This window comes from Phalacrocorax aristotelis, chromosome Z (genome assembly GCF_949628215.1).
Source record: "Phalacrocorax aristotelis chromosome Z, bGulAri2.1, whole genome shotgun sequence".
Taxonomy (NCBI): domain Eukaryota; kingdom Metazoa; phylum Chordata; class Aves; order Suliformes; family Phalacrocoracidae; genus Phalacrocorax; species Phalacrocorax aristotelis.
In genome coordinates this window covers 12,841,670-12,963,565 of record NC_134311.1, presented here as the reverse complement: position 1 = coordinate 12,963,565, position 121,896 = coordinate 12,841,670, and the positions used below count along the sequence as shown (strand labels likewise).

The window sequence follows — 121,896 nt, the reverse complement described above, 5'->3', positions numbered from 1 at the left end:
ATGTGCTGCAAGGGTTCTGAGAAGTTCCAGAAGTCATCTCAATTCCTGTAGGCAGGGCAGGTCCAGGACAGCTACTGCACAAGCAGCCACAATATGTATCTACTGCTAGATTGCTTCCTGCACTCCCTCTGTGGACAGTGCTTTTCAACAGCTGTGTCTCTGATCAACTGCCTCGGTCTCCTGGGTTGTCCCAGCCTGGCACCTGGCAGCAAGGCATGGACATGACTCCTGGGGCTGCTGGTTGCTTCTGAAATTCTGCTCAACCCCCTTGAAGGATTCAGTGGGACTGCTCTCGTCAAGGGCTTGCTTTTCCTTCCCCAAAAAGACCAGCTGCCCTGAGGGACTGTCAGACTCCTGTCTGACCACCACAGAATCAAAGCAGACACACCTGAACTGCAGCATCTCGCTTGTGAAGGACACCCAGTCTCACAGTGTTGTCACACCTGCTGGCTCAGCCGAGAGCTGATGCTGCTACCCACAGCCTGATAGGACTAACACATGGGAGACGAACGAGCCAGCTGTCTCAGGCTCTGCTCAAGCAGGGCCAGACCGGTGTTAGCTGAGCGGGTGACCTGGTCAAGGAGATTTCCTCTGCCCCTTGATCTTGGGTGTTGCTGTCGACTTGCCAAACTCCTCATCCAGTTGGGTACCAGCTGGGCTTGTAGTGCTGCCAAGGTACCACCTAACCCCAAAGTCTAGGTGAGAGCTCTGCAGGCGTGAGAAGCTTTCTAGAGCTATGAAGAAGGTGAAGGCCCCGCAGCCTTGGGCCCACATGGGCCAGTACTTTTTCATCTGCCAGGGACTGCTGAGCCAGCCAGAGGCTGCCAGCTAAGGCTGGCACACTAATATGTGTTGCAGGAGCATGTGTGGTGTCCAGGTGCAGTGCCCAGTACCCAGTGGTCGCATTGAGGGTATGAGAATGTGCTGCCATTCCCTCAGCAGCTCTGTGAGACAAAGCAAGGCCTGTGGGTGCCCTCTGCACAGATGATGTCAAAGTCCTGATGCTGTCGGGATGATCTCCTAGGAAAATGCACCTAGCCTTTACAATGTTCGTCCAGACACAGAGCTGGGGGACTCACCCGCAGTGATGATGGTGATGGGGAGCTGTGCATGTTGGCCCAGGTCGGCTGGCTCCCCAAGCCCAGGGAAAGGGGAGGTGCTTGAGCGCTTTGCTGTGGTTACGGAGGGGCTCGCCTCACGTCCCCAGCTTCCCACGGCAGACCGCGCCCAGGGGTAAGGGCACACCCGGACCGGACCGGACCGGATCCCCCCGACCCGGAAAGGCGCTGCGCAGCCCCGGGGGCTCGGATTCCGCCTCAGGGGGGCAGCGCGGAGCCCCCGAGCCCCGCCGGCACTTCCCGGCTGCGGGGTGCGGCTCGGGGGACGGGCCGGGGCGGGGCGGGGCGGGGCGGGGCGGGGCGGGGCCTGCAGGCGGACCGGGCACAGCACGGCACGCCCACGCACTGTCGTTCCCACGCGCACGCCCTTCGAGCTGCCGGACCCCCGCCGCCAGCGGAAAGGTATGAGACCGAGGGGGCTGCTGGGGGCGCTGGGTGTAGTGGGGCCGGGCCGCGCGTGGGCAGGGCCGGCCGGGGCACCTGCCACACCCCGGCCCCCGCGGAGCCCGGCGGCACTGGGGAGCGGAGCGGGGGTCGCCTTCCTTAGCCCCGCGCCGTGGGGTGCCGCAGACCCCCGCCCCACCCCGCCTTGTGCGGAGCCGCCGCGGGGGCACCGGAGGCCGGGGATGCGGTGCTGGCCGCGCCCTCCGCGGGCATGGTTCCCACTCCCCAGCACCGTCCTGCCCTTGGGCCGCTCCCGCAGGTAACTGCGGGGGGTGGGGGGGGGATTTTCTGTGCGGAGCGCGGCGGACCGAGAGCCGGCCCCCGGTCGGAGACCCCGGCCCCGGGGCGGAGGGGTCTGTGGCCGGGCGGGCTCTGCTACGAGGTGCAACAGGGCTTCTTGCCGGTTTGAGGCAGGTGGGAGTCAGCATCGTGCCGCCAGCCCCGGGGAGCTGCTCCGCTTCCTGCCGACCATGCACACCGCTGCAGGGGTGCCACGGTGTGGCATCTGTGCAACTTTGCTTACGATGTAATACCATAACCTCATCTGTGGCTCTGTGCGTGCCTGTGAGTGTCGAATTTGGCCCCTCTGTGCTGGAGCCGTGGGGATTTTCGGTGCTTGATATCAGTGCAGGTCACAGCTTGCGTGGAGCACGATGACAGCCGCATAAGCGACATCTGGGAGATGATCTCTGGCAGCGGGGTCTCCTGGTGCCAGTTCGCCTCCAGGGCGAGCCCTTGAAGGGCGTCTTAGGTTCAGGCAGCACAGCTTTGGAGCACGGCTTCTCCCCCGCGGGTCTGGGCTTGGAGCCGCAGCTCTGTCAGGGGCGAAGGCAGGCTGTTGTGAAGGGGTATGTAATGATGACAGCACTTCGCAAACAAGTCCCTCCGTGGCCTGGGGAGGGCAGCTACGTGCAGTGTCTTGCCGAACATCCATTGTTCACCCTGCAGGGAGTGGTGCCCTCCTTGTCTTGCAGTGGAGCGTGGAAAAACAGCCCTGCAGCATCCTGGCTGTTCCGAATAACCCTGTTCACTTACATCTCGTAAGAAGGCACCGTATTTGCTGCAGTCCCTGTAAAGAGAAGCCCGTCCAGGCAAATTAACCTCTTCTGGCCTCTTGGGTGCTCGAGGAAAGTGATTTCTGCAGAGAATTCGGAGAACGCTTTGGGGGAGGTTGGGTGTCGGTTGTCTTTTCAGCTTCCCAACGCAGGCTCCCCGGTGGCTTAACAAAGGGAGCAGCCTGTGTAGCCCTGTTGTTCCCTTTGTTCTCCCCCTGGCTGTGCGTTCTTTGGAGAGCTCAGATCAATTCTGGGTTGATCAGAGAGATAGGGAGGGACTGATTGAGACATGCAGGGAGTTCATGTTTTGGTGTGAGCATTTCAGGAAACGCTAGAGGAAGGCTTTGGGATGTGGAATAGGGTGGAGCTGGTTGCTTCTTAGAGACAAGGCAAAAGGGAGGTGTTTTCATCTGTGCTGGTGTTGTTTGGTGAATTAGCATTATTGCAGACAAGCTATAGCTCCATCAATGAGAGGCATTTCAAATTCATTCAATCCATTATGCCATAGCAACAAATCAAACCCCGACATCTCCTAGAGCTGCTGTAGACCTGGGAAATGAGAGGCCCAGGCACTGGAGACATTTGGACAAAGAGCCAGACAGTTCTGCTGCCTGCACCCCAGCTCAGCCCCAACCTCCTTCTGACCTCTTCCTTGGAGGCAAAGCAGCTCTGCATGAGTGTGCTGGTTTTGCAAGAGGCAAAGGGAGACCGCTGCCCTCTGCACCAGCCTGGCCAGCAGCGTTGCTCACTGTCCTATTGATTGGACTGGTTGCTGCCTGTGTCTGTGCAGCAGGTGGGTGTCCTGATAGCAGGTAAGGGTATTTCCAGATGTGGTGGATTTCTCACTCTCCTTTCCCCCCAGTCGGAAATTTCTCACTGTCTCTTCACTATGTTGGTTTGTCCCCTCCGAGCAGATTTCTTGCTCAGAAAATGCCAGGAATGGATAGTATTTTGAATGTTTCTGTCTGCTGCATCTGTTAGTAGCTGGATAATGAGTGGATTTTGTGTTGTCTGACTGGCAGGTTTCTGTGAGTCTCCGTCTAGGTGGGTTGGCACTGGGCAGGGGGCTGGCCTCATGAACTGCTTTGTGGTGCCTCTGCAAGGGCAGTTCTCCCTTGCCTGTGGGCTGTCTGGACTGCCAGATGCCTGAGTGCTATGTGGATGGACCATGTTTTGGGGGTGTAACGCTTGAGTACAGAGCAGGTTCCTCTGCTGTGAGCTGCAGGTGTCCAGGCACACAGGTGCTTCAGTGTGACAGAGACTAAGGGAGAGAACTGATGGCTTTGGCAAATCCCCAGAAGTGAAGGTGATATTTTGGAGTGAGAGACAGCTGCCTCAGGGGCAAGCTAAGATAGACTTTGCACATGACCTTGCAGGCTTCTCATATGTTGTGGGCAGTTCACTTCCTCTGATGTTTCTGTAATCCATGCCGCGCAGCAGCTGCACAGCACAAAGTCTTCATCCCACCCTGGTGGGCCCTGATTTCCACAGAAGGGGTTTTGATGGGGAAGCTGTTGGAGGGTGGGGTGGGTTGTGGCAGGTGTGATAGAGACCTTCTGAGAAAAAACAGGGTGGAGGGAAACTGTCCTGCATCAGTTCCCCACCATCCACTCTTGGTTGGTCCAAGGGGACCTTGGCAGAGTCCTGATCCTTAATGGCCAGATGCTGTCCTCCACTCTCATAAATAAACCTCTCCAAGAAAGTCTGCTTGAAGTGTTTGCTTCAACAAAAACAAACAAACAAAAAAAACCCCACAAACAAAAACCATGACCTTATCTGAGTATTCCCATCTGCCAGTTACAAACAGCAGTGGTCTTTTTTAGCAATAAAATGGTAGCCAATATTAGAGTTGGCCAGTGGGCTGATGTGTGCGCAGCTGCTGAGGAACTTGCTGCTAAACCTGCTCAGACTCAAGGGGACCTGTGGACCCATCCTTGGTGAGGCTGGACATGGCTGCTCTTTGAAACAGCAAGGGCTGGCTGCCCCTTGATGCACAACCAGGTCACAGGCGGTCTGGTCGGTTGCTCCCATGGCAAGAGGGCATCAGAGGCAATAATGCAGTGAGGTGTTCCACATGTAGTCATCACCTGACTTCCCTTAAGTGCATGTTAAGCTGCTCTGGCTGCAGAGAGCTGATGGAGGCAAACAGCCTGCAGCACATAGCAATTACACTGATGTACCTTCTGCCTCTCCGAAGGAGAAACAGGAAAGACCTTTAGATCATTTGGAGGCTGTATGGGCTGAAGGGGATTGACACTCACAGGGTTCTACTGGCTTGCAAGAAGAAGCCAGACTGGCCTAGTATTTCCAGGGATTTCCCCTCTGCGGTATTACAGGCTTGCCAGCAATTCTCCATTTTGAAAATATACCCTGCAGGGCTCTATTAGGGTAATGCTGATGCTTATGATTTCCAAAGCACTTTGAAATTCACAAATAGGACTTTCTGACCCTCAGCCAAGAAAAACCCTTTGTAAAGCTTGTAGACATGCTGCTGCCCATGGTAGGACCAATGATAGTGTGCAGCTCCAAGTCCTGTTCTCTCTTCCCCTCTTGACCTGCTCCCTGCTATATTTCACACTCTCACATTTTCCAGAGCAGTGCCCAAAGTTTGGCCTCTCTTCCTCTCTCTTCTAAGCATCCTTCTGGGCTCTGGTTTGTGCAAGGGTTTCTTTCCAGTCTGCTGAGTGGCTGTGCTCTTTATCTCTGTGCCAGGAAACACGGACATTCCTACCTGCAGAGAGGAGGTCTTCTGCACTGATGACTCTGCCCGCACTGCTTCTCTCCCTATGAGGGACAAAGTCACTGAGGAAAATAAGGAAGACAAAGCAGCAGAAATTCCCAGCATTTGTGATATTTTTATCACTGAGATTGAGACAAAGTCCATGGAAACTGATTAGATAGCTTCCAGGAAAGCAGGAGAGGCCAAACTCCATCTTGTTCTTCCTCCTGCAGCTCTGAGAGCTGTGCTTAAACAGGAGAGGAGGCAACGCCCGTGGGGAGAGCTCCTGCCAGGAAAAGGCGGCTGGGCAAGGCTCTCCAGGTCAGGGTACACAAGTAAAGCGCATATGAGCATTATGGCTCCAGCTTCTACATAGAGTAGAGCAGGGACAGTCAGAAGAAAGGTGCAGGCAGGAGCCAAGGCAACTACTGGGCCTACTCCCAAGAGCAGAAATCAAGCAATCCTTGCTCTACAGCTACCATGATTTAAACTCTTGCAGGGTGCTGGTGTAGAGGGCTGAAATCCTCCTTGGGAGAGTCAGAAAGCTCTGGATCCTATCCCAGGTTTTCCGGGAACCACAGGCAGAGTGCATGGGTACCACTTGGTAGACGAGTGCCTTTTTCTCAGACATTGCCCTCTCCGTGGGTTCGGGTATGGACTGATGCAGCAGGTGAACGAGAGCATGTGCAAGTGCAGGACTGGAAGCAGCGGATCTCTCCCAAAGCTGCCTGTCCTACTCCAGCCTCGCTGGGGTCTCCTTTAGCTAGGGAGCATTTGCATGTAGCACATTTTGCTTTCTGCCAAAAGGACCCTTGAAGTGGTGCTGCCCCTGAATGCCACCCAGTGTCACTGTCACAATGGCAACCTGTGCTGAATCCAGCAATAGGCTTTATACCACCCACTGTAGCACAGTAGCTCTTCACTCATCAGATATCTGTGGAGTTTTGCTTTCCAGGCTGTGGAAAGTTCATCTCTGCCAGTGCCGTTCAGCTCTCAGCCACCTTCCATGTGGTTATGAGTGAGTTTATTTAAACCAGTGTTTTAGAGTGCTTGCCCTGGGCAAGAACAGTCAAGTCTTGGAAAATACAAAACATATTGCCTTGGAAAAGTGTAGCTACCATTTTGCCTGAACTGCTGTCACAGTTGCTGTGCTCCTCTCTAAGCAATCTCACATTGATGTTATTGGGAACACTGGTAATGAGATGATGCCAGGAAGGACCAATCTTCCTTGTCATCCTCTGGTTTCTTCTGTTCTATCTGGCTCCTAAAAGCAGCCTATGCTGGCAACAAAATTGCAGGGTAATAGGTACAGAGAACCCAGACAGCTCTTTAATTGCAATAGAGAAATAGATTGTCTTGCTAACATCTACTTAAATGTAATTAGTTCACATTATTTTTCTCTGCCATTTTATCTAATTTAATTTGAATACCAAAATACACACACAGAGGAACAAAAGCAAAATCAGAATAGCATTGCTTCAAGTTCCTGCTTTCATAATATTCAGCTCCTCCTACATATAGAGGCTCTTTTCCTTACAGTCAGGGAGGATCATACTCTCTCTTCTGACCCCTCCTGCCTGTGGTCATAGCTGTGGCTCATGTTTCTCTTTGAATTTGAGATGTTCTTGATGTCAGTAACTGATGCCTGAAGTCTTAACCGAAAAGATTTATTTTGCTAATGATAGCCTGGCATCTGATAGCCTCCACAGAAATCAATAGGAGTTCAGTGTCTTGCAGTTTTAAAAATCATAGCACTCCTTTAAAGGCTTAATAGGGATCGAAGGGCTTGACTTTACAGTTCCTTGCACCTATTTGAGGCTCACGACCCTCACCATACATTAGAATCATAGAATCATAGACTGTCCTGAGTTGGAAAGGACCCACAATGATCACTGAGTCCAATTCCTGTCCTCGCACAGGACAACCCCAAATTCACACCATATCTCTGAGGACGTTGTCCAAATGCTTCTTGAATATCGCCAGGCTGGTGCAGTGATGCCTCCCTGGGGAGCCTGTTCCAGGGCTCTGCCACCCTCTGGTGGGGGGGAAGAACCTTTTCCTAATATCCAGCCTAACCCCCCCCCGGCACACCTTCCTGCCATTCCCTCGGGTCCTGTCACTGGTCCCCAGAGAGGAGAGATCAGCGCCTGCCCCTCCTCCTCCCCTTGTGAGGAAGCTGCAGACCGCCATGAGGGCTGCCCTCAGCCTCCTCTTCTCCAGGCTGAACAACCCAAGTGACTTCAGCCACTCCTCATATGGTTTCTCCTCTAAACCCTCACCAGCTTTGTGGCCCTCCTCTGGACACTCTCCAGTAGCTTTATACCCTTAATGTACTGTGGTGCCCAACACTGCCCACAGCACTCAAGGTGAGGCTGCACCAGCCCTGTGCAGTAGCTATGGGTCTCATGCATCCTGCCAGGAAAACCAAGTCTTGGAGCAGAAAAACCCAACCCCTAACTGAGATTTTAAAAGTTCAAGTGAAAAGTTGACACTTTTGTCTTTCTTGGTGCCTGGGTTGTGTTTTGGTGAACTCTTGGTTCCTGTGGAGTTGAAAAGATCAAGAGCCTCTTGTATCCTTATAGTTAATGGATTCTTCAGTCTGGTTGACAAACCAGAATGAGAACCAGTAGCTGGAAGCAGAAGTTATTATTTGGCAAAATAATAAGGCAGTTGTATTTTTAGCAGCAAAGAGGAGGAATCGTGGGAAGAGCTTCCCAGGATGATGTATTGCTAAAAATTTGAACAGGGTGATTTTCCAAATAATGCTCTCAGCATGTTCTTCTCAGCTTTGCCTTCTGGGCCCGAAGGTGGTATTCTTGTTGCCCAACGTGACAGCTAGCTTTCTCTCCTGAGTTTTGTCTTGTGGTCACTGGAGTGTTGACAGTTTGAAGGCGGGAGTCCTCTGAGCCACTTTGGACATTGACTGTAAGTGGAGATGGACTTCACTGACTCTGTTGGCTGGAGATCTGGAGAGGGAGGGGTAGGTGACTCATCCTCATGGAGGCAGGACACTGTGTAGGATGGGTTCCTGCCTCTGCAGGTGGTGTGTGTTGACTGACTGAGGTCACAGTTATAAGCCAGACAGAGGCTTAGCAGGATGGTTTTCTTGCTGTAGTACCTCCACCTTTGGAGATTTTCAGAGCTCACATGGACAAGGCCCTGAGGAACCTGGCCTGACTTCGACGCTGACTGTACTTTGACCAGGAGTTTGGGCTACTGACCCTCAGAGACCACTTCCAGCCTAAATTTGCCTGTGATTCTGTGATGATAGTGGAAGTGAAAACCTGGTTATTTATATATATATCTCTCTGTAACAAAGGAACCAAAGTTCCAAGATATTAAACCAGGGAGACACATAGCTAAAGTCTACCTGAAAAGTCTACCTTCGTTGCTATCTCCCATGCTTTTTCCCAACACTTAAGCCAAGTGTTGAACTTGGATGAGCAGTGAGTATCCCTAACTTTCTGCTGTGGCACACATATCTGCCTTATTGGTCCATCCACTGGACAGAGGCAAGATATCAAAGGATGTTCTTGAGTATATTGTGGTCGTCCTTGAGCTTTCAAAACACATTTCAATAAAGCTTACCTTGCTGTTAGCTTGAGGAATCTTACTGTTGAGCGCTTGGTTTTAGTGGTCAGACCTTTGTAGGGTGTTAGTGGAACAGGACTTCTTAAGCTTGATTAAGAGGAGATCTGTTTGATGTGTAAAGAGGGAACTGAAGTGACAATTTCTCTACCTCTCTTTTGGTTTTGAGAAACCAGTAAAACCAGTCTTTATCTTGTGTACGAGTTTTTGTATTTCAGAAGAGTTTTCTCCTGTCCTACCTATTCTTCCTTCCCTGACAGTATGATTTGCAACATGAACTTTTCTGTAGCTTTTGTCTTACATATTAAACCAGTATAGCAGTATTTATCCTCTTGTTTCTGCCTGTCTTGCAGTTGAGCTCAGTTATGGAGGGTTAGAAGATTAATGGCACAGACACCATATGTAGCAGTAGCAGGGTTTCACACACCTCTCACTGTTGTGGGGTTCGGCTGCTGCTGGTTGCATTGGCCACTGGCAATACAGGCAGATGATCACATGGTGTCTTAGTGTGTAAGTCTGGAAATGCGCAAGTGTCTTGAGCTCCTGGAGAAAAGCAAGTCTTCCACAGGAAAATCAGATCTTTATTTTGAGCTCTTTCTAAAAACCTTTCCCTTTCTTTACTTCCATATCTGCCTGTGTCATTGTCTGCTGTCCTTCCTGTGCCTGGAGTTCCCTGGCATCACAGGGTGCCCCAGGTGTCACACAGGGCAGCGGTAGTACTCTCCCACAGCCCTTAAGCCTGTTCCCACCTGCTGTCATCTCTGGCTGAGCAAGAGGTGGGAGCACATGGCACTGACTCTCCTCTGGCTCTGAGCAGTCTGCAGGAGTTTTCTGGAGCATGAAGACTTCCCCTGGAACTGAAAAGCCCTAGATGCAGATGTAATTTCATGAATGCATATAAGATACCCAGAGGAAACTGCATATTCCGTCAGGTGCAGTGTGGCCCAGTGTGTCCTACCCAGTGCTTTTCTTCTCACTGTTCTTCACACAGACAGTCTTTGTTTTTACTGCTTAAGGCATGGAAATTTCATCCCAAACTGCCTGGCCTGCATTATGTCAGGAGTTCAAATGCTGCTTTAATTCACAGACTTAAAGGGCTGTGCTACCTTTATTTTTTTTTTTTTCCCTCCTTTCTGCTGGCACTGTGGAAAGATCAAATACTGTCTGGATACATCTACAGTGCAGCTGTGTCTTGAATGCTTCATGCCATGCTAGGTTTCTGCAGCTCATTGAGGATCTGGTAGTGTAGAAAAGAAGGCAGAGAGGGACAACCGTTTAGCTTGGAAAAGGTATGTCTGAAAAGGGATATGACATATGGCCTTTGACATATGGTAGGATGATGGGATGGAGAGTTCAGATAGGGAGTGACTGTTCCTCTGTCTTTCACTGCACAGGAACTACAGGGTACAGATAAACAGTGGAACTCATTGACACAGGATGTTGGGGATGTGGTTAAAGAAAAGCTATTGGATGAATCTGCAGGAGGAAAATTCATTAGGAATGGCTAAACAGACAGGTAAGCCTGTGGCTCAAAAAGTCCCTGAGGCACAGATTCCCAGAGCTGCCTCAAAGGCAGAGAAAAGATGATTTTGTTGGCATGGATATCAGCTATGCTGGAGAAATAGGCTGGCATGGAAAGTTGTGGTAGTAGAGGGAGAGAGAGTGAGCCTGTAGCGGGGAGGTCAGCTGGGATGTGGAGGTTGTGCCAGTGGTGCTCCCCAGCTGGAAGGGCTGGAGACAGGGGTGGTGCAAAGGGGCAGAGCTGGAAGATGATCAGAATTCGTACTGGAGGGGATATGCAAAAAGACTGGCAGGAATGAAATATGTAGGAAACAATCTACTATATGGAAGGAGAGACTGATCATCACTAATAGATGGGAGGTGTGGAAAGGGGGACTGGTCACAGAGGAGAGCAGTGATGCTGAACAGAATGATCAGAGATGGAGGAATACCCAAAACCAATATATGAGAACAATACTTGGAGGAGAGGAGGTAAAGAAAATAGTCTATCTGAAGACAGGTAAGGCTGAAGGTCAAGCAGAGAGGGATGTCTATGGAAAAGTGTCTGTGCAGTGACTGCCCTCACTTCTCTGTTAACTCTAGCCACATCTACAGTGCAAGAGAAGTAGACCTGTGAAGTGAAAGAGGTGGTACCAGGACTTTGTATCCACAGGCATTTTGGATATTTTAATTTGACCCAGCTGGTCCCATTAGCAGATGGAGTGCACTGCGTGTTCTGATCCTGGAATGATATTAGTCTCACCTGGAGGAAAGCCTGCCTGCATGCTCCAAGATGGCTTTGCAATCCAAACTGGAGTGCAATAAATGGCAGCAATAAGGAGATTTGCTTCAAAGGCATGCTCCCAGTCTGAACCAAATACTACTTCTGCACTTACACTGATGGATTCCATTCAGAGTGATGCCACTGGTTTCCCAGAGACTGTACATTTGCCAAGCCTAGTGGGTGAATGAATGGGCACACAATCCCATTTCCCTGGCAGGGAAAGCATGGGTAGTCCTCCCACTTAGTCAGCATCAATCAAAGCCAGACTAAGAACCAAAAAGAGCAAAACTGAACGTGCTATCTCTGCTCTAAATGGTGAATTGATTTTAAAAGTTGTGATGTGGCAGAAGAAATCAATGGCTGTTCTAAAACATGCCTTTGCCACACTCTTGCTGGCTTGTCATGCGTCAGATAAATGGGGCCTGCTGTTAGAGCTCAAAGGTGTGTTAGGAGTTTTCTGGAGAACAGAGAGATGTCAATTCTGTTTTAATCAGCCAGCCAAAGAGAAAAGCCTCAGATGGAATTATAAAGCAATTCCACTGGTGCTGCATGGGTGTGGGAGAGCTCCCCACACTCCTCTTTTCTGTGGGTCCCTAAATATTTTTTACATGCAGACGATGCTGCAAGAGAGGTGGAAGAACTCTGCAGCTATGGGCTTCAGAGAAGCCTGATGCTGCCTGCCACCTTTCAAAGAACAAGGTCCTGCTGCCATTGCTTCCAGAAGGACAGGGACCGTTTCCCTTTGCTCCTGGCTCATGACGGGGAAACCCACAGCTGGTTCTTCTCTAGTCCATGGTAGTAGGTACCTGTGTCTTTTGCTGCCAAAATGATTTACTAACAGCAGGGTGCAACTCCTGGAAGGCCAGTTACAGAGCCAGGCTCTTCTTGGCAGTGACAGAGAGTGTAACAAGGAGAAAAGGATGCAAGCTGCAGCTGGGGGGAAGGAGGTCAGACTTTAGAGAAGGCTGCATCCCCAGGAGAGTGGTGCAGCCCTGGGACCAGGCAGGTGGAGGCCTTCATCCTTGGGGGTTTTGAAGGCTCCACATCTGCCCTGATTTAGAGCTATGGGCAGGTTCACTGTAAGGCTGGACTGGAGGCCACCAGAGGCAATGTCCCCTAGCCTGTGTCCTTGCATCTGTGCTTGTGCTTTTGTGCCCAGGCAGTCAGGGCGTGGTTAGTGCCCCAGCCTCTGTAGAAGTTTCCATTTTTGGCTGGTTGATCAGACCCTCAGTTTTTCCAGGTAGCTTTGGAGATGAGAACCTAAGGCCAGGCTAGGTCTCGCTGTCCAGAATCTCATCATGTCCTGAAAGCATTCTAACCTGTGGGCTGGTTAGTGCACAAATCTTCAGTTATGGGGGAATGCGGTTACATTACATCACATTAGATGTAACAGCTGTATCTTCAGACATTCAAGTGAAGTGTGAAGCCTCCAAACCTTCACAGAACTCAGGAGAAACATCTGCACTTGGTATATTTCCACTGTCTCGCCATCCTGCTGGCCCCTTCAGATTTCCTAATGTATCGTGTCCTGGAGGCAGCCACAACTCCTCAGCTAGGCAGAAGACGTTTGGGAAGAACTCTGGCTAGCCCGGTGGACCCCGCTTGGACTCCTGTGGGCAACTAGCCAAGGTCTTGGGATTCCCTGAAGGTGGCCAAATCCCTTAAACCAGTGATGCTCAACTTTGCTGCAAGGAAAGCCTTATGTATGGTAGCCTTTAGCTGAGATACCCCATCTGCCAGATGTCTGCAGGCATGCTTAGACCTCATGATAAAGACCAGTGGAACCAGGCATTCCTATCTGCCCAAACAACATGGCAGGCTACGGAGACCCAGCTCTATCTTTACAATGGAGAGCTGAACTTTGGTTTCTGAAACTCAGAATCCGGCTTGGCCTTAAATAGCAGGAAGCTTCTTCCAGTGAAATAGGAGAGTGAAAGCATGGCGTTCTGGTTTCAGGAGAAACTGCTGAGCTTGCAGAGCGTCAGATGATTGTTTTTCAAGGCTGCTTTTCTGACAAGAAATGTGGCAATGTCTCTTAAAGTTTGTGCATATCACCACTTCCCTTTTATAATGACTTTTTTCTGGGGGGGGAGGGGGTGGGGAGGCAGAGGAGGCTTCCAGTTTTTATTGTTCTTTGAACCATGATTGTTGTATTTGCTTTTCTTTCATAACGTAGCAGTATCCTGCCAGCGTAGAAAACTCTGTAAGGTGGAATTTGCCCTCTTACTGAATTCAGAAGCACATTAGTACTCACAAGGAAGTTGATAAGCAATAATATTTTCTTCGCTGCTGGGTAACCAGTAGAACGAAAGAGGGTTTTGTCTCTGGAGAATGCAGGCAAGTCAGCTTTATCTTTCTGCTGGAATACACAGGCTATCTGGGAAACCTGGAGGTGAACCAGGGGAAAGAGGGGCTTGCTGTCCAAAGAGGCTGGGGTGGCCCCATCTCTGCTTCAGTCATACTGCCTTCTGCCCTTTCTGGGAGCTCTGATAAGCCTACTGAAACCGAACTGAGTTTCGGGGTCATTTTGGGTTTTCCCAGACTTTCACACTACTCTAACCCACTACTGTATTTCTTAATGGCCATGTTGACTGAAGCTGTTTGTGTCCTCAACGCATCATCTTTTTTTGTGGCAGAGCTTGCAGAGTAGGGGCACCACGTGAAGCAGACATGGGACATATGGTGAGGGGGGAGGTTGAACTGCCAGAAAATGGTGTTGCTATCGAGTGTGGGATCATCCCTGGAGGATTCCCCTGTCCCTTTTGGGACATACAGAAGACCAAAGACAAGTTTCTTCACACTTGTTAGAGGGTGGGCCTTGCTCTTCAACTTGATCTCTAGCTGACATTGGCTTAAAAATATTTATGAAGCAACTTTTCCTGTGGCCTGGGGTGTTTCACTGCCTGTGCCTGAGTGAGAGGTGTGAACCTGCAGGAATTGGAGCTCTAGGCACCACTGGCAGCAGAGTGGCAGTGATGGTGCCACAGGTGCCTCAGGTTCCCTCGCTCCAGGGTGAATCACTTTGGTTCTTCATGCGAAGAGCGGTGCTTCTCTGGGCACTGCAGTGAAATCCAAGGTCTGGCAACAGACCCTCCATGGGCACTTCCCAGCCCCTGGGCTTCCTAAGCAACCTGGAGGCTCCCAGCCTGCTTTGTCTTTCATGAGGGGAAATCTCATGAGAGTTCACCCTCGTGAACTTCAGTAAAGATAAATGTCAACTTCTGCCCCTCATTTGCAGCAGCTCCCTGTAGGTCTGACTGGCAAGAAAGCAGCATTCCAGTGGAGGCCACAAGGGTCCTGGTGGGCAGCAAGTTTAGCCAGAGTCATCCAGGTAACTTTGCAAGCCCTGAAGGCCAACTGCAGCTTGAGATTCTCCACAAGGCTGTAGGCAGACAGGTTTCCCAAGGAGTCTGTGGGATCTCCATCCTTGTCAGTCTTCCAAACTCAGCTGGACAGTCTGAGCTGCCTATGTACTGAGCTTTGCTGTGCACTGAGGATAGGCCTCAGGACCTACAGCAGTGCTTCCTGGCCTCATTTTTTCCTGTGATTCTGTATGCTTTATTGTTGTAATTTCTTTTTGCTTCTCCTGCTTGTCCCAGTGGAGGGTCAAGTGCACATTCAGTGTCAGGCTTGGAAGAGACCCCAACAATAAAATAAAGAATGGGTGACAATTCAACCAATACTTCGTGACATGGCTTCACTTTACAATGTTCTGGGGGATCCTACCCAAAATACAGTCTTGAGCTCCTCGTCAGATGAGGTGATAGGAGAGTCTGAGCCTGTTGGGAGCTGCCTGAGGCTGTGGTCTCTGCCACTTTTTCTCTTTGCTTTTTTCTCTGCTCCTGGCCATTGCTGCTGGCTGTGTAGGGAAAACCCAGTTAAAAATAACCTGGCTGAGCTATTTTTGTGAGGCATATATGCTCCCTTATCCATCTCCCTGGTGTGCCAGTGTGACAGAAGAGCACAGCTATGGAGTAATACCAGGTGGTAGGGATGTGGCAGTACTGTGAGCAGGTGTCACCATCAGGGGTTTTTTTTGCTGGACCCTGTTGGGCATTGCTGTTGGCCTTGGGGAGTGCATTGTGGCTTCAACTTTGAATACAAATACAGTTGGAAAGCGCAGCCAGGATGGGCATTGGATTTTTGCTGTCTCAACTGTGCCGTGTGGAGAGTGGTCTTGTTTCACCTGTGGCAGTGCTAGCCTGCCCCTGGACGTATGTGCCTAAAATTATTTTGAGGTTCACAACACTTGATGTATCTTCTAACATGAACAAAATTTGCAGAATGTGTGTTTTGCCAAGTTTGGAGCTTTGGTATATCCTTAGCCCTTGGTGAGCTGCTTTGGGGTCCCTCACTAGGCAGATGCTCTGAGGTGATGTGGTACCAGCTGGTGACAATGTTCATGGGGTGCAGGGCTGCAGTGGGATGCTGGAGTCTCGTTGTTCAGGGCAGGCCATGTCTCTATGTAATAGTTGCCTTCCCTGACCCAAGCAGATAGTTGGGGGATGAAAAAATACTGGAACTCCCTTCTGCTTGTGGTCCAAGCAGGTGATGCCTGCGTCAGTGGAGGGGCCACAATCTTGCCTCTCCTGGGGCTGTGTTGACCTGGTACCCTCTTTGTAAGCTTTGGCCTGCTGCTGGCATGGGGGAAGTCTGACATCTTTCTTCTGAGGGACATGTGTGAGAGCCCATGTCCTGCCCTGGCCAGCATGCACCAAAAACAAGGGGCAAGAGGGATTGCTGTGCCTACTCAGAAAGGTTTGGGCCTCGCTGTTTTGTGGATGAGGAAATCCACTAATTTCCATCTTGAGTAATTCCTTCACCCCTTGCTTCATGTCCTCTGTATTTATGTAATGTTTATACTACAGGGAGAGGTGTTTTTTCACAACCAGCTTTCCAGGGCACTATATTTAAGTATCTTTACCAAGCTGGAGAACTGCAAGTATTTTGGAGTGCTATTGAGGGCTGGATTTTCTGATGAAAGATAACACATCTCTAGAATATGGTCTCCTTTGGGATTTTGCTCGCTGTTGTAATTTTGTCCCACACCACCTCTGCAGATACTAAGCCACCTGTACCAGCAACACATTCTCCCTCAGTTAGACAGTAGCCTGGATGTTGTGCTGCTGAAATGAGGTGACAGGAGCAGCTCCCACAGCTCCTAGCAGGCTGCCAAGGAGAAGGGACTTTCATGCTTCTGCAGAGGACTGATATTCAGACTGGTGCTAGCAATGGACGTGGACAAAGCGCCACTTTCCATCAGCTGCTTTGCCTCTGAAGATACAGAGGTTTGAGCATATGACTGGGGCTTGGTTTGGTGATGGCGCTTTGCCTCTACCCCCACACTGGGGACGGGTACTTTGATTAGGAGGCTGCTTTACAGCACAGGAGAGGGATCCGTGCTTGTGGGGCTACCCTGTCCCCTCGGGAAGGTGAGGGCAGGCTGCAGGCTGTGAGCTGCTGCATTTGGGGGGTGGCACGTGTCAGTTTCCGAAAGTGGACTGAAACCTTAGTGTGAGCTCCCTTAATCTAACCCCTTAACGGTGAGTGTGGATCATTTAGGAACAAAAGACAAAGAAGAGGAATTGATAAAATCAAGGCCATCGCTGGATGGCTGATTTAAAAGCCTGGTTCCCAGCTGGCCGATTTGAAAGGCTTTCAGTTCTGGTAGCACATAGGGTTGTTTTCCCAAGGACATGCCTCTGAGCAGCTGTAAAAAGGTCCTGCTGCCTGATAGAAAGGCGTGCTGAAAGGTTTTTATTTGCTACTGTGGATTGATTGGAGTGCAGATGCTGTGGAAGACGTGCTGCATTATTCATGTGGTAGATACCTTTGCTAAAACCTAATGCAGAGCCCGGAGGCTGTGAGAAGCAGTAAGAGTCCTTTGTGTTGTGTTGTTGATTCACTGGAAAGCCTGGACTGCTCTTAAGCTTTTTTTTTTTTTTCTGAATACTGAGATTGATAAAGCAAATTGAGGCATGCGAGATACTTAGCTGATGGGGCTCCACCTCCTTTCTTGTTTACAAACAATTCCCAGCCTTTTTTTTTTTCTTTTTTTAATGCATTATTAATATAAAACTGCTTGCTAGACTGGTCCTGTTTGTAAGACTGTACCAGTAATTCAGTTTTCTTGTGGCACCAACTTAAACTGCTTCCCTGACGGGGCTCAAGTGTCTGAGGTGCGGTATGCCTGCTGGCCGCGGCGGGAGGACCTCATGCAGCGGTCCGGGTGCCGTACTCTGAGATACGGGGCCCTCTGTTTGTGGGAAGACGCACAACTGCAGCATGCATACTTGTGCCCGGACTGCCTGAAGCCCCAGAGATCGCCATCTGAGCTGCTGGCAGCCAGCAGTGTCTGCTTGTTGCAGGAACAGCTTTAAATTCTACTGCAAACCCCATATATGGGAAATGCTTTTCCTGCTTTGCATCACATCTGGTGGGGAGAAGGCCTTGCTGGACTCAGCAAGGCAGACTTTTTTCCCCAGTTGTGGTCACTGATTAGTTGCACTAGTCTGTGGGCCGAATGCATAAAAAAACAGCCTGGGAACATGTCTCCCTCCTGTAGCTCCCTTCACTGTCTTTTAGCAAATGACTCTCTAGTGACATGGTCAGGGCTGTGGTCCAGTGGTCAGGTTGTCCACCTGGGGACTCTGAACTGACAGACCTCACCTCCAAGGCAACATCCTTGTAGGCAGCATTTTGCTTCTCAGTTCTACAGTTGTGGAAGAGGCAACTGCTTCTGCCCTGCATTAGGTAGAATCAAGCTGTGAACCAAGAGGTGAAAACCACTGTATCTGTACCATATATTACTCTAGTAACAATAAATCTGTAGCCTCTGAGCTTGTACCATTATTAGAGATTACATGTACAGATGGTAATTTAGAGCTCTGGTTTGCTGCATAATCATGTTGTCTGGTCAACTTTGGATCCGAAGGAATTTATTACTGATAATTCCTCCTTGATAGTGTTATTACACTATCACTAGTGTATTGTTATTACTACTACACTACAGTGGAATTTGGACAGCAAGGTGAGCCTGGGGGTGTGTGACCCATCTTGCAGATGTGCCTATGAGAGCATCCATGGCTTGGAGGGGAGCCCAGCTTAAGCTGTGGGGCTCACAAACCATTTGGTGTGTGTCAGGTTTGAGAGAAGCTGGACCAGAAACAAAACGGTCTGTGCTTATTTGGCACCTGACCCAGGAGGCTGATGTCTGGTGATGAAGTTCTGAGGGTTCCAATTTTGTCTTGAACCAGTAGCTCAACACAAACAGTGATAAAACATCTGTAGAAGGCAGGAAACTGTTTCATATATGTGTGTCTTACAAATTGTAGATAACACTGACCTTCCTCTGCTTGCCTTCAGGGTTACCTTTTTGAAGAAATATTCGTCTTACGTTTTGAAACTTTAAGGATGGAAGTGTGTGGGTGGATTTTCTTTTTTTTTTTTTTTTTTTTTTTTGAAAAAATGCAAATTAAAAAACGTAAACCTGAGAGCCTTGAATTAGTGAAAAATGTTGCCTGGTTGAGGGTTGAAGCCCAGCATGCCAGCCTGTAACATGACTGCGGCAAATCCACACACTGGGGTGAGTGAAATTCCTAGTGTAGACCAGCAGGGCCATATGGCATAGCTATTGTGTGCATATGCCCATGCTCTGACTGCGCTGCAGGGTGCAGGGAAATGGCTGGCAAAGGGCAACAGTCAGACATGCTGTACCTAAGAGGCGGATGACAGATTACTTGCAAAAGCAATCAAATTGGCAGGAATGCATGTAACTTCTGAAGAAAGTGCTGTCTGGGAACTATCCCCCATGCCTTTACACTGCAGGAGAAGACTATTTCTGTTTTGAAATTAAAGAGTTATGGCTGGAATAAAAGGAAGGAGAAAAGAAAATCAGATTGATGGTGTTACCTGTTCAGCTGTAAAGCATGAGCTGTGATTGCTCTCTGGATTTCTAGACCTGTTGCTTTCCATGCACTGCAAAACACAGACCCCTTTACTTATCCTGTTACTACTACTGGGCTTTCCAGGCCTATATATGTGGGAATACTCTTTCAGTAGAAGCTAAAGCCTGTAATTATACTAATACAGTCACACCACTGTTGCTGGTCTATCTTGGCATGCAGAAACTAATCCAAAAGGGCTACTTCTCACAGGGGAAACGGTGAAGATGCTCTTCATCCCCATCTTGCCTGTAGATAAGCATGTCTGACTTTGTTGGTGTGCTAAGCAAAAACCAGTGCAGGCAGGGGTGTGAGACAGCCTGTCCTGCAGAGAGCCACCGGGATGCTCAGTGCTGTGGGCCTGACTTTCCACAGTAAGAGCAGCAAGACTCTGTGCAGCCTGAGAAGGTGTGCTGTGACAGGCGGTGTCCTGGCTCACTGATTTTGAATTTGGACTCCTGGGTGTTCCTCCAGATCTCCAGTCACAGGTGAGACGGGAGGTCTTCTCCTGCTGCAGATAAGACTTTCCGTGAGTGACCTGCTGACGATACCTGCTGTTGTGCTGGACCTGGAGCTCAGTCTTGTGTATTGGAAAATCCTGTTTCCAAAGCCCCATTAGAACAAAAGCTTGGAGGTCCTAAAGAACTTGCACCTGTGGTAGGCTGTTATGAACAAGAAGCAGTCTTCTGTCCTGCATGCAGTCCAGTCCCTGTACCCCAGCAAGTACTGGGGTACTGGTTGCTTAGCCAGTGTGTTGGCACCTAGCAGGCTTGGCATGCCCTGTGATCGCACCAGCAGCACAGTCCTGGCTGGCAGGGCTCACAGCTTCCAACCATATTGGTTTCTTGGAGGGACAAATGCAGACTTCCCAAACCTGGCTAAATTCCTCTGAAGTCATGAGTGGTAATTTGCGCTATAGTGGGACAGGTGAGGTTAGGCAGTGCTTATAGTGTGTGGGTGTAATCCGGAAAAGTCAGTTCATTCGCCCAGAGTGCAAAATGCCAAACTACACAGAGAGCAGAGGTATTTTATTCATTTTTGTGGAAAGATTGGTGCTAGGTGGTCTTGGGAGTCCATCTTTTTTCCTATTCATCTCATTCACTCCTCTACATCCTTTCCTAAGGATCTTTTTCTCAAATTCTCCAGTAATGGACAGACCTTCATCTTCCTGTGAGACCATGTCAACAGACTCTGGTTTCATCTTGCAAAGGGTGGTGCCCAGTGGATGTGAAGAAGCAGGAGATGACATTTTTCTTGACTTCAGGCAAATGTTCAGTATTGTCCCACACAATTAAGATAAGGGACTACGCACTAGATACACCTGTCTATGATAAGGTACGTGTAAATCTGGTGAAGGAACTATACAGGAGAGCTTACATGACAGTTAATTATCAAAATGTGAGGATTTATTGAGAAGCGTTTTGCAGGGTTCTTCCTGCCATCTGATGCTGTTTGGTATTTTTGTTAGTAATTAAGACAAAGGAATAAATAATAAATAGGAAATGAGGAGGAGCAGAGAGCCTGCAGAAAGACAGGGCTTTGATTTGAAATTGCCCTGATGAGCAGAAGAAATGGCATGAGAAAGTGATGATACAGTTAAGCAGTGAGAGCAGTGAGAGGTTCAAGCCTTCAGATGACTCAGTATCATCAGACCCAGTGCCGTTCTGCAGAAAAGTGTCCAGGGTCTGCAGTTCATTCCAGGCTAAGCACAACCCAGTGACACGCTGTAGCAAGAGAACGATAAATATGAACACGAGAGTATCTGGTAAATTATAAAGGAAGCATCTGTTTGCCCATGTTAGTAAGATAAATGTATGCCCATTTTAGGTGCAACTGCTCTGGAAAAATACTGATCAGCCAAAGAGAGGGGAAGCGAGGAGGATAAATTCATCAGCTGTTGAGAAAACGTGGCTGACAAAGGAGAATGGGGTAAAAACCGGGGAAGACTGGAAAGCTATGTGTCAGCTGTGGAGGAAAGCCTGCAGCAGGAAGAAGGGAATAGTCTTTCCTGTGATCTGGCTAAACAGGATAAGAAGCAAGGGACATTGCATAAAAGGAGATTTAATTTTGGAAGCATGGTAAACCTTTGTAATCGTAAAGACAGCTAAGTGCTGGGACAAGTCTCACAGGAAGATGAAGGTCTGTCCATTTCTGGAGAATTTGAGAAAAAGATCCTTAGGAAAGGATGTAGAGGAGTGAATGAGATGAATAGAAAAAAAGATGGACTCCCAAGACCACTGACAATCTGCCTATGTTCCACAAATTTATCCTTCCTGGGAGATACATAGGCATATAAACAGGGTGGTGAGAGCCTATTTTGAACTTAAGCCTGTGGCCCTCAGAAAGTAGATATTTCCCTTTTTTTAAAAAAAAAAACCACTTATCCATTTGAGGACCTTCTTGCTAACCTTGTGCTGCCTTATCACTGTTGTGAAGAACCATGATAGTACGGAAACCAAGTACGCTTATGTCGCAGAGATTTTGGCTTTTGTTAGTGCAGTTTGGCTTGTGAGGCCTGGCAAGGGTTTACAAAAGCTGTGCTGACTCTCCATCTATCTCAGTTTTATCTGTGTATCTGCTAACTTTGTTCCACTTTTTAATTCTTTGATGCCATTTTCCTTTCACCAGCATCTCCTGAAAACCTTCTAACATTGCTTTCTTGCTTTCCTCATATGGTTGGATTTAAGTGAGAGAGTGCACACTGTAGCCCAACTATTTCTGTTGCTTTAAGTCAGCTGGTTGAGTTGCTGCTCGTTTTCCTTCCCCTGAGTGTGGCCTGTCTTGAGTCCCTGGCAAACAGTGTTGTGTAACAGGAACTTCTCCCATTTCCTTCATGCTGAATGGACATGGAAAGTTCTGGTCTGCTTTCACTGTATCTGCTCAGGATGCTTTCCGTAGAGATCACTGTGCAGATTTCACAGCGTTATAGCATGGCTGAGGGTGGAGGCACCTCTGGACACCAACTGCCAGCTCAAAGCAGGTTCACCTACAGCAGGTTGCTCAGGGCATTGTCTGGCCAGGTTTTGAGTATCTTTAATGATGGAGACTCCACAGCCTCCACACCTCTGCCAGTGTCTGACCACCCTCACAGTAAAAACAGATTCTTCTTACGTTTAACTGCCTGATCAAGCTCAGGCTGAATGGTCTGTCTTTTCCCAGATCCTCTGTCTTGCCCTTTTTGAAGATAAGGGTGACATTTGCTTTCTTCCAGTCCTTGGGGACATCCCCTGATTGTCATGACCTTTCAGAGGAAACCAGGAATGACCTTGGCAACAACATGGGCCAGCTTCCTCATCTCCTGTGGGTACATCCCATCAGACCCCTGTGCATGTCCAGTCTGTTTAAATGTTCCCTGGCCTGATTCTCCACCACCAAGGGTAAGTCTCCCTTGCCTTGACCTTCCACAGGTCTCGGGGGACCAGGATACCTGAAGGCTGATCTTAGCAGTGAAGACAGGATAAGAAGGCATTCAATGCCTCAGTTTTTCTGGTGTCCTTTCTCACCAAGTCCCCATCCCCATTCCTCAGTAGGCCCTTATTTTTCCTAGTCATCCTTTTGCTGATGATGTATCAGTAAAGAGCTTTCTTGTTACCCTTCGCATCCCTTGCCAGGTTCAACTCTATGTGGTTCTTAGCCATCCTAAGCCCAGCCCTGCATCTTTGGGCAGTGGCTCTACATTCTTCCCAGGACACTTGCCCCTGCTTCCACCTCCTGTAGGTGTCCATTTTATGGTTGAGTTTTATAAGGATGTCCTGGTTCATCCATGCAGGTCTCATGCTGCCTTCGCTTGTTTTCGTGCATTTTGGGATGGACCATTATGAATTTGGAGGAGGTGAACCTTGAAAATCCTCCTGTGGTTGTGCTTGAGAAAGAGTTTAGTAGCTTTTGTGCCATTAAGAAATCGTTCCTCATCCCCTTAGTTGAACTTTTTTATATTAAATCTGGCTAAATTTATGAGCCCCTTTCTATTTTCTTCATTTGGCTGCAACTTCAACCTGTCGTGCTCCCAGTACAGTGCTTGTGAATATTTCCATGCCACTTGCAGGGACTTAACTATTTTAGCTGCTTCTTCCATTGCTCCTTTGCAACAAGCTTTGTCATTTGTGCTTGGAACTACTTCCTGAGCCAAAACAGAGTTGTAGTTAATATTTGCACTTTCTGCCTTCTGTGGGCAAAAGAAATGGTTTACATTTCCTTTAAGAAAGGAGTTGAAATGCTGGAGATCTGACGCCTTCATCTTCCTGGTGCACCAGCGAGCAGCCTCCTAGGTACCAGAGGACTGGAAGATGGCCCATGCAGTACCACTGCCTGCTGTTGGTTGCTGGGGACAAGATAACCTGTTAAATATTCATCTCCATGATCAGGTCTTAGTAATATTTCCTCCATAGTGGCAGCAGTGTATTTCATATAGCCTTACCCAAAACCTTTCACACCCCAAAACAAGGAATGCTTAAAATGAGAAAGGACAGCATGACCCTTTCAACACAAGGTTTGGATGGCTGTATGGGGGCTTGGCTTTAATTTACTGATGTACATTCTCTTGGGAAGAGCTTGTTATAAATGAGGTGTCACCAAGCAGGGGAGGACATGAGAGGCAAGCATTTGACTTTGTGATAGTGACCTTCAACATGGGGAAGCAAGAGCTGCTATTAGGGTGAGATGAGGATGGTCCCAAACCAATAGGCAAAGGGGTGTCATGACAAAACCTCCACCTGCTCTTGCAACAGTCCGACAGTGCAGTAATTCCCTTGGTGTTTTGAGGGGTCTCCTCTAGTTTCTATGCAGCTGCAAACCAGGAACTGCCTCTCCATCTGCCTGATGGTGCATAGGACTTGGTGTTTATGAATACGTTCATATCATTAGTGGCCCTGTCATGAAGAAACTTAAAAGCCCAACCCAGCAGGCTTCCCCCAGGCTGCTGGCGAGTCCTGTCTGGGGGCAGGAGGTGGATGTCTCAGAAAGTACTCCCTGCTCTGCTGGTTCTCCAGGCCACGCATGGAGAGCCGTGAGCAGAAGTCTCCGGTGGTAGGTCAATCTAAAGAGGGTGGTGCAGGGTACCAGGAGAATGAGCAGGTCTCCCTCCCAGGGGCTTGCAAGGCATAGCTGGAGAAGGCTGCAGCCATGCTGATGTGTTGCTGGGGGTGGCCTTCCTCTGAGCCAGATGATTGTTCACTAACATCAGTGGTAAAACTGTCCCTTGCTGCTGCTTCTGATGAAAGGGGAAGGAGGAGGTTAGGAACAGGGTGAGGTGTGAAGGTGTGAAGAGCTGACTGCTCTGATGAAGTCACCTGGGAATATTGTTGTGGGGTAGAATGAATAATGCCTGGACCAGACTGTGCTTCATCGGGCTGACTGCTCATGCCCAAGTTTGTTCTGTGTTAGCATGAGAGAATCTGTCCCATCTTCCAAAACCCTCCTGGGATGAATGTGTGCTACTTGCAGAAAACTGTAACTTACAACAGTACTTGATTTAGCAAGAGGGACGCATCTGCCCACTCTGCTATTTCTAACTAAGCCCTTTACATTGCCATGAAAGCTGGTGGCTAACAAGTACACGTGGGATGAGAAATTGAAACCCAGCACTAGTTGCTTGTAGCTACAAATTGGCTTCTGCAGACTAGTACAACAAACAGACACATTTCTCACTGCTTGCTTCTTCTGTGATCTCTGTGTTCCTATCAGGGTTGCAGCCAGCCCTGCATAAAGCAAGAAGAAAGGGTGAGAAATGCATGTGGACTGTCTGCACACTGTTTTTTCAATGCTTGCCACTTTGAATGCTGTTGTTTAACCACAGGGGCAGGGTGTATTGGAGCACATGGCCGGCAGTACTGGGTTTGGGGAGAGAGATGTTTGCCCTGTGGGAGAAGCATTAGTAGCATCATTGAGGGTAAATATAATGATGTATTTTTCTTTGCCAAAACTGTCCCAGTCTAGCTGGGTGGACGTGGGACTTAGCTGGCTTGGTTGGTTAGTCAGCTGCTCAGAGTGGTTGTTTCCCAGTGAAATTAGCTTTTATGTGAGTCTTGCTAGTGTACCACATCCAGGTGACAGATGTCTTCTGCAGGATGTATAAGAAACATTGACCTTGCTGACCTGATGTATGTTCTGCACTGCTCCCCAGCTGTGCCCTGATGCTGGCTAGGTAAGAGCAACCTGCTCCACAGCTGTTCCTCTTCTGAGATTCAGCAAGAAGTAGCAAGAAGCGTGCTTCTCTCTGATCAGAAGAGGGCCCAACAATCTCTTTAAAGTGGAGACACTGAAACCAAGACCTTGTGCTTGTGTGAAGACAGCACAAGCCTGGTTTGGGAGCACGTAGCGGATGTCTTCCTGTGTCAACATAAATCTATTGTGGAGACAGCAGAGTCAGGATAGGGGGAGTACTTTTTATGGAGCTCTCTTGTACAGTCTGCTCTGTATGTATGTAATGAAATTTCCAGTGCATGTAGCTGGCTTTCAGGCAGAAAATCAGCAGTGTTTCATGATATATTAATTACCTTATTTAAAATAATGTATTTAAATGCTTCCTTTCTGCAAGTCCTGGGCTGTTGGGCATGGCAATGTCTCTCCTATTTGCTGTGTGCATCTTGGTGTTCATTGTAGGGCAATATTGAAGCTGACTTCATGTACATCTTTCAACACCTGACTCCAGGCATTATCAAATTGCAATTGGCAGAGACAAGATAGCTGAAAAGGTTTTTCAGGTCTCCCAGAGTGATTCTTCTTCTCTTTCATCAGCAAGTTACATTATTCATTTTTAGTTGGGGAGGAGTGAATTTTGAGAGCATCAGCTGTGTGGAAGAAAAGGACAGGGAAGGAAGGAGAGAGGATTTAGCTGGAGAGAAGAAGGATAAGATGGATGAAACTGAGTTGAAGATAGTAGGAGAGAAGGGGCCGGAGAAGATCATGGACCTGGGTGGATTTTGGGAAGGCCAGTGATTCTTGCTTTTTTACTTGGAGCTGAGTGCATGCAAAGATCTTAATTCATGGACTGCTGGTACAGGACTGAGAAGAGAATTTGTATCTTCTCTGGAGCGTTCTAGTGACAGTTTCAATCTGCTTATTTGCATGGAGTTGGAAGTTTGAATCTCTTGTGGCACTTTCCTTGGATACTTCCAAACAGTACTCTCAAGAGAATAGCATGACTGCCCTATGGGTTCTTTGGCCATAGAAACATCATGTGAAAATGATGAGGTTGAAAAGAAAAAAGGCATTGCCTATGCAATACCAGTTTAGCATTCCAAAAGAGAAAATGATGTGGGAAATGAAAAGTTTTCATGGCATTTCAGATTGAAAAGTTCACTGTAACTTTCAAAATCCCCCTTACAGCATTTGCATTCCTTCCTTTCTCCCCTTTTTATCTCTTTTTGACCCTGCATGCAAAAGAAGGAATGAGGGGAAATTTATTTTTTCTCTTGGTCCCTCTGCTTTTCAGATTATCACTAACTTTCAAGAGATTGGGAACTTAGAAAAGTCCTTCAGAACTGTAAATTCTCTTGATTCCCTTTCAATAAGGACAGGGGAGGAAGAGTGTCCAACTTGCCAGGCTGGATCACCTGAAGTGCTTTTCAGAGTGGCAGGTGAGGTACAGGCAGAGTTTAGAAAATTGCCCAAGAGCAATGGAAAACAGTACTTAAAAGTGTTTTGGAAGATTGTCATGTTATGTGCATCCCCAGGAGTGCACTGGGTTGAGGTCTCCAGAGGTACGGCTGGATTTCAGCCCATGTCTCCTGATGCCAGGGCAGATTTCACGCAGGAGTGCAACACCGGCCACATGGAGCATAGGCCTCAAGCAGAAGGGAGGCTTCTCCAAGGAACTAGGAAAGCGTGAAGCAAACGTAACCATTATTAATTCATTGGCATGCATTTGTACCCTGCTCAGAGGTGAGCCACCCAAGAAAACAGAAAATTGTTTGATGAGGGGCATGTACCATCCACATTATGAATGATGAACTGGAAGGCTCTCAGCCCAGGCATGGGGTGTTCTGAGGAGTGTGAGCATCTCTGTGCTTAGATGGGGAGAGGATGCAAGTCTGTCCTTTCAGGAGATGCTGTGCCAGATTCTGGTCTCCAGAAGAGCTCTGACTGTCCTTTGATGACTGTAATAGTCCTGAGATTTGGGGCAGAGAGACAGGCAGTTGGTTCTCTCCTTGCTTACCTGGAGGCAGGCAGGGCTAGAGAGCTTTTTGTTAGAGCTTACAAACTGTTATTTGGCCTAGAAATTCTGCATTGGCTGAATTGAGTGCTGCTTCTACAATCCATGCAGCTAAAGGCTGCTCTGCTTCCGTACCAGCACTGTAATACAGTATTGTGTGAGACCCTTCATCTACTGTGATGCTCTACAGGCAGCAATCTTGTGTTTGCACAGGCTTAGTTTGGTTGAAACTTGTAAAAGAGGCTTTCAGTAAAGGTGATCTTATAGCCAGTGGACTAGGAAGCCCGTTTGTATCACTAGAGTCAGCAGTGAACCTCCTCCCTCTACAGCCTTGAGTCAGTAAAATGCTAATATATGCTGGTGTGGGAACAGAAGGGGCCAAGGGCTTGTATCTTGATGGATGTATGTTGGGTGGGTGCATGCTGGGTGCTGCCAGGCCCACAGATGCGCTGTGCATAAGGGTGGAGAGAGGGGCTTAGTTCATGTCTGGAGCCCGGTCCCACAGGAGACGGGTGCTGGGGTGGCCCAGGGAGAGCTCTGGGCATGGAGAGCCAGCTCTCTGCAAACAGGGAAGTGGTTTCCAGCCTGGTTAGCTTGAAAAACTTACTGTAGCCAGAGGCCTTAGACACCTGCCCTGAAGGAGCTCCAGGTGGCCTAGCCAAGAGGAGAAGTTTCTTCTGCCCACTGGGCTTGCTCAAATCCTGAGTTCTCCAGATGCCATTTTGTGCCACTTTGAATGCTTTTGTGCCTTAGTTTCCTCCCTTTTATGTGATGTGTGATCTCTGCTTCTGAAGGTCCTACCCCTTTTGCTCACCATCACCTTCAGTTCTGCATCAGTTCTGCATGCCTTCAGGATGGAATGATCTATGTGTACTTTTTGCAGTCCCATAGAGTTGGTGAGGTTAATCTTGGGGAAATAGGGCCTGCTTGTTTTCACTAGGGCACTAGAGAAGGTTTCAGCTTAAATACTGCATCAAACAAATGAACTCAAATTAAACTTTTGGCTTTCATCTACCATTATACCACTCTTAACAGTGACCCTGAACAGTGATATGTTCGAAATAAGCTACTCTGACTTGTTAATGGCAGGAATGATGGCCATTGCTAAACAGCTTGGCTTTCAGCATGGCTCTGGGTACCATAATGAAACAGATTGTTCTGCAGTAGCTATATCTGATTTGGCTGTTTTGCCTTGGATGTTAAAAATTGCAGTTCTGACATTAAGTATTGCAGCTGAAGATTGCTTGAAATCGAGATACTGGGTGCCCTGCTGAGGGGCTTACTGCAGCCGGTATTACCATGTGTAGCCCTGCCACACTGTGGATTTAGCAGGCTTACTGCACATTAAGTACCAATATTATGTGTTTTCTGTGTTCCAGCTCTGTGGGTCTGTCTCCTGTCCAAACCAGGGTCAGCCGTAGCTCTGTTGTGCCTTCTAGGCTTTAATCGAATCTGCCTGAGAAATGCCAGTGATGGAGATGCATGCCTTTCCTTCTCCCACTCCTGTGACTGTTAGAAAGTTTCACTGCTGCCTAATTGGAGACAGTTAAAACACGTGTTTTTTGACTCTCTGTGTCCCGTAGACTTTGGAAGCATAAAATTTATACCCTCTTTGTAGCAACTTCTTCTGTGTTTGAAGCTTCCCTCTATCACCTCCCCCAAAGCTTTTAGGATTTCTTAGCAGGTCACACACCTTTGATAACTGGTCTGTACCACTCTCCACTGAATTCTTCTCTAACTCTCTGGCACCTTTCCTAAGAGCAGTGGCCAAAGCTGAAGTCTTTTTTCTGATGTTCATGTTGCTGGTGATGGGAAACACAAGCTGAACTGAAATCCCAGTGCTGTCCTCTCTGCACACTTGCTCTGTCTCGTTTCTGTCCTGGAAATACAGACAGCTCATGCCACCGTTAAGTATTTCAGCACAGAGCCAGTCAACCTCATTCCTTGCTTGTATTTTCAGAGCAGGGAACATGCCTGGAAGGAAAGAAAACATACAGAGAACATCCACGTTGGTAAATGACAGGATTGCTCAGCCTTTCCCCTCGCATAAAGTCAGTGGCAAATTGTCACTGACACTAAGCCAGTTGCTGAATCAGGGTGGATGGCAGTGGAAACTCTTGGCTCCAGAAGAAGTCATGCATGCTTAGCCCTTGGTGTTCCTTTGGTGGATGGGGCCTGGTAGCTGATAGTTCTGCTCCATGCACCTGGGAATTAGAAAATTGAGTGCCATTCCTGGCAGCCAGCAGCAGGATGCCTGGACGTCCTGGCTCCCATGTCTTTTGTGTCACGTCTCCCCTCCCACTGTGGGGATCGGCTGTTACATTTTGTGTATGTGATATGATAGGAGATGCTGGTTGGCAGATGGTGTGTGCTTTGGAGTTTGCTGGTTCCTGGGGACTGGGAAAGAGCAGAAGGGTGGCACGTACTGAAGAGCATGCAATACATGAGCTGGCATGTTATGTGGGAATTCCTGTCCCCAAACTTCTTGGTCATATTACAAATCCATCTCCCATCTGACCTTGATGTAGCCTAAATTCCTCCCTGCTCCAACTGGGTACAGCACAGCCCATGATGTATGTCCAGCCATTGCTGGAGATGTGCCATACGGGAAGGTGGCAAGGTCTGGTTCGTAACTACCCCTCGCCTGGAGTGACACTGCCACACTGCCTGGCTGTGGTTCCCTGGGTGAACTGAGGGGATCTTATCACTGCCAAAACCACTACAATTCCCTCTGCTTCCAGCTGTGTTGTGACCCCTGTCCATTTGTGCTCTGTTTGACCCATGTCAGATACTTTTAATGATCTGATTCTGCTCAAGTGCCCTTTTTTTTAAGTTCCTATCCTTTCCCCCAGGTTAACTTGCTGCTCTTTGAGCAAGAGAAAAGAACTCATGGATGGGACTAAAGGTGCCAGAACACAAACAGTTCAGGAGTGTGTGCTGGAGAGGTCAGCTCATAACAGTATGTGCAGCCACAGCCAAGAGCTGGTGTTTCCAGTAGTTAAGGTGCCCATCAATCTTCTATCAGGCCTTCCTCAGGGTTTAAGGAAAATAACTTCTTGGTCTGTATGCCTTCCAGCTCCTGACACTATTGATACTAAGGATATCAAAGATGGTAAAAGGCAGAATAAAGTATCGCCAAAGTCTTGAGTTTCTAGACTGTTAGAGCTGGCTTGGCTGCTGTGACTGTCTTACAAAAATGCTGTGCACCAGAGGAGAAGGTGCTGTCATCTGGGTCTGGATTAGGCTACTGTATGTCTGGGTTTCCTCAAACATACTTCACTTTTTCCATGTGGTTATTTTGTCCAGGAGCAAGAGAAATTAATTCAGAATTCACACATTTTATGCACAGTGCGGGCAAATCTGTAATCCCAGGGTAGGTGGGATGCAATGTGGCAAGTAGGAGCGTGCTGGCCTATGGTGAAGCACATGTTCAGTCAGTTGGACATGCACATTTGTTTTGTCTGACATTTCCTGGAGAGTAGTAAATGTGCCACAGCATAGCTCTCTGAAGACTGCTTCTGAATGCTGCAGACTTCCCTAGGCTTCACAGCCCTTTTAGGAGCTCACACCTTTGGCAAGGAGCTAGGACCTTTGTAGTCAGATTTCATGGATGAATCATGAAAAGCTCACTTCCCATAAACAGCCTTGTAAAACAGTCAGAGCTAAAGCCCAGCAAAGTTCCTTCAGTGCTTCTGCATCCTGGTGGACCTGGATTCTCCATCTTGACCTGTCTGTTCTTAGAGGTCACATAAGCATTTCCACATTCATGTCTGGTAAGCTGAGTAGGCTGTGCTTGAGGGTATCAAAGTACCCCAGTGTGTTTCTGGGCACCTTTTCAGGTGCCAGGAAGAGGAATCCCACCTTTTCTGAGCACTGGGCTGAGAATTTCTACTGCTTTGCTGTTTTATCTTATAATATCAGATCCTACTGCTGAGCCAAGGACAATATGACTGTCTTAAAAAAAGAGGAACAGAAGGTCTTGCAAGCAGCAAACTTACAGATCAATTCTTGATTGACTCCCCTCTGGTCTTCCTTGCATGAGCCATTGCTGACAGTGCTTGCTGCATTTGTGACTTAACCTGTGCATACACAGAAACAGTAGGGCTGTTTTTTTAGTGAAGCCTGTGTCCTGTGTTGCACACTGAAGACATGTCCAGAGATTTCTTTGTACCCTCAGGGCTCCATTATGCTGGGCCAGTTGTCCAAATGCCGAGTGCTTGCAAGGGGCTGGACCAGACAGAGCTTTCAGAGTTTCACAGAGAGTTTGGATTATAGCAAGTCTCCTGTTCTTAGCAGGTCAGAGAAGTTGTAGCCATGGCCTCACTTCCTCTGCCTCCTTCTGCTGTATTCTGCACCTTGGACAAACGATGAGGATCTTTTTATTTTGAGACCTGCTTGCATGAAGGTTCCTCTGCTCTGTAGTTGAGTCTCTCCACACGATCACATCGGTCTCTCAGGGTAGTCCATGTTGTGTCCTTCTTTCATCTCAGACCCAAGCACCCAGAAATGCCTCTTGTAAAAGGCTTCGGGGAATCATTTAAAACCGTCTGTATGCCCTTGCTATATGTCGTGCAGTTGCATTATTCTGCTCAGAGAGGCAGAGGAGCTGCTTCCTCTGTTTATGCCAGCGGTGACGAGCAAAGAAGCAAATGGATGCATTTTACTCTATTTCATATAGAGCACTGCATATTCTTTCCTGAGATGATAACACTCCCAGTGCTAGGGTTACACATCTCAAAGGGCAGAAGCTGTCTAGGAAACACTGTCCAGCCTGAAAAAGCTTGCGCTGATTGCCCACTGCAAGCTGGTAAACAGACATCTGAGGAGTGCTTGCAGGGATGCCTGTATCCTACTCTGGGACCTCTTGGCAGCTTCAGAAAAAAAGTCTCTTTAATGCTCTTTGTTGGAAGAGTGACAACCACAAGGTCCCAGGACTTGATCTTTGAGAGCTGGGTGAGGGGAAAACAGTGCTGAACACATTCTTTGCATCAGCTGTATGGTTAGAAATTTATGGGCAGTAGTACAATCTGCAATGTCTCCCTACATCCCAGTTCCCTGTCCCCTTACAGAGAGGCTGGTAGTATTGGGAATTAGGTTGGGCTGATGGGGGGGGAAGGCAGGAGGCTGATTCTTGGATTGCAAAGGCTACGCTGCCTTCCTCCTTTCTCCAGGATCCTGGCAGATAGTGGCAGAAAAACCCTAAGCAGCAAGTGAAGGGGGATCATTTACCTCCTTGCCAGAGGAGAGGATCCAGACCTCAGCTCTAGCTGCCTCTCAAGATGGGGATATGCTGCCCATGAGTGTGCAGGGATGGTCTGCATGCCCTTACTGTGGTCACCCTGGCTCCTTGCTGCTCCACAAGCAGGTGGGGTGAGCTAGGTATCCCTGAGCTGTGGCTTCAGGCCTTACCCAGTGCTGCATGTCCAGGGTTTTCAGGACCTTGGGCTCTGCCCATGCTGTCTCACCCTCATATGGCTGTACAAGGAGAGACTCTCTGTACACTGGAGCCAGCCCTCCAGTGCAGGGAGAAAGCTAACCCCATTAGTCCTAAAACACATCCAGGGAAAGGATATTGTTAAAGGACTATGCAAAACATTTAATTTTGGAGCTCTATAAAATGCATTTATTTGGAGGTGATGGTGTAAGTTTTTGCAATGAAAAAACAGTCCTGTCTTGTTGACGAAATGTATTTTCTCTCACTTTCTCCCCCTTATACCAGTTGCTATTTGCACAGTTTTGAAAATGGTTGTCCCTCCAAGCAGCAGTTTTCCTAGAATGGGGAAGGAATATGTTGTCATCACACCCTGTCAGAGGAACAGATGGGAGAGCTGAGCCTGCAAGACAAATTTCAGGTTTATTGGGTTGAAAGTCCATGTCATATGAGCGTGCATCTTGGTGTGTTGCCAGTGGCATTCTTGGGGCAGTACAAGATACACATGGCTGAGATCCAGAGGCCCTAAAATCACAGAATCACAGAATAGCTGATGTTGGAAGGGATCCCTTGAGATAATATAGTCCAACCCTGCTGCTCAAAGCAGGGTCAACTAGAGCAGGTTGCCCAGGACCTTATGTGGTCACGTTTTAAGTATTCCAAGGATGGGGACTCCACAACCACTTTGGGCAACCTATGCCAGTGTTTGGCTACCCTTTCAGAAAAAAAGTGTTGCCTTGTGTTTAAATTGAGATTTTTTTTTTTGTATTTCAGTTTGTGCCCATTGATTTTTGTCCTGCTGCTGGGCACCACTGAGGAGAGTCTGTCATCTTTACTCTCCCTTGTAAGGTGTTTTTACATATTGGTAAGATCCTCCAGAGCCTGTTCTTATTCAGGTGAACAGTCCCAGCTCTCTTAACCTCTTTTCACATGAGAGATACTCCCAATCCCTTAATTGTCTTCATGCACCTTGACTGGACCAGTATACCCATTTCTATGTTGTACTGGGGAGCCCAGAACTGGACCCAGCACTCTACGTTTGTCTCACCAGTGCCAAATGGAAGGGAAGGATCACCTCCCTCAACTTGCTGGCAACATTCCTCCTAAGACAGTCCAGGAAGCCATTGGCTTTCTTTGCTCCAAGGGCACATTGCTGGTGCCTCATGGTCAGCTTGTTGTCCACCTGGACCCACAGGCTGTTTCTGCAAAGCTGCTTTGCTGGCAGTTGACACCCAGCATATAATGGTGCATGGAGTTATTCCTCCATAGGTACACGACTTGGCTCTTCCCCTTGTTGAACTTCACAAGGTTACTGTATGCCTGTTTCTCCAGCCTGTTGAGGTCCCTCTGGTTGGCAGCACAACCTTCTGGTGTATCAGCCACTCCTCCCCATTTTGTGTCTTCTGCAAACTTGCTGAGGGTACATTCTACCCTATCATCCAGATCATTAGTGAAAATCTTAAGCAGCAGTGACCCCAGTGTCCACTGCTGGGGTACACCACTGGAGTCGGCTTCTATGTGGACTTCGTGCTGCTCATCACAAGCCTTTGAGACCAGGAGTTCAACCAGTTTACAGTCTACCTCAGAGCCAGCTTAGCTAGTCTGTAGTTCATCCATTTTGAGGCTGTTATAGGAGACAGTGTCAAAAGCCCTGTTAATCTAGAGATAAACTATGTCCAAATCTTCCTTGCCTTGGACTTCCCATAGGTCTCAGGGACCCTGGGTACCTTAAGGACCACCTTAGCAATCAAGGCTGGGGTTAAAAAGGCATTCAGTGCCTGCCTCAGCCTTTTCCGTGTCCTTTGTCATGAGAGCTCATGCCCCGTTCTTCAGCAGGCCCACGTTTTTCCTGATTGTCCTTTTACTGCTGTGGTACCTGTGGGAACCTTTCTTGTTGCCCTTCACCTCCCATGTCATACTCAACTCTAGGTGGGCTTTAGCTCTCCTGAGCCCAGCCCTGCATATTTGGACAGTAGACACCTTCTTTTGCCTGGTGTACCTGTCTGCTCTTCTGCACTATGGGTAGCAGTAAAGGAGGGGATACCTGGAAGGAAACCAAATAATTTTGGCTGGCAAAACCTGAAAACAGAGAAGAGGGAATGAACATTTAAAAATGGGGAAGGAGGAGCCTGCAGGGAACACTGAGCAGAAGCTCCTAGCGGAGCCCCACCACCCCAGGATGGGCCCTGAATGCCCAGGGCTCTGGCTGGGGTCTGTGAGCAGAGGGGGGCAGATGTAGCCCTGTGACTGTCAGGATCTCCGTGTCCAGCTCCTTTTTCCTCTGGAAGTGGGAGCCTGTGTGACCAGGGGGTTGGTGAGGGGTACTGCAGCATGGTGGGGCCTTGAATAAGGAGAGGTAGGTGGAAAGTGCAGCCAGAGCCTCAGCAGCTTTGGAAGAAGTGAGAAAAGTTACTTGTACACCAGGGTCTCCTGCTTGCCATGGGAAGATGGGGGAGATGGGGATCCCGTGGAGGTGCTTATGCCTCCTGGTCTAGGGAGGATTTTGCAGCTAGCTCGCTGTGGCCTGTGGAGTCAGCTCTGATGATGCTGCAGTCCCCTGCTGCCCCCTGCCCTCAGCAGTGAGAGAACCTGCCTCCTAATGTCGGGGTTGTAGGCAAGGGTGGGGCACAGAAAGAGTGAGATGAACATGGAAACTGTCAGTGCAGTACAGTTTGGGCAGGTTAGTTTGATGTGAAATTAGCCGAAGTGGAGTGTGGGGGTCATCTGGGAGCTCAAAGACCCCTGTGGAGAAGGTGGGGACTGCTCTGCTGCAGGACTCCCCAGGATGGGAGAGGATTCAAGGTGGGCTTGCATCCAAGAGTGAATGGTGAGAAATGCTGCCTGTGGCCCAGGTAGCCATCTCTGCTCACTGCCAGGAAGCTGTTTCCATTCTGCGAGGAAGCTGTTTTGATTCGCTGACAACCTTGAAGGGATGGAGAGTAACACTGGAAAGACTAGTTGTCTCTGCCTGGTACAGGGGTGCAGCAGATAACTTTATGCTGGTTTTCTGAACCAGGCACTTGGGAGCTGCTCAAATACAGCCCTGCAGATAAATGTTTTTCTCAGCACAGCTCTTCCCAGCTTCTCCATCTGGGCTGCTGCTTGGCTTTCCGTGTGGCTCACTGCAGCTGTGTTCAGAAGTGGCACCTGGCACTTATGCATTGCAGATGTGTCATGGCACTTTGGGCCACATCACAGCTCCTTCTGGGAGCAGGAGATATATCAGAAGATGCCTCTCTGGCCAGCCCCTCTGCTCCACCTTCAGCCCTGGAGAGCGGACATGGCATGCAGTCATATATTCTGTCCTGGGAACAAATACAGCATTGTGTCTAGCAGAAGAAAGAGTGGAAGGTGGTCAAGATGGTTGAAGTACCAGGTGAGGAGTGAATAAACTAAACCCTTCCTTGCAGGACAGTAGAGGGAGGAGGAGGAGAAGTGTCTGGAAAACCTGTTGCTTTAAGAACAAAACTAGGAGGAGACTTGTAGCTGTAGACTGAGACCCATTCTGCCCTGCCATGCAAGCACAGGAGCTGAGAAAAGAGACTGGACCAGGATTGCTAATGGAAAAGTGCTACCAGTGGTCTGTGACTGGTTCCTACATTGTTGTGACAGCAGTGGAAGGGCAGATCTGGGCAAGCTGCATAAAAGCAGAGTACATTGGAGACCTGCTTGGGGTATAAGTATCTCTGTAGTCCTTTTAGTACCTAATGTGTTCAATATTGCACCTGCATTTATATATAATACAGCATTTGGTGCATTGAGAGCTCTGATGGAGAACTTCTAGGAGTGATGACCTCTTTCCTCTGCACAGATCCTTTTGTAGGCACCATAGCTTGCACCCTCTGATAGCTGAGATCTGCCAGAACCCTGGCTGTGCTGTTCTCATTAACAGCCGTCTGGAAGATCACCTCTTGCTGAGGAACCATATCTTGTCCACTGCGTGGCTTGTAGCAGACAGGCTGTACACACAGGGGCTTATTTTATTTTGTGAAGATGTGAGCTTTTTCACTTGTAAATTATAAATTTTCAGTATGATTTGGTGGCACTGTGCCCTTGTTTTCCCCAGTTCAGCTTCCTGTCAGAGCAGGACTATTATGGACATTAGAACAATGAGGGTATGGCTTTGTCTAATCAAGTCATGAAAGGATTTCCAGCAACGGAGATGTATCTCTACTCAAGCAACCTCTAGTGCATAATACTCTCCACACTCCTTCTAAAGAAGTTTTTCCTAATGTCCATGTGACTGCTTTGTTTGGAATCAGCGTTTCCCATGGTACCAGACTCAGTTTGCTGATGCTGCACCTATTGAGGCTGTTTTTTGCCATATTTTATCCAAGAGTTTTTTCTTTTACTGCTGAGCTCTCTGCTGTGCTTGCAATCATGTCAAGAGGGACACTGTTCCGCTGGGACTGTTTTTGCTAATTTTACAATATTCCCAGTCATATCTTGCCTTGCTGTCTGAACTGTAGGTGCTTTGAACTCCATTCCAGTGGCAGTTGAACCTTAATGCTACAAATTAAAATAGGATAGAGCTGTCTTTCCTAAGTACTGTCCAAACTTGGGTATTTAATTCCTTTTATTTCCTTTATTCCTTACTTGCTGTTAACATTTTACAGATCATCTGCATGTGCCAAGGCACAGGGTTTTTCCCTGCCCCGCTCCCCAGTGTGAGTGAACCTGATTACCAAAGCTATAATGAGCATGAAGTTGTCTGAGAACACTGCACCTGCGAGGCTGTTTGAGGAGCTAGCTAGTTGCATGTAACCTCAGCTTTCCTTCTGCCTGTGAACATCCCTTCTTCCAAGATTAACATACCAGGATCGCCGCTTTCTTTTTTCAAATAACTTGCATTTCTTTAGTTTTGTTTGGGATAAGTAGCTCTCACCGTATCAAAGATCCTTTCCACCTAATATTTTCTGCACAAGGAACTTCATCAGCTAAGAATATGGACAAATGCAGGGTTGACATAGGTAAAACATGCCACGGTAAAAGTAAGCAACAAAAATGACTGTGAAAGCAACTGGTGATCTGCCAAGACTGACTTTTTAGAGGCATGAAGGTGGGCTCTGAGCTGTGCCAGTAGACTGGGAGGAGGCAGGGAATAGGACAAGACTTGTGCACTAGTACTCCTTATTCACAGTGCAAATCTTTCAGTGATGTCAGATGTGAGCTTGGTGGATCTTTGTGTTGGTGGGTGCTTGTAAAGCTGCAGATCGACTGCTCAGGGTCAAGCAATACAGATTCCTAGTTTGTAATAGTCATCCCAGGAGGATGCAATACCGTGCCAGCCACAAACACATTTTGGTTTAGAATTGCTTAGAGTCCTGCTTGTCAGGTGATGATACACTTGGCTTCCTGCCATTGAGTGCAAGCTTCCCTTCAAACACTTACCCACGTAAGTGAGTAGTCTAAGTCTTGCTGTAACTCAAAAGCTGCTTGGTTGGGCTCTGCTCTCAAACTGGAGTATTGATCCAGCATCACTGATAATACTGTCCACCAAATGTACATCAAACAGATTGATATGGAGCAAAACTAAGCCCTCTACAGTCTTTGCCTATACTCCCAGCTGATTGTGTGGGACTCTCTTTCACCCATAACCTTCTTTCCTGATCTGCATTTCTTTTCCTTTGAGCAGTAGGATCTTCTCACCATCCCTGCCATGTGCCTTTTACTGTCTAGGTCTTGTAGAAAGAGCAGGAGTTAATAATCTGAATTGGCTTTTCTGCCCAACACTGGTAGTGTCCTATTTGAAATCAGTTGCATCAGTTCCATTAAGCTTCACTGCCCTCTGTGGGAACAGATTCTTGTGTTTAGCATGCTTTATATATCTCATTTAAACAACATGTAAAATGCTGTCTGTCAGAGGGCAGTTATAAACCAGACATGCAGAAAGCCATTGTCAGTGGGGAAAAAATTAACAGGTGGCCATAACTATTCCTGTGATCTGGCAAACCTCTTTTTTTCCCTTCATGTGAGCAAAATTAGACTTGTTTTTGTCCTAAACCACCTGAGGGCAAAGCATGCATCCAGAGTGGCTTGTTCACTTGCCAAGCTTTCCTCACCCAAAATGTTGTGTCTTTCATGCTTCCTGAGCTGTGTGCTACTGGGATTCATCTCCTCTTAAACTTGCTGCCATGTGGCCCTGTCCCAGTGATAGGGACTGGTGGTGCATTCACAGCCCAGCTGGCTGATGAAGACAGCTGTCTTTTCTCCTCTGCATCTCTCTCACCGTCAGAAATGTCCAATGGGTACAGAGACAGGTCATACCAAAGGGGTGAACACCAGCAGAGGAAAATGCAGCTGCCACTTGCTGGCTGAGGGTTGGTGCTAGGAGCCCAAATGGGGAGGGTGAGCCTGTGCTGGGGAGAGGAGGGTGGGGGTCTGCAAGCCTTGCTGGGACAGCCAGTCCTTATGTCATGGGGTGTTGTGTTTCTCCCCTTGCAGATGTCGTGGCACCCACAGTACCGCAGTTCCAAGTTCCGTCATGTGTATGGCAAAGCTGCCAGCAAGGAGAAGTGCTATGACTGCGTGCCTATCACCCGCAACGTCCACGACAACCACTTCTGTGCTGTGAATCCACACTTCATTGCAGTAGTGACCGAGTGTGCTGGCGGGGGGGCCTTCCTCGTCATTCCCATCCACCAGGTGAGCTCTGCTGAGGCAAGCTGGCTTTTGCGAATGCCTTAAGAGGCTGGAGGAGAGCTGGGCTTTCTAGGGAGCTAGATCACATAGAGGATATTCAGTTAATGTTGTTGCCCAAATCACAGAATGATGGAAGGGTCCCCAGATGCCCTGGCAAGTGATTCTTGGGATATGTGTACTTACATATCTTACATTGCTGCTTGCAAATTTTTAACACCTTCCTTCATAACTCATTTGCCTTTCTTGTATAATCAGCAGGAACTGTGCTATTCAGGTATTTGTCTCCTAGGAGAAATTGCAAATAAAAAAGCAGTTAGTAGATACAGAGGGCAAAACCGAAAGGTGCTTTAGTGGCATGGCTTCAGCTGTTACCAAAGGAGAATATGGTAGGTTTTGCTCTACCTTCCCTTCTGTGAAAGTGGAGATATGGTTATCAGGCAATGAAGCTCTTAAGCTTTAAGCACTGATGCTGGTAAACCTTCCCTTTCAGAAACAAATCCCATGTTTATGGGTTTTGGTAACTTAGGGATCTGATGAGAGGGAGAAGCTGTCTGTCTGATGTTTATTGCTTCAGAAAAATTAGGCATGCATTAATGTGGATTAACTTCAATATGAGATTATGAGCTCTCTGGAATCAGGGAAGAACAGATGAAAGGCAAAAGTTCAGCCTTTAATTAAAAGTTAATTGATGGTGTTACTGCAATGCCACTTTTTCAATATATATTTGCTAAGGATGAAAGTGAACTAGCTGTGCTTGAAGAACCTAGCCCAGTTTCCAGCCCTTCTAGACTTTTGTTTATTCAGCTCCTTTACAGCTGGTGCTGTTCAGAGACGGTCCTTCTAAAATTAATCACTACCCTGTTTTTCTTGACTGAGTCACTTCTGCCCCCTCGACCATGATCTGTTGAGGCTGAAGAACTTGTCTTTATCACAGAGCTGCATCTATAAGCAGGCAGCTGTTGACTATGGGACATGGGGTGGGACCCAGCTCTCAAAGTGTTGGCAAAACGAGCTGAAGGTGCTCGCACTGCTTACTATTAATTGTTCTGTCTTCCCACCTCCTCTCAGCTTGGCTACTCTTTAGTTGTAATTCTTCCATTCTTAACACCTGCTTAGGTACTCCGCCCATATCTGAAATACTGCTTGCAGAAGTCAAAGGCATTGTAGAAATAGAAGATATAGAAAAGGATAATTAAAGCAATTTCAATGAAAATGTGAGGTTGCTTTCATTCGAGGAAAGACTTCAGTTAGGCCTCAATCAGTCTGGGAAAAAAGACAAATGAGTGAGATATGTAAAACTGTGAAGAGTGTGGGGAAGAAGCGTAAGAAGCAATTCTTCTTGATTTGTGTGGTGAAGGGGATCCTGGAGACCAGGGAGCGGACCGTTAGCAGCAGATGTAAACGCTTCTGCAGTTGAGATGTGGAGCTCGCTGCTCCAAATGCTGGTGAGCCCAGGAGAATTAAGTGGTTTAAAACAGGATGGACTTATGGAGAGGAGTTGGTTTTTGGACTGTATTTGTTCAGATGTGGGTCCCGTAGTTCAGGAAGTCCCTGAGGGTTGACCTCTGGTGTTAGACTGGGGAAAGGGTATGTACATGCTGGACTTCGTACAGCTGTTCTCTGAATATCTGTTCCTGATCCATGCTGGGGGTGAAGAGCGGTCTCAGCCACTTGCAGAAAGGAGTTCCCTGAGTCTGAGGGCTGTGATACCAGTTACTTTTTTTCATTATATACTTCCAAACCAGTGCCACTTGGTGAAAAGTGGCAGCTTTCAACTTGTCCTCCTGGTGGTGATATTTGTGGCTGCCACCTCCTGTTGTGGTGACCCATGGTAGACAGTATACTGTGCCTCCTTGCTTGTTTGTTGTGCTCCACTTCTGCTGTGTCGTGGAGATCAACCTCTCTCATCTCTCCTTGAATAAATACCACTTCTTGCCTCCTGCACCATTCTTCCTCTCTGAGAGCCTGGGGGTGAGGTAAGGTTGGCAGCAGCCAGGGTTATGTAGGGAAAGAGTGTTTTGCCATAGATACCCTCCTTTCAGCAGGCCTTTGCGTTCAGCCTGAAGAAGAATTAGTTGAATATTTGCCACCACTTGGAGAATAGTCTTCTCTAGCAGGATGTGTCCTCATGAAGAGGTGCTACAGAAACCAGCTGGGTGGAACAACAGGACATCCACCAGGCTGTGGCCACAGGGGCTGCCTGGATTCCCAGAACAGCCTTTGTAAATCTTGCAAGTCCGAGGAGAGTGAGCTCAGTGACTGTAACTGGGAGATGAGCTGCCTTCCCACAGTGCGGCCAGGGTGTAGATTGGTGTCTGACACAGATGTGTTGGGGAAGTCCATGCACCACATGCCAAGGAAAGATCTTAACTCAGAGGGCAATTTTGCGGCCTTCCTTTGAAAGACAAAAGCCTGCCTTTTTCCTTCTCTGATGACCAAACTTGTTTAAGACTATTTTCCCAAAAGCAGGATTGTTCACCCTGTGTGCAAAACACCAGATTACACACAGAGCAGAGTTATTTTATTAATTTCATATTTGCCCAAAGATGGGTGCTAGGTGGTAACTCCACAAAGCTAGCACACTGCTCAAAGAAACTATAAGGTATTTATCTTGTGTTATGATTAGCAAAAACCTGCCTAAATTAATATTCATTGGTTAATAATTATCATCTCATCTGCTGTTGTTTAGCTATATTTTAATTAGCGTCGCTAGCTTTGTAAATTAGGGTGCATGCTTCTTACAGGAGCGGGGAGGCAATGTTTCTCAATCCTGAATTGAGTTGGTGGTTGCAATGTCCCCTTGCTGACTTTACCTTTTCCCTAGCTATCACATTTTTGACTGACTTCATACTTTATCACCCAGCTTTTGGCATCTTCTGAGGTGAGATGTTCCCTTTTATCAGTGTCTCAGTTCTTCGAGGATATAGTAATAAAAAAAATGCTTCCTTATCTCTCAATTCCCTCCTCTGACTGCCAGATTCTGTTTTGCAAAGCTCACATGGTCCATTGCTATTACTTACTGGAAAATTTAATTTTCTGTGGGATATCAAGACTATATCTGTCTCTTCTTTTGCAGCATAAAGCAAAGGGATAGCAAAATGAGAAAAAGTCCTGAGAGACAGGGAGATATTTGTGTCCAAGGCATTGCAGTCTCCAGTCTTTCAATGCCAGCACCAGGTGTGAAAGGGAGGACATCTCTGTAGTTGTGTAGACCTCCTGGACACAAATCTTGCTCCCTTCTCTCTGGGGGCAAGAACTATGAAATTAAACCTGTGATGACCCCATCAGGCCATACCTAACTGACGCAATATGTGAGAGCTCTGGTGTCCTGTGATGATGACAAGGTGTGTTAGTGCCCTTTGGAGAAGACCTGAGAAGTAGTGCTGACCCATCTCATGGTAATGTACCCTGTACAAATCTGCTGGGGGAGTTTTAACAGCTGTTCCACTAGAAGTAGTTTTCATCAAGAAACTCCGAGTTTGCCTACTTTTCAGAAATGCTGGGAGTTTAGAAAGTGAGTGGTTGAAAATTTACTCAATTTCAAGCTCTGGAAATAACTGTGGAAGGCAAGTACCTCTGCATGAATGACAACACATCTAGTTACTGAAATAGTTTTTGGTCTGTGGAATGAAATTTCTCTCACACATGAAGAGCTTTACTTCCACATGCAGATGTGTGTCTGAGACCAACAGACCTACTTGCCATATATGTTTGCTTGCAGCCTGGGGGTTCATGTGTTGTGGGTCCTGCTCTGTCCCAGGGCTGCAGCATTGCACTGGGGCAGGTGGGACTGGTGGTCGGGAGGGCAAGGGCTCCTTTTCCAGGGCCAGCTGAGCCTGCTGGGGATATGACGATAGGAAAGCCTTGCAGGATTGGTGAGGCAGAGCAGGCTCAGGGCAGCCTGGGAGTCTCCATAATGGAGCGGGGAGCAGATAGGCAGCCAGCTCTGGGAGGGGCGGGTTCCCATAGGGATCAAGGGATCCCTGTGGAGCTGGCTGCCCAGCCCATTGAGTTGCCAGCTTGAAACCAAGTCCTGAAGCCTGCAAAAGGACACTGTGGGCAGGGGAACGCTGCTTGTTAAAGGACTTTTATCTCTCTTCTGCCTTCCCAAGTCACTTTGTATTGTTGATGTTACAGAAGAGAACTGTTTTAGACTGTATTCCAAAAAAGCAGTGTCTTTTACATTTCAAAGTCCTGTGGGTGTTCAGTTTAAAGCAGGTTAGTCCCAGTCATGTGACCAACTTTCCAGTGAAGCCAGAATAGTTACACATCGTGTCTTGTTCTGCATTTGAAACTGTACAAATTTTCAAGGCTGGGAAAATTACATCCCAGCCACATCCAGGTTAGGGCCAGCACTGATTCCCCTCTGCTGTGCACTCTTAAGGCCCACCTCTGGGGAGATGCAGGGAGTACACCAACAGAAGTGTCTGCTTTCCAGGAGAGCGTGCATTTGAATTAATTTTGATTTACAATTCTTCCAGGTGGGATAAAAGCAAGCAGGTAAGCATCAGCAGCTTGCCACCATGTGTTTCTCCTTAGGTGACTAACCTTTGCTCTTGGACAGATGTCTGGGGTGCAAGGTGGTTCCTGGAGCTTGCCATGCTTTTCCTGCTCCTGACAGGGAGAAGCAAGTGCTGCTCCAATGTTAATAAATTCCCCTGCACCCTTCCTAGCACATAATAAATAAACCGACTTGACTTTGTAGCAGAGTCTGTGCCTGCAATATGGGTTTATCCTGATGCAACACAGCCCCCGTGTGGCACAAGGCCCTCAATACCCCTCAGTGCACTTTATGCAGGATTTTTACTGGTGAAGATGATGCCCAAACATGGCATTTTTTTCGCGAGTCTGGACTGCTGATTGAATCTGGTGAATGACTGGATTTGAACACCATCAGAGAAAAACAGATAACTTGTTGAAAGAAAAACTGCATTTGTAATTTGTGTCACAAGTGTTTTTTTGCTTGAAAACTAAAATAAAATATAGCTGATGACGTTAAAAAATAAAAGCTAAAACTTTTTTTTTCCTGCTTATATGAAATATCTTCTGAAAGAGATTGTATTTTTTTTCCCCAAGATTTTTTAAAAAATGTGGAAGATTCAACTCATTCATACATGTTCCCTCTCTAAGTTTTATTCTGGTGTCTGAAACACATACTGTCTTCTAACTTCAGCAGTCCCAGTTGCTGCATGTGTACAGATTTCTTGATGGCAGTGTGAACTTAGGAGGCCCTGAGCGCTCCTTTTTCAGTGGTATCATCAGTCAAGACTTGCCTTGCAGGGACAGCAAAACTCCTTTCTCAACAGATAGAGTGTGCCAGGACATTTAACAGGCTGCCCAGGGGGGCTGTGGAGTCTCCTTCCCTGGAGACATTCAAAACCTGCCTGGATGTGTTCCTGTGCCCCCTGCTCTGGGTGTGCCTGCTCAAGCAGGGGGGTTGGACGAGATGGTCTCCAGAGGTCCCTTCCAACCCCTGCCATTCTGTGATTCTGTGATTTGGAGCATAACAAGCGGAACGAGGTCTCTTGCTGGATTGGGCTTGGATCGTCCTTGAAAACGTCCTTTGATTCCATGGCTCACCTTTGGTTTGATTGTATTTGTTTTTTTCAGACAGGCAAGCTGGACCCACACTACCCCAAAATATGTGGCCACAAAGGGAGTGTTCTGGACATCAAATGGAACCCATTCAATGACTTTGTAATAGCTTCATGTTCAGAAGATACCACAGTAAGTTTATCAGCTTGTACTCTGTGTTATTACCTGGTTAATGTGGGTTTTGGGGAAAAGAAATTAAAAAAGAAACCAAAAGGCCCATGGATGAGATGTGAAAGCATATATATATACTTATAAAACAGGTAAGAGTAAGATTCCTGTCTTTCTTTTGAGGTCACACCTGTGTGGTTCCTTCCAGATGATGTATCAAAATCAGTGTGAAGAGAAAGATCTGTTTTGTGGGGTCTTACATCTTTTTGCCTGTGTTTGCATGAGAAAAACAGAATAAGAATTTAAAATGGAATGACTATTCAAGTTTAATCACTATGAAACTCTTCCTTTTCTTTAGAATAAAAGCTTCCACACACATAATCTGGAACAGCTATTTCTGATTGATTCCCTACAGAGCAGGTTTGAGCTTGTTACTGCACTCAGTTACTCTTTAAAGACATGCTGGATCAGTTATGGGGTAGCTGAGGAATCTGTGTCATACTATTCTGCAAAAAGCATAAATGAAATGAGCATTTTCCTACTGAAACCACAGAAAGACTCCAGAGATACAAAGGTTCATGCTATTTCAAACCTATAACAAGATATTGAATATATCACATCACATCTAAGTTTTAAGCAATAAGTGGTTTGGCTGAAGTTAGTATAATTAAGATGTAGTCATATATTTTACTTCAGTGAAGGTGCAGACTAGTTATTAGGAATTGAAAGATTCAGTTCATGTTTGTAAGGGACAGTTTAGCCTGTATTTACCCACTGAAAGGGTGCTTTCTACGTCCTGTCAAAAGTGTGATGTTGGCCTCTGTGATAGCTAGGACATTTGACTAACTACTGTGCTTTTTTCCAGAGATCCCACATGTGTTTTCTCCCACTGGGTGTATTTGCCCTCCGCTACACAGCATCAGGGAGGTTTTCCTTGTCATTTCTGCCAGCCCTGCCTTGGTGCACATCCTCTGCCATTTCAGCTCTGTCAAAAATCACTCTTGAATTGGGAATCTATGCTTTCTGAATTGTCCTTCCTGTTTAGTGACTTGCCTTTGCTTCTTTGAATATTCATGTCTTTTTTGAAGGCTTCTTTCAATTTCTGGCTGCCCATGAGGGTTTTGTTTTATCTTCCAACCTGTGTGCCAGGTTTTCATGCTGTCTTATAAAGGACTTGTGGCAGAAAGACACCACCATGACCTCTTTTTTCAGCCTCAGATGAGGAATGAGCACAAACTTTGAAGCTTCCTGCTGTGGTTACAGAATCACAGAACCATTCACGTTGAAAGGGAGTTTGGGTGGTCTCTACCTCCACTGCAGGTCTGTGGAGCTGAGTCTTGAAAACCTCCAAGGATGGAGATTTCACCACCTCTCTGTTCCTGTTCTTCACTACTGCCATGGGGAAATTGTTTTCCTTGTATGCAGTCAGAACCTCCCCAGTGTAGTGACGTGTGGCTCTATTTTGTCAGTAATCTTGCAAGTACTGAAGGCTTCTATCAGTTCACTCTGAAGCTGTATCTTCTCCAGAATGATCAAGGCTATCTCCCTCAGCTTCTCCTCACAGGGCAAGTGCTGCAGCCTCCTGAGCATCCTAGTGGCCTCCATTGGATGCACTTAAGTTTATCAGCATCTTTCTTGAACTGGGAGGTACAAAACTGGTTGCAGTATTCCAGCTGTTGTTTAAAGATTGCTGAGTAAAGGGGAAAACCAATTCCCTTGATCTAGTGGCTATCTTCCTGTTGTTCCAGACTAGGATGTTGCTTGTTTTCACCCCTGCCAGGGCATGCTGCTGGGTCATATTTATTCTAATTGTCTACCAGGACCCTGGGGTCTATGCAGAAGGGCTGCTCTCTGTCAGCATTCTCTTCCAATTTTCTCTGGAAACTTGGCACTGGATCATTCTTCAGGCTACAGAATGGAAACACTGAGCTCGTCACTGGTCTCAGCACCAAAAGTTGTTCTAAGAAGTCGTGCTGTTTGTGACTGTACTCTTTTTTTTTTTTTTTTTTTTTTTTTTTTTTTTTTTGGTACTACCTCCCATCATCATCCTGGCACCAGGAAATGGGAGGATCTTAGGGGGCCCCTGCACGGTGACACAGTGTAGGGACACTTCTCCCCTTGCTGCTAAGTAGTGAGTACAGCAGGCTGTGTTTCTTAGTGGGACCGTCTTTCCTGGTATCTGGTAGCTACACCTGTGGAGATCTCTTAGTCCAAGCCCTGCTCAAGGCAGGCCAGATGAATCAGGTTGCTCCAAGCCTTCTCCAGATGAGTTGGGAAGATCTTGAAGGCTACAGATCCCATGGCCTCACTGGGCCCTTCTTCCAGGGGTTGAGTGCCATTCTAAGGAAAATAGGGCTCCTCTGATCTCCAGAGAGTGCCCATATTGCCATTTGTGTCCATTGCCTTCGGTGCTCTCCTTGTCAAAGAGTCTAGCTCAGTCTTCTGTGTGCCTTCCTGCAATGTCGTTGAAGAGCAGCCAGAAGAGTTCCTTTGCTTTCTCACTCCCAGTCTGAACAAGTTATTTTCTTTCCAGCTGTGCTCAGATTTTATGTGCTCCCATCCCCTCCTCATCTCAGTGGCGGCTGATGGACTCACTCTGTGTGGTCAACATCTTGTCCTGGCCTGAGCTGGAGAGCTCAGATTGAACATACTGTTGGGACATCTCCACAGCAACACTTTCTCTGTTCTGAGAGAAGTATGAGGAAGTTTTTGGGGTCCCAGAGTTGTCCACCATTCCCACTGGGCTGGACATTACAGCCAAAGACTTCCTTCCAGCCTGTTTTAAAGGCCTGGAGCTCTCTGCCATTTCTAAGCATTAGCATAAGCTAATATTCTGGTATGTGTGCAGGGATGCATCTGACTGCTCTTACTGTGCTGGGTCTCCCTGGAACTTTTGAGGAAGGCCACAAGCTTATGTGAAGATGGTGGAAATTTCCCATCACCCACATTCCTCAGAGGTTTCTTGACCATTAACCAGACTTTATGGAGCTTGCCTTGGTGGTACCACAGCTATCTTTTGTGGCATGTAGCTGAATCATGTAGAATGGTACTTTTGGGGACTGGAGGGGATGGATAGTCAATGTGAACACCCAGTGCCCTTTCCAGTTCCCACTGCTGCTTCAGGCAGGCTTAGGACTGAGGCTAATACAAGTGGCCAGGAGCTGAGAGTTTGAACAGCATGGGGAGAGGGTTTATCCTCTTACCCCTTCTGTTCCTTTTGGCAAATCATCAGTCCTGTATGCATTCAGCTTGCTGAAGATCTTCCCTGTGGTTAGAGGGGCAACTCTGTACCTTTTGCTTTGTTTTGTCAGGTTTTCTTTCAAGGTGCAGCAGGGTATGTGGCTTGTGGATTGTTCCTGTTTGGCCTGTCAGGTCTGGCTCCAAGACCTGCTTCTTCTGCACACTAAGCACTGTCAACTGGGCATCACCAGCAGAGATAAAAATAGTAATCTTTAGATAAAGATGCAGTGATAAAGAAGTCATCATCCCACTCTACTCAGCACTTGTCAGGCCAAACCTGGAGTCCTGTGTACAGTTCTGGTCCCCGCTATACAAAAAAGGGGTCCAGAGAAGGGCCACCAAGATGATCAGAGGACTGGGAAGGCTGCCACATGAGGATAGGCTGGGAGAGCTGGGTTTGTTCAGCCTTGAGAAAAGGAGGCTCAGAGGGGATCTCGTCACCATGTACCAGTACTTAAGGGGTAGCTACAAAGAAGGTGGAGACTCCCTTTTTACAAGGAGTCCCATGGAGAGGACAAGGGGGAATGGACACAAGTTGGCCTTGGGGAGATTCGGATTGTACACGAGAGGGAAATTTTTCACATTGAGGACAGTCACCACTGGAATAATCTCCCCAGGGAAGTGGTTGACTTGGCCACGTTGGACACCTTCAAGAGTTGTCTGGACAGGGTGCTGGGCCCTCTTGTCTAGACTGTGCTCTTCCTGGAAAGGTTGGACTAGGTGATCCCTGAGGTCCCTTCCAACCTGGGATTCTGTGAATTTCTGCCATTTAATGCATCCTGAGATTCTAGCCGGGGCCTTTTCCCTGCTTTTACCACCAACAATTTCATAGCATGGGGGGTGAATGGTTCATTCTAGGCAGTTGTTCTTAGTGTGAACACAACCTATTTTTCCCTTTCCTACCCTCTCAGCCCCATTCCTTTAGTCATAGCTGTTGAAGCTGTAAAGCGTGATGCTTTCTCTTACCACTGTAGAAGTTCATCTGGAGGCTACTGGACCCTACGGTCCTTAGGTTTCTGATGGGCTTGATTCCTTAGTGGGATAAACACTGTTGAGAAGGGTGCTCATGATCTCTCCCAGCAGGTCCCAGAATTTGTGCCTCTCCTTTGGTTTAGAAAGGTGTGATCCTCATCAGCCAAAAAGTGGGAGAGTTGGGCAGGTGTGGCTAATTTCCACAAACAGTCTGCTTCAGAGAGCATTTCCTTTTTGCTTCAGGTTAAGTCCTAGAAAAATGACGACGAGCACAGTAATTTTAATTGAGCCAAAGCATTAATTATCTGTTAGCATCCTAAATACTTGTGCTTCTAGTGTTAGTGTGAGAAAGACTCTTTCATTTTATCTGCACAGGTTCAGCCTCTTTTGCAGGTTTCCTCTGTTGTCTTATTCCACCCCAGAAGGGCAGAGGATTTTTGTCTTCAAGCAGCATCCTTCTAGAAGAACCCAGGGCTGCAGGTAGACCTCTTATGAGACTGCATGCTCCCAGGGTTGAGTGACTTCAGCGTGGTGCTGCCCAGTCTCTCTGCTCAGGGCATCTGCTGTGTGGCCACCTGGATGGGCTTCGTGTACTTTGGCAAGTGGCTGTGACATTTACAAAGCATTCAGCACTGGTGCAGTTTTCTATGGGACAAACAGTACTACAGCTGTCATCTGATCAGGGGAGTTCTCGGCTCTTTTCCCAGGTAGCATTGAGAGGATGGCTGCTTGGATCAATCACTGCTGTAATATCTTCTGGGACTCTGCTGAAATTTATTTCATATTTGTTTAGGAAGTTTGTTAGGAGGCAAGGTCTGCAAGATATGTGCTTTACTTCTTCCCCTTGGGAATAATTTTCTGAAATTGTGCTGACAGCTTAAGGGTTGAAATCCAAGTTACAACAAACTGGTAAAACTGCTGGGTGAAGAGTGAGGGTAAAGAGGAGTCTTCAAGCCCACAGAAAAGTAAAGGTACTGATTTAAAGGACTGGCATTCAATAAAGCCAGAAACATTCCTATTCACTACCAAGGGAATAACACTTACTGGTAAGTTTCAAATTAGCTTCTTACTCAGGAATCTCATAAAGACCCATCCTGTGCCATTCAGGTTAAAATCTGGGACATCCCCAAGCACTTGCTAACAAGAAACATTACCAATCCGAAGAAGGAACTTCTTGGGCATGTTCGAAGAGTGGGCCTCATTGAATGGCATCCGACTGCTTATAACATCCTCTTCAGCTCTGGCTATGACTACAAGGTGGGTCTGTTGTCTGAGGAGCTCTCCTCCTGGGACACCCTATTTGGCAGGGTGTTTTGAAATTTGTTTTAATTTTAAGCTGTAAGATAATACTAAAGAGTTCAGAAGCCTTCTTCAGGGGGAAATTCCATGGTGACCCCAAAGGCAAAAGGACATTCCTACAAGTTCAAAAGGGCTTGCTAATTTTCCAGCCTTCGGATGAACTTCGGTCTACCCTGCCGTCCTCCTTTACTGGATTGGATACAATATGCAATGCCATGCACTTTTGTTTGGCTTCACCTTGTGCTAGTGCAAATATCTGCACTGATGCTGACCATTTTTATCTAAAATGTGATTGCAAAGGAAATCAGAATATTGGACATTCTGGGCAGACACTGTGTCCCTGATATATTGCTATAAGTACCAGGAATTATTTTAAATGCTGGAGAACAACCACTTATGATGGTAAGATCTGTACATGTAGAGAAGAGAGGAAGAAGTGAATAGGGTACACAAAGTCCCCAGTTGGTCAGGCAGCAAAGGGCTGCTGTTTGTCTTTTGCTCCAGATAATGGTCTGGAACCTTGACACCAAGGAGGCTGTCATCTCGAACCCAGTGAAGATCTTTGATGCTCACAAAGATGTGGTCCTCTCCATGTCATTCAACACAGATGGTAGTCTTCTTGCCACAGCCTGCAGGGACAGAAAGATACGTCTGATAGAGCCTCGTTCAGGAGCAGTCCTACAGGTAGGTTGGCTTCAGAGGTTTGTGGTCCAGCTGATCTCACCCCTTGGAGTGTTTCCCCTTCTGTGTAGATTCATCGTCATTAAAGAAGATGCAGTTGTGCCTCATGTTGCCCAAGGTACTGGGTGGTGCTATTGCCTTCCACTTTTCATGGAACACTTGCTGTCATTGTTGAAAACAGGGTTCCTGTATCTTGCTACCGTGCTCCTTGCTTGCTGAAACACTTTTTGAAGTGCACAGTTTTAATACTGGAGTACTGTGTACAGTTCTGGTCCCCGCTATACAAAAAGGATGTGGACAGGCTGGAAGGGGTCCAGAGAAGGGCCACCAAGATGATCAGAGGACTGGGAAGGCTGCCACATGAGGATAGGCTGGGAGAGCTGGGTTTGTTCAGCCTTGAGAAAAGGAGGCTCAGAGGGGATCTCGTCACCATGTACCAGTACTTAAGGGGTAGCTACAAAGAAGGTGGAGACTCCCTTTTTACAAGGAGTCCCATGGAGAGGACAAGGGGGAATGGACACAAGTTGGCCTTGGGGAGATTCGGATTGTACACGAGAGGGAAATTTTTCACATTGAGGACAGTCACCACTGGAATAATCTCCCCAGGGAAGTGGTTGACTTGGCCACGTTGGACACCTTCAAGAGTTGTCTGGACAGGGTGCTGGGCCCTCTTGTCTAGACTGTGCTCTTCCTAGAAAGGTTGGACTAGGTGATCCCTGAGGTCCCTTCCAACCTGGGATTCTGTGATTGTGTAATAGGTTCTCTTGCAGTTCTCTGTGGGGCACCTTGGGGGGGCTTGTAGATATCGGGTGGACAGGTGGATGCAAATGTACATCTATCCTACTTCCAGGGTTGTTCTTGTTGCCTGTCAGATGGTAAGGTGAAACTGACTGTGTTTTGTAGGTATTTGCACAGATATGTGTACTCAGAAAGTCCTGCCTACAACAATAGGGATTACCCTTTTGCAAGTCAACAGTTAGGTTGATTGGACTTTTGGGAATGTTCCTGAAATGTTTAGGCCACCTTTCTTGGATCCCCATGAAAACCTGCTCACTGTAGTTCAGCCAGGCTGAGCAGATCTTTCAGATGTGACTGAATCAGAAGTCTCATGTAACATGAAATGTAGCTATGCATCAGGTGCTGTGTCTTACTCATGCAGCGTCCTTTCTTTTCCTATAGGAAGCCAGCTACAAGTCTCACAGAGTGAATAAAGTCTTGTTCCTTGGAAACATGAAAAAGCTGTTCTCTACTGGAACGTCTCGGTGGAATAATAGGCAAATTGCATTATGGGATCAAGTGAGTTGGACCAGCAATCTTAACAATACCATCCTCAGCTTTCTCTCTTTTGCTATCCCTGTAACTTTTCCACCTGCCAAATATCCAAGAATTGGTTTATATCAGCAATTCAGAAGTGATCTGTCAAATTCTTAATGGGTGATAGGTCTTACTGCTACCACACAGTTAAATGAATATGAGTTTCTGAAGAAGCTTTCAAAGCTTTTAGCATAGAAAGCCACCAGAACAAAGAGAATGCTGTGCCCACTATGGGAAGAAATCATTGAAAGGGCCCCTGGGTGGTCACTGTAGCTCTGACTTAAAAGCAGCCCTACTGGTCTTACTGGCAAGTTGTTACTGCTGCTGGAAAGAGAAATGAGCTCTAGGCACAGCCTACTCAGATGAAGCCCTCAATGGAGAAAAAGATGTGGGGTGTGTTTGATTTCTGATGATTCCTGACAGTAGAGTATTCAGGTAGCACTTATTGGTCACTTCCAAGACATGATGTATTATGACAGCTGCTAGCCTTATGGAATCATGCTTTCTTCTACTCCTCATATGCACTGAGGTGCTTTTCCTTTGTCAGCATCTCACTTTGTCCCTCCATGTCAACCACCTTGTGGCACAATCTTTTGCCTCTTTGTTGTGCTGTCCCCTTTGTACACCAACTATGATTTGCCATTTGGTGATGTTTGGACATGGCTTCTTTGCATATGTGAGAGGGAATGTACTGTGCTGCAGTCTGAAGGCTTGCCACAAAGCTGAGCAGTGCTCTGACACACCATGGGTCTCAGATGGGTTTCACTGCCTTCAGAGCTGCTGGAGGAGCTGGCCACACTTAGTTTGAGAACACAGTGGGAAGGCCTGGGGGGCCAAGTATGTGCAGCCTCTTCGGGACAGGCATTGGCGCAGGACCTGCCCAGGAGGCATCTTTTTGAGGTCCACATCCACCCATATCATTATCACATCTAAAAAGAAGCTATGGCTTTCTGGAGCCTGCAGCAGGGCAGTTCTGCAGGACAAAGTATGTGTTAACCCTGTGCTAAATACATATTGATGTGACAGTAGCCACAATGGCAGCCATGGGGTGCCATACTTTGCCCCATTACTCCTCCCGACATTGATCCCTTCAGCAGTGGAGGCATAGCTTTGTATAAGACATGCCAGCCTTATGTACAGAGTGGTGTGCTATGTCGTCCTGCGTGGCTTACCTGCAAAAGGCCAATGGGAGTTTTTTCCCTTGCAATGGACACTTTCCCACCTGCTTGGCTGATATAGACTATTCTTGTGGTGGGTGGTGCAGTATTGAGGAGGTATTTCCTTCATTAGAGGTAGTGAGGGAGCATGAGTAATTCAGTGTGTGATGCGTACGTGACCCGAAGGCTCCTCCATCTCCCTCAACCTGGTGGGCCACGTAGAGGCAGGCAGTGTCTTTTATCGTATCTACCCCCGAAATGTCATCAAAGTGCCTGAGATATTCTGGTGGTAGGAACTGATGTCCTGAAGTGCTGCACTCAGACAAGAGCCAGGGACAGAGCACCCATTTCCCACCCATAGAGCTTTGAAGAAGTCCTCTCCTCAGGGCAGCTGGCCATTGCCTAGGATCATTACAGAGCTGTGCTCAAATGCTGCTGCCTTTTGGGGTTCAGGTAAGGTGTCCCTGACATGTGGTGACTGACAGGTGATCACAGCAGTCTGTTTTTCCTGTGTCTTGCCCAGGATGACCTTTCTGTGCCTTTATTGGAGGAGGATCTTGATGGCTCCTCGGGACTCCTGTTTCCCTTCTATGACTCAGACACACACATGCTTTATGTGGTGGGAAAGGTAAGTGCCTTCCATGTCATCAAATGCTGTCCTGTCTGATTCTTCTCCTGGTCTGTGTTGCGTCATGCTGAAGTCAAAGATGCTCCTGAAGCATGTTAACCTGAGCATATAGGCTGATGGGATGGGGCCTGAGGGTGCTGCAACATCAGGCCGTGTTTGCCACTGAAGATGTACCATGATTACTGTGGTGAGGTACACTGTAGAGCCCTAACTTCCCCACATAGGGGTAAACAGTTGGTTCATTCCTGACCCTGCATGGCTTCTGGGGCCAGGCATTCTTCTCAGATCCTCATGCTGAACAGCAGATCTTGGCTCATGTTCATTTTCTTTGCCTTTAGGGTGATGGGAATATACGGTACTATGAGATAAGCCCTGAGAAACCATACCTGAACTACCTGATGGAATATCGTTCTCATTTACCACAGAAGGGAATTGGTGAGTGGCAGTGTATTTCTAATGTTATAAGAGCATGGTGGCTTCTTTGTTTTAGAGGCTGTTGGGAGTCCAGGACAATCCAAAATATCACTTAGAAAATAGAGTGGGTCAGATTCCAGTCTCCACCTAGATTTACAGGTGCACAACAGTCAGCTTGGCCCAGCTCACCTGTATATCACAGGTGGTATTACAGGGTCACAGCCTGGAGGGATTCCTTCTGACCAGGGGGGCATGGGCTAGGCAGCTTTACCAGTCACTGCTGTGTCCCCTCTCACATATCTGGTATAGGCGGAAGGAAGGATGGTCTGGATTTAAAGGTGGAAGATGCTCCTTGCCCGTTGTGAAACTGCTCCAAGATTTTTGGCAATGAACTCTGTTGACTTTGTTTCCACTCTGGGATTTCTCTGGTAATGGGTGCTCCACATTTTAACACCTTCAGTCTTATTGCTTGCCTACCTTCTCCTGTACTGACATTTCACATTTATAGATAGACCTGCTGTGATTAGGTCACCTCTCCTCCACTGGAGACCCTTGCTTATGAACCCATTGGCATACTACCCACTGTTTAACTCATTCATCTACAGGATTTGGCTTTCAGCCCTCAGACCCTATTGGTTGCCCTTTTTTGAACCTTCTCCAGTCTACCCTGTAAGCCATATTCCTCTATATACTGACATGGTTTTAGGACCCCTCCATACTACCTGGGGACACTCCCATTCTTCCAGGACATTGGTACAGATATTCTGCAGCACTGGGTTTTGTGCCTGCAGGTCTTCAAAAAACTGTTATTGGAAAGGAATAAATTATTTAAAAATTAGGTGGAAGATCTCTCTGTTATTCAGCTTTTATAGTCTTTCCATTGTATAGCATCCTGATTTTATGTTGACATAGTCTTTTTAAAAATCATTCCAAGAAAAGGGAGTGTATTTAAAAGGCCTGAGTGAATCAAGTCTAGTTCCCTAACCTGATCTGTTCTGCTGATCAAACATACTGCTAAGGTTATTGCACAAAAGCTTCTCTTCCAGTACTGCCAAAACAAAATACAGTGTAGAAGAGTGGAGTTTAGATTTCCATTTAGATGAATGCATAATGTAGGGAGCAACAGTTCTTCACAAAGAATCTACTGTTTAATGAAGTCATTTGGTATTAGTAGAAAACAAAGTTTCTGTAGGACACCGTGAAGCAAGATGAGGCAATCTCTTTTGTTAAGGTAATTGACATTGTTGTAGGCTTTGGACTGTACAAGCTCATGAGAGAGAAATCCACTGAGGTTACCAGGTACTTAAAGACCTTGTGTGGCTCAGCCAGTCCCTGAAAAACAAATGGTGCTGTCTGGCAGAGTAGATGTTCACACCCTTCTCATACATGTCCCTTCTGATGGGACAGTGTTGCAGGGAGGATACTGGGCTGGAAGGGATTTCAGCCTGACCCATATAGCTATTCTGGAGTTGTTTAGGTGTCCTGAAATCCCTTCGTGATGATCCTGACAGTCAAATCCTGTGGTGTAACCTGCCAGTTATGCTCAGTCCTGGTCACTGTATTTGTACCTCATGAGAATGAATAAGGAACAAGACGCTTAGAGCAAAAGCACAGACCCTGTGTGTAACTCTGTGGTCTGACAAAAAAAAAATTTTTCAGTCTCATTATTTGTGCCACTGAGCCAGTTTTGGGTGCAGATTCCAACCATGCTGCTGTGGAGCTGAAGCTGTGACTCCTTTTGTTGTTTCATGACCCTTTTTCTATGGTGGATGACATTAACTTTCCTAGGGAGATTTATACCCCATTTGTTTCATGCTGTCCCACCAGGAATGATGCCAAAGAGAGGCCTTGAAGTGTCAGCTTGTGAGATTTTCCGTTTCTACAAACTGATCCCAACTAAAAATCTGATTGAGCCTGTCTCCATGATTGTGCCTCGACGGGTAAGTTAACCTTAGGTCATGTTCTTGTCTGGGACAGTTATCAGTGAAAAAGAGGGCAGTGCCTATTATCTGTGATTCTCGGGGACAGAAGAGTAGGTAGAACAAGTGATTTTTCACTCTACTGGTCTGAGGGACAAAACTAGTCAGTTTGTGGGGCAGCCTTGCCAACAAACGCTGGCTGGGGAACTGAGGGGCTATGTGTCTGTGTAATGGTTGACTTTCTAAGACTTGCTCGCTGATCTGCTCTGCTTGGGTGCAACTGTCAGGTCAACTAGCTGGCTGTAAACTTCCTCAGTTGGTGGCATCTATTTGACATAATGCCAAAAGAGAGAGAGGGGTTGGGGATGATGTTGGGTGACATGAAAATCTCCTTACTGTGGGAAGAATTGCTCTGGGAAAAAGGGGACAGTGGGTTCCCAGGTCTCTACCCAGTGGGTACAAGTGTGATACAGACAGTTGTTCTGCAGCATGTAAGGCATGACCCTTTGCACTGAGAGTGATGTAGAAGTAAGTCTTAGGGCTGGTATGGCTAGAGATTGACCCAGGTCTTGAACCTGTAGCTAGCCAAGGTAGCTCCCATGTGACCTTGTGAGCAAAGGTACATCATAAATGTCAGCACTGTGCCCTGTACTTCCAGGAACACTGGAAGGTATGAGTGCCTGAATTCAGAGAGGCAGCAGAGCTAATGCTCATTGCAACTACCAGTCAGGTATCTCCATCATTATTTCCTTGGCCAGTTTCTGTCAGGAGATGATTGGCTGATGACGTGAGACTTGGGTCCATCCTTCATATCCACTTCTTCATCGTCAGGAACGCTGAGCTGATGAGAGTTAGGTTAGCCAGTGTCGCCAAGCTTGCCCAGTCTGTTGTCTGGATGTGTAAAGGCCTTACTGTCAGGAACTAAGCCAAAACCTCAGTGACATAGTGACTCTGGACTTTTGTTTGCTTGCAGTCGGAGTCATACCAGGAAGACATCTACCCCTTGACCACAGGAGCCCAGCCAGCACTGACAGCACAAGAGTGGCTGAATGGAATTAACAAAGGTCAGTACATGGAGAGCTCCCAGCCCTTCAGCTTGCCAGGGCTTGGGTAGGCTGCCACTGGCTCTCTGGCCTGTTAACTGCCAGAGAAAGAGGAAGCGAGGAAAAGAAGAGACATAATAAATATGGCTGTAAGCTAAAATAATTTGGTCACTAAAATATTCACTGCTGTGAACTCTGGAAGCCTCTCCAGTCAAGTGTCTCCATGTTTATCCCTCCAGGTTGTTTGAGTAAATTGCTTACAACTGATTTCTGAGCATGGTTTGTGAGTGCTAACCAATCACCTGCATCTCTCCCTAGGGCCTCTCTTGGTATCCTTGAGACCAGGATCTGGAGCTGTGAATTCCTTACCACAGTTTCTTGAGCCAGAGCCACTCCTGTCAACTACTGACAAAAGCCAGCACCAGGGTTGGGGAGGAGGGATGCCACTGGAGAACATGCAGAAGCCAAGTGAGATCGAAGATAGTTGGAAACAGCTGAAAGCGGAGGAGAAATTGCCAAAAAATGAGCAAATGTGCCTCTCCAATGGCTTTGATGTATTTGAGTATCCACTGCCAAAAACTGAAAATGAGGTGTGAATGTCTGGGGTGTAGGGTTGGAGCTGTGGGGGGAAGCCCAGAGTCAGCTGGCAAAAGGATGCTGTTCACAAGGTGATGGAATCCAGGGATCGTTTATTTTGCAGACCTGGGCCAGTGTGAGGTCTTTGTTCTTGGGGGGGGTCAGACGCTCTACATGCCCTGGCTGTTGTATGGGAAGCAGAAGTGTGCCCCAGCAGCATCCCAGCTGAGGGAGTCTGGAAAGGAGGGAGCAATCAGTATTCCTGCTTCTTCAGCATTCTTGTGGCGCAGGCCTGCCTGGAGGCTTGCTGGGGACAAGGAGGTCCTTGTGACCTCCAGGTTCTGAAGAAGAAAATCGGTTTATGCAGTGTAACCCTTAGATGAGAACTGCACTCAGAGAGCCCAGTGAGGCAGCAGGGACACCTGTGGAAGGAGTGGGTGTTTCTTGCTCTCTCGACCCATGGTGCATCCATGTAGTCTTAAGTGCCTAACTGCATTGTGGACCCGGACATAGGAAAGGGGCTGGCTCTGCCCCGCCTCAACAGCTCACTGCTGGGGGACAGCTTGGCAGTGCAGTACCATTGAGGCTGGCTGCTGGCTGCAGCCTGTTCCTGGGAATGGTTCCAGAAAAAGTCCTGGCAGCTCCATGATCTGTCTTCAGCCATGGCCAAATCCCTCCCTGTACAGTAACCAAAGCTTGTACAGTGGTAGATCTCTGGTGATTTGCAAGCCCCCGTCATTGGCAGCTCAGGGATATTTTTGAATACATGCAGCTTGTTTGATTTTAGGAACCCTGAAAGGATTTCCTTCACATAGCCATGCTCAGGTCCCCTTCTTGGCTCTGCAAGATTATAGCATTTGCATCTTGGTGGGGCAGGAATTTCCACAGCTGAGTTTGTGGTGTGAAAAAGGATATTCTTTTCCATGTTTCTAAGCTGGCACCCCAAGGTTACAGAAGCAGCCCTTGTAGAGCTGCACAGTGAAAGACCAGGCTAGTCCCAGCTGGAGAGGACAGAGCATAATCAACAGGAAGAAGAGAATTAAAAAGACTTGCCCAAGGCCAGAGCAGGAGATGTGGCAGACCTTAGACTCCAAATACTCTGTGTCTAGGCTTTCTTTGAGTGATCAGTGGTATGAAGGTTATTTTTTCTGATCTTTTCCACTGAATTAAGCAAGTAGCATTAGTAAATGGTGCTGAGAAACACTTGCACTCATAGCCCAGACTAGTGGACATAACACTACTGATGTTCAATGTGTTGGTAGAAGGCCTTCTCATTCGATGCTGTTTCTCTCAGAAGTGATGTGACAGGACTGGTGGCATTTGACATGCTGAGCCTGTGTTTTCTTAGTGTAAAGGAATAAAATGTGACTTTTCTTACAGCTTTTGCAGATGTTTTACCGGCAACAGGAAGAAATCCGTAGACTACGTGAGCTGGTAAACCAGAGAGATGTCCAAATTAAACAGCTGAAGCTGGAGCTCAGAAACCTCTGCATGGACACAGGCCGTTAACTGAGGGTGTTGGCCTGCAGCTCTTTCCACCCCTGGCAACTGGAGCAGACTCTAGTTCCTGCAGATAATTCCACCTATGGTGTTTGCTGGGGGAAAAACTGATGCTTCAGGCAGCAGGGACTTCCTTGGCTTGTGGTGGTTGCATTTTTCTGTAGTCTACCTGACAGTTTTTTCTGGACTTGCTGTGCTTTTTCAGGTTCCCCTTGCTTGCCCACTCACTCATGTGACAAGCTCATGCATTAATTCTAGTGAAAGACTTTGGAAAATCTTGGTTTTCTGGTCGTGGAGAAGCCACCTGTTAAGATTTAGGAACAACCTGTTTTGCTGCCTATCCACATGACATGAGGATGGGAGACTGAAGGGAGATGCCAGCTTCTTTTCCCACCCTAGACTGAGCAGTGTGGCTCCTGTGGCTGTTGTCCTCCTGCCCTAGGAGACCACTCTGCAGCTGAACTTCAGAGGCACCTCTAGCTCCAAAGTGATCCTCATGCACCTTTCTCACCTCACAGCTCGGCCCTGCAGCTGGGTGGCTAGGCAAAGCCATGGCTGCCCTGCCCTGGTGCTGGGGATAGTCCCGCTCTGATCAGGGGGCTACACTGTGGGTGCCAAGGGCCAGCACTTTCGTGATGGGTAAAGGAGAGTTAGCGTGTGAGGTCCTACTTTAAAGCGGCAGTGGTGTGCGCTGGTTCTCACCAGTGAAGCTCAGGTGCAGCAGAGGTCTCTGGGTCCTTTGAGTCAGTGGCCTTCTTTCCCTCTTTCTGCCAAAGACCAGCCACAGACAACTGGGTGCCGTGGTCCTGTGGTGTTCATTAGACAAGTGAGGACAACATTTAAACCTTCACAGTGTTGGCAGTGGGGGGTTTGCCAAGAGGGATTAAGAGGACAAAGGGCGAGTTGGACCCCCAACCCACTGCAGACCTTTCAGCAATGCTGCTAGAAGTGTGTCAACTGCAGGGGAGGTTCATAGAACCATGGCCAGTAATGAACAACCCTTCCTGGTAGCTGGAGTATTGCTTGTCCTTGTGCGTGCAGCTGCTGCTTCTTTAGCTCCCAGGTGCCAGTACCTTGTCCCATGCCTGCAACTACCTACAGCTGCAGGCTCCCTCTTCCAGGCTGTGTTGCTCAATCCCCCGCACGCTGCAGGGCTGCACTGTCTCCCCAAGCCCTGCAGCCACACTTGTCTGAGCCCTTTGCACCAGCTCTCTAGATCACTGCCTTCCTCAGCCCTTTGCTTAGGGCAAGAAGAGCTGCAGGATTGGTTTCAGGGCTGGCAGCTGTGACCAGTTTTATGCAGTCTGCTCGTGATGTGAAGAGCTGGGCAAGGGAGTGCACAGACCTACTTGCCTTGTTGGTGCCTGGGGGTCTCCTCTCATTTGTTCCCGCAATGTGGGGCAAGAGAGGACACTGTCAGTTGCCCTAGGGACTCAGCACACAGCACAGGACGGGGAATGTTCATTCTTGTCCCAAATGCAGGGCTTATGGATGTGTCGTAAACCCAAGCAGAGCAAGCAACTGCTTGCTGTTTAACTGTGCACCTCTGTTGTGACACATGTAGGAATTAATATTATGCCCTGCTAGTTCCCTGAAACCTATGATTTCCCAAAGTCTTTAAATAAATAAATAAACTTCCGTAGTCAGAAATTTCCACAAACAGGACTCTTTAGCAAGGGGACTAAAGGCTGTGCATTGTCTATTCACATGAGATGCCGCTCTGGTTATCCTTGAAAACAATAGCCAGCAGGGAGTTCATGGGCACTAAATGTTCTTATATGAGAATCACACAAAGACTTTGACGTCCCTTGTGCTCTGCTGCAAAGACTGCCCACCTTTCAAAAATATTTCATTCATTTCTAAATAGCAACAACAGATGTGGGTGCTAAAAAGCTAAAAATATTGTTTCTTTCTGCAGCATTAACAAAGATGGGGTAGTTGTCAATGTTCTTCAGGAAGAGTCCTTTAGCATCAGTCACTTATTTAACACTACTCATTTTGTACAAAATAATATGTTAATAACAAAGTTGTTGAACAAAATTCAGCTCATTTCAGACCCTCTAGAATGGACATTCCAGTGCCCTGGGAACACTGCAATATGCAGTTACATGTGAAAGCATCTCACCCCAGATAAAGAGCTTTAATCCAAACACATGAGTCTTACACCAGAAGTGGTCAGGCTTTCTCACCAAAGAGAAGAGTTATGTAAGAAATTGAGAAGCTCACACTTTTTCAGCCATTTCAAACAGGCCTGACAGCTTCAAACTTCAAAGCCATTTTCACAGAGCGTGGCCCCAGGGAATGACACTCTGGTTTTGAAGCTATCATTATCGGAAGAGAAGGTACTTGACACAGCCTCAGCAGTCCAGGGGATACAATGTTTTCCTTGTCGCCACATGTTGTTTATTTGCTGGATTTTTTTTCTTTTGCTTATTTTTCGTAGAGAATAAATTATTTAAATTATTTCCAAGTTAAAGTAATTTTTTTTCAGGGGATTTTAAAATCCTCTTGAGGACTGTTTCTTTGTTATCCTATGACTGGCTAGCATAGAAAATGGTCAGCCACCATGGCTCTTATCCTAGGGTTGTGTTGATTTCAGCATTTCTGGGAAAGAAGTTGCTTTCATTTAGGCTTTGCTGGCAACATTTGATAAGATGAGACTATTTAATCAAAACTTCTTTTTTAGACAGTATGCCTGTAAAAGCATAGGCTATGAAATGTATTTCAATTTGGACCTTAAATGCAACCATAAATCTTTCACACAGAGGAAAAAAGTGGAAGAAATGGAGTTAAGTGTTAATGAACTGTGCCTAAGTAGACTTAAGTGATCGTTTGAACACTTTCTTAAACTCTTAGCAGCTTTGTAAAAAACTGTAAAACATGGGGATAAAAACCAAATTTGTGCAATGAAAAACAAATGTAACTGAATAATAAATATATTTAGAGTTTTACTTTTTGATACATTCAGAGTTGTTGGTTTCTTATTATTGTATTGTTGAAGCAACTAAAAATTAAGCTGAATCAAGGTCAGGAGGGAATATCACCTGCTGACTCTTTTGCTTTCATGAAGTTTTGGGCTTACGTTAGGCAGGTTGTACACAGTCTACCCTTGATACTACAAAGGCGTGGCCATTTCAAACCGTTGCGCGTTATACTGCTGTGTATGCTGTCTTGAGTAAACTCAGCCTCCCAGAGACGCATGCTGCGTGGTGAGGTGTTTTCTGACCATCCTACCTTGCAGTCCTGGTGCTTCTCTTGTCCAATACACTCTGACCAGTTTCTTTTAGATACTGCATGAGGAGGGTTTAATGTGTTATTCCCAAATTACTTATATTTGATGTTAGACAGGATTGTGATTTAGCAGAGTGAAGATGCAATCACAATACAAGCACAATATAGCAGTTGCAACATCCAGCTGGATCACAATACAAACAAAATTCTCATTAGTGGTCACTGTATGCTCACCATGAAGATGCTGGATACCACCAGTCACCAGGAAGAAACGTGTCAGTTGAAGCCAGCTCAAGCCCATAGCTGTCTTCGAAGTTTGTCTTGTTGGCTGCTCAGTTTTTATGCTTTATGTTGGGCTGAACCTCATGCTGGTCTGGCTGACTCAGGAAGACATTCACACCTTTTCGTTAACTCAGGCCACCTACACAACCAGTTGATCACGCAACTGATATGGTAATTAATCTAAGAAGCCGCCCTCCCCGTCCCTTTTCCATTGAGATAAGCTCAGCTTTCTTTACAACAGCTGGTCTTTGACACATCATGAATGCATCGCCTTTGCCCCTCTGCTCTGAGCTTCCTTCCACTGTATGGGTTTGTTGATCAGTCACAGTTTTGGGCATGGAGATGTTCACAGCTGCATTCAGGATGTGTTTCTTAAAACATATTTTAGGCCAGTGTTAGGGAGAAAAAAAAAGGTGGAAATCGCTGGAGAAAGTCTATGCTGGGAACTTTATGCACGAGCCGTTGCAATCAGGGCACTGTGGCCTCCTGACCTCCCAACCTCCCTGTCTTGTAAGGGACCGTGTGCTGGGGAGGGTGTCTGGGCAGGCACTGCCCTGGAATGGGTCGTGGGTCACTATGTCCCTCTGCTGGCACTGACTCAGGCTCACTGCTCTGAGCAAAGCCTAGGAAAAGGTAGCAGTGGGCAGGTTGGTGTGGGAGGCAGAGGGATAGCCTCCAGCACCTTTGCTGTCCTGGAGTTATGGCTGCTGAACCACAAAGAGAAAGCAAAATGCAGCCGTGCAGTGTTACTTGCCTGCTGGCTTTGGAGCCACAACCCATCACATCTTCACCCTCTACTCCAGGCCAGCTGCCATCTGCAAAATAAACTCTGCTCAAACCTATGCAATAGTTGTAATTTCATTTCCAACCCTGGGGGTCTGTACTGTCGGTGTGCCCAATGAATTGCAAGCAGAGGCAAGCATGGAGCTGATGCCCTGCATTCACCCTGTAGGGAGAACCAGCAGATCACTCTTGTTGGCCCCGGGCTGGCCAGCATCCTTCCCTGGCAGCAGGATTGCTGAAGGGGGGCTCTGGAGCAAAGCCCCAGTGCCAGGAATTGCCTCTTGGGCATGCTGCAGCACTGTTTTGGAGCAGGATCTCAGAGCCTATGCTGGGGTCACTTCAGTCTGTCCACAACTTTCTTGTACTGGGTGGCCCAGAACCGTACTCGGCATTCCTCCACAGTACTGAATTGAGAGGAAGGATGACTTCCCTTGACCTGCTGGCAATGCTGTTTTAAATACAGCCCAGGATACTCTTGGCTATTTTTGCAGTGAGCCAGCATTGCTGGCTCAGCTCAGCTTGTTGTCCAGCAGGGTCCTATGGAACTTCTCAGCAAAGCTGCTTGCCACCTGTACAGTCCCCAGCACACACCGGTGTATGGGGGCTACTCCCCACGAGATGCATGACTCTGCAGTTGCTCTTGCTGAGCTTCATCAAATTCCTCCTTGCCCAGTTCTCCATTTCTCCTGTTGGGGTTCCCCTGAAGGGTGGCACAACTGTCTGCTGCACCTGCCGCTCCTCGGTACTCTGCAAACTTGCTTCAGGGTACACTCTGTCCAATCCTTCAGGTCAGGAAGGGAGAGGTTCAACAGCTTTGGATTTGTTTTGTAAACAGTTTTCAATTTCCCCTTCAGAGATCCAAGCTGACTGCTCCTGAGTACCTTCTGCTTCTTCATGCCTTTGGAAATGCTCTCCAGGAGAATTTTCTCTACCATCTTCCAAAGGACTGCATGAAACTGACTGGCCTGTACTTCTTGCGTCTTCCTCTTTGCCTGTTTTGAAGACAGGACAGAGAGCCTGCCATCTGCAACCTTTCCCAGTTGCTGCCACCTCTCAAATGTCATTGAGGGTGGCCTTGCAATGCCATCAGCCTTCTCCTTAAGCATGCTGGGGTGCAATCCTCTGGTCCCCCCCTTTTGTGTACATCCAGGGTGTTGAAGCACTCCCTAACCTGGTCCTCCCTCTTCTGGTTCTCCCTAGTCTGGTATACAGCAGATATCCACCACAACAGTACATTTTTTCTTTGCCAGCTTTCACTCTATGTAGATCTATGTGAAACTGTTCAGATTCTCATCATGACTACTGTGCTCATGGAAATCAAGAGTCTGCTATGATCAGCAGCTGTTCAAACAGTGGTTCACCTGCAATCTGTTGAGTCCTCATCAGGCACGATGGAGAGAGCTAACATTTGGGTGTTCATGCCCTTAAGCAGTGCCCCCGGAACCTGCTAGTCACACTTGGTGCTTCTAAGGTCGCCTCTGGCAGTATCTTTGGTACATACATGAAAAGGCAGTGCTGCATAGTAGAGGGCCAGGTGAGCCTCGGTACCCTTTGCACAGCATCCTTAAAGAGAGCCCCAGGCAAGCAGCAAACATCCCTAGATGATAAATCTGGTTGAGAGATATGGGGCTTTGGACCTCTGTAGTAGACAGTAGTCTCCTCTATCACTTGTCACATCCTTCTACTGGTCACGAGTGGCTTATGTGCCCCCAAGACACCCCTTTTTGCTGGCCCTGACAAGGCTGGGACAAAGGCCACAAGGCTAGAGCTACCATGCTTAAAACCTGCTGCCCCTCTGAGCTGCTGACAGTTGCTGCTTCTGTCAGCAAAGAAAGCTTTCATAAATAAGCTCTTTGGGTAGAAGTAGAGGAGAAAAGTTTCTGAATTTCATTTTTCAGTGTCGCAACATGGCTAATAACACTATACCCAGTTCTTTCAAGCCCCTATTTGCAACAAAATGATGCACTATAACCTGTTTAAGTGAGTTCTTAAAATGAGTGTATGCATAAGTCAAGATTGTTTCCTCTTCTGATTTTCTCTCCTCTTGTTTTTGCATGTTTTTTCTTCAGCAGAAATTTGCACATCCAATAGCAAATACCCCATAGGATATACAGAGGAAGGGGCTTAATAGCGCAGGGAGTTATCCATGTTTTGCATTTTTCCTGACATTTTGCCATCGGATATGGAAGGCATGGGTAAGGGGCATTAGAGGTAGCTCAAGTCAGTATAATTTTTATTTCCTTTAAAAGGAGAGAGCTTGGGCCTTCATCTGCTTTAAATGTTGTCTGTTACATTCTTCTCTCTGGATTATAGTGGGTGACTGGCTACAGAGCTATTCTGCTTTGTGTTTAATTTGACACATTATGCTTTCACCATCTTGACCAACTTGGATGTATTTGGTCAGATCTTGCAAGGTCTATGGGAAAATATCAGCAATACCTTAGTCCAGCTTCAGGCCTATGTCTTTTACATGCCAAAGTCAAATCTTTGCACTGATTCATAACTCAGCAGGACTTGGTACACAAATGGACATGTGAGCAAACTTGAGTAAGGAACAGAAAATACAGGTGTGTAAACCTGAGAGCTACTCTGTAGGGTAAAATCACCTAAATGTGAAGGTAATGTGTTTTGAATCCAACATTACTTCCTGCTGATAGCCTGTGCAGAACCCATCAGCTTCTCTGACTTAATGCATCCTGGAAAGCCTAAGTTCTGTGTTTCTTCTTGTGACACAAAATGTTTAGGTACATTTTAGCAGCAAGTCTAGCTTGTGTGCAAAGGCTGAAGAGTTCGACTCAACCTGATTATTACAGGAAGACTTTTTTGCCAGGGTCTGGGACCATGGATTCTTCTCTTCAATTTTCACAAAGATATTAATGCAGATCTTTTTCATGGAGTTTATCTGAGCATTTAATAAAAATAATGTTTAATACACCCATTGTGATTTGGGAGGCAGATTCTTTGGGAAGATTTGAGTGAAACTATGTTCAAGCACTACTTTTGTGAACACGGACACTGAGCAAAGATGCATTCTCCCAGCTGAAGAAGTAGTGGCGTTTATGGAGAGCTGCAAAATAAGGAACTGATTTTACTTTCCACTGCTGCTGAAACTACTTGAAAACAGATCCAAGGGAGGGACTGTGAATGTACTGGTGTTCCTAAGGCTTGGACACATTCTGCTCTGAGGTGTGTCACACAGCTTTCTATGGCCATAAATTTTGACTGCTCACAGGGCCACAATTGCTTTTGGTAGTGGTGAGGTTAAAAGTGCAGTCCATCTTAAGCTAAATGTAGAACTCTCTTCAGGAAGTGAAGTACCCTGAAAAAGTGAGAGGCAAATGGGAATGTCTGCCTTTCATCTGAGAAGAGTGGTGAAGGGAGATTTAGTTGTTTATAGGGCCACGGAAGTGAATCATAGCAGCTCATATCCAGGCACTGCCAGTGCTTTTGGCCCTGGCCCTTGTGGGCAAAGGAATGTTGCAATTCTTTGGGAAGCTTTGTAAGTCTCTGGAAATAAGTCTCTGGAAATGAGGAAGACAGGCTCAAAAAAAAAAAAAAGCAAAGCTTCTATGAAAATCAGATGCAGTCAGTGCAGTCAGTGGAAGTGCCAGTAATACAAGATGAAGAAAAGCTGAGTTTCAGTTCCATTGCTTACTGGAAAGTAGCAAAATCATTGTCTCTAGCCTAGTTCATCTTACAGTGATGGAACAGGCATCTGCGACAGTTTCATAAAAAGAATGTACATAGAAAAACCTGGCTCAATCATCTGCTTCTCTCCCTATTGGAAGCCAACTGGGGCAGGCATTTGGGCTATTCATTTTATTTCAAGACCAGAAAGGAGCAGCTCAATATCCCACCTATTGACCCCTGTTCCTTCAGCTAGCTAAAGGTGACCATGTTGCTACAGATGATGTTCCTCTCACAGGACCATTGTAACCCCAGGCTCCTTTGTATGCAAGGAGTTGAGCTTTTTATCACATATCCCAACAGCAAGCACTGGGCTACTAATTTTGGGAGTATGTATTGCCTGGGGCAGTGTCTTTTAGACCTCAGAGCAGAAGAGGTTGCCTGCTGTCCAGTACCTTGGTAAATATCATTCTGCTTTTTTGCAGCCAGTTATTAAACCAATCAAGGCCAGGAGAAATGGAAGACAAGTGTATCTGTCTTTTCTGCCTAGAAAGATGTACTGGAGTCTACCCAGGCCCTGGGCAAGTTTTCTAATACACTGTGAATATTTGGAGTTAACAGTGTCTTGAATAAAACTTTCTTCTATTTAACAAAGACCCTGATCTGCTGGATTATAGGATCTAGAGTTGGCCTTGGATTTACAGCTTTCACTGCCCCAGGTCTGTTGAACCTCCACAGAGTCTCACTCTTTCCTTTCAATGGGGCATTTTTATTTCAAAGATAGGGTGCTTTCCTAATGGGCTGTTTTGAGAAACCTCTGTGTAGGGATGTTTTGGCCAAGTGTAATGCTTGCTGTTGTCCAAATACAGGCTCTTTCCTACAGTAAACTCTGTAGCAAGCAGATCCTTACCATCCATGGGGACGTGGGTGGAAAGTCAAGGGATGCGACCGTGACATCACAGCCTGGGTGTGCCATGGGTCCTGGGCAAAGTCCAGCGATGGCCTCCCTGCCTGTGCCTGCCCTGAGGTACTTCACTAGGTGAACTGGGTGGGTGAACTGGGAGGAGAATTGGGCTCTCCACACTGTGAAGACCGAAGAGGCCTGGCACAGAGTGGGCAAGAGGTGGTGACTGGAGCTGCCAAAGAGGCTCCCTGAGCTGTGACACACCTCCCACCTTCACCACATCTAGAGGATCGAGGGCATTTTCCCGGGTGGTGCACTGTCTGTGTACATGCTGCAAACCAAAGGGACCAGTCTGGAGCAGGTAGAAGTTGCAGCCTCTCTAGGCTGTGGGCAAGCAAGGGTCTTGGGCAGGAAAAGCATGGGCAGGGCTGTGAGGGGAGGAGAAGTTGTGGAAGCGCACAGGGTTACTGTCCAGGCGGAGTGGGATGTTGCTTTGGAGGCAGGAGCCTCCAAAAAGCACCAAGGCAGCATGGAGGAGCACTAGAAAGCCTGGGGAATGTCAGCAGAGGAGCAGTGTTGACTGGCCCTCCCTTTCTCCTTTGCAGGCTTGCTGGTGATACAGCAGAGGGACCCAGAGCCCCTGACTGAAGTGAGCTCACCAGGTCATCTTCCTGGCACAGGAGGTGGGTGTAATGGCCTGCAGGGTGAAGGGCTGTGTGGCTGCTGTCAGGGCCATGGCTACCAGGGACAAAGTCCACTTGGTGCCTTCCTGGTGCACATAGACCCATGTCTCCAGTCCGTTCCCTGTGCATCCCAGCTGCAATCAGAAGTGGGTTGGTGACGTTTGCAATGGGACAGCTGAAGTCAGAATGGGGTGATGCCATTGCCACTTCAGTCCCTGCCAGTCTGCAACTCCTTGAAGCCTTGGGCAGGATGGCACATGGCCAGTGGCCCAGCCTTGCTGCAGGCAGTGCAGGCAGGGCTCTGCCGCAACAAGCAGAGGCAGGACTCATGCACTCTTGTGCAGTGCCTGGCATCTCCGCTGCTGCATGGCCCAGCCACCAGATGATGAAACTTGTCATGCAGCACAGAAAGAATATGGCTCTTCAGGACATGTGAGTGGTACTGCTGCGTGCATGGGGCACAGGGGCTGCTGCTGGGCTCCTGCAGCACCCCATGGTTCTCTCTTGTCTCCCCTAGCCTGGACACTTTCTCTTGAATCTTCCAAAGGGAAGGAGTGCTGGTCAGCATCCTTGGGGGCGAGAAGTGGTGACTGGAGCCACCAGAGAGGCTCCCTGAGCTGTGACACACACCTCATTTGTGCCACAGCTGAAGGATTGAGGGCATTTTGCCAGGGGGTGTACTGTCTATGTACCTGGTGCAAACCACAGGGACCAGGTCAGAGCAGGTAAGAGGTCCTGCCTCCCTTTGCCATGGGCAAGCAGGGGCTTTGGGGTGGGGATAGGGCAAAGAGAAAGGGAAGGAGCAGGGGTAAGAGAAGGAGGGGAAGGAAGAGGAGAATGAGATAGGAGAAGGAAAAGGGGTATGCACACACGGGCTACTTGTCCAGGTAGAGGTGATGCTGCTTTCACCACAGCAGCCCTTTGCTGCCCCCAACATCACTAGGGCAGTGTGGCAGTCAATGGCGGGTTCCTCAGATGTTTCAAGTCTTCTGTACTGTATACTTTATTATTCTAGGCTCCTTATTGCAGACAAAAGTTTGGAACTTGGGAGAAAGCAAAAATGAATTTCAGATGCTTTTGCTCCTTTGCAAATTTTTTCCCTAATGCTTTGCTCAAGGTGGAGATGAGGACTGGTGTCTTTAAGGGGCCATTTTGCTTTGTGATGTTGGGCCCTTGAGATTTTTCTGCCTTACATCCTTTGTTTAGTGTTTCTTCTTTCAGCGGGTGGTTATTTCTAATCTAGTCTGTAGCTGGTCTTTGGCTATATAATCCATGCTCAGGTCCAAAAGCACAAGACCTGGAATTAAACACTTGCTTAAAAAAACTCCTCCTTCCAGATCAGTGATTTGTACAGGTTTTTTTTTAAAAACTGAGAGTTTGGGAGTCAATGCAGTCCAGAGAGTTCATGTTTCACTATTGAAATGGTGTCAGATCCTTACTTACAGCTGTTGTAGCTATCAGTGCCTTTGGCTGAAATCGAATGCAAAAACCCACAATCCAATACTTCATTGATTCCTTCAACTCTCTTTCTTTATGTGCTTGATTTCTTCGTGTATAGTCCTTAAGGCTTTTCTTGTTACTGTAAGGTTGTTTAATTAGGAAAAAATCCCAAACCCTCAGTAAACATTAACAGGAATCCCATTCTGTGGTGGTTTCTCTGCAATGAGTGCAACGTTACCTCATTCCAGAAGAGGGGACTGTTGTTCCGTGTATGGCAAGTCCAAGCAAATAGTTTAGAAAATGTTCTAACGTCTACAGTAAAGATGAAGATGGGCTTATTTAATGATAATAAAAATGAGGTGTGAAAACTGAGCTATTTAGAGATTTTAACAAAACAACAAAAGATCAGAGCATTCAATTTCCATCTATTTTTGCTTTTAGAGTATTGGCGATTTATATAAAAATATGTAGGTTAAATAGAACTTTTTATCATAGAACAGGAACACCTGAGGTCCTACTTGTTTTCTGGCATGTGAAATAAATTGTGTTAATTAGGTTACTTTGCTAACATACCTGGATTTAATTTGATTTTCTATTCAATGCCTAAGCCTTTCTGGGGAACAATAAATGTCCTATTAAAAAAGGAACCCTTTTGTTTGCAGCTTTCTGCTGCAGGAAATCAGAAAGGAGGAGTGTATTCCTTCCCACAAGGGTTCCTTTAAGTGAACACTCTGGTACTTAGAACTTGGGTGTTATAAATACCTTAGTTGCTTTAAGAAAGCTTATTGGGAAAGTTTTTTTTTTTAAATTATTGTATTATTCAGTTCCTGTAAATATATACTGAAAGAATTTAACAGCAGTGCTCTTATAGCTAACTTTTGCTTTGGAGAAGGGCCTTCTTTCTTACATCTGCTCAGTGACGATAGTGTTTCCAACTATACTATGCTGGTTTTAGTCTATATGCTCAACATTAAATGAGGTATTTGTATCCTGACATATTTTGCACGTTCCTGTCATCATGCATAAAATCATGTACGTAAGTGCCAAGTACCACGTGAAGGCACAACAGAAAGCCATGAAACTACTATCAGCTTGTTTGGAGCCTGGGACTGGGTCTATGCTCTGGAACTGAGAATAGGTATGAATGGTATTTTAACTGCTTTCAAGATGATGTGTGGACAATATGTGCTAGGTATGGTCTCCCTGGTACTAGTGTGTACAAGAAAGGAAGTCTGCTGAACTGTTAACAATGATGCTAGCTAGTACCTGTGATTAGATTTGAATAAAGAACTGAGGACTACTGTAAACTTCTAATTAATAGTTTGTCAGTTAAGCCACACCATTATTCTCATTGCTGCAAGGTAATGTATTCAGACCAATAAAACAGCCTTGTGGCTTTGTCTGTAGTCCTGCTGATTTGTTGCCTGATGTTGTCAGCTATTTTGTATGGCTTTCTCTGCTTTCTCACATAGCCGTCAACAGTTCATCTTGCTGACAAAAAACAAAACCGATGATACATTTTTAAGTGTGGCTATCTGGGAGGTGACACCATACAATGACTTCTGGTTACCACCAACCGGCTAAATGCATTTCTTGGGTAACTCCAGGTAAAACCAGTGGGACAGATTTTCAGATGCTGTATGTAAACACTGCAATTAGCAGTAGAGCTATACTGGTTTTTACAGTCTGTAGCTGGGAGGAAATAAGCTTGGTCACTTGTAATGACTTTGTTCCCAGTAATAAATATGTTTTGCATGTTTTTTATCTTTTGTTCATCCTCCTTTCCTCAATCCTTGTATCTTCCTACTAATTTTTAAATTTTCCCTGGGAATAGTGACACAGTGGCAAGACAGCTATGGTAGTTTACTTTATGAAAGTCAAAATTCCCGCTCTTGAATCTTAATGATTGACAATGATATTCTAAATAGAAAGAACACAGCTTTGTTTGTAGGTAAGATGGCCAGACATATCACTGAAAGTTTAGAGTATCTCATCTTTTGTCAACAAGCTAAGCAGATAAGACTCCAGATGACACCTTGAGGCTATATTATACTCTTTCTCCACATATTACTTGTGTTTGCATTTACAGCTGTAATTTGTGATGATGTGAAATGCTTCATAAGCTATCTGTAGAAAAGACTTTTGCTATAAAAGCAAACAAATGTATTTCAGATTTATAAAATCCAAGCAAATGTGATCTGGAACTCACTGGGGAGAGTAAGCATGGTTGATTTTAATGTCTCTTCCTTATTAGCTTTTTTGGTTCCAGTTATCTATAGAGCAGAGCTGAAAAGGAGTAAAGGGGTCATCAATCCACACTTCTGCCTGAGGCAGGATGAATTGCACCCCCGCCATACCTAGCAGGTGTTTGTCTAGCCTATTAAAAACCTCCAGTGATGGAGATGTGCGTCCTCCTCAGGCAATCTGTGCCAATGCTTTTCCATCTTTATTTTCAGCAGGATTTACACTAACGCCTTACCTGGCATTTCCTTTCTGTAACTTAAGGGTGTTACTTTTTGTACTATTTTGTGGAACTGTAGACCACACAATTCTTTTTTATTCTGCAATAGCTCTTTGCCTTGTTGAAGACCAGTGAATCCCTCATACATAGGTGAAACTACCCTAAATTCACTCTCTTCTGTCTCACTGGATTAATCTCATTGATCCTCTGGGTCCTTTTAAATTGGTCTATTCAAATCTTGTGATGCAACACTGGAATCAGACTCCCAGAGAAAAAAAGGTGCATGCATATGTTATCTTGGCTGTAGCCCTGTTTCTGAATGCCTGTATGATGCTTACTTTCCTACAGGAGTGCAGGAAATCATGCTGAATATATTCACTGTAATCCTGACCTCCTTTCCCGTACAGATGCTATGTACTTTCCTCCTCATATTTTTTTCAGATGACGATTTCTGCCTTTATGTAGTATTTCACATGATTTCACATGTATTTCATGCTGTTAAAATGATTTTCTAAACACCTTGAAATAAAACTATGCCTGAGGAGGAAGGAATGGGAGGTTAGACTTCATCAGTGTGCCATCAGGAATTAGCAGGTGAAAATTTTTTTCCTGAAGGTTACAGTGCTATGTTGAATTACAATAGCTGGGAATCCAGCTGTCTTTATTAGTGGAAATCAATGAAGAGTTGTCCAGTCATTCTTACTCAACCATACTCAACAACATAATTTGTGGACTTGGGTAGTGCCTATCTGGTTCAGGCTTTAATTTCATTTGCTTCTTTTATACTTGCTTATAAAGGGACTAGATATCTTGATATCTTGTTCCCTGGTAGAGGGTATGAGAACGATGTCTCTGAGTACAGGGTACATAGAATGTACATTCCTCATAATGAGGTCTCTTTCTTGAATTTTCAGGATAGGCAGAAAGTCTTACATTTTCCTGTTGTACTCAACTACACATATTGCATATAAGAAAGAAGATTAAGTATAAACCACAAATATGCAAAAATGTAGGAGAAAAACCAGAAAGTGCTGACAGAAAGTGAAGGTAGGAACGAGCAAAATGGAAGTAAGTCTTCCTTTTCAGTTCTAAAATACTGATCCAGAGGACACTGTCATAAGAAGGCTGTGGTGAATTCTTTGTCCTGTGATGCCCTCAGATTATGACAAGGTTCTTATTGGATAATATTTTAGCTGATATAGGTCACTAGGTGTATCATGAAAGTACCTGGGTGAGCTTTTCTGGACCGGGTCATGTAGGAGATCAGCTCAGACAATTTAACGGTCCATTCAGCCTTAAAATCATTGAACAAGCAAAAGATCACTGAGAATACAGACTGTTAACAAGGGCAAGTAATGTGGAAGGGAGGCTAAAAAGGAACATAGAAGACAGGCAAATTCAGTACTAGTAGGCAGCATGGCTTCTAAAGAGGAGAAAACAAATAACAAAGTAAAGGCTCAACTCCATCTGCTGGTGTCAGAGAAAAGATTGCTGCAGATTTAAAAATGCCACGGGCTGGGTTCTTAAATTGTCTGTAACTCATCTGTGACCATAAGTATATACACCAATGTGTACGCACACACACACACACACCTACTTAAGTAATTGGAGTGAGTTTCTTTTGTTTTAAATAATTTTGAGGGGTTATCTGGCAGATCTTGAAAATAGGGTTGTCTGCAGCCATGAGAAAAAGACATTATGATGTGTAACACAGTACTAAGCGTTGTGATAATGGTTGGCTAGTTCTGTGCAGTTGTGGCTGTCTTAAAGATTAAATTAAAGAGCAGCTTTTTACCAGTGTGTCATCTTCATATTTCAGAGAAAAGCTAGATCTTAGGTTTGGGGACATAGAAAGAAGCAGATGTGTATCCCATCAGAAAGAGGACCTATACACTTTCATGGTAAGGGTGTGAGAGTCATTTCACTTGTGCACTGCTTGTTAATGTGCACAACCATCCTTTCTATTGGCATAGGACAGAATATTTTAACTGAGCTGTCAGATGAAAGCAGAAATATCTCTTCCAAAAATGAGAAAACCAGACAGCTTTGATAGAGCTTGATTTTACTTCTGACCTTTGAATTGGGGATGTGGAGGAATGGAAGAGAAGGGAATGATTTTGGTGGCAATACTTCTCTATTAAACATGCTCAATGTTCTGGGTCAAAAAGAGCATCCATCAATATTGCAAGATCGCGCAGTGGAGCAGCTGTGGTGGCCCAGCATATGCAGGTTACAAACCATTGCCACATATTAGCCATCTGGGGATAATTGGAAATGCCGGTCATTATCTGCCTGGGGCAGCAATTTGTAGGAGCTACGGTGCATTATGACGGATTAGCTCTGCAGCTGAAGGTGTCACAACCCATTTCTCTACATCTTCTTTGGAATAACATTGCAAAGCAGAGGCTTTTATTGTTGCAGTTTTTGTGGCAGGAATCTAATTTGTGATGATCCTGTAGGACAAAAGGAAGGAAATGCTTAAATAGCCACTATGCCTGTGAACTAAGCATGCACTTCAGTTCAGCACTTGGCTGCCACCACGCTTACCTGCTTCAGAGTGTTCCTTATTCAGGAATTGCTTACATATTTCCATGCAGTCAGGAGCTGAGCTATTAACACCAGACTGAGACTTGTTTGCCAGGATGCTTCTTTAAGGGTTGGCAACCTGCCCTCTCACTTCCACCTGCCCACCTCTAAGCTCTTGCTGATCTTTTCAACTGCCGTCAGTCTTATGCTACCCTGATAGGTCCTGACAGCCCATCTCCTTGCAGCTGCTGTCTCAGGGAAGGCAGGGCCACTGAGTTTGTGGTACCACTCTGTGAGACACTGGCTTGCACTCTCTTGTAGGGAATATTAGTCCTCCATTACCTTTACCCTTCATGAGATCCTTTCTGAGGAATCTCTTTGTGCCTCTGATGGCTGCAGGACTGTGATGAAGTGTTGTTATGTTGGTTTTTCTTTTTCTCTTCTTACCTCTGTGTTCTCTTACCTTCTTCTCTTTCTCCCTCAGTCCAGTGGGTTGTAATGGGTAGGAGCAGTTCTACTGTGATACAATTCAAGACTTTGTCGCCTTTCTCTTAACACCACACAGAGAAATACAGATGCTTGGTTGGGTGACTATCTGTACAAATCTATGCATATGTATATATGTATGTATACTCTCATGCATATGCACATGCGCACACACTAACATGCACTACTGTTGATGCGTATGTAAGCACTTTGGTGGTAGACTGCTTTCAGTGTGGTGCTGAGCATGTTTACATTGTTTCTGAAGCAGGCAGCAACAGGAAGTTGCAACAGGAAAACAACAGGAAAAGCCTGGAAGGTGTCCATTTGTATTTACTTTTTTAAAGCAGAATGGCATCTGGCTGTGTGGATCCCAACTACCCTTTACTCCTCACCACCGTGTTGACTTCTGTACAGCCCAGTTTCCCTAAAGCATCAAGAGAAAAATAATAGCATATTTATTGGGTTGACTAGTCAGACTACTGCTGACTGTTGGCTGTACTTTCAATCTCCCAGCTCAGCAAATGATTACAGCAGATCATTTGATTAAATATCTTTCAAGTTGGCAATCTAAAGCATCAAATAAGGGGTTGCTACGCTTTCACCCTTTCTTTGGGTCAGGTGAGTGAGATTTTTGTACAGAAATGGAGTTAATTGGTGAAGGAAAGGTGGATGCGCTCCTGGTCTCAGACAATCCTTCAAAGTCCTGCATCTTCTGGCAGGTTTTGTCCTTGTCCCAACAGAGAAAAGATATCTACTTTCTGGGATCAGATCCCTCTTTAACTCCTTTCACTGGTTACTTGAACCCAGCAGTTAGTAGTTACTACCTTCCACTAGAGCAAATAACTTCTTGGCTGCGTTATTTTGTAGCACCTATACTCTCTCAAGTTGACATTAGGATCAGCAACTGCATGTCTTCAGCCCTTACTGATTGCCTCTGCAGTGATGGATACCTAGTCCTATGCAAAAATACCAGGATGAGCAACAGGACAAGAGTTATTTTGACGGGGACAAGGTTAATGTAGGTACAGGGGCCCTGCTGCCTAGAGGATTCTTTAAGAGTCCAGATGACATTCTTTCCCCCATAACACACAGAAAACACTCTTAAACTGCAAAGTCCATGTGACAAGAAGATAGATCTTATATGGACTTATTCTTCAAAATGTGAAGCAGAATCTACACTTGCAACGATATTTATGCATCCCTGTTCACTTATAACCTTGTAGTACTATTTCACAGGCCCTTTGAGAGGCTGACAGTCAGAAGAGAATTGTAAAGTGCAGTATGGATACCAGCCAAAGACACATCTATTTGTGGCTCCTGAATGCTTCACAAATAATTGGAGTTGTGAGGTTGGGATGGGTGGTTAACTAGGATGTATAAGACATCCCAAGCATATTATGCAGGGGCTGGGAGGTGAATGTGCTTGTGCTGCAAAGGGATTAGTCACAGAGCAGGTACAAGCAGACAGGATATAGGACATGTCATGAAAAGAGGCAGATTGAGCTTCAACCTGCCTTTGTGGACACTACCATGTGGAAACATGTTATTTGTCTAAGTCAGTGGCAAGTAGCCACAGACAGATGAAGTTAGCACAGTGCTAGGGAAAAACAATCCTTCTGTGGCTTTTTCTTCTTGCTAGAAGAGTTTGTGCCTGGAGCAGGATTGTTTTACAATCTTCTGGTACTCTCTCTACCAGAGTTTCAGACACAGGTACTGAAGAATGGCATGATTAAAAGAACTATGTCAGGTAGAAATAAACTTCAGTGAAACGGCATGTGCCATGCAGCGAAGGGAGTTTCAGCTCCCCTTGCTTTAGGTAGTGACCAAGAAACTCATGCCCTTTGGTGAGAAATGGGAGGAAAACACATTGTTTTGTGTTATACATAGATTTGTCGTTAATTTTCTGTCTGATATACTTAACAGTTAACCACTCTGCCACTGAAGGCTGTAAAATCTCAGACATGATAAATCAGTCTCAGCCTTAGTCTGTCAGAGTCTCACAACTGGAGCAGTTTCCTTCCCCTACCTCAAAGGAAGGTATTGAGGACAAAGATGCTGTTGGTGCTCAGATGGCATAGTAAGGCAGCATAGGTACTGCAGATTTGCAAAAACCCATGAAAAGACATATGCAGCACTAACTGGCTTTTGTTATTTCCTTAGAGCACCTTCTGTGTCATTCATTCCTATAGCATCATTTCAGCTGCATGGCAGGTTGTGCTGGTTTTTGTTGGGATAGAGTTAATTTTCTTCATAGTAGCTGGTAAGAGGCTGTGTTTTGTATTTGTGCTGAAAACGGTGTTGATTATACAGGGATGTTTTAGTTACTGCTGAGCAGCGCTTATACAGAGTCAAGTTCTGCTCCTCACCCCACCCCCCCAGTGAGTGGGCTGTGGGTGCGCAAGGAGTTGGCAGCGGACACAGCTGGGACAGCTGACCCCAACTGACCCAAGGGATATCCCACACCATATGACTTCATGCTCAACATGTAAAGCTGGGGGAAGAAGGAAGTGGGGGGAGCATTTGGAGTGATGGTGCTTGCCTTCCCAAGTCACCGTTATGCATGATAGAGCCCTGCTTTCCTGGAGATGCTGAGCACCTGCCTGCCCTTGGGAAGCTGTGAATTAATTTCTTGTTTTGCTTTGCTTGTTTGTGCGGCTTTTGCTTTACCTCTTAAGCTGTCTATAACTCAATCCATGAGTTTTCCTACTTTTACCCTTCTGATTCTCACCCCCATCCCGCCGGGGGGAGCGAACGAGTGGCTGTGTGGGGCTTAGTTGCCAGCTGGGGTTAAACGACAACACAGATATTCATCATTAGTGCTTCTTTGTTTGCTTTTTTCTTAGCATTTTGAAAAGGCCTAATTTATTGTCCTAGGGATGCCTCTGGAGAGGTCCTGGCAGTTCATGCTAGGGCTGCTTAAAGTGTCCTGACCCTCAGCTGTCAGCAACAGCTGCTGAGGTAGGAGAATAGGCAGTGCTTGCCCAGGGTCAAGGACAGGTAGATTACAGTAAATGGAAACCAAATGACAATGATCCCGGTCTGAGCAAAGCAGGCCGACTAAGTTTCTGGTTTTTTGAGCAGTATTTGGTCATAGGTCTTTTTCATATCCTTCCAAAGATCAAAAAAAGGTTGATCCCTTTTCATTTCTCCATGAAGGATGGCTTCATACGTTTTCCTGCTTCCTGCTACATGGTTTGATTCTCCTCGGGCCAAGACATGGGTGCAGTCTGAAGTAGGTCAGGAAGACGTGGCTTATGCATGTGCCTAAGCAGTGTTGAGTTAGGTAACAGTCACCCTCTAGTCTGCTTTCCAGATTCAGAAAAATTTTCCAAGAAGGTACCCAGAACCGTGAGTCAGAGGAGCAGCAGATTTATGGATCTCCCTTCACAAAACAAATGTGAGCAGTAATGAAGGCTGGCAACTGCTATTTTTATCATTGCATTATCTTCAGAATTGGAAAATCAAGCCTTCTGTTGAGCAGTTTCCTCTTTTTCTGTCTCCCATTTAACCATGGCAAAGACAAAATACATCACTTAACATTTTGTACTTGCTGATTAAAGGCTGCATTTGAAAGCAGCTGTGGGAGATCATTACAGTGGAGTAAAGGGACCTGAGATCTGCCATTGAGCTTCTAGGATTATGCAATAAAATATTATTCTGTAAGTTTTTTTTTCTGAAGCTAGCTATTTATAAACAGAAGTAACAAATATGTGCTTACTGTGCTTACCTGAAGAAATATCTTGCAACAAAGATTCAGGGACCAACTTACACAGAAATTAATTTTATAAGATTTTTATTGAAAAAAAAATTCTATTCACATTAACTTGAATCTCTTCAATATTTCAGCCATGCCGATGAGTTTATCAGTGCAACAGTATGTCACTTGATAACATCATAACACTGTATAAACATATACATATACCTCCCAAAGTAGTATGTAAGTGTGCAAGGGCACAGACCATTTTCTTCACTGCAAAGAGTATAAAAATGGTCATAGTGAACTGGACCAAAGGCAGTCTTCTGTCTTCAGTAGTAATCTAAACCAGATGTGTAGGGGAAATAGGACCAGGTCAAACATGCATGAAACTTCCCCCAGTCTTCAGTTATTTTCAGCTTGGGATCTCCCTTGTTTTGAACTGGGATCAGTTTGCTATTCCAGCTTACTACATATTCCATAAGCAGATGTAGGAGATCAGTGGGTGATAAACTAGTGGAAAATCTTTAGGCCTATCCTACTGTGAAGGCAATACTTCAACAAATCACAGAACAAGATACCACATTGGTGAGGGAGTTTAGAAAACCTGGCTATATATATAATTTCATGATTAACATGTTTTGTAATGAAATATGTGATCACTGGGTAAAACGGTTAAAATTTAGTTCACAATGGCTAAAATGGCTGAGCATGTGATCTTTACACACCTTTTTATGTAGCTGGATGACTGCTACAAATGCTTATGTCTACTTTCTTATCTATGAGCCACTCCCTGTATTTCTAATCATAAAGTGTTTACCCAAAGAAACCCTCCAGTAAGTTCAAATAAACAAAGCAACTGGTAAAGTAGTAGCTGCCCAGGAGCACCTTGGGAGAGGGGTGTTATAAATGCTGACAATGGATGGGCTCAATATATCGTTTGAGAAAGCTGAAGCTAGTGGCCTCATTCATCATAGTGACAGCAATACTGACAGCTCTCTGCAGTGCTTCATCTGTGAAATGATGGATCAGCAATGAGGACTGGCTGGCAGGAGACGCTTGAAACATCCAGAGCTTTCAAAGTCTGCCTTCTCTGTCATGCTTTATTTGTGCTGCATAACGGACAAGCACAGGCAGTGTGTTGAATCATAGGCTTGAGACTTGAGATCCTGGCCAGGGATAATTTGCCTAAATCTGCACAGTTCTTTCCTTTTCAGATGCATGCAATAGCAAAGTCTGTGGCAGAGGTGGGAAAGGTGAGACCTCTTCAGGGCCCGGCCACTCAGAGCTGTCCAAAGTAAATGCACATATAGGCATGAAGAGGAGTTATCTAGGACAGAGGGAAGGGCCAGGCTTCTTTGTGATTTGCTTTTGGAATAGAATTGTCCTTGCTGATGACCAGAAATTATTTTAAAGCTATACATCAGCCTATGAGCTGTATGCACAGAGGCAAATTAATGATGACATAAATCTAATGGCTTGTGTAGCTCAAAGAGCAAGTGAAGTTATAGTGCCATGACAACAGCAGATATATTCAGAGAGCATGTGAAATAAACTTTAAAATTCGGCAAAGATAGGTTGAGTAAAAATAATATGTACAGAACATGACTGAAATGCTCCCTGACAGCACCATGAGATTTGGCTTTTTCTTCTTTATTGCTGTGAAGCTGATAGGAGACTTGTTAAGGCAGAGCAGCAGCAGCATCTAAAGCTGTGTTTTAGTTAAGGGTCAGTGTCAGTGCTTTCATTATAAAACTTGTTCCTCCAGAGAATATAGGACTGCAATAAAAACATTCACTCTTGCCTGAAAGGTGTCGCATGACAGTTTGGTCCAGGAGCACAGAGCAATGAAACAGCCCAACTGAAAGTCTGCTGAAGTCAAGGGCAAGGCTTTGGTTTGCTTTCTGATCAGGGCCTGTGTAAGCTGTGTGGCTGTGAGATGAATTAACAATGCTGATTTTCCAGTGTCAGCAGAGCATGAACTGTGAAAGGGCATGTTTCCCTACAGTGACTATTGACTGAGCACACTAGCTTTATAAGATGCCCATTAAGTGAGCACATTGCCAACAAACGACACAGATCTTAGTCAGTTAATAATTTCAGCTTCTGCTTCCCTCAAAGGATGTACCTATGGCATGGGCAGGGGCCAGTCAGCCCAGCTGTACATCCAGGGCATGGATCAGACCATTGCTTGGATCCATCACTTCTAACACTGGGGAAGGGGTTGAGATAACCAAATTAGGACTTAAATCTCTGTGTACTTGCTCTAAAGTCAGCTCAAAGAGAAAGAAAATTTCAAAGGTGGGCTGCGATAGGGAAGTACATGGCTCCAAATTTACCATCTCAGTTCAGCAGCTGAAGTGAGGTAGGGTCACAGAGGAGTTGCTAGTAAAGCTGTAAACAACAGTTGACCTGCTGATGTCTCTCCCATGGCCAGGTCCACCATGGTTTCTTACAAGGGATTCCAGCTAAGATAGGTCCAGATACCCTGTGAAGGAAGTTTTCTTCAGTCTTTTGAGGCTTGCAAGTCATGTGTGTTCGACAGGTAGTTGGTAGAAGAAGTATTCACAGCTTCATGAGTGTGAAAGGTCCTCTGACTAAAGGGAAGATCATTAAGGTGTGAGGCAAGGACAGATGGGGATTCTTCAGTTGCTCAAGACTTCCTTATGAAGTACAGTTAGGGCCAGAAAAGCAGTAGTTTTCAACCTCCTTCAGTTTGTAGGCCCTTAAAATACATGGTGATTTGAGATGCAGACAACTGTATACTGAATTCAAGCCAATAGACAGCAGCTTGCTTCTCTTAATTACCTTTTTTGGATGCACTAGGTATAGTCTGTGGGCCTTAAAGGGTGTGCAGATCACAGACTGCAAGTCAGCTCTGTAAGATGGGTATTCTAAAAGGAATTAATTATTCTTGTGTGTGTAATACCTGATTTACTTTAAAGCCTAATCAGGGTGAAGAAAATGTCAGCATTAAAACTGGAGATGAGCCACCAGTGTGGGCTCGCAGCCCAGAAAGCCAACTGTATCCCAGGTTGTCTTAAAAGAAACATGACTAGCAGGTCGAGGGAGGTGATTCTGCCCCTCTGTTCCAATCGGGTGAGACCCTACCTGGAGTGCTGCGTCCAGCTCTGGAGCCCTTAGCGCAAGGACAGGGAGCTGCTGGAGTGGGTCCAGAGGAGGCCACAGAAATGATCTGGGGGCTGGAGCACTTCTCCTACAAGGACAGCCTGAGAGAGTTGGGGTTGTTCAGCCTGCAGAAGAGAAGGCTCTGGGGAGACCTTGATGCAACCTTCTAGTACTTAAAGGGGGCTTATAAGAAAAATGGGGACAGACTTTTTAGTAAGGCCTGTAGCAATAGGGCAAGGGGAAACGTTTTAAACTAAAAGAGCGTTGATATAGACTAGATATAAGGAAGACATTTTTTACCAATAGAGGTGGTGAAACACTGAAAGAGGTTGCCCAGAGAGGTGGTAGATGCTCCATCCCTGGAAACATTCAAGGTCAGGTTGGACGGGGCTCTGAGCAACTTGACCTAGTTGAAGGTGTCTCTGCTTATTGCAGGGAGGTTGGACTAGATGAGCTTTAAAGGTCCCTTCTAACCCAAACCATTCTATGAGTCTATGATTAACTCTCTCCCAAATAACTGAAGTATGAAGAATTACCTGGTTGAGAAGATCTGCATCATCTTAGAGCTGGCACCGTTTTGCTGTTTTACAAGAGCGAGAATTTGGTACAGGTGGTCCTGGGCAGGTGGCATGTACCCCGTCCTGGTGCTTGTGCAGAAGAGCTGTTCCATGACCTCTTGTGTGGTCCGTGCTGCTGAGCTGGGGACATCAGCCAGAAGTTTGGCACTGGTGAAGAACTCCTCTCTTCACAGTTTGATTTTGATTCATTACTTCATCTGAAGGAATTCCAACTAACAGGGCTTTGGAAATGACTACAGCATCTGGCTTTATCCTCTAAAACTCCATGAGCTGACCTGACCTGGAGTTCAAACTGTGATCTTCTCATCAGAGGAGGCTACTTGCTCCCAAGGGTGAGGCATGTTTGTAATGTGTTACCATGTAAAGCTTCTCTATGCTTTGACCTGTGGGAAGGTTAGTTCTGTTAGTCATTTAATCCTTTTTCTGGATCTAATGACATTTGTTTCTATGACAACCAGTTTGGCAGCAAGGGTATATTTTCATTAATTTGTGTTGCTCAGTGTGTTTTTTTTAATCTGACTTCTGGGACTTAAAGGGGAAAAATTCAGTGTGAAGCATTATAATTTAGTATAGTCAAGTTTCCTACTTGAAATGGGAAAATAGTCCCATGAAATTAACAATTTTATCTGTAATCCCATTTTCAACACTTGTGTCCTGGTATTTTCAGAGCTACTGAGAATCTGGATATTCTAAAGCAACCGATGTATTTTGTGGCATTGGATTTGTGTATTTTTGCTACATGTTTGTTGATATTTTGGATGTTGCATTTTTATTTTCAGAGGATGTACCTTTACAGAGACACCCTAAGTATGAGGTTTGCTTACTGCTTCATCATGCTAAAAGGAGTGGGAAAGAACAATTGACACATGAACCCAGTTTACATGTTCATTTGTCCAAACTGGTCATCTAAAGCCAACTCAGTGAAGCCCTCTGACATTTTCTAAAATGTGCTTGCTTACCTTTTAGTATGTTCAGGATTCCTCCAATATACATAACTGTCAGGAGGTAGACAGAGTGCCTGACTGAGAAATCTAAAGGCCATGCTTTAACTTCTAGATACATTGTTACCATTGTTCTGTCTTGGTGTTATGCAGACTTTCTTGCTGGGATCACAGTCCTGTTGTCAATACAGTAGGAAACTCAACAGAAATATAATAAGAAACTGACTGAAAAGAGGGATCTGACCGAGGGCTGTGGAGCTGAACACCTCCCACTGAGAACCAAATATCCTGGAGCTGAAATCTGTCTTTTCCATCTCTAAATGAAATCACTGAACTAAATAAGAGGCCAAAACATACTGTACCTTAGAAGTACTTGTCCAGTCAATTCCTAAAAAATAATGCATTTTTACATATGGTTCAAATCAAATAAGAAGTCTAATCATTATTTTAAAAAATAACTTTTTTCTTTAAACTAAGGGTATATTCTCAATAGTGTATGCAGGTTTACAATACAATTAATAGGGATTTGGGCAACATAATTTACTGTAGAATTACTTGTAACTGTGGCCATATAGCCATTCACTACTCTTTTCTAGTATGTCCTTATGACACAGAAGGCAGCACAGCATACACCAAGAACACATTTATCATTGGCAGAGCTACTTACATCTGACCTTCTAGTCATCACGCATTAAGTTGTACAAGCTGTAAAAGTGACAGCAGTATATAATAAGGCCTAAAGTTGTATCTTGAAAATGTTAAAATTTCAGGAATAAAAAATTTGGAAAGTTGAAAAAACCCAGAAGCATGGCTGCTTGTGGAGGCTAAACCCATTATTCATAAGTGTGCTTTTATTTTTAATCAGAGACCCACTAACCACTCCCAGTTTTCTTGGAGTCACTAGAACATGGAAATATTCAACACCTCTGGAAATAGTGCCTTTTACAGCTCATAAACTTCCTCATAGCAAAACTTTTAGGCACTGGTTTTAACACTTCAGTACATGGAGGCAGGCTCTTTACCAGAAGCCTTAAAAGAAAATCCCTTGTAGAGACACACTTTGATATCAGAAGACCCCCTTGTGGGACAGGGGTGGGCTCAGCTCTGTGGCGGCAGCATGGTGGAGATAGAACATGGGAGATGGGCAACCAGCACTGCAGGACTGGAGATAGGGAAAGCAGCTTGCAGATCATCTTCCATGCTCCATATTAGCCCTGTGTAGGGCTGGGTGGTCAGTAGGAGTCACAATGCTGTGCTGGGTAGCCACAAATTCCCAGTTCTTGTGAAACCGTGATCACTGGGGATTAATGCAGGGGCTGAAGCCCCTGAAGGCATTTTGGTGAATCCATATCTTCTCCAGTAAATGCCGATGCTGGGACACTTCTAAGAGTTCCTATGGAGAATCCTGTTGTGCTAACTGGACCGGTGAGAGAGACGTGTCAACACTTGTTCATGCCACACCTTTGAGGAAACCTGAAATGACCTCTGCACTGTAATAACTGGTGCACATATGGATATGGCTTTTGAAAAGATGGAACTCATGAGAAATGTTTTAGCTTATATGTCTGTGATTTGCTATTACAGCATTTGCAAAATGCACATACACAAAAAGTTACATTTGTTCCTGCCTATATATCTATATTTTGCATATTATAATACACAGGCAGTAATAGAGTCAGGTTTATGACCAAATGATATTTCACTGGTGAACACTGTTTCATGTTAAGGCAAGCAAGGAAAAAAGACCAGGAGATACCGCCTCTTAATGGCATTGCAGTAAGAGTGCAAACATGAAATCAGGAAATGTATCTATGTCCCTCATCTATGTCACGCAGACCTATCTGACATGAAAAATTCGGACAGAGTTCTCCATCTGGGATTTTCCAAGCTTGGCCCATGTCCCAGTCAAAGATGGGCATACTTGAATTGGAAAACCTTAGCATCTGATTTTAAAATATTGCATTTTAACATATTTCTGTGTTTATAACAGGACTCTGTACTTTTTCCAGAAGGGGACCAAAATCTCCTTTCAAAACTGTGTATGCTACAAGATAGAATTGTTATCCAGGGGTCAGTCCTACTTCATGCTTTTATTTACTTTTGGGATTATTTTCAACTACTGTAGGCTTAAGCCTTTGGAATGTGAAAATTATAATTAAAAGAGCAGATTTTTATCAGGAATGGTGGACAATGAATTATACATCCCAAAAGGTCTGTCCAAGACAACATCTTCCAAGCATGACTAGTCAAAAAGTGAATCAAGTTTCCTTTCCATGAAATATGTCAAACCACAGACTGGGACTCTGGAGGGCTGGCTAAGGTTTTGAGAGATAGGGTCATATGGTTTCAGTCCACTGATGCTTGAAGAGGAGGAAGACACCTCTGTAATGGCAGCAATAAGGCAAAGTGCTGCACTGCCCTCTGTCAGAATATATTCTTTATGCATACACCTCCATTTCTGCCTCTTGGAGTGGCTCATCTTGACACAAAGGCTTACCATATGGACTTACCTCGGCTCACAACAGCAACTGCAAGGAGCATGGTTTTGTTTACAACCTTCCCTAAAACAGCTGCTATACTTTCAACTGCTTTAAATTAGAGGCCTCTGCAGCTGCACATTTCAGGGATGCAGAAAGCTTGTTGTGTTCTCAGTATTTCTTTTGATGTTAGGCAACTCAGGATAAGATAAAATTGTGAACGCTCCTTGGGTTATAACTTGAATTTACAATCTGGACAGCTCTGTTCAGGCACAGCACCAAAAAGCTCTCAGTACATTTAAACAACGATAGGACGAAGTGATATTGCCTCCTAAGGGACAACAGGAAACAACTTGGCCTTTCAGAAATGTTACATTGATGTGCTTTCCTAGGAACATCAAGTCTAAGTATGGCAATCTCCTAGTAAAGTATCTCCAGGGATCTCAGCTGAAAGAAAGCTATGATATGATAAAAGTGCTGGATGGAATGAAAATAAGGAAAAGGAATGGAAATGGGAAAGCTGATTTGGATTAAATAAACCTTAAATCTGCAGAAAGGATTTTTCTATAGGAAAAGCAATTCTTTGTTCATTAAATAACAGTTTGAAGGGACATTTCTATAGTAATTGTTGCATGACGTAAGTGCATGATGGACTCTCAGAGTAATCTAAAACTTGTCATTGTCAGATAATACCAATGAATTTGTCATTCTTTATTTTTATAGCAGCTATTTCTGTTCCATCTTCAGCAAATGAATATAAAAAGCCAGTCTTGTAAGTCAGGCTGCTGCGTCAACCGTGAAAGGCTAAACAAGGAAAGTGTGGGCTCAAAAAGGTAGACAGTTTCCATGAAAAAGGCAGAGAAGACTGAGGTGGTCAGTGCTGTCTTTGCCTCAGTCTTTGCTGATGTGCTTTCCAGAGACAGGATTCAAGAAGGAAGAGAACAACCAGCAACTGCATGAAGGTTGAATCAGGGGTTACTTGCACAAACTCAACCCATGCAAGGCCATGGGACTCCACAGGCTGCACCCAGGGCTGCTGAAAGACTTGACCAATGTCCACGGAAGGTCACCCTCAAGCATTTTTAAAAGGCTATGGAGACTGGGGGAAGATTCCCAGCAACCGGAGAATGGCAAATATCACACCTGTCTTCAAAAAGGAGAGGAAAGATGGTCTGGGAAACTTCAGGCCCATCAGGCTCACTTTGCTCCCTGAAACAATCATGGCATGTGTCCTGTTGGAGCACTGGGTACATGAGGGAGAAGAAGGTTATTGGGACAGTCAGCATCGTCAACCGGGGTGAATCATGGCTGAACCAGCTGGTTACCTTGTGTGATAAAACGATCAGATTTGTGGACAAGTGGGGAACAGGGAATATAATTTACATCAGCTTTGGTAAGGTTTCCAGCAGTATCCCGCAGTATCCCACAGTGTCCTTGAGTCCACGCTGTATGTCAGAGTCTGGGTGGGTTCCACCAGTAAATACCTGGTTGGGTGGTGGAGCTCACAGGTGGTGGTCACTGGGCCATATTTGTCTGGTGGCTGGTGCCTCATGGGGTGCCACAGGATTTGCTCTGGGGCCTGTACTGGTTACTGTCGGTAGCGGTGGGCTGCAGAGGTCATGAAAGGCACTCTCATGTTTGCAGGTATTGCCAAGGCTGTGGGGCTGGGGTTGATTCACCTGGGAGCAGAGAGAGCTTCAGGGCACCTAGGAGCATGTTGGTGCCTATGGGGAGGAGATCAATGAGATGGGTACATGGATAAGCTTTTTATTACTGTGCCTGACTTCATGTAAGAAACGGCTTTTGCTTTGCAAGGGTGATAGCCAAGCCCTGGAGGAACTGCCCCAGGCTCTGGGGTCTCCATCCTTGGAGGCTGCAAGCAGACACCGGAGCTCCTGCTCTGTGCACCCTAGTGGTGAACTAGGGGCCTCCTGGGGCCCCTACCTCCTGCTGCTGCTATGGGAGGTGACTCTATGATTCTGTGAAGCAGAGAACAATAAACCATTGTTTTTTAAAGTGCAGTTGAAGGTTTCACATAAGCACAGCTCTGATTAAGCAGTAGATGGAATTTTCACAGTCTTTGCTTTACTAAAACATTTTATCATTTTAGGCAATAAATGGGATGAATCAAATCCATGATCAAAACGCTGTGACTTTGCAGTGGTGAAGACAAGGGCAGCCTGCTCTCATATGCTTACAGCTTACTGCGGTCTGCATGTCAGGTGCTGTGGTCTTTGCTTAGGCTCATTTACACCTCTGCAAAGCCATTATAAAAGTGTTACCGTCCTGATTGCTTAGTGCTTTGAATCTACTTTGTGTGAGTGGAAATCATGTCTTAAAAATTGGAGTTCCACTTTGTTCTCTAGCAAATGTGAAGTTTTAGCAATTTCCAGAAAAAAACAGCCCATTGACAATTTTTTTTTTGCTTAAGACTGAAAGAAGAATGGATGAATAAACTTTGAAATGTCTTTCTGAAACTAGCCCCTCCTTTCAGATTTTGCCAAAGGTGCCATGACATTTACACTGATTTCTGAGTAATTTCTATGGCAATATTTTCTCACTCATTTTAGTTTTGGTTTTGAACTATCAGTCTTATTATTCAAACTTATCTAGACAAAGACTTGTCTGTAGTGCAAGGTCTATACATTTTGGTATACCCAGGAGATTTTACTGTGGTAGCTATCATACTAAGGAGCAAGCAGAGGCCAGCAGACTGATTTTCTATGGCAATAGAAAGTAATCGGATACTGATAGGCCTAACTGAAGGCTCATGCTTCACCCAGCAGACTTCGGAACACTGCATTGTTATTTCATTTTTTGGCTTAGAATAATGTGATAAATGACCTCTTGTCTTGCTTTGTAGTCTTTCTTTGCTCCATATATTTGTTGCCATCATGCTCCCATGAATATTTCATCATTATTTCTACAAAACATCGCCCAGCAGGTTACATGCGCATTAGTGTTCGAGAGAGCGGAATCTGTCAGTACTAAGCTTTTGAAGAGGTTTTCCATTTATTCATAGCGGAGGGGTGGGAAGGGTCAGAAGAAGCTCACTGACTTAATGAAGAGATGGAGGAGGAGGTAGTGGAAGAAAATGGAGACAACCGATCATTCTGCAAGCTGTTGTAGGCAACATAATACGTTCATGCACACCATTTCTTTTTCTTGGTTCCTGTAATTGTGGCACTGTGTTATGTCTTTATAAAACACTTGGAGAAGACACTACAGATTAATTGACTTCATTGCCCATGACCAAAAGGAAAAAGACTATAGAAAGATATCAGCAGCAGGCATTGTGCATACAGCTCCTTCAAACCAGCTGGAAGCAGTGTGCACTCTGTGGCACAGCAGTTCTTCTGGAGAGAATGAAATATTACCACAATAACAATCTTGATGAGAATCTGGGTTGTGTCAGTCTAGGAGAGGTCATCTGCACATACTTTTTACATTGTAGTGACTGACTGCAGAGTTTGGCCCTGAACTATTCCTAAGTACACCATTCCCCAGCGTGCATACTCCCTAGGTGGTTTAGAGGCTGAATATTAAAGTACATTACTGAGAAAAAATATTTTGTGAGCTCAGTCCTGTGCTTTGCAAAACATTAATTTTCTCTGTATGTCATGGTGGCTATGGATATTCATATATTCTGTAGTTATAAACTGGCTGGCTCATGGAGAAACAATTCTGATATAATGTGGGAAAAAGGGTAGGAAATTTGATAAGGGGTAGGAAAAAGGAAGAATTTAAGCTTTATTTGGACAGAAGAGTTGACAGGTAACTGCAGGTCAGGGTAGTTCTTTCAAACAGTTGTTGGTTTGAAACGGGCATGTTGGTTTTGGTATTGCAAGGGTCAAAGAAATGTTCCTCAACAACAGGAGCTCCAGTTCTGCTTAAGTGCAGGGGGTTTTTTGTTTACTTGGGATGAGTCCTAATTCTTCCTAGGCCTGGTGTCAACATCCCATTGCTTATTCCTAACCCACCAGGTGGATTCTCCTCACATATTTCTACTGGACTAGAGCCAGCCCTGGTGCCTGGACCTCAGCCTGCCAGTACCTCTGTCAAATATATGGAGTATGCACCTTCTCAACTTTCAGAGTATCTGCAGGAAGACATCTATTTACTTTAATGTAAAAAGGTACACACAACCTTTCAACCCCATGTGTATAATAAAAAAGTCAACACATATATAGAGTTCTGGTCTCCTGCAGCCAAGACAAGTAGGGTAAAGACAATGCAAAATTATTAGGCCAGCTAAAGCAGAAGTTGAGTTCATAGGGAAGCTATTGCCACTTTTAAAAATGCTTCATCTTCTTAATGCTGTGGCAGTTCACTTCCTGCAAATATCAGTCACAGCCTAATATCTGGCACCTCATGTTTTAGATGGTTTAGTTGGGCTTTAGCAGCTTTGTAAGGCAAAGCTTTCTAATATAATTTGTGACCTGCCTGTAGCCGAAATACAAAGGTTCTTCCTCCCAGGTTTGCTCTACACATTGACAAGAAATGTTTGTCCTTACTTCACACTGTGGTGCAGCTGACCCCAGCAGAGGTGAGAAGGCTGTCAGCTCTGTACCTGTATGCAGCTTTTTATCTTCCTGTGGCATCTTGCAAGTCAAGACCAGATATATAGGGAAGAATACACCTCAGCAAAGCACAGTGTAGGGGTGGTCATCACCCCTGAAAAAACTAATTTTCTCCTTGCACTGTCCTATCTGTGGGGCAACATGGTGCTGGGCCCATCACCATCAGACGGTCCAGGCTTAGCAAAAGAGAAACTGAGCTTTTGCTTTGCCAGAAGTAAAGATTACAGAGGTACTAAAATAACTATAAGGAGGGAGGAATGAGTGACAGCTGCACAGATGGAAGATACTGAATAGCCCTTCTAAAAAATCAGTATAAAAAGGGTGGGATAAATTCTCCACTTGTGCAAAATGGTATAACATCATTTGAAGTTAACAGGCTTTCATCAAATGCCTGCTGTTATGAAATAGTTGACTCTGTTTCACAAAATACCTAACTTCTGCTGTATCCTTCATAATTAATGAGTTATTCCTCACAGTGAGTCCACAATAACAGAATAAAGCCTCTTTCCCAGTTTTCATATAGCACTGTCTTATACCAATGATAGTAGCAAGGCACGCTCCTGATGCACTTACTACACTCGCCAATTGTATCTAGTTTTGAGACATTGTCAGTGTTATGCCCTTCAGCTGTGATGAACAGAGTGTTTTACTAATGCTGTAGAACCCCACTGTTTATATTCCTGTCTTCCCATCTTATGTCCAGCACCTTATTTGCTGCCGCTTGGAAATACGAGCAGAAAATTATTATAATAATTTATCTGACTTCTCTCTTTATCTCTTGTGCTTTCCATCTAAGAAACATTAATTCACTTGCAGCATATCAGCAGGAAGTGTATTCTGAAGCTTCACAGAAATGCAGCAAAGCACCTGGGATCTATAACTTCTGCCAAGGAAAGAGATGAAATTTGTTGCCACATCCCTAACAGACCCATTTGTGGATTAGGAGCAGATAATAAGAAAAGAGCAGATCTCTATATACATTCTTCAAGATCAAACCTAGGACCAGGGAGTAATTTATGGTTTATTGCAGAAGAGAGGAAACCAGTGACTGCAACTAGGAAACCAGAGCCTTGGGTTAAGTCAGTACCTCCCCCTAAGATGTATAAGTGTGTATTCTAGACAGTCTTTTACACGGTGTTCATAACTGGTAATGTTAAATGGAGCATCACAGAGTGTATCTGTATCACCGCTTCATCCCTTTAGTTAGAACACACTTTACAAAAGCTAAAAAATTGCTGACTTGTATGTTGTCCAATTAGTCTGGTGGATTATTATTATTTCTATATTTCACATTCCTGGGAACAATGTAATGGCAGTCTGTTTCTGACCAGTGGCAGATCTAGGCTTGAAATCAGGCTGATTTTTAACAACATGCACAAGATTAATGTTCAAATAGCCAGCTCAGTGTAAATACTTTTTATTTTCATGATTTTATATTAGTTATTCTGAAATTCACGGAATCACAGAATCCCGGGTTGGAAGGGACCTCAGGGATCATCTAGTCCAACCTTTCTAGGAAGAGCACAGTCTAGACAAGAGGGCCCAGCACCCTGTCCAGACGACTCTTGAAGGTGTCCAACGTGGCCGAGTCAACCACTTCCCTGGGGAGATTATTCCAATGGTGACTGTCCTCAATGTGAAAAATTTCCCTCTCGTGTCCAATCCGAATGTCCCGAAGAGCAACCTGTGTCCATTCCCCCTTGTCCTCTCCATGTGACTCCTTGTAAAAAGGGAGCCTCCATCTTCTTTGTAGCTACCCCTTAAGTACTGGTACATGGTGACGAGATCCCCTCTGAGCCTCCTTTTCTCAAGGCTGAACAAACCCAGCTCTCCCAGCCTATCCTCATATGGCAGCCTTCCCAGTCCTCTGATCATCTTGGTGGCCCTTCTCTGGACCCCTTTTTTGTATAGCGGGGACCAGAACTGTACACAGGACTCCAGGTTTGGCCTGACAAGCACTGAGTAGAGTGGGTGGTGAAGTTGTAGCACGTTGTCTCACTAGCAATTCAGGAGTCTGAAGAAGGTATAAAAGACCTAATGAGACTACTCCTTACCTGCACCTCCTGGGACAGCATGGCTTAAAGTGCTGTGGAAACCCTCTTTATCCCATGTTTTTGGAGACCAGCTAATCTAGGGATGCTGCAATATGTTACGAAGTGGGGTTGTGGTAGTCTCCTTGCTCTCCGATCTCCCAGCTGGTTTATGGGAAGCAGGGAATATGTTGTGGACATTTTCATGGGGAACCTAAGAAGGAGATACTGTAAGAGGCTGAAGCTGTGTAGCTGAAAGAGGAGACAAATAAGACTTCATGGAAATAACACAGAAAAAGGTGCAAACATTCTCACTGTTCGTGTTTCTCTTTTTTCCCCTAAGGGGGATCTGGACGTATGGGATGTTCCATGGAACAGGACACAATATATTTAAAGTTAGCAGGAAGGTACAGTTTCGTTTTGAATGATAACTAATAAATTAAAGCTTGTGACTTAATAGATACAGAGTTCTCAGAAAGGTTAGACTTTTTTTAGTTGTTACATGGACAGATTTTTGGCAGTTGCCCTCTAGAAATTCCTGAAGTGTAGGAAGTGAGTTAAGTTTAACCAAATGGGGTTAAAAAACTATCCCTTAGTGGCAAATTATTTTATCACAGTGTATATTAGAAGTTTGTTTATTAGCATTCATCTGAAGTTCACAGTATTGAGCAGGATGTTGGTCTAAACATGCCTGAGGTCAGAGCCAGGATAACAACTTCTATAAAATTGTCCTTTTGATAAGTTTGCTTGTCCTGAGACTGCAAGATGAGCATTTTCTCTTTTTAGCTGTTCTAGTTTTTAATTTCTGGATAAAAGAATCACTTTACAAACCCAATTGTACAGCAAAATGAAATGCATTTTTCTTGTAACTGTTCTTTCCACGCTCTTATGAAGGAAGAGGACCGAGCAATTCTGCAGCGGAGCAATACCACTGAAAATACAGTTCTCAGAGAGAAGCATTGCGTTTCTTAAGTCATCATAAAAATACATCACCAGTAACATGGTGCCAACAATGCCTTCATGTTTGATATTTTGTAAGGCTAATGTCAGTGCTGTTTCTACAGTGCTATTATCTACATTTATTGAGAAAAAAAAGGCAGACACAAAGGTTACAGATATTATAGCACAAAGATTCAAAAGGAAAGCATAATAGAGGCATGTTGAGACTAACAAGACCTTTCTTGTTCCTCAGACTCCCAGCAGAATTAAACATCCCAGATGGCAGATGTTGGTTTGAGCATTGGCTGTAAATTAGCTACTATTCAAGCAGCATCTGCAGAGCATCCTGCACCTTTGAACTAAAATGTGTTTTAGAGTTTTAAGCTCTTTTTTTGCTCCGCTTTCTACCTACCCTTTTGTTTGGGGACCTGTCTTTGATAAATATGCTCTCTTGAGCTTTCTGAAATGACAGGAGGGACAGTGTTTTACAATCTAGAGGAGATGATTATGGTTGGGGCCTTCTATGGCCACTTTGTCTACCTTTGGGATGGCCTTGTTCCCCCTAAACTTATTTTCTAATCTCCTCCGTAGTCAGTCCTGTCTGTCTCCTAGCCAGCCCCATGTATGTATCCCAACCCATGACACATTAAATTCTGCTCACAGCTTTGTTAATGGATTCATTTATAGAAAAACAAACAAAGAGACACAAGCCCCAAAGCCCAATAATAATGCAGGGCCCAGGCTGCTCTGTGTGAAAAAGCAGATGAGCACAGTAGAAAGGAAAGGAGAGATTTTATGCAGCTTGATTGATCTCTCTTCTCTGAATTGCAACATTATTGAATGTCTTTCATGACAGAAGTGTTTTGTAGAACACTAACATGTTCAGACAATACTTCAAAATGGCTTCCCTGCATGTCTTTCTGTACCATTTTTCTATTTATATTTTGGGGAGATAATTACGCTGGCACTAAACTGAGCAGTTGGAGAGGGATTGGAAGAATGAGGTCAGTGGAAGAGGTGAGCTTGTTTATATGACTGTAAATCTTGAGGAAAGGCTACTAAAATGGAGGCGTGAAAAAAGAAATCATATATGCAAGAAATCCATATCAACATATTCAGCAAAGTGCTGGATCCTTGTGGATTTCAGCTGATTTTCTTCCATCTGTGAAACTTGTCCCTGATCCACCTCTGTAGGAATCCATGAAATGCTTTGGGAAATGCTTGGGGCATTTACTGTTCTCCTTTCACACAGCCCAATAGTACGTGTTCACTAATAATTTCTGCCTTTTGGCAAAACCCACTCAAGACAATGGAAAGACACCTGTCCAGTTTGTAAGGGACTGTTGATCAAGCTTTCACTTCATAAATGACTGATTTCATCCTAGGGCTGTGCAAAGGCACTTTCTGTGTGCAGCATACATGCTGTTTATTTCTTCTGAATTGTTTTGTGTTTTAGATGGGGAAGTGGAACGGATAAAGAGGAAGGAAATGAAAAGGAGGAAAATCAGAATTCCTGCCAGGTGATGCAGGATGGGTGCTTTTCCAGAGCAGTAGGTTACCTGAAAAGATTGCTGTCCCAGTGGTCCTGAAAAAAACAAAATGATGCATGATCCAGAAAGTGAAATTGGTACAGCTCCATAGCTGCAACTTTCACAATTTTGGTTTCGCACTGAGTCCTGTGGACTTGGCAGCAAGCCCAGCAACAGATGCCTTGCACTACATTGACATATAGTGTGGTAAGATCCAGGGCAGAAGTATAATTTTACAGCAGGCATGCAAAATAATGTTTTGTGCACTCATTTTCTGCAATCCAGAGGACTACATTTTGGCAGCAGGAATAGGGCTGCTTTGACACCTATGAGCAAAAATGACTTTAGATGAAGGTCAGGGCTGGGTTGTAGCATTCTGTGTCCAAGACCCATAGAGAGGATCCTGGATGGAGTGACTGTTGATAAGCTGTCCTAGCAGACAACATGATTTCTGCAAATAACTACTCCCTGCTTTTTTTCTTACTTGGATTGTAAATTTCCTTCTGATGATTTTTAGGGACAAAGGCTCCACAGGCATGCCTACTGGTATTTCTTATTGGTGGATACTACATTAATACCTGAAAGCCCTGTGAGGCCTTAACAGAACATTCGTGTGTACAGTTATCATGGCTACTGTACAGTGGGAACCCAGTGTGGTCACTGTGGTAGTAAGCGCTCCATTTACAAACTTATGCAGAGCCTGCATAATCACATGGGCAGTTCTCTCCTGAATTGCAGAGTTTTGCTCCTACTGGTACTTCATTTGCACAGATTGAAGGTGGCACAAGTTTGCCTTGCCATGCTGCTGGTGCACCAGGAAGGCAAGGCAGAATTCTTGTTCCTTTGCATTAGAAACCTTGTCTCCTGGCAAAGAAAACAGGGTAGCTCGGCCATGGCCACAAACCTGCATAAATATGCTGCCTCTAGAAAACACAGTTTTGCCCTTGGCTTTTTGTTCCTTCTCGCTTCCCTCATGCCAGTGAAAGCAATTGTATGGTTGCTTGGTGGGCATCCCAAGTGAAGTAAAATGGACTAAATGCCTTCTTACTTTTGCCTTTTAGTTTTATATCAGACTTCCTTCACTCTGTGGTGCAAAAATGTTTGTTCTATCATAAAGATGTGGAGGCCTGAAATGATACCAAGCCAAGCAGTCAGGGAAAGGGCAGATTCAAGGCTGTCTATGCCAGTGATAAATGGCAATGCCCACTTAAAATGATGGTGAAATTCTGGCTGAGGTTCATACTTCAGTGCTGCCACAAGTTGCGTTACTGGTGACTGATAGTTTCTGTTATATAGGGATATATACTTCCCCCTTTTCCTGTAAGTTTTTAGTCTAAGTTTGAGATTCTGAGGGTAGAGACTGTCTCCTATTAGGTATTTGTACACCATCCTGCAAAACACAATCCCGATCTAGGCTGGACTTTTGCAGATTTGTATAATGCAGAGAATAACAGCTAATAGAAAAAATAGAGGAAGGGAAGTAGAGGAGGAGAACTGTGTTACTACAGAGCAAAGCTTTCTGCACTGCAGTAGTGCTGGGGGAGGTCTATGGAAAGATCATTTGTGAAGGCACAATTTTGATTTAGGGACCTGTGCTTTTCTCACTACCCAGTCAGGAAGGAGACCTATGTCATATGCCCCTTGTGTCCAAATAAAATATCAAGAAGTCTTCCTAAGGAGTACCCAAAGAGAATTGACATGACAAACACACCACACACTCGGGGTGCATGCAAGAGCCCAGCTGCTGATTCACTAACAGCTTACACATGTATTGCACAAACAGACCATAATTAACTGGCTGTCTGTTTCCAGTATAGGGCAGCAGTTCCCCAAAGGTCATGTGCACCATATACAAGATTCAGCCTGCCTGCTTCTATAGGCACAGGGTCACCACGTTCTTTAGCATAGTCTGTAAGCAAGCTTCTCTCTGCCCTGAACTGTTTTCTTTTCCAATGTGGAAACACATCTAACATCACACCAGGTCTCATAAGGTCATGAAATCTGTTGTTTATAAATGTATACACTCATGAACTAATAAAAACAACAAGAAGCATCAGACTTTATTTATTTATTTTTAATGTGACAATTCAGACCACAAACAGGAGAAAGCAAGACTTATCTGTACTGCTATTGGTGCATAAGTAATAATGTTAATGACATAATACTTGAGAATAATTGAGACCTAAAGGGAAAGAATGACATAAAGAGATGTGGTAGGCAAAGAGACAGTAAAAAAAAATCTTAAGATTGACAAGCAATAACATTTAATTATTTTTAAGGGAAAAGTGAGAAATGACTTTAATACCATTTTAAAAGAACAAAAAAAGCAAGCTGTTTTACACAGATCAATCTCTTCAGGCAGGAATTTTACCTGCTAAAAGCTGGGGATTTGAACTGGTGATTGTTGGGGCTTCCAGCAAAAGCCTTATTTTGAAAAAGCTAAATTAATGTTCCTTCTCGGTTGTTAATTTGATTTTACTGCTAGTGAGCTGGCAAAATGTACATGTTGCTCTGCTGTGGTGCTCTGCAAAACAGCTGCACATCTGCCAGACAGAATTGTAAAAGCTGCTAATATATAATGGATGCTGAACTGGAGGTAGGTAGGTCTCCCTGTACTTGCAAGTCAAGTCTTGCATGAGCTCTGTTCCTCATGTGCTCAAGATGGGTATATTAATGCACTTGTAGCTTCCACTTCTTATGAGGTTGTCAGGTGGAGCACTGGTATGGGTCAGAAATCTGGGACAGATGTGTAGGTGCGGAGTCCTGCCTTGGCACAGTCTGTGCTAACCTGCCTGTGCGTGCTGCTGTAAGAGGTATTCATTTATAAGCTGATTGATAAGGGGTGGGACGGAGTGGCATGGTCACCAAGTGTGTGATTGTGGGGCCCAGAAATGTATCCCCACTACATTTCCAGTGAGTGAGGCACTAAAAAACACCAACCAAAACAGCAGAGGAATGTGCAGCTGAACATAGGAACCAACTTTCCTCCATAGTCCCTGCCACAGGCCGTGAAAGCATCTCCTCTTATGCAGGAGCCAACAGTCATGTGGTGGATTTGCTGCAGACCTTGAACTATCACCTATTCCTGCCTGCCCAGGGTGCTGTAAAGGCAAATGCAACAAAGCTTGTTGTTTCCTGAAGTGGCTGGTTTCCACCAGGTTGAATGAGATGAAACCACTGTTGGTAAATATGGAAGAGGGCGAACAGCTGGGTAGCGCTGCTTAAGCCCTGCCTCCTGGCAGAGCGGAGTGCTTTGACTTGCCTCCAGGCTCAGATAGCAGAGAGCAGAGGCAAGTGCATGCTTTTGACTTGAGGGTTGTTTGCTTTGGGCTGTCACAAATGGGTTGAAGGGAGGTTGTAGCAAGGTGGGTGTTGATCTTTTCTCTCAAGTAGCAAGCAACAGGACAAGAGCAAATGGCCTCAAGTTTTGCCAGGGGAGATTTAGATTGGATATTAGGAAAAATTTCTTCACTGGAAGAGCTGTCAAGCATTGGAACAGGCTGCCCAGGGAAGTGGTTGAGTCACTGTCCTTGGAAATATTTAAAAGGCATGTATATGTGGTGCTTCAGGACACGGTTTAGTGGCAGACTTGGCAGTGCTAGGTTAACAGTCTCACCTGAGGTCTTTTACAACCTAAATGATTCTATGATTCTATGAAATATATTTTGACCTATAACATGAAGGCAGTATGCCTTCAGTAGGCCAGTGAGACAGAAATGCTTTTACTTATGTCAGCTCTAAACTGAAATTAATACAGAATAAATGCAATGGTTTGGTCATTACCCTGCTTATCTCCAAATATTAACTCCACTTAACTCACATCTGCCCCTATGCCATGCTGGCAGGTAAGCCTCATGCTGTGTATGGCAGGCCTCAGCAGGGTACATGGAGGAGAAACCAGCCAGATCTTTCCTATGCTGTCCTGTGAGCTGGTGACATTGACAGAAAAAAAGAAGCATTCTCAGAGCAGGAAGAGAGATGTAAAAGGAAAAAAAATGCCTCCAGAAATGAATGTGGCTCAACAGGCATGGGTCCCTTCCTGTTCCATTGCTTGATGCATTTAATGGAGACCGATATCAATAGAACTACAGGGAGTTGCTCCAGAGGGGAGAGGCTGGCAAGGTGGGAGAAGACACTTGGGGGATGTGTAAGTCTTACAGGGACTTCCACATGGTAAAATCTTGTGAAGACAATGCTGGAGAGTCCAGCAAACCTAAAGCCAGAGTCTCTGCAGCCTGAGCTGAGGAAGCAAACCCTGCAGATGGAGTTGGGTTTGAGTTTTGCGCAGGCTGGTTGGAAGGGACTATGTGACAGGAATGTAACATGAGGAGTTGCTGGGGTGTTCCTGTGGTGCCAAATGCTAACCCAAAGCTGCCCAAGGGAAGCTGGCTTCAGCAGGCTGTCTTCTCACACAGGCGCATACAGCATAAAGACACATGAGCCTGGAACGACATTTTACCTTCTGCTGTGTAGGGCTAAAAGACACGGCCCCTAATAATAGGCTACATGATGCCACAAAACTTCTTAACAAAAGGAATTATGTCTCAAGAAGTCAAAATCCTGCTTTCTTAATCTCAGAAACTGGTAATTTTTTCTCAGCAAGTAGCAGTAAGGAGCAAACACCTGCTCTGAGCTGGCCGTTGAGTTGCGGTGTGCAGCCAGGGCTGCCTCCCTCCCTGACCCTCATACAATGCCTGCTCCTGGAAGGGGGTCAGAAGCATATGGCCCCAGTTATTTCCCAGTGAGGGCTGGATTGTAGACGCAGGCAGTGAGTGCATGCAGGGACTGATGGAGAAATTGTTGGAAGGGGCTGTAGCCTAAATCATAGCCTGTGCCTGTGAAGGAAAGCCTAGCAGGGGGTAGTGCCAGCCATGGCTGGTCTCTTTTGCATAGGTAAATAAATTCTTTGCAAAGCACTATGGAGACCAAGGGAGAGGGGAAGCCCTCCACCATTCAAGGGGCTGATGATAAGGAAGCTCAGGCCACACAGGAGTTTCAGAAGACCCAAAAGTCCAGGCAACAACATACAGCAGAGCAGAGCATACTCCCCTTTCGTTTTCACTTCTGCATTTCTACCTGTCCTGTAAGACTGTGTGAGTCCTCAAGGAGATTTGAGGCTCTGTTGACCTAAAGGCCTTTCAGCAGGAAAGAGGTGGTAGGGAATAGGTGAAGGGCATATTTAGCTGACGTGGATGGAGATGTGGACTTCAGTTCTGTAAAATGACTGGAAATCAGCAAGGATAGGTTATCACACAAACATATTTTGTTCGCTTTTTTTTTCTGTAGCAGTTAGGAGACAGTTTAGAACACTGTACAACTATCCCCAGAAATCCCCCGTCCCCTTTTTTTTTTAAATCTACTTTTTCTTTTGATCTAGAATTCCCTTGAAGCTCTCCTAAAGAGGTAGCCTCTTCTAGTCTAGCTGTTGGCTTTCTTAACTTCTTGCATTACTGCTACATACCCTGAGGCCACTTGTGATGGTTGCTTTTTGATTTCAAGTGATAGCTGCAGTGCAGAGAGGGCAAGTCGGTAAGCCGTGCTCTCCTAGTGTCATTCTGCAAACACGACCACAGTAATCCAGTGCAGACAAAACCAGACTATAACTAAGCAAGGACTACCATCTTAGAAAGCTTCAATGGGGTACAGAGATGACGTTTCAGTTGCAGAAACCAAGGACTCCTTGTCCATCACTATATATTTCTGAGTATGGCATTTCTATGCACAAAGCTGCTAAGTATAGAATGTTCCAGCCTTTCCTCCACAGCATAAATGACAAGGGCAACAGCAGAGGCTCACTTTTATGAAGAAGTTAGTGACATTGAGAAAGATTATTACCTCAGGTTACATGGATGTTCGCAGAGGCATTTTGGTTGCAACTGGAGTGAAAAACAGAATCAAGAAGTATGTTTCCCAGTTGGGTTTATGCTATTTACAGTATTCCACCATGGTCAGTATAAAAATACTCCTGGGAAATTCCTTGGAGTAGAAATAATGTTCCTAATTGACAGACGACATTGTTTAACTATGCACAGTGATACATACAGAATAGTTTTAGCCTGTGCACTGGAACAAGTGTGCACACTCTGAATTAATCTCAGTGCAAGATTTAATAAGACCCTCCTTTGCAGTATTCATCCTCAGAATCAGTTTAGTTGTATCTGTATGCCAATTAATCTCAAAATCATTTTGAGTGGGAGGGAGGCACTTCTAAAGCTGGATGTTGCAGGGGATTTTCTCCTGAGATTGCTGCCAGGCGGTAAGAAGAAGCAAGTATGAGTCTCAGCACTGCATGTGCCCCTCCATGAGCAAGAAAAGGTTACCACAAGAGAATTTAGACCAAATATTTTTGCACTCAGATTTTTTCCTGAAGAGGAGGGTAGATTAAAGGAGCAGGGATGTCTTCCTGAAATTTAGGAGGTGAGTGCAGGGAAAGCTTGGGAAAAACCAGCCTCAGGACCTACTCTTTTTCTCAGCTTCTGTGGGACTGCACTGCCACAGGGATGGAGGGGAGACAATACCATTCTTCTCTGTACATAACGAACAGTCTCTCCATTGCTGTGAAGCCATTTGCTCCAGCCTTCCTGCTCTGCATTTTTAAACCCAATTGCAGAAGAAGCCCAGGCATGCAGGTCTCTGACTCTCACTTGCAGAGGAACTACCACAACAAAATTCAGTGCAAGATCTTTTGGAAGAGGAATGTGCTATTCATTTACAAAGTTTTTAAACAAGTTGATGTTATACTTTTACTCTCCAACACTCACAAACTCATAAACTTCAAAATGTATGAGTCCACGTGGTCTGGACACAGAGGGCAAGGAGCACTGGCTGTCAAGTCCTCTTCAGATTTTTGTGGTTGTTCTTGACAGGAGACATCAAGCTAATTTTTGGACATTCCTTTTATAACCCTTACAAACCTCAGTTGTTATGAAGCAATCCTTTGCCTTGGCTTTGTGCTTACTTCACCTTTCATAAATCTCACATCACATTGCTGTTCATTAACTGTTTTTCCTTACACGAAATGTGTTTAGGATGTCTGTCCTTGCTGGTCTAACAGGAAAAGCCAAGTATCTGTGGTATGCTGTAGCCTTCTAGCCATCCTGCTGGTGTGTGGATTGTAGGGTTTGTGGGGTCATCAGGAGCACTGGCCTGGTGGTTTTGACAAAACCAGCCCTTCCCTCAGTTTTGCTGCTAGGATTGGTGTCCTGGGAGCTGTGTTTTTTCTAGTATTCACATATAGATTGCCACCCATTCTTCACTTACGCTTTCTTTAATATTTTTGCCATGGGTCTCTACAAGCTTATGTTCTGTATAACTGAGTGGTTCTGTTGTGCTCTGGGAGATTTCAGTGGTGAGTACAGCTTTCAAACCTAATTCTTAGTGGTCCCTGAGAGAAAGAACCTAGGAAAAGCATCATTTGAGGCCTTTCATAAACCTTGCTGGAGATGACTGGGCCAAAACATTTATTGACTTCCTTGCTTGCTAATTTCTTCCCAGAACCTGTAACAAGTGCTTCCCTAAGAAGTAAATAAGGGCTTGGGAGTGCTGCTAATCACAGGGCGGGATGGGTAACAATGAATATAACCAAATGCAAGGTAAAGAAAAAATTATGAGAAAAGTGCCCTGTATTATTGGAGATGGTAAATAGTTAAAGTTCTCTCCCTAACTGACTTGAGTAGCAGTTAAACTATTTTTAGCTGCACAATTTGTTGAACAGAAGGAAACAGGGAAGAAAAATTCAATTATGACCTTTTTCTGCATCATGTTTTTGAAGGTAAAACATCATACAATTCTTTAAGTATCTTTTAAGACAGTTCTAAGAGATCTCTAAAATAATGGACTTTTCAAAAGTATGAATAGGACAGATATTACTGGTAAGTACAATTATACCCTCACAGGCTGCAACTAGGTCAGACTCTTTACAAGATCAGTATTGACTTTCTTGTTCTTTTTCCTGTGCTGCTAAAAACTCATCAGTATTGCAGCATTTAACCCATCCTTCCACTCTGCTGGCTGTCAGCAAGCTGGCTGGGAAGCATGACTGGAGAAGTGAAGGGATGAGAATGAGGCAAAAGCCTTGTGGTGGTTTGCTTACATTTATCTGGCCTTCCATCTGTTACAGCCTTACCTGATGCAGCTACTGTGCATGTAGTTGGCTGTTTTAAAAATCAGCTCTCTAATGTGAACCAAAGTCTTTCTACTTGGCTGCAGAAGAAACAGATCAAGGTTTCTTGGATATCCGCTTCCAACACGTCTCTTCACAAAACTGTAATGAGAAAGACTTTACAAAAGACTCTTGACTGATAAGGGGTTATTCTCATCCTTCAGTGTTGAACAACAGGTATTCCTGAGGTTAAGACTGCAGACTGTAGTCTGGGCTGAATTCTTGGCAATATGAGTGAAATCTCATGTGGCCTTCAGCAAATCTGGCCTCAGTCATGATGTCTGAGTTCCTCTGCCAATGATCATCAAGGATTATCAAGGATATTAAAGTTTTGTCTAGACCCATCTTCAGTGCTGATATCTGTGCATCCTGTTGTTAAGGCTTTCTGGTAGGTTGGTGGCAGTGTTGAACTAAGGCCATAAGAGAGGTTTGTAAAGAGAAGTGTTGTAATTTGTTAGACTGACTCATGTAGCTGGAAAACACATGTAAGCTTACAGATGAACTAGCCCTTACTGTGTGCTGAGGCAGACATGGGAAACTTGGAGCTAGAGACTGGGAAAAGTAATTTCAGGTTTAACGATATGAGTTATACCAGTTGAGGGCAATTACACCCCGAAAAAAGGGAACTATTAATTGTGGAAGAGAAAGATTATCAGCTCCTAGAGGATGGAAAGGAAGGGAAAGTAAATATCTAAAGAGTGGGAGCATACCCTACCTTCAGCTAACTCATCTGCTTGATAATCTTGGGATGACATTTCACTTTCCCTAGTTTTTCCATCCATAAAATAAAGATAGTAAGGGGTTGGCCAAGTACTGCAAAGAAAAGAAGCTATAGAAGAACAATGTTCTTCTTCAATAATTTGATTATTGAAGCTAGTGATTCAGATCTGTAAATCTGGGAATGGTGTGTAATGGCCTCCATAACACTGAGAACTCAATCATTTTTATTGGAAAAACCCCACACCTTAGTACTGGGTTGCCAAGAAGTGCTTCTACCCTTTTGATATATTTTTAAATGGTTGGGGTTTGCATACTTATGTTGCCAGCTGAATTTGTGAGAGGCTGAGTTCACACTCTTAAAACTTTTTGTTTAACTTGAATGGGTGATGATTTAAAAACTGTCAATCTTTAATAATAATTAAACCACACCAAAACTCATGTTCACATGGCTAAACTCTCTTTCTCTTGTCCCTTTACTGTATTTTGGAATTGCTTCTACCTGAAATGATGTCCAGACTTTGCCTGGTAGGAGTTAGTTGTCACCAGAAAAAAATGTGCCTGATAACATCTTGATGACTGAGCACTGTGGCTGTACTTGTGCCGTCCTCAAGCCTATCCTCTGTCCCTCTTTAGGTTACTGGTACAGTTGTAGCCAAATACACCAGGTTCCTATAAATTTAATGGATGTAGATTAGTCTGGTGAATGAAAAGACACCATTGATCCCCTTGTGGAAATAAAAAATACTCAGTGACATTTGAACTCAACTCCTACTATAGGCCTGAGCAGGTACATTGGAAATATGTGTGAGACAATTGCCCAAGCCACAGGGGGCCTAATTCCTCAGTTATGGCTTCTCTGTGCTGGAGATACTCTGCTGCCTAATGAAGCGAGGCAGAGCACACTTCATTCAGAGCATTTCCTCAGTATATTTCTGTTAAAACTCAGCCAGCTAGAACAATCAAATTTGCTGGAAATCAGTCCCTGGATTACTCACAGGGCAATTTATTGTATTATTGCATGCATTCAGATGATTTGCAGAATCTACTTGCTGGTGCACAGTGGGTGGTACTCTCTGTCCTGAGTGGGTTTGCAGAGGATGGTGTGAAGGTGCTGAAAGTCAAAGGTGCGGCTTGTGTGGGTGCCTCATCTCTCACCTTTCCGCTGTTTATGCTGTTCCTTTTCAGGCAGCCTGGCTGGATGTGCCAGGTAGCATTTTAACCTGCCAGCTCTGCTTAGCCATGGGAAGTCCTGTGAGTTCCCAGGCACCAGGATAGGGCCTTGTCCATGCCAAGGTCCAGGTCTCCTGTCTCACTGGTAATTCCTGATCACTGCTCTGGATATGAGTTCTGAAGATCAATCCCAGACTTTTCTCCTGTTGCTTCAAATTGCATCATCAAAGCTCAGAGAGAGCATTTCAGCCCACATTCAGTCTTGCGTATAATGCAAGCAATTGCTTAATCCTTATGACACAAACAGGATTATTCCAGAGCAATTAAGATTTGGAGAGAACAAACCCAGTTTTCTGCAGCAACATGGCAATTCCTCAGTGTCCTCACACAGATTTTGTATTGTACACTGTTGTGCTGCTATTTAAGCAGACAAGAACTGGGAGGGCAGTATAACTACATTGACTGAAAACTAAATTAGAGGAAATAGGGACAACTCCAGTGTGACGAATCATCTCCAGACCTAGATAAGCAAATAAGAGCTACTGCAGTATGTAACAATTTTAATATGAAAAAAAATATCACTGTATTTTATACTAGGTAGCTGGATAATGTGTATCTGCTGCTCAGGATGACCTCCAAACTGTGTTTACATAAAAGAGATTCTATTAAAAGCTATGATGGTCATGAAGATATTCTCAGATGTCTAACATAAAACACCATTTAATAAAGATAAGCATACAAAGCAGGCCTACTCTGAAAGAAAAGTTACTTTATCTGTAAGAATTAAGACCAAAGATTAATCATCCTTGCATTGCTTGGAAGAAAGTTTATGTTACTTGCTTGGAGGAACAACCTGAACAGAATCTGTTAATCCTGATACTCAGAATAACTCCCCAGATTGTAAGAGAGTGGCTGAAAGGGAGAAAGATACATTTGCATTATCATATCAAACCCTTATATCATGTGATGACTCCCTGCTTCTTCAAATGATGGGGTATACAAGCACTTTTCCTGAGAGGTGAAATGTTCACCACCCACAAATTACTTAAAAGGCTCTATGAAAACCATATAAATCTTGAAAGAGTGGGAGGCAATTATTTTGCTTATAGGAAGAACAATGGCAGTCATGTAACCTTGCCAGAGCGGTACTACCTCAGAGAAGGTAATACCTGACCATACACTTCCATATAATGGGAACACTTTAAAATAAAATGTCATGCACTTTAGGAGACAAGTAAGTAATAGGAGATTCAGTGGCTGTCTGATAGTTAAACCTTACAGGTTTTGGCAGAAGTTCAAAATAATGTTTATCTGAAGTTAGGGTGTTCATTGAAATGGGAGCTGCTAGGTTTCTAAGCAATTTAGAAACATGAGCTGCTTTAGGAGACTAATGTGGGTATAAATGTCTAACTAAGTGTATCATGTAAAATGTGAACCATATTCAGGTGTGACAAGAAGGAAGAAAGGGAGGAAACAAAAATAATGCAACCTCACCTTTGATTTTTGGCTTTAGACTCCTTCATGTTAGAAAATTCAGTCCTCCAAGGGAGCGTCAAGAGACTGCATCTGGCTGATTACATTTCATACCTTTTTTCTGGCTAACAAGACCTGCAGTGGTGTGTCCTCTGGGGATTTCTCTCTATTATGATGTGACAGATTAGACTACATACTGTGAAACATAGGCTAGAATTTCTTCTACACTGAAACCTGCATTGACATGTTTTGAACCTGAGTTGTAATTAAGTTTTAACTTGGTTTGATATTTACATTGTAATGGAGGCCACTACATAAGCCAAGCTGGAAAAGTAGTAAATACCTGAGCTCATTAATGGAGTTGCAGGGATAATGATATGAAATATTTCAGGAAACATAATCTGTTAGTGCAGCCAAAGCGAACAGAAATAGATGCATTTCTAGAATACCTGAAAGATAAAGAATCCATACAGGGAAGGCTGCTGATGTTTCAAATAACATGCACACAAAATGTTGAAGGTAGACAGGAGTTTAACTCTTTTCTAAGGAGAACAGGCCTTAGGGTGTTGTGCATATCACAGTGCCTGCTGCAACAGGATTTAGGCAGACTGATGCTTGGGTTGTGACCCTGGTCCAGTGTACTGAGTCTCTTCTTACTTTTGGTGTATCAGATATCAGACTTACAGGCATGTGGGTACCATGTTGGATGAATGCAGGAAGGCACCTAGGAGAAAAACAGATAGAGATATGAGTCATTAAAGTTTCTGGTTTCTCATTTTATTTTTCCTTAACTTCAAATAGAATTGGCTGTTAAAAAAAAAAAGTTTCATTTTAATATTGGATCTTTTTTTCCCTAGGTAGGTATGTAGAGATTGAACTACAGCTTTGTTACTGGATATAGCTGTCTGGGACCATATAGAGTAATTGAAGGTGTTTCACTTACTGTTTTTAAGGCACATTTTACTTATGGGAACTTTCTTAAGGCAAGTCCTCTAACACTTGCTCCCATTTTGTCACATTTCTGCTGATCAAGTCCTTTGTCTGACTTTGTTCCTTTTAAAAGGATTAATTTAATTCTGATAATCACCTCTTCGTTTTAAGCTGCATTGCATTTTTCCTTCCCATTTTCTTTCTGGACATGGCAAAGCTGTAATTAATTTATTCCTCCAGGTGTCTTTGCAGATAACCTGCCAGAGATCATGTCAAAAGGCTCCAGAAACTTTTACAATTAGCAGTTGTAGCTGTTTAGCAACTGGCTATCATTAGTAGCCTCTGTGTTCAGCTTACTTAACTAGTTACAACCAATTACCAGTAGGGTGCTCTTCTCTTCTGTGCAATTTGTCATTGAGTGAAACACCTTTTCCCTCACCATTTAAAAGTTTAATGTCAATTGCTGTGCTTGATTGATTAACATCTGCCTGGTAGGAGATCCATAGCAGACACTTGATCCTGTTGCGACAGGACTTTCTAGCAAGGTTTTTTCTAATGGTGGGTAGCCCAGGATAAACATAACTCACTTCACCGGCACATCAGAGGGTGAGGCTTGATATGATGTACAGAGGCATTGGTGGGAGACTCACCTTTTTCCCCTTGAACTGTGTAGATTTATAATAAAGCTGAGAGCTTTATCCTCCCATACAATTAAAATAAAAATTACTTTAAACCAGATCATTAAAATGCAATTGTGTTGCAACAGGAGCCCCATGTTTTCCTAGGCAGATTGGAAAAAAATCAGACTTATCAGATCGGGGCAGGGGGTATAGAGAGAGGAGAGGGATGCCTCTGGGGAGTGGTCCTCCATGCCTCAGAGAGCTTGTGAGACAGAGGAGGAAAGAGAAGGCTTCAGGGAGAACATATTGAGGCCTTCCAATACTTAAAGGGGGATTATAAGAAAGATGGGGACAGACTTTTTAGTAGGGCCTGTAGAGACAGGGCAAGGGGTAATGGTTTTAAACTAAAAGAGGGTAGATTCAGACTAGATATAAGGAAGGAATTTTTTACCATGAGTGTGGTAAAACACTGAAAGAGGTTGCCCAGAGATGTTGTGGATGCCCTATCCCTAAAAACATTCAGGGTCAGGATGTCCCTTCTCACTGCAGGGGGGTTGGACTAGATGAACTTTAAAGGTCCTTTCCAAAACAAATCATTCTATGAGTCTATGGTTCTATGATCTTCCCCTCTAATATCTTCATCAGAAATTTCTCTGCTGGCTTGAGAAGACTGGTGTGACCACAGAAGCAACTTCCTAACAATGGCTATGGGACCTTCCAGATTTTTTCTTGTAGGGAGCCTGAAATTGAAGTTGAAATTGCATTACGAGGACGATATGCTTGCCTGAAGGACGCCTAGTTCCTATCAGCTCATTTTTACTGAACAGCCTTCCTCTGTCCCGTGAAATACAGATTTCTTCACAAAGCTGCAATTTTAGTGCTTTAGGTTTAACCATGTATTTAGTGTGTGGACCTAGAAAAGCAATTTCTAGTGCTAGAAATTTGTTGTGTATTTATTTGGTGAGACTGCGGTCTAGAGGCCTTTTTCCATGGAACACTGAACAATAATACATACCAAATATAAATTACTGAATGCAGGTAAATTTTAATGAACAGCAACTCTGTGCTGAACGTATGTTGAAATGAATACATAATTTAAAAAGATTTGTTTATGAAGGTTCACCTGAGATTTGAACAGTAGCAATCTAAAATGAACATTGCTGTTCTTGATTTGTGCCAGTTTGTCAAGATTTCTGTGTACAGAGTGGGAACAGCAGGGGAACCTTGCTTTTACAATAAAATACCCATTGCATGAACTTGCACCAGAATTTGTCAATCTTTAAAGCAAAGTGAAGCTTTGAAGAGTGGAATTAAATAATTGCAAATAATTGCAATAGTCTTTTTATGTGTTGTGCCTATAGAAAGATTTGATAACGCTGATGGATATGCATTTCTTACTGCATGAGGCTCGGTACTTCACTAGAACCAAAGAAACTTCGATGCTTTGCATGGGGTAGCTTTCCAAAGACCAGCTTGTTTATATGTATGTAGCCTCATAACTTGATTCTTTGTGTTTCCCAGCATTATTTACATAGTATCTGCCTTGCTTCAACTATTCATAGCAAAAGTGTTTTTTACTTCGTTCTGTGGATGCAGTCACATAATGTGTGTAAACTATCCATGAAGCAAATTATGATGTTTACTTATTGAGCCAAGAAGCCAAATAATACATATGTATATATCTTCCCAGAGATTGAAGTCATGGCTGTTAAATTAACTTTTTTCACTCATTTATTTAGATATAAAACAGAAGTAGTTTTCTGAAAGCATTCATTATGTCTATTCTAGGCTCACTTTGGAACATTTTTCAGTACTGAATATAAACTGGAATCAGCACTTTCCATGCTCACACTGGAAGTGCGGTAACAACAGCAATTACTCCATGCTGTATATGATTTAAGCTTGTAGGTTTCTGGATTTATTCTCTAGCAGGATAGCTGGCTCTACATGTAATGACACTTTCCTGTATTTTCCCAAGTGGTATTTTGCAGACACATTTACTGATAACTCTAAATATGTCCTTTATGAATTAATGAAGATGTTGTTTGTGTTTCCATCTCCCTCAAGGAAGAATATAAATGACGTATATTATGCTTAAAGCTTTATTGTTGAGTTGACTTGAAAATCTCAGTTTTAGAATGTGAATATTGCCAGTACTGTTTGTGTCAAAAGTGTATCTATAATCCTTTTCCTATTAAATGCACACTGCATGTTTAAAAGAACTGACTGGAAATCTCTGTACATAATAGAAAAGAGTAAAATATTAGAGAGAATGTGTATCATATTCTCTATAAAAATATATGTATTTAAATTTCAGGTTATCTAGCTAAGCTCACAGAAAATCAGGAACTCTGAAAACTGTTGTTGAGTGTATAGCTGAACCTTTCACTTCATATTATGATGTAAAGCCAAACACTTCCATGATGTCTTGGTTACCTGCAAGAATGTATGCTAGTGGCACACATTGTAGTTTAAATAGAAAGTGTGAAGCAGCACAGAAGCTGAGAACACAAATAATTTTAACCACAAATAGTTACATGGTCCTTCATACTTTTGCTTTTTCCTTTTTAGCCCAGAATATGGACTTCTGGGTTCGTAACTTCTGTGCATCTTCCAGCCCTGTAATGCTCAGTTAAAATAAAATGAATAATGTTTTTTTGAAGGAGGATGAGGCAATGCCATTTTTAGTCCAGGATTATACAAAATGTTCTGTCACTAGATGAAGTACGATAACGTAAAAAGCCCAGTAGCCTTGATACTGGGACTGAATCAACCATTTATGGATTTGTAAATATGCTGTCAATCAGTACCAAGTGATCAGTATATAGACTTCTGCAATTGCACTCTCTTTTTCATCAGAAATACTCAAACACTTAACCTGTGGGTGGGTGTACTGTGGGTTTTAAAGAGGGAGAAAATGAGACAGTGGGTGACTGGAGACTTTTTCAAGTAACCTGTGATTACTCAGGTTGCCATTCAACAGTCTTGAGGATATGATCATCAGAAGGTCCTGCTCAGTTTACAGTAGCTGTCAACCTTCTCAGAAGTTCAAATACTGCTAAGGTTTGCAAGTTAAAAGGCATTTTTAACAATCTGGGTAAGGAATGACCACCTAGATGCATTAGCAATTTACTAGCAAGACCCAGTTTTCCTGTCTTTCAGGCTCTCACTGTTTATAACGACATGGTCCAAAAAAAGGGTATGTGATTATCTGTTCACCTGTGAATCCTAGGTTGTCCCATAGATAATTTTTATTTTTTGATGCAGAAATTTAATTGTGTTTCTTCTTTTAACTGTTCCTGAAAGAAATCACTTGTATTTAAAGGCCTGAATATCTCTATGACAGGCAACGTCTTAGTCTGACCCAAATTCACTCTTTTTGGAGATGCTTTGCTGGAACAAGATGAACAAATGTCAAGTCTCATTTTTTGTTTTTATGGGAATAGACAAGAGTGGATATATTTCCACCAATAAGATGTGGAGGGCGATGTGAAATGTTAACATGCAAATTAGGTTGAGATGATATTTCTGTCAGGGGAAATAAAAGCTCTTCCATGAAATTCCCTCATCATTCCTTTCATTTTCTGCATATAAGCTGTATGTAAAGCTGTCAGGCTGATAATTAGGCAAATTATAGGGACCGTCTCATAAGAAAACTAATGCAATTTCCAGAGAGAATTTCAGATGAAGATGCTTACAAGGAAGGCAGAAGTCTGAGCTCGTTTTCCTTTATTAAGACTGATTCATAAATACCCAGGTTTTTCCCTGTCTACGCTTGACAGCGGCAAAAGGATTATTTAGAGAAGGACTTTGTTGCAATGAATAGGTCTCTGAAAAATACTTGGCTTCCAGAAAGTAGCATATTTTAATGCATTTTCATTTCTTTGAAAATATTCCTGCTAGGTCTGGTAAAATTGTGCAAGCCGTCTGCATATTGCATGATTTTCATGCAAAGTCATGAACCGGTGAAGGTTTATTCCAAAATCAGCATAGACTTGTGAAGCTTTCAGCAATCTTTCCCAGCAGGGAGTTTGTGGGGAAAGCCAATTATAAACTAGGTTTCATAATTTGCTGCAAAAATCTCTGTGCAGAGTCCTACAGAGGAATAGAATTGCTCACGTTTCAGGATGGGGGACAATATTACAAAAGTGTGATCATCAGTCTCTGTTCTTTTAAAAAAAACAACATTCAGTAAACAGAGAAGAGAATGCTCAGAAAATGAAAATATAATAACTGAAGTAGATAGGAGCCACCTCTCAAAATAATCAGGGGAAAAGTTTTGGGGTCCTGCATGACACCTGTGTAAAAAGATTAGCATTTTTCAAAATCAGTGTATGCTGGGCAACTCTAATTTGGAAGGAGTTCATTGAAAGATGGAGAAAATGAATCCTGTTGGCACATCAGCCAGTTGCCTATTCCTAGTGGAGGTCTCCAGGGATTGATTTACAACCCATATTTAATATTTTTTCACCAGCGATATGGAAGAAAATATTCTTAAAGCATGCATAGTGATTACTGGGCACTGGGTGGAGGTTTAACCTCACTGAACAGACCATGAGAAACTACTGGACATGACATGAGAGGTTGCTGGATATGTTGGATAACACACCAAGAAGCTGAAAAAAGTTATAGACAACACCGTGAGAGGTGCCTGGATTTCACAAGTGGGTAATGGCGAGAAACTGTTGAGCTTTAGAGATATTTGAAAGGGTGCTTTGGGGACCTTTTGGGAAGCAGAGCTTTGGAAAGGCAGCAGCATCAGTAATACCGTGTTAGACTGAGATGACCTTGGCAATAGTATCAGAAATACAAAATTCAGGTGTGAATTTAGCGAAACTGGGACTGATGAGGAAAAATAATGTGCAGAGTGGTGGGATCAGCTGTGTATTAATTTCACATGAGCTGTGTATTAATTTTACACACGTGCACATGCCTGTGTGCATGCACATGTGCTCCTATGGGGAATCCATGCTCAGCCTTGCTCCATCTGGGGCTGGAGAGGGGGAACAACAGCCACCTGCCTTGCTGTGAGGGGAGCACCCTGGCTCTGGGAGCTGACCTGCTTCAGCTCTACTGGTCTGAGATGGAAACCCTCCCTGGATCCTGAAGATCATTGGGGCTGGTTTCTGTTAACAATTATTAAATCATGTCTGGCAAAATTTGTAGCTCACAATGAGGTCACATTTTAAGCCAGCTGGGAGCATTACGGTGTGGCTCCAAGGCATATCAAGGATGTCTGACAGAAGGCATTGCTGTCTGTGTATGTATGGTCTAAATTTACTCTTTTAGCAGCCATGGGGTCCAGCATCTGGGATCTAGCTCACCAGAAACACCAGGTCAGTGCCCAGAGATACTAGTGTTTCCTGTAGGAATGAAAACTAGCCAATGCTGAAGTCCTGAGGAGGGACATCCCTCATACTGTATTCATGGGAAGATGATTAATTTAAGTATATAAACTATTTCATTCACCTCACACGCTTCTTACCCCTTAAGAAATGATCTCCAAATCCTAATTTTACTTCTGCAAGATTGGCTGATTCTTTTCAGTCTGTTATCTCTGTATGTCTGATAACTGCCCCTTTCTTCCACAACCTCCTCTTTGTTGAGTGGAGCTTGAAAATGCAAACATCATCTGTTTCCAAAAACCAGTCCCTGTGATGAGGCTGGGAACATCTTTAGTGTTAAATGGCAGATTGCCATTCATGCTTATTATATTGCAGTGAAATGTCTTGAGGGCGATTATGGAAACTAGGAAAACATTTCCGCATGAAACTGCTTGGAGCCATTGCTGGAGGCATAGCACATTCTCCTGAATCTATTAATGAAATCGAACACACCAAATAATCTGGCAAGGAGAAGCACAGCCAGTTTATGGGGGAAATGATTCATGTTGTTCTTAAACTTTAATTAAGCGTCAAATGAAATATCTAGGAGCATGATGGATTCTCCATTTCCTCATTGCTTGAAGGGGTTAATCTCAGACCTGTCTGCAATCTGTACTGCAGTTCAAATGAAAGCTGTGGACTTGTGGCAGGGATCAGTCCATGAAACAGTGTTATCCAGAGGGTGACATTGGGTAGAGAAATATTTCTCTCTTCTTTCACCTGGTGTAAATTCATGCATTTCACTGAACTGGAGTAATTTTATTTTGATAATTTGCATTTTGAGGGTTCGTCCAGTTACCTCCATCATTAATGAATGTGCTTACATTTCTGATTGCTCAGTCAATAAAGTAAAAACATATAAAATAATGCAGCCATGACTTTACATAGCATTTTCATTCTTAAATCATTCAGTTTGGTGGTGCTTGGATATAATGAAATAGAATTTAATATCCACCCACAGCAGGGAGAAACTTAATATTTTTATATCTATGCAGCTGCAAGGATATGACACCCCCTCCCTCCCCCCTCCCCCCTTTAATTCTGTTATCTTAACAGCCAAATAGGAAAGCCCTCTAGGAATAGTAATCCTATAAGCTTATGGTAGTAAAGTGCTACTTTTCATATAACAGCTATACTATCCTCTCTTGACAGTAGTTTCATTCAGTTGCTGAAGAATTTTGCTGCTCTACCACATATTTTCTAAGAACCACATCTAATTTCCAGGAGATCTGGATCAACAGTAATCTGTTGGCATTACTATAACACTTTAGCCACTTAACATGTAAGTGGGTGAAGTAGGTGTGCTCACAACAGATCACAGGTCTCCCTTTACACAGACTAAGGGAACAGAGAAGTTACCATTGACACCAGTGAGAGAATATTCTAAGAGCATGGTTATAAGAACTTTTTTGAGACCATTGCTATAAGTGATGTGACATAATTTTGGAAACTTGTGGTAAACTGCAAAAGGCGTCTTTAAGGTTTTGGTGCTGCAAAAATGGGGTCCTTTCTTTAAGAGGTAAGGACACAAATCAGTTTCTTCTCTTGTCCCATGCATTCACCTGTCTCCTTAGGTTCATAGAAGTGTCTATGTAACAGTATTTTTTTTTTAATTTTATGATTAAAGCTTTATAGATGATTTTCTCCAGATGCAGGAGGTTTTCACCACAGCATGCTCACCTGGGAGAAGGGAGATGCTTTTGAGATTACACAAGCCAGCTATTGCTGTCTCTCACTGCTTTGCTTGGTTTCTTTTCAGCTCAGAGGCGAAGCCTCCACTCAATGGCCCTTCAGCCTGGAAATCACATTGGTATCTGCAAGATGGTGGAACCGTGTGGGGTGAAAGGCAGGTGGGGAAAAGGTGACGGTGCCAGGTGACTATGGGGTAGAGGTACGTGGCATAAAGAATAATTCTTGTAGCTCCTGGCTAATGTGCCTGTATACACAATGGTAACTGGAGACACATGCCTGCCTCTCCAGCAGTTGATGGACTGATCTCCCGTCTCTCCCTGTTTGAACCTGTCTTGAAAATCTCTGACCCAACAGGGAGCTTCCTCTAGCTGCAGATGCTGCTATCCTCCAAGCTCCATTCTGTTGATGACAATCTTCCTCCTCTCTGGTAAACAACTTTAGAAAATAATAATAATCAGTCAGACCTCATTAATGAAAGGGAAGAAGATTCTGAGGACAACTAATCATCAACACTGTGCTTACTGGTGAATTCCCAGCTGCTAGGCTGTGCTCAGGTTTTCACCCAACACTAAACCAACCAAATTCAACATCCACAGCTGCATCTGAGTAATTTGTTTCATATGTAGAAACACTGTGTCAGGTAGGGAAGGAAAGAAAAAAATTATCTTTTCCTCTGCCAGTGGATTTGGGAGGAACAAGAGAAGAGACCTTACCTGAGAACTCTTTTGCTGTTTTAAATAATTAAACTCCTTCTTTTTGCATAAAGGTCTACCTCCTCACCTTTCGTGTGTGCCTGGGATGGAAAATCCCCCTGTGCTCTGCAGCGGGTAATTACCGACCTGTGCTCAGCAAAAGTTCTGATGAGTGGCAATCAGATGGGAACAAGAAATGATTACAAATGACAGTGTAGGCTAAATGCAGTAGCAATGTGAAGTCTTTAGAAATCCAAAGCAATAAAAGTGATAGCTCAGTAAACACATGTGAGAATTAATTAGTGATCATTACATCTGTTTTACTTGCCTGCACTGGTCTTCTAGACCTAAATATTTTGTTTCATTTTAAATATTTCATTTACTTGTACGACTTGACACAATTTTCTTTTTCTGATGTGCTTCCTTATCATATCATTGCAGAGAACTGCCTTCACTCTCCCCTGTCCTCTTTCCCTCCTGCTTGCTTTTGCATAATTTTAGACATACTTGCTATTTCTACTTAAAGCAGTTCTTCAATGTATTCAGACCATGTCTGACTCCATGAAGAGTTTCCTTTACCTCTGCAATTTCAGAGAGCCTGAACTTGTAGAAGATTATCTCATATATATATATATTTATGTAAAAATTAAGATGCGAAACTGTAGGGAGAAAGCTCTTTGAACTGTCATGCTAATGTAATTTTATTTTTAAAGCACATTTGGAGACCTGGTGCACATCATTTTAATGCATTAGCCTTGCATTTGTTCATCTGGCCTTGGAAGCAGAGGTGTGGGCGGAAGTTGGCGTACGTCTGGTGTCGCAGTCACAGCAGTTTTGTTCTGAAATCTACAGATCTACAAGTGTAGTCTCACAATCGGTAGCCCTTGTTCTCATGAGGGATTTCAACTTACTGGACGCCTGCTGGAAATGCAACACAGCAGAGAGGAAACAGTCTAAGAGTGTGTGGGAGATAACTTCCTGATACAGCTGGTCAGTGAGCCTACAAGGGGAGGTGCCTCACTTGACCTCCTGTTTACAGAGAAGGACTGGTGGGAGATGTGGTGAACAGAGGCCACCCTGGGCTTAGTGACCATGATATGATTGAGTTCTCAATTCTTGGTGAAGTAAGAAAAGGGTCAGCAGAACCACTACCATGGACCGCCTGTTCAGGGCACTGGGTGGGAGGGTCCCTTGGGAGGCAGTACTGAAGGGCAAAAGGGACCAGGAAGCCTGGGCTTTCTTCATGAAGGAAGTCTTGCAGTCCCAGTATCTGGCTGTCCCAATGTGACAGATGAACTGTCGGGCAAGACGACCAGCCTGGCTGAGCAAGGAGCTTCTGCTGGCACTCAGGAGAAAAAGGAGAGTCTACCATTTTTGGAAGAAGGGGCAGGAAACTCAAAAAAAGTACAGGGATCTCGTTAGGTCATGCAGGGAGAAAATTAGACAGGCAAAAGCTCAGTTAGAACTCAACCTGGCCACTGATGTAAGGGATAACAAAAAAATGTTTTTACAAATACATTAACAACAAAAAGACAGCCAAGGAGAATCTCCATCCTCAACTGAAGGTGGAGGGGAACATCACCACTGAGGATGAGGAAAAGCTGAAGTACTTAATGTCTCTTTGCCTCAGCCTTTAATAGTCAAAACAGTTATGCCCAGAGTATTCATCCCCTGAGCTGGAAGGTGGAGTCAGATTGCAGGAGAACACCCTGCATAATCCATGAGGAAGCAGTTTACAACCCGCTGAGCCAACTGGACACTCACACGTCTATGGGGCTGGATGGAATCCATCCGAGAGTACTGAGGGAGCTGATGGAGGAGCTTGCCCAGCCACTCACCATCATTTATCAGCAGTCCTGGTTAACAGATTACTGGAGGCTTGCTGATGTGACGCCCACCTACAAGAAGGGCTGTGTGCTGGTTTTGGCTGAGAAAGAGTTAATTCTCGTCACTGTGGCACCTGCAGTAGTCGGGGACCTTTCCAGCTTCCCACGCTCTGCCACATGGGCAGGAGGCCGGGAGGGGCGGGGCCACAGCCAAGGCAGCTGACCCCGGCTGGCCAATGGGGTGTTCCTTCCATGCCATGTGACGCCGTGACCAGCGCATTAACGGGGGCAGTTGGTGCATGGACTCGTGGGGTTGGGTTGGTGAGTGGCGGTGTCATGTGTGGTTTGTTTTGGGTGTTCATTCCCCCTCCTCCCCCCACCCTGGGTTTCACGCCTCTCTCATTGTTTTTGTTTCCATTGCATTATTGTTGCTGTTGTTGTTATTTTTAAAATTTTTTTAAACAGTTCTTATCTCAATCCCTTCTGATTCTGTCCCCCATTCTGCCAGTGGGGGAGTGAGCGAGCGGCTGTGTGTGGCTGAGTTGCTGGCTGGGGTTAAACCACAACAGTCTCTTTTGGCGCCCAACATGGGGCTCAGAGGGTTTGAGACACTAACAGCTGCTGGTCACAGCACCATGCTCTCATTTTTGCAGTTTGTGTTAAAGATTGGTGTTGGTTTGTTTAGTTTGCTGTGTTCTGCCGTGATTAGTGATGTTTTGCCTAAGAGATTTGTTAAGCAAACACTGGTTTTCAACTTCATCTGGTATTTGGGGTTTGTGCTGGAACTGTTACTGTACTTTGGATACCACCTTGTGGAGGCTATTAGCAATTATACCTCCTCCTCTGAAAGATTTTATATGGCGAAAGTACAGAATAGTATCTTTGCAACTTTCTTCTATGATCTCTGCACCTTTATTGCAACAACCGTTTTGTATCTTGAACATCCTTGGGTAGTTAAGATATACTTATTGTTAGTTTTTGGGCATGTTGTTTTGGTTAGGGTTAGAGAGAAATTTAAGAATATCATCCAGAGATCTGACCCAAGGCTTGATAGTTACGAGTGGCAGGGCATGCGGGATAACATGGGCAAATACCTAGGGCAGTGGGCACCCCCAGTGTTTTGGAGCTTTACCCCTGAAAAAGTGCAGAATCCTGAAAAACTAGTAGAATATTTGGAGCAAGTATGTTGTTACCCTGGGACCTTCAGAGAGTCACAGATCACTGCAATGTGTTGGGCCTGGCCCATGTGTACCAAGCCCTGCTCAACAGTATTCGGTCCTCCCAAGGGGGAGAGAAGGTCTCTGGATTGAAAAAAGCAAAGTGACAGGCACTGCGGCCACTCAAACCCTCACAACAAGTACTGGAGCTGGCTCAGAGAATCAACCCATGCCAGTATCAGTCTCCACCATACACAAGAAGAAATCTTGGAAGTGGAAGTCAGTTCATTTAGAAAGGGATGATGAAGAAGGAGGACCATCAGAAGGAGAAGAGGAGGAAGAAGTCACAAATGAAATGGAGACCACCTGATCCCTGTCCTTGAGTGAGTTGCGAGATATGCAAAAATATTTCAGCCATTGTTCAGGTGAGCACATTGTCATCTGGCTGCTCCAATGCTGGGATAACGGGGCCAGTAGGCTGGAATTAGAGGAGAAGGAAGACAAACAACTGGGATCCCTTTCTGGGGAAGGGGGCGTTGGCAAAGCAATTGGAAAAGGGAAACAAGCCTCCAGCCTCTGGAGGCGACTCCTGTCCAGAGTGAAGGAAAGGTATCCCTTCAAAGAAGATGTTACATATTGCCTAGGAAAATGGACAACCATGGAGAAAGGCATCCAGTATCTAAGGGAATTAGCTGTGCTTGAGGTGTTTTATGGTGACCTGGATGATCAACAGTCATCCAAAAATCCAGATGAAGCCCAGTGCACATGACCCACGTGGTGGAAGTTTGTATGGAGCGCACCATCCTCGTATGCAAACTCATTGGCAGTAATGTCCTGGAGACATGACGAGGCACCAACACTGGCAGAGGTGACTGACAGACTGTGGGATTATGACGCAAATCTCTCTTCCTCCCTTGTCTCGGCTGTGGAGAAACTGTCCCAGAAGGTTCAGCAGCTCAAAGAGGATATGTTCTACTCCCCACCAGTATGGACCAGTATCTCAGCCATTAGGAGTAAAGGTCCTTTTGCTCAAGAGAGACGATACACACCATGGGGCACCCTATGGTTCTACCTGTGTGACCACGGAGAGGACATGAGGAAGTGGGATGGCAAACCTATCACCTACCTCAACCCTAGAGGCATGGGTATGTGAGCTGCAAGGAAAAACAGTTACTCACGGGGGTTCTTCCAGGAAAGCTGCTGCTCCAGTTTCCAGTGAGCAGGTCCCCAGACAGAGTAGAAGTGCTGATTTTATTTCTGATCCTAATAGAGACACTTGTGATTCGTATTTACAGGAAGTGAGTTGTGACTGCCCTGATCAGGACTAGAGGGGCCCTGCCTCCAGCCAGGTGGAGGAAAGGGATAACCGGGCTTACTGGACTGTGTGGATCCGATGGCCTGGCACGTCCGACCCACAGGAGTATAAAGCTTTAGTGGACACCGGCGCACAGTGCACCTTAATGCCATCAAACTATACAGGGGCAGAACCCATCAGCATTGCTGGAGTGACAGGGGGATCCCAAGAGCTAACTGTATTGGAGGCCGAAGTGAGCCTAACTGGGAATGAGTGGCAGAAGCACCCCATTGTGACTGGCCCAGAGGCTCCGTGCATCCTTGGCATAGACTACCTCAGGAGAGGGTATTTCAAGGACCCAAAAGGGTACAGGTGGGCTTTTGGTGTAGCTGCCTTGGAGACGGAGGAAATTAAACAGCTGTCTACCTTGCCTGGCCTCTCAAAGGACCCTTCTGTTGTGGGGTTGCTGAGGGTCAAGGAACAACAGGTGCTGATCGCCACCACAACAGTGCACTGGTGGCAATATCGCACCAACCGAGACTCCCTGATTCCCACCCATGAGCTCATTCATCGATTGGAGAGTGAAGGAGTCATCAGTAAGACCCGCTCACCCTTAAACAGTCCCATATGGCCAG

The 121,896-nt window shown here is 45.1% G+C and overlaps 1 protein-coding gene across 1 annotated transcript; it reads left to right on the top strand.

Annotated features, from left to right (window-relative positions):
- The first annotated feature begins 1,435 nt into the window (after nt 1–1,435).
- Nucleotides 1,436–62,789, top strand: CORO2A (coronin 2A). Its single transcript, XM_075078835.1, has 12 exons — nt 1,436–1,520; nt 39,179–39,379; nt 44,987–45,103; nt 50,399–50,548; nt 51,095–51,274; nt 52,451–52,567; nt 54,266–54,370; nt 54,709–54,805; nt 56,612–56,724; nt 57,677–57,767; nt 58,065–58,336; nt 59,703–62,789. The coding sequence occupies exons 2-12, from the start codon at nt 39,179–39,181 to the stop codon at nt 59,829–59,831; spliced, it is 1,572 nt and encodes a 523-aa protein (XP_074934936.1). The 5' UTR covers nt 1,436–1,520; the 3' UTR covers nt 59,832–62,789.
- The last annotated feature ends 59,107 nt before the right edge of the window (nt 62,790–121,896 follow it).

Coding starts and splice junctions, on each gene's coding strand:
- CORO2A (XM_075078835.1), top strand. CDS start 39,179: ATGTCGTGGCACCCACAGTACCGCAGTTCCAAGTTCCGTCATGTGTAT. Junction 50,549..51,094: donor GCTCTGGCTATGACTACAAG/GTGGGTCTGTTG, acceptor CTTTTGCTCCAG/ATAATGGTCTGGAACCTTGA. Junction 51,275..52,450: donor GTTCAGGAGCAGTCCTACAG/GTAGGTTGGCTT, acceptor CTTTTCCTATAG/GAAGCCAGCTACAAGTCTCA.